The 119,058-nt window shown below is 38.5% G+C and overlaps 3 protein-coding genes across 3 annotated transcripts; 1 reads left to right on the top strand and 2 right to left on the bottom strand.

The window, feature by feature from the left end:
* Positions 1 to 3,486: 3,486 nt before the first annotated feature.
* Positions 3,487 to 113,407, bottom strand: LOC308244235 (olfactory receptor 6C68-like; the record flags this gene model as incomplete). Its single annotated transcript, XM_080660207.1, has 3 exons — positions 3,487 to 4,300; positions 110,501 to 110,679; positions 113,333 to 113,407. 3 exons carry the CDS (start codon positions 113,405 to 113,407, stop codon positions 3,487 to 3,489), a joined length of 1,068 nt encoding a protein of 355 aa, XP_080516333.1.
* LOC308245254 (olfactory receptor 6C6-like) lies at positions 28,116 to 29,072 on the top strand (the record flags this gene model as incomplete). The annotated part of the gene is made up of 1 exon (XM_080662213.1): positions 28,116 to 29,072. One exon carries the CDS (start codon positions 28,116 to 28,118, stop codon positions 29,070 to 29,072), a length of 957 nt encoding a protein of 318 aa, XP_080518339.1.
* LOC308245265 (olfactory receptor 6C75-like) lies at positions 79,542 to 80,480 on the bottom strand (the record flags this gene model as incomplete). The annotated part of the gene is made up of 1 exon (XM_080662224.1): positions 79,542 to 80,480. One exon carries the CDS (start codon positions 80,478 to 80,480, stop codon positions 79,542 to 79,544), a length of 939 nt encoding a protein of 312 aa, XP_080518350.1.
* Positions 113,408 to 119,058: the final 5,651 nt, after the last annotated feature.

Below are 119,058 nucleotides of genomic sequence, written 5' to 3' on the forward strand. Positions count from 1 at the left end.
CAAGCCAATTATAAAATGGGCAGAGGACCTGACAGACACTTCTCCTAAGAAGACATACAAATGGCCAACAGATAAATGAAAAGATGCTCAATTTCACTAGCTATCAGGGAAATGCAAATCAAAACTACAAGGAGAAACCTCACATAATAGCCATCTGTTAAAATGGCTATTATCAGCAAGGCAAGTAATAACATTTGTTGGAGAAGTTGTGGAGAAAAAGGAACCTCTATTCACTGCTCTTGGTAATGTCGACTGCCGGAAGCCAATTCCAGCATGTCAGCAGGGCTGAATCATCTAGAGGTGGCTGAGGGCATTTCCCCAAACCTTAAAGGGATGTATGAATGATTGCTTACTGCCAGACAGCTGAGGGCATCTTAATCTATATGTTATTATTGCCTCCTCCTGGCCAAACACCTCAACTGCTGGAGGTAATTCTTCCAATCTGACAATGGATTCTGTGTACTAAACACTGGCCTTTGAAGTGTATATCTACCTTGCCTTAGGACAATTTGTGTTAAGAAAAAGCAAGGGGTCCTGAGACAAGGGAGAACTTAGTTTCTTTAGCTAAGTCTTCTCTGACTCCCCAGAATGCCTTTAAAAATTATGTTTCATCTCTGGACTCTTTAATCAATTTACACACAGCGCCTTCTCCAGATTCCTGAACCCTTCTAGATGTTGGATTAAGACCACCGGCATTAGTCGACTGGTACAGCCACTATGAAAAAATAGTATGGCATCTTCTCAAAAAAATTAAGAATGGAGTTTATATATGATCCAGAATTTCCTCTTCTGGGTATCTACCCCCAAAACTTGAAAGCACTTATTTGCAAAGATGTATGCACCCCTATGTTCATTGAAGCATTATTTATGGTGGCCAAGACATGGAAACAACCAAAGTATCTCTCAATGAATGATTGGATAAAGATGATGTGGTACGTATACAAAATGGATTACTACTCAGGCATAGGGAAAGATGAAATATTGACATTTGTGACAACATGGACCTTGAGAATATCATGCTAAGCAAAATGAGTCAGACAGAGTTAAGTACCATAAGATTTCACTCATATGTGGGATATAAAGCCAACTTGTTTAAATTGGTTATTTTAAACAAGTGTTTGAAAACTGAGAGCAACAAGTGAACAAACCAGACAAACAAACAAAAACTCATAGACACAGACAACAGTATGGTGGTTACCAGGGGAATGGAAGTGGTGGGGGTAGTAAAGGGACAATATCTGGTGACAAAAGATGATTTGGCTTTGGGTGGTGGGCACACAATGCAATATACAGATCAGGTTTTATAGAAAAGTACACGTGAAGCCTATACAATGTTATTAATCACTGTAACCCCAATAAATTTAATTAAAAAATGAAAAGAAAAAGGAAAAAAAAGCTACAGTGTGTAGGACCTCTTTTGGTTTTTAGAGAACTTGAAGATAGGATGCCTTTGGCATACTAGCACATTTTAAAAAATGAACTCTGTAAGTAAATAAATAAACACTCATGTCCTTGGTGACTCTGATTCAAAAGTGACTAACAATTCTAGTGTGTAAATAACTTTTGGCATAAGAAACGCTCCTAAAGGCAGCAGTGGGGACTGTGTTCTTGGGGACAGAAGTAGAAATGAGCATCAGAAATAGGGAATGTGCAAAATACATCACCATAGGTCTCTAAAAATTAATAGGAAACAATTTTCCTTACTTACTAATTTTTATGAATACTTAATTTTAATTATAAAAATAAATCTGATAAAAAAGAAAGTACATGTAAAATCACACATGGCAGAGAGACAGATACTTTGAATATGTACATTCATACATTTTCATATCCATGTGGATATTTATTAAGTATATTTAAAATATAGGAGCAATTTATAAAAGTAAAACATGAAGTTCTATATTTTAGATTTATAAACATAGGGAACTAAATGTCACTTTAATAAGCCACAAGAGCTTTAGCATAAAAATTCCTGTATATAGTTCTTAATTTATGAATGTTCTATGACTTTTTAAAACAATCTATGTTTTTGCATATTTTAAAAACTCTTTATTAAAATGGCTGCAAGGTAGTTATTTGAAGTTATGTATCTGACCTCTAGAAACACATACATTTTCAGAATAATATGAAAACAGATTATTTATTAATATGTCACCAAAGAATTAATAGTGAAATATCAATTGTTGGGTGTGAGAAAACTACCTTAGCTCCACATACACATTTCAGATTTATTCCATTTATCCTAGCCTGTAAGAATTCAGATGTATTGGGTATTACAATATAAAATAGCAAATTTTTGTACATGGAGCTAAATGTACTCCCTCATTTAAGCTTATGGAATCTGAAGGAGATTGACTGAGGGCTCAACATTTTCTGCACAAACCTTTGTGGGACATCTTAAATATACTCCTGATAAAATTACATACTTTACTGCTACCCATGTACATAGCGTCAAGAAAAACTAAATATTACAGAGCCATGTTTTTTCCACAATGTTCTCAATGCGATAGACTCATTAAAGAGTGAAAAGGGTAATGTAAACATTGGTTATTTTAAACAAGTGTTTGAAAAATATTAAATATCTAAAATTTTATTTAGTTAATTTCTACCTCACAGCGAATATAAGAGGATGTAGCAGAGGAACTTCACTGGAAAGGCTTCTAAGACCAAGAGATTTGAAGAAGGGTGGGTGGTATTACAACTTTGAATATATTACTTTTAATACTATTTTTCCTCATATGATTGTCCTGGGCCAGATTTGACTTTACGGCTGGCTGAGTAGGAGTATGCCAATAGTCAAGACATAATGTCTATACCATTAAATTTAATAGGATGTATTTCTAAGTTGAGCGTGGTCATAATTGCACCCATGTAGCTAAATTAGAGCTGACTCTCAATATTGCTCCCTTAGTAAGTGGCAGGGATAGCTCTGTGATACTTTACCTCTCAAATCAGATGACAGCTGACTGGAGGTGGAGCAGAGGAGAAGCTTTATCAAACTAGCTGTGATTACCTGTCCTTTGGGTGAAGACTATACCTGAGTCGGAAGTTCAAGGTCATTCATTATCAACATGAAGCTTATAAAGTCATTGAAGCATGCATATCTGGCCAGTAGGCAGAGAAAAGGGGTGGTGGATCACCTATTGAATATTTGCTAGAGCAGGTCTGGAAATGGTGCACATCACTTCCACACTCATTCTGTTCGCTACAACATAGGCTACATAGTCACATCTAACAGGGTAGAAATATGGCAGAAAAATATGGCCTACAGTGTTTCCAGGAATAGAAACCAAAATGTTAGGCAAAAACAGAAATTTCTGCCAGACAGTAAGTGTAAACATCTTAGAATTTAGTTTTAATGGGGAGTAAAAAATGAGATAGTCAAGGTTTACAGTAAGCAAGTCTAACAACAAAGTGAGAATGTTGATATGACTAGAGAATAAGTCGTGTAGAGACAAATAATATTAGAAGCTTCTGGTTTCCAGCCTATTTATCTCTCCTTTTAATTGGATTCACTGTCTCCTTTTCCCTCTGCATCTTTAAGAGGAATGCCATCTTTTTAATTGAGTCATGGAAAGCTTGTTTTACTTGCTTGTTTCTAAGTGTGTAAATAAAGGGGTTCAACATGGGTGAAATGGAACTAATAAGGAGTGAAATCCCTTTATTTATAGCTACCTCGTCCTTAGCTGAAGGTTTGACATAAATGAAGATGCAGCTTCCATAAGTAATGGAAACCACAATCATGTGGGAAGAACACGTGGAAAAGGCCTTTTTCCTTTGCTGGGCAGAGGGAAACCTTAGAATAGTCCTGACGATATAAATGTAGGAAAGAACCACACATATGAGGGTCATGATGAATGTCAACACGGCACACACGATAACCATCTGTTCTATCAACCAGGTGTCTGAGCAAGAGATCTTCAGGAGAGGAGATGCATCACAGCAAAAATGATCAATGACGTTTGAATCACAGAATTCCAGGCCCAAACCCAGACTGATTGGTGGGAGAATGATCATCAGTGCTGCTACCCAACAGGAGAAAATGATGTTTTTGCAGACTCTGCTGTTCATGATGGTGGTGTAATGCAGGGGTTTGCAGATGGCCACGTAGCGATCATAGGACATGGCAGCCAGAAGAAAAAATTCCGTTACTCCAAAGAGGTCTGTAAACAAGAGTTGACTGGCACAAGCATTATAGGTAATGGACTTGTCCCCAGATAATAGGCTATATAGGAATCTGGGAACACAGGCAGCTGTGAAAGAAATTTCTAAGAAGGAGAAATTTTGAAGGAACAGATACATAGGTGTTTTTAGGTGGGAGTCAATCAGAGTGAGGGTGATGATGGTTAGGTTTCCAGATATACTCAACATGTAGGAAAGAAATAGAAAGATAGAAAGCAATATTTTCAGTGGAGTGTCATCGGTCAGTCCCAGCAAGATGAAGGTTGTTAGTGTGGTTTGGTTTTTCATCCTTGATTATTGTCTTTTGCCCATTCTGCTTGAAACAATAAGGTTAACTGGTTAGCTTTTAACCTCAAGAGAAGTAAATCTGACAGTGATCCCCAAACAATTCACCTAATACATGCTTCTTTGTGTCAAACAAACTGTTCATATTTAAATCACTTATTCGCACTGCTGCAATTTAGCCATAATTGTTGTCAGTTCAACATATTATCTTATAAACATTATTGAAAAACAGGTCCTTAAAGTTACTTTTGAATCTACTGTTCTTTCTTCCTCCTACTTCCTAACTTCAGACATGTTTCTAGCAATGTCCTCCCCCCCCCCAAAAAAAAACAAAAACACGAATAATGGTCTTTGTTAAGAAAATCCTCTCATTAAAGTTTACATTGTATTAGCAATTAAACTGACAAGGAATGCTTATTACATAGTTTATTCTGTTTTATCCTCTCTAATGCAGTTCCTCTGAGGTGTGTTTAAAACATTTTTACTGCATACATGTTCTTTTTTTTTTAAAGAAGTTATTGTTTTTATTTATTTAGTTATTATTTTTAAAAATCCTCACCGGAGAATATTTTTTCCATTGATTTTAAAGAGAGTGGAAGAGAGAAGGAAAGACAGAGAAAAACATCCATGTGAGAGAAACACATGGATTGGTTGCCTCCTTCATGCATGCAACTGAGGTACCCTTGACCCGAATCAAACCCGTGACCCTTTGGTCCGCAGGCTGACGCTCTATCCACTGAGCCAAACTGGCTAGGGCTGGATACATGATCTTAACCATTCATTTAAATGTGTTATAGTCCAAACTTTTTGAGGTTTTCCTCACAGAAAATTTATTTCAATTGTATGTGTTTTAGATTATTAATGTTATTCTTGGCTATATTTTACTTCTACTGTCAGAATATCAATGTTATTTACACTTTTATGCTTTTTAGAATATTCTGGTGCTACAAATAATTTTTTTTTTCCCCCAGCGTATAAGCAGAAATCTGAAACTGTATTTTCTGGTTAATTAATTTCTTTTTAAATTCCTCTGACAGTGAAAACCCAATGCCCTTTAACTCTCTGCTATAGTTTCATATTCTTTGGATCTTAAAAATTGTTTTCCTACCAAAGCCTTTAGGTTAAGACCAGATTTTTTATATTAAATGTTTTCTTATTTATGTTTTTCCATTATTTCCTTGTAACACATTTGTCAATGACATATTTTCACTCCTTGAATGTATTGCAGTAATTAAATTCAAAATTTATGACAGACAAATAAGGGGACATTTAGCGTATGTTGAAAGAGAAATATCCTGATTTTTAAATGTTTTTGGTCAACCTATTTTAGCTTGAAATACACTCCACCACCCATTATAAATGACATTTAGCAATATTAGGTTTAACAAGGCTTAGCAATTTTTCAAACATACTTCAACATTCTCTCTTACATTTCACCTACTTGATAATTGTCTTCTCTGTCTTATTAACCACTTATACATCAATTCATGTTGTCTTTGCATCATTTAAACTGCTTCAGCCAAGGTCATCACTAGCTTCCCTCTTGTTTCAATCATTAAACAAACTTCAGACTTGATTTAACTCAAGTTCTCTTATGCATATAAACTGTGAATTTATGAAAGTCTTTACAGCTTAATATCTACCATCTTACATTATCCTGAATTTCTTCCTCTCACTTTATCTATATTTTTCCATTCTCCTCCTAGCAGCTTTTTCTTTTCTAATTTCTAGGGTTGTTGGTACACCTGAAATCTTTTTTTCTAGGCAATATTCTCTTTCACTCTGCTCTCTCTCTAGGAGGTCCTAATAAATAAGGTGACTTCAAATAGGCTGATGATTCCTAAATTTATATCTGCAGGATTCTGACTTCAACACTTAACTTATTCTTGGACATCTAGACCAGACTTAGAGAGTTTGAATTAGTGTAAATGTGTATTTCCTTTTTCCTATCTGAGAGTCCATGAGCAATTTGATTAATTTCTTTATCTTGTGTTTCTTTTTTTATTTGTATGTGTATGCATGCAAACTTCAGATAAAATAATATGTACATCTTAGGGTTATAATGAAAAATTTAGATAATATAGATAAAATATGTATAGCCACATCTGAAATGAGGTGGACATTCATTACTATTCACAGTATTGGGCATGCTTATTTTGTTATCTTATGATTTCCTATCGAGAGTCCTCCAAATGTGCACATTTCATGATTTTTAATGTGGCACTCATGACTATTTTTCCTTCCCTGTCGACAATAAGTCTCAGTTAAAAACATTATTTACCATTCTTTTTTCTTTACTCCCACTTTCAGTTTATCACCATGTCTTGCCATTTCTGTTATCTTTTTAATTTGTTCCTTTTTTCTTTAACATATTTTTATTAATTTCAGAGAGTAAGGGAGAGGAAAATAGAGATAGAAACATCAATGATGAGAGAGAATCATTGATCTGCTGCTCCCTGCACATCCTCTACTGGGGACTGAGTCCATACCAAACCAAAATCGTGACCTCCTGGTTCATAGGTTGATGCTCAACCACTGAGCCACCCTGGCTGCGCTGATTTATTCCTTTTATTCTCTCACTCACAACTCTACATTTAGTCTCGGTGTCTTTACCTTACAGCTAAAATATTGTAAAAACATGTTATCATATGACTAACATATATACTTGCTTTTCCCATTCATTATTTTAAAATCAATGCAATCAGAACCATTTTTTTTTCTAAAGCCCAGATGTGGTTATCTCTCTCATATATTGTGGAAAATATTTTTGAACTGACATTCATCCCATGCTATGTATTTTCTAGAAACTCTTGTTCAATCTCTCAGTTAAATGGAATATAATTCATTTTGACTTTAGGTAAGAATTGAGAAGAGGAGAAAAATGAATGCATTCATGAGTTTTCAGTTTCAAGTGCATTAAACATTTAGATTAATGAAATACTTCAGGCAATACATATTTCATTCAGAGTAATGATTAAGGACAAAGTTTCTCATCCTTAGAGAGTTTGTAAACTTTCTTTATCAGGGGATAAGAGAGTTGGGGGATAGGCTAAAGGATTTAGTGGTTCTGAATAAGATCTCTATATTTGGGTACCTTTATTATCTTCCACTAATATGGAGCCAGAGTAGCAGAAGGAAAGAAAAATAAGAGCGATTTCTGCAGTTTCTCCTCCTTGTAGAGATCTAAGGGGAACAGCAATAATAATTAAGTTGCTCATTGAACATAGGCTAAAAAAGCCTTAGAAAGTCACATAGTTTTCCCATTCTAAACATTGGTATAGAATTAGAAGGGTGTTCTCATGTCTAGCGTGACATGAAAAAATTAGATCCTTGATAAGTTTTCCTGCACTGCAATTTGCCTCAGGAATACTAAATGGGTCTTATAACTTATACAGAGAATGACTAGAACTTAAGAGTAATATGGGCAAGGGAAAACAAATGATCCAGGACAGTGATGCACATGAATAGATGTTTGAGGACCAGAAGAGATGATGGGTACTGACATCTTTACTTCTTAACACAGTGGAACAATGTAGGTGTTCCAGAACTACCATGAACCTGTGTTGAGGGAGGCAGCACAGATATATGTAGATGATTCACTAGAGCGAGGTGGTGGAGTTAGGTAGGGAGGACTGATATTAAGTTAATAAAAAAAAAATTTTCTTTTCAGAGTGTAAATGGAATTTTGTAACTGAAACATTAATTTTAATTCTTTCAATCATTCCTCTTTGCATTCATTATAAAACTTAAGCTTCTTAGTTAGCATATGGAAATTTTTTTAATATTTTCAGTATCAGTTCACACAATTTCCCTCATTTCTTGTTCTGTCCTACTAAGATACTTGCACTGGCTGCCAGCGAGAGATAGGGTACCATAGTGATCAAGAGCATGACCTATAGAGTCGGGATGCTGGTGTCATCTCTCCTGATTCAATTTGCTTCCCTGCATTTATCTACTAGCGGTTTCCATTAAAGACGATGCTTAAAATTGCCTGTGGAGATTCTCAGATGCTGCTCCTTTTGTCTTTAATGATCTCTCCAATGGTAGTCTCTAACCTTCTATCCCTCTTTTAAGTTTTGGTTTAGGTACTAATTTTACCAGGAATCTATCTATAACTTTCTAAGATAGAGGTAGCTTTTCCTTTACTATTCCCATTGTAGCCTACGATTATTTTTTATTATTGCTCTTATGACTAAATTGTCAAGCTGTATAAACAAATTTTATTTTGACATTATTGTGATCCAAGCAGCAAGCATAACTCCAGGGGGCATAGTAGATGTTCCTTAAAAGTTTGTGGAAATAAAGGACTATCATATTTGCCTTATTTTCTTTAAAAGTTGTTTTAAAGGTATTTTCTTTACAATGATTTAGTAGGTCTTTAAAATAACTTTAAATATTTGTTTTAGTTTTTACTTAAGCTGATTGGTAAAAATGAACTGATTTTTAAAGACTGCCTTTAGTGTTACGTAGGTATGACTGACTACTCTTTTCATGTGGACTGGTGCGTAGTAAGAGAAAATATACTTCCTGTCTTTCTTACACAGTCCCTGGAATATGACTGGGAAGTTCTCATTTCTCTTTTTCTTTTTGGGTTCAGTGTCCTCCATAATATGTAGTTCATGAAATTATTGTGATTGTTGATTGTGATAGTCCACACAAAGTGCCTGGTAGATGATAAGTAAACGCCATTACCTCTACTTTCTCTCCTTCTTTCACCTCCTCCTCTTTTTTTCTCTATAACCTGCTCTAGTATATATGATACTGTGTGAGGGCACTAATCAATAACCACTACAGCTATTGTGGGTTTTTTTTCTGTATTCTTTTTTGTTGTTGTTAATTCTCACTAGATGATATTTTTTCCATTGATTTTTGGACAGAGTGGGAGTGAGAGAGACATTAACGAGAGAGGGACACATCAATTGTTTGCCTCTGGCATGTGCCACATCCGTGGCCCTGGATGAACCTGCAACCTAGGTATGTGCCCTTCACCAGGATTCAAATCCAAAACCCTCCAGTGTGTGGGCTGGCACTCTAACCACTTAGCAACACTGACCAAGGCATTTCCTGCATTCTTTATAAAGCTTATGAATTTTGGTACTTCTGATTACCTGTTCATTGTTCTGTGGAGAAATTCTAAGGGCAGAGCTTAGAGACTGCAATTTTGGACATGAGGCAATAGGTACTTCACATTTCTTTCTCAACCCCATTAACACTTAATCACATGGGCAGATATTTCCCTTTGTAAATAAAGACTCTTATGTCTTTTGTTTTCTCTGCATTCCAAGTAAGAAAAGAATTTCCCATGAAAAATTTAATTAGTTTGGTATATTAATGGCTTCACTTATTTCTAGCAATCTCTATCCCACAAGAAGCTACAGTGGTGTTTTCCTAAGGTCTGGTGAACAGAGGTCAGGTGAATAGAATGCTGTTATTTGTTACTATCAAGGCAGTAACAAATAACAGCATTAGAGTGCTGGAGACAGAGAATTACCTATGGTATGCAGGCATCTCTGCAGAAAAGGAGCACTAATCTAGGCTGAGGGGGAGAAATAATTAGCTGCTAGTCAGGTACCTTTTTAGATAGGGTCATATAGAAATTCACCTTTTAAACCAAACTGAGAAAATTCTTAAGCTCTCAATACTTCACTGTGGCATTTTAACTCAGAGCATTGTTTCACATTCCGAAACTCTCCTCCCTTTCCAATCACCAATACTTACCTCATGTGATACCAAAATTTAAGTGAATGTTCTGGTAAATGACTTTCATTCAGGTAAATTTTCTATTTAGTATATTTAAAGGAATATTTGCAATTATAATGAGCTCATTGATCACTAATAATAACATTTCTGATAATAATGGAAGATATAGTTATATATATAGAGCCTCTTGCTATGAATACTCATGAATGCCTTCAGAATGTATTTATTGAAAACCTATGATATGACAGGTAGTGCTATAGATATTAAGGATAAAATGAGTGAATAGGCACTGACCCCACTCTAGTGATACATGTAATAAATATTTCAAATGAGTATAGTCCATTCAGATTTCTTTTTTATAATACAAACTAACATTAGAAATAACTATTTTATTTTTCAGAGATACCCAATATTGCCATCTCTGATTTTTAAGCAGATTAGAGATTTTCTAGGACTAAGGAACTGGAACTTTGAATGACCAAAGAAACTGAAATTGCTAAACAAGAACATACTTACTCTTATGGAAGGTAATCCTGGCTTCAGTTGACTGTGTAATCCTGGTAGTCCCGAAGATGACCCTGAAAGTATAAGTGGGGTCAGTTAACGTGCCCAAATGCTCCTCTCATAAAGAAATACATATCCACAGATAATTGTTTTTAGTAGAACGTGCCAAAAGACTCTCACTAAAGATTCTATTTCATTTTAAACCTAGGGAACAATTTCTTATATCTGAAAGCTGAATTAAAAAGTCATGTATTTTAAATGTCTGAAAAATATAAGATTGTTTTTTAGAAGATTTTGAAAATGATTTCTGATTATTCTGGGAAAGATTTTTACACAGTGAAGAAAGATTGAGATGACTTTTATAATCTCAGACTCTAATGGATGTACAAGGGCCCTCTGTGTGGATAAGTAAAGGGCCCTTCGTGACCAAGTTCAAACATGACTAATGATTTTAACATGTACTGAATTTTGGCAAAATACCTGGAGGGAGCAGAGGGAATAGTGTCCTTGGAGACAATAAGATGCAACAATTTTAAGTGATGCATTCCAAATGCAGAACAATAATTGTATGATGAAAAGATAACAAAGTATTAACAAAGGACAACAAAATTGCTTTGTCTGCCTTTTCTATGAAAAAGCGAACAAACAAAAAAACCTTGAAAGTAGAATAAACACTGTTTCTAATCCAACAACTATATATACTACTTTCCCATGATAAAAATATATGTTTGTATTATAATTTTCTGTATTGTACTCTTTTTATGTGTAAGCCATTATCAAATAAAGCTTCCAATATTTCACTATTAAAACTTATATATTAAAAATGTCATCCTACATAATAAAGAGGGAATATGCTAGTTTTTTATTAAACATCATTGATTTTTTTCTGTTTAAATGATCAGAAGAGCAATTTCTGATGCAAAGCCCACTTACATATTAGAATTTTGAAGTATATTGCCACATTTAGCTTCCAATGTGTAATACACACCATGTTTGGGTCTCTCTGTGCCACTACTGGCATTGTGGGATCTGAAGGAATTCCACCCTTATTCCTTGCTTGAGTTTTGAGTCAACAAGAGAGCAAAAAGTAGGCAAGTAAATGGAGATTAAAATCCCAGTGTTATCTGCCTGGTACTGGCACAAGAATAGACATATAGACAAATGGAACAGAACAGAGAACTCGGAGATTGACCCAAGCCATTATGCTCAATTAATATTTGACAAAGGAGGCAAGAGCATAAGATGGAGTCAAGACAGTCTCTTCAATAAATGGTGTTGTAAAAATTGGACAGATACATGCAAAAAAATGAAACTAGACCACCAACTTACACCATACACAAAAATAAACTCAAAATGTATAAAGGACTTAAACATAAGATAGGAAACCATAAAAATCCTAGAACAGGGGTGTGCAAACTTTTTGACTCGAGGGCCACAATGGGTTCTTAAACTGGACCGGAAGGCCGGAACAAAAGCATGGATGGAGTGTTTGTGTGAACTAATATAAATTCAAAGTAAACATCATTACATAAAAGGGTATGGTCTTTTTTTTATTTCAATAGTTTTATTCATTTCAAACATTTTAACAAGAAGAATGTAAACACCAATTATTATAATTTGAAACTTCAAAAAATGGAGGAATCATAGCACAATAACATACCTTATATTGAAGATGGCAAAGGCAAAATAAAATTGCCTAACAAAGAAAAGGTACAAAAGCCTTTCAAATTAAACTTAAATATAATAAAATAATTTAAAACTAAAACAAATAGAAAAGAACAAAATGTGTAAACTGTAAATTAAACATTTTCTTTAGTGCAGCTTCCAAATTATGCCCGGGACATAGATGTAGATGGCAATGTAGACTGGGTTGAAAGGTTTTTGGTCTTTAAAACATCAACTTCAGTGGGAACAGTGTTGTTGGTCTCCTTTTTTAGCTAATGCATCAAAGTCTGAAGTTAGTTTTGTTGTGGCTATTCTCAGGATAGATCTGAGGTGTTCGTCAGTTAAGCTGGATCTGTGAGGGGCTTTGTTGATGTTCATGACGCTAAATGTCTGCTCACAAACATAGGTTGACCCAAACAGCACCAGTATCTTCTGTGCCATCCTCCGGATGTTTGGAAAAGTGGCTTCATTAAGTGAAGCATACAAGTCTCTTAGTTCAAGAGAGTTGAATTTCTCCTTTAGGACAAAGTCAGACTGAAGATCGATGAGTTCCAGTTGCACCTCTGCTGGTGCTGTTTCAGGGTTTTGTGACAAAGGACAGGCCACCAGTTGAAGTGACTAAAAGCTGAAAGTCTTTGTTGTTTTATTAACAAGTCATTGTGATGTACAGAATGTGGGAACAGGAAAATATTGTGTTTGAGTAGAGCTCTTAATCTTACCTCAGAAAGGCTCTGATATTGTGCTCTCCAGGGGCGTGTCTCCCTACATCACCACGATAACGTGTCTACGCATTCCCAGGGTGATGTCGGGGGACGCGTCCGTGGGCATTACAAGGAGCCTCTGGAAGATTGAGAGGTTGTTCCTTCTACTGAATGGGCAGATATAAATCTGCCCACTCAGAAGAAGGAGCTGCGGCCGTGTTTCCTGACGTTGCCATGTTAACACTGCTGCTGGTGAAGGAGCAGAGGGGAGAGCAAGAGAACCCTCCGCTCTTTCGGCTCCGTGGGCCGGATAGAACAGCTGAACAGGCCGGATCCGGCCCGCGGGCTGTAGTTTGCCCACGGCTGTCCTAGAAGAAGCCATAGGCAGCAAAATATCAGTCATTTGTCATTGCAATATATTTACAAATACATCTCCTAGGGCAGTGGTCGGCAAACTTATTAGTCAACAGAGCCAAATATCAACAGTACAACGATTGAAATTTCTTTTGAGAGCCAAATTTTTTAAACTTAAACTTCTTCTAAAGCCACTTCTTCAAAATAGACTCGCCCAGGCCAGGTATTTTGTGGAAGAGCCACACTCAAGGGGCCAAAGAGCTTCATGTGGCTCGCGAGCTGCAGTTTGCCGACCATGGTCCTAGGGCAATGGAAACTAAGGAGAAAATAAAGAAATGGGACTACATAAAAATAAAGAGCTTCTGCACAGTGAAAGAAACTATCAACAAATCAACAAGAAAGCCCACTGCATGGGAGAACATATTGCCAATGTTATGTCTGATAAGGGTTTAATCTCCAAAATTTATAGGGAACTCATACAACTTAACAAAAAGAAGATAAACAATCTAATAAAAAAAATGGGCAAAGGACCTAAATAGACACCTTTTGAAAGAAGACATACAGAAGGTGATGAGACATAAAAACATGCTCAAAGTCACTAATTGCTGGAAGCTACCCATTGTCTACACCAGTGGTTCTCAACCCTTCTAATGCCATGACCCTTTAATACAGTTCCTCATGTTGTGGTGACCCCCAACCATAGAATTATTTTCGTTGCTACTTCATAACTGTAATTTTGCTACTGTTAATGAATTGTAATGTAAATATCTGTGTTTTCCTATGGTCTTAGGCTCTACAGCAGGGGTTCTCAACCTGTGGGTCTTGACCCACAGGTTAAGAACCACTATCAGGGTTGCCTAAGACAATCAGAAAACACAGATATTTACGATTCATAACAGCAGCAAAATTACAGTTATGAAGTAGCAACGAAAATAATTTTATGGTTGGGGGTCACCACAACATGTGGAACTGTATTAAAGGGTCGCGGCATTAGAAAGGTTGAGAACCACTGGTCTACACTATCATAAAAGTGCAGTAGGGAACACAGAAGGCTGATGGACTTTGGGCTTTAGCAAGGGCTAAAAGCTATGCACCGATTGTTCTGTCGAGACAATGGTGGCTCAAGGCAATCCCCTAACCCAGTGGTTGGCAAACTCATTAGTCAACAGAGCCAAATATCAACAGCACAATGATTGAAATTTCTTTTGAGAGCCAAATTTTTTAAACCTAAACTTCTAATGCCATTTTTTCAAAATAGACTTGCCCAGGCCGTGGTATTTTGTGGAAGAGCCACACTCAAGGGGCCAAAGAGCCACAGGTGGCTCGCAAGCCACAGTTTGCTGACCCCGGCCCTAACCTGATAATCTTTTACTGTTTACCAAACCTTACCTTTGCTTTGCCAAAGGGCAAATGTATATTCTAGTTAATAAAAAGCTATGGGTCTGGAGATTTGGGAGAACTCTCCACTAGAGAGTAAGGTCTCTGCCTAGCTCCCCCATGCCTTCTAAATTTATATTTCTTGTTTAGTGTATCCATTTATGCATAGCCCCTTCTCCAGATCCTGAATCCTCACTGCAAAAGGTTGCGGCAACTAATCATCGAGAGATGCAAATCAAAATGACAATGAGGTAGCATCTCACACCTGTCAGAATGGCTATCATCAACAAATCAACAAATGACAAGTGCTGAAGAGGATGTTCATTCTTTTAAAAACAGCTTATTGAGATATAACTGATATTTTATTTATTTTTGATAACTTCTGAATCTTTTATTTTATTATTTTTAATAAATCTTTATTGTTGAAAGTATTACACATGTCCCTTTTTCCCCCCATTGCCCTCTCCAACCCTCTTTCTCCCCCAATTGCTCACCACCCTACCATCTGTGTCCATGGGTTATGCACATATGCACATGAGTTCATTAGTTGTTCTCTCCTCCACCCCCACTCTCCCCTGCATTCCCTTTGAGGTTTGACAGTCTGATTGATGTCTCCATGTATTTGGGTCTATTTTTGTTCATTAGTTTATGTTGTTCATTAGATTACACATATGAGTGAGATCATGTGATATTTATCTTTCTCTGACTGGATTACTTCACTTAGCATAATGCTCTCTAGTTCCATCCATGCTGTTGCAAATGGCAAGAGTTCTTTCTTTTTCACAGATGTGTAATATTCCATTATATAGATGTACCACAGCTTTTTTTAAAAAAATAAATCTTTATTGTTCAGATTATTACAATTGTTTCTCCTTTCCCCCCCAGAGCTTCCCTCCACCTGGTTCCCACCTCATCCTCTGCCCTTACCTCCCCGCCACTGTCCTCATCCACAGGTGTACAATTTTTGTCCAGTCTCTTCCTGAACCCCACACACCCCTTTCCCCCTGAGAACTGTCAGTCCACTCCCTTTCTATGCCCCTGATTCTATTATATTCACCAGTTTATTCTGTTCCTCAGATTTTTAATTCACTTGATTTTTAGATTCACTTGTTGATAGATATGTATTTGTTGTTCATAATTTTTATCTTTACCTTTTTCTTCTTCTTTCTCTTCTTAAAGAATACCCTTCAGCATTTCATATAATACTGGTTTGGCGGTGATGAACTCCTTTAGCTTTTTCTTGTCTGTGAAGCTCTTTATCTGATCTTCAATTCTGAATGATAGCTTTGCTGGGTAGAGTAATCTTGGTTGTAGGTTCTAGCTATTCATCACTTTGAATATTTCTTGCCACTCCCATCTGGCCTGCATAGTTTCTGTTGAGAAATCAGCTGACAAACGTATGGTAACTAACTGTTTTTCTCTTGCTGCTTTTAATATTCTCTCTTTGTCTTTTGCTCTTGGCATTTTAAGTATGATGTGTCTTGGTGTGGTCCTCTTTGGATTCCTTTTGTTTGGGGTTCTGTGTGCTTCCTGGACTTGTAAGTCTATTTCTTTCACCAGGTGGGAGAAGTTTTCAGTCATTATTTCTTCAAATAGGTTTTCAGTATCTTGCTCTCTCTCTTCTTCTGGCACCCCCATAATTCCGATTTTGATATGCTTGAAGTTGTCCCAGAGGCTTCTTACACTATCTTCAAATTTTTGGATTCTTTTTTCTTTTTGCTTTTCCGGTTGAGTGTTTTTTGCTTTTTTGTATTTCAAATCTTTGACTTGATTCTTGCGGTCCTCTAGTCTGCTTTTGGATCTCTGTATATTATTCTTTATTTCAGTCAGTGTATGTTTAATTTCTAGTTGGTCCTTTTTCATATCCTCAAGGGTCTCACTAAATTTATCGGCCTTTTCTAGGAAATTCTTGAAAAACCTTATAACCGTGGTTTTGAACTCTATATCCAGTTGTTTGTTTTTCTCCATTTCTTTCGTTTGTGATCTGTTTCTTTGTCTTTGCATTTTTGTTGCTTCCCTGAATTGGTAGGGTAGCTTTGTGTGCTAGGTGTCCTATATGGCCCATTGGGTCTGCCTCCCCAGTTAACCTGAGGTGGACACTCTTGGTGCACCCCTTTGTGGACTGTGTGTACAGCCTTGTTGTAGTTAAGTCTTGATTGTTGTTGGTATCACTGGGAGGAATTGACCTCCAGGCCAGTTGGCTGTGAGGATCAGCTGTATCTGCTATGGGAGAACTTCTGTGCTGGAGACAGCCTTATGAGACAAGACTTGCAAAATTGCAAAAGCCTCTGTGCTCAGCTTGAATAGGGTGGAGTCTCAGGGCTGAGCAAACAGTCTTGATTTCCCGTCAGCCCTGCCCTATGAGGCCCCGGGGTCTCAGTGTCCCTTGGTAATCACTGCAATCACCTCTGAGAGAAAGCCGCCCTCATATTCGCCCGCTGCCAGACAGTCCAGTTTCTCCCCCAATGAATCTGGATTCCCAGATTCTCACCCAGAACTGGAGTTCAGAGCAGTTGGAAGCTTCCGGTTCCCTCCAAGTAGAGAAAGCCAGCGGCATACTCAGCAGAAGGTCCTCTCTGTGAGCACTTGTGCTCGCGCCTCCAGACCTCTGCCTTTCGCAGCTCCCCTGAGTTTCCGTATGAGAGTCCAGATTCCCCCTGTAAGAGCCTGGGTCCTCAGGGGCTGGTCCAGAACTGGGGTTCAGTGCAGTCTGAACTAGGGTTCAGTGCAGTTGGGAGCTTCCTTCTCCCTCCCTCTGGAGAAAGCCAGCATGCACTCAGCCGCCCTTCCTCTCTGCCCGGATGTCTCTGTACCTCAGCCCTTTGCAGCTCCTATTTTTCTTTGTGAGCTTTTCTCTTTCAGTTTAGTTGTAGAATTTCCACTCAGCCAGCTTTCCTGTGGTTCTGGATAATGTCAGTTCTGTCTTTTAGTTGTAGTTTTGAAATTGTTGTTCAAGGCAGCAGTTTAGGTGCTTACCTATGCCGCCATCTTGGTTTCTCTACCACAGCTTTTTAATCCATTCATCTGCTGATCTGCACTTAGGCTGTTTCCAAATCTTAGCTATTGTAAATTGTGCTGCTAGGAACATAGGGGTGCATATATTCTTTCTGATTGGTATTTCTGATTTATTGGGGTATATTTCTAGAAGTGGAATCACTGGGTCAAATGGGAGTTCCATTTTTAATTTTTAGAGGAAACTCCAAACTGTTTTCCACAGAGGCTGCACCAGTCTGCATTCCCATCAGTAGTGTATGAGGGTTCCTTTTTCTCCACTCCCTTGCCAACATTTGTTGTTTGTTAATTTGTTGATGATAGCCATTCTGACAGGTGTGAGGTGGTATCTCATTATAATTTTGATTTACATCTCTTGGATGATTAGTGACTTTGAGCATTTTTTCATATGTCTCTTGGCCTTTTGTATGTCCATTTTGGAGAATTGTCTATTTAAGTTCTTTGCCCATTTTTTAATTGGGGTGTTTGTCTTCCTTTAGTTAGTTGTATGAGTTCCCTGCAAATTTTGGAAGTTAACCCCTTATCGGATGTATCATTGGCAATATGTTCTCTCATGCAGTGGGCTTTCTTGTGATTTTGTTGATGGTTTATTTTGCTCTGCAGAAGCTTTTAGAAAATAAACAAATGGGACTACATCAAAACAAAAAGCTTCTATAACTGACATTTTAAACCCTGCACATATTTAATGTATATAATTTGATGAGTTTATACCTATACATTCATCTGTGAAAACCATCACTACAATCAAGGTAATGAACATATCCATCACCTTTATTTTTAAGTAGAAAGTACTTGATGTTTAGATAGAATTTGGATTTTTTGCAAATGCTAAAGCCAAAATTGGCATCTTTTAAATTGGATCACTTCCTTGAAGGACTTAAAAGATGTGAGAGTCTAATTTGTCCACTTTTAAAGATTCTGAGGTAAGACTGAAGCCAATGAATTTATTATACCACTCTTTTCATTCTTTTTTTTATAGCATATAGGAAATTTACTAAAACCCCACAATCTTTGTAGCAGTTATCTTAGGAAAGACTAATTTTTCAGAAATATTTATTGTTTTTAAAATTATCTTTATATTTAAAACCTATAAGGTATTTTTATTATTATTTTATAGAGAAAATGTATATTTAACTTTCCAATTTATTCTGTTATTTGCTTTTCTGCAAGAATATGTTATTAAGTTTCTCTGAAGAGGACAAACAGATGTCCAATAGACATATGAAAATTCCTTCAACATCACTAATCATCAGAGTAATGCAAACTAAAACCACAATGAGATATTACCTCGCATTTGTCAGAATGACTATCATCAATAAATCAACAAAGAAGTGTTGGTAAAAATGTGAAAAGAGAACTCTAGTGCATTGTTGGTAGGTTTGCAAACTGGTGCAGCCACTTTGGAAAACAGTATGAATGTTCCTTAAAAAATTAAAAATATAACTACTTTATGACCCAGCAATGGCATTCCTGGGTATTTATCCATAACACTAATTTGGAAAGATATATGCATTTGTTATTTACAAGAGCCATTACATGAAAACAGCCTAAGTGCCCACCAAGTCAATCAGATAAAAAATGTATATGTATAATGGAATTTTACTCAGCCATAGAATGAAATTTTACCATTTGTGACAACCTGAATGGATTTATAGGCTATTATTTTAAGTAAAATAAGTCAGACAGAGAAACACAAATAGCAATACTTCACTTATATATGGAACATAAAGAACAAAATAAACAAACAGAAGCAGAATCATAAATACAGAGAACAAACTGATGGTTGTCAGAGGGAAGAGAGGTTGGGAGTTGGGTGGAAAAGGTGAAGGAAGTCAAATAAGAAGTACAATTGGTAGTTACAAAGCAGTCACAGGGATGGAAAGTACAGCACAGGGAAAATAGTCAATAATATTGTAATAACTAAATATGGTGCCAGGTGGATACTAGACTTATCGGGAGGATCTATTCATACATTATATAAATGTCTAACCACTATGCCGTACATTTGAAACTAAAATAAAATGCCAACTGTAGCTGAAAAACAAAAAGACATGTCATTATTTTTCTTAGTTATAAAGAAAACTTTATTATTTCTTCTTTTGTAGGTATAGTGATGATGAATTCACTTAGATTTTGTGTTTTGGAAATTTCTGTTTCACTTTTAATAATATATTGCTATATAAAATATTTACAATAGGGCACAAATTAAATTTTACTGATCAATTAACCTTTACTAATATATACAACCATATTATCACTACACAGAACAAGGTTACCAGCAATTAAAACAACTTACCTGTCAGTCAAGATTCAACCAAAAGTAGCCACTGTTCTAACTTTTATTATTATACTAGAAGCCTGATGCACAAAGATTCATGCTAGAATGGGCCTTCCTTTCCCTGGCTGCAGGCTCGCCTTTCTGCTCAGGCCCGGAGTGGCCTCTTTCCGCTCTGGCCCCGCCTTCCCACACTGCCCAGAAGCCCTGAGCAGCTGGGGCAGTGCAGAACACCTGTGTTGTTGCCACGGCGACGACGCAAGCGTCCTGCCCCGCCCCCGGTCGCTAGATGCCTGAGTATGCAAATTAACCTTCTATCTTTGTTGGGTTAATTTGCATACTTACTCCTGATTGGCTGGTGGGTGTCGTGAAGGTATGGTCAATTTGCATCTTTCTCTTTTATTAGTGTAGATACAAGACTCTGGCTTGTGTCTGAACTTCATGTAAAGGAATTAATACACTATGTATTTGCATCAATCTCCTTTTGTACAATATTTTTCTTTGTAACACCCAAAACCTTATGACATATAGCAGCAGTTCTTTTATTTTCAATATTGTACAACATCTCAATTTAGAAATATGCCAATTTATTTGTATTACTCTTTTTTTTTAAAATGTATTTTTATTAATTTCAGAGAGGACGGGAGAGGGAGAGAGAGATAGAAACATCAATGATGAGAGAGAATCATTGATCGGCTGCCTCCTGCATGCTCCCTACAGGGGATTGAGCCTGCAACACAGGTACGTGCCCTGGACCGGAATCAAACCCGGGACCTTTCAGTCCACAGGCCAACATTCTATCCACTGAGCCAAACTGGCTAGAGCTATTTGTGTTACTCTTAATGTACATTAAAGTTGCCAGCTCCTGCTTATTTTTAATAGTACAGATAAGACTATCTTATTCATGATTTTTGTTTACATATGCAGACATTGCTGGTGATAACATACCTAAATTTAAAAAAAAACTTTATTTATGAGAGAGAGAGAGAGAGAGAGAGAAAGCATCAATATTTTGCCAAAACCGGTTTGGCTCAGTGGATAGAGCATCGGCCTGCCGACTGAAGGGTCCCAGGTTCGATTCCGGTCAAGGGCATGTACCTTGGTTGCAGGCACATCCCCAGTAGGGGGTGTGCAGGAGGCAGCTAATTGATGTTTCTCTCTCATCGATGTTTCTAACTCTCTATCTCTCTCCCTTCCTCTCTGTAAAATATCAATAAAATATATTTAAAAAAATATTTTTTTGCACTTATTTATGCATTCATTGGTTGATTCTTGTACGTACCCTAACCTGGGATTGAACCCACAACTTTGGCATATCATAATGACACTCCAACCAACTGAGCTACCTGGCTAGGATCTATACCTAAAATTTTAATTGTTGGTGAATGTATTCCATTATGTGACGTACCTGAAGTTATTTTGCTTATTCTCTTTGCTTTTTAAATAAAAATTATTGGGATATAATTTATACATAATAAAATGCATCCATTTTAAGAGTAAAGTTTGAGAAAGTTTGGAAATATCCATCCCAGTAATCAACCCCCCCACTAGGTGTATAATACCTTTGTTATCTCAAAACATTCCCTCTCTGATCTCCTTCAATTACTGACCTGCTTTCTGTCACTATAAATTTGTTTTTCCTGTTATAGGATTATAAATGTATGGAATGCAGCATGTACTATTTTGTGTCTGAAATATTTCACTCAGCATAATGTTTTTGAAATTTTCTATTTTATTTGTTCTAACAGTTTATTCCTTTTTGTATGTAGCTAGTAGTTTTTTATTATATGAATACTAGAGGTCCGGTGCACAAATTTGTGCATGGGTGGAGTCCCTCTGGGTGGCCTGCAGGAATCAGGCCAAAACCCACAGTCCAACGTTGCCTGCAGCTGCTACCTGCTGCTCCCGCTCATCCCAGCCCTACTGTGCCTGCCACAGGCTCACGCCCAATCAGTCCCAATCGGGAGTGGCTCGTGCTGCCACAGTAGTGCTTGCCAGCCATGAGCCCTGTGTCTGGAACCCTCCCAAGAGGAGTGGCCTGCGGGATCAGGCTGAAACTGGCTCTCCAACATACCCCGAGGGGTCCTGGATTGAGAGAAGGCACAGGCCAGGCTGAGTGACCCCATTGGTGCATGATCGGGCCGGGGAGGAACCGTGAGAGAGGGCATGTCTGGTCCATCTCGCTCAGTCCCAATCAGATGGACCCCAGCAGCAAGCTAACCTACCAGTTGGAGCATCTGCCCCCTGGTGGTCAGTGCACATCATAGCGAGCGATTGAGCAGCCTTAGCATATCATTAGCATATTATGCTTTGATTGGTGGTTCTGCCATTCAGTCTATTTGCATATTACCCTTTTATTATAGAGGACTAGAGGCCTGGTACATGAAATTTGTGTATGGGGGGGGGGGGGGGCGTGCCCCTCAGCCCGGCCTGCACCCTCTCCAATCCAGGACTCCTCAGGGAATGTCCAACTGCCAGTTTAGGGATCGGGCCTAAGATGGCAGTCAGACATCCCTCTTGCAATCCAGGACCGCTGGCTCCTAACCGCTCACCTGCCTGCCTGATTGCCCCTAATTTCTCTGCCTGCTGGCCTGATTGCCCCTAACCACCCTCCCCTGCCTGCCTGATAGCCCCTAACCACCTCTGCCTGCTGGCCTGATTGCCCCTAACCACCTTCCCCTGCCAGCCTGGTCACCCCTAACCACCCTCCTCTGCCAGCCGGGTTGCCCCTAACTGCCCTTCCCTGCTCGCCTGATCACCCCTAACTGCCTCTGCCTGCTGGCCTGATCACCCATAACCACCTCTGCCTCGGCCCCCACCACTATGGCTTTGTCTGGAAGGACGTCCAGATAGATGTTCAGAAGACGTCTGGTCTAATTAGCATATTACCCTTTCATTAGTACAGATACCAAAATGTATTTCCCCATTCAATTTTTAAATTTATCTTTATTGTTGAAAGTATTACATATGTCCCCTTTTTTATAACATTGACCCTGTCCACCTGGTCCCCTTCACCCCCCATTCCTCCCCACTCTGGCCTTCACCACACTATTGTCTCTGTCCATGGATTATGCATCTATAATAATAAAAGTGTAATATGCTAATTAGACTGGACAGCTGAATGACCTTCCAGACATCATTACGGACATTCTTCTGGCCGAGGCAGAGGCGGTTAGGAGTGATCAGGCAGGCAGGCAAGCAGTTAGGGATGATCAGGCGGGAAATAGAGTGGTTAGGGGCAATCAGGCAGGCAGGCGAGCGGTTAAGGGTGATCAGGCAGGCAGGCAGGTGGGCAGTTAGGGGTGATCAGGCAGGCAGACTGAGGGGTTAGGGGCAATCAGTCAGGCAGGCGAGCGGTTAAGGGTGATCAGGCAGGCAGGCAGGCGAGCAGTTAGGGGTGATCAGGCAGGCAGGCAGAGTGGTTAGGGGCAATCAGGCAGGCAGGCAGAGTGGTTAGGGGCGATCAGTCAGGCAGGTAAGCAGTTGTGGGTTATCAGGCAGGCAGGCAGATGCAGTTAGGGGTGATCAGGCAGGCAGGCAAAGTGGTTAGTAGTGATTAGGCAGGCAGGCAAGCAGGGGTGATCAGGCAGGTAGGTGAGTGGTTAGGGGTGATCAGGCAGACAGGCAGGCAAGCAGTTAGGGGCAACCAGGCAGCCAGGCAGAGTGGTTAGGGGTGATCAGACAGGCAGGCAGAGTGGTTAGGGGCGATCAGGCAGGCAAGCAGAGTGGTTAGGGGTGATCAGGCAGGCAAGAGAGCAGTTAGGGGCAATCAGGCAGGCAGGCAGAGTGATTGGGGGTGATCAGGCAGGCAGGCAGAGGGGGTTAGGGGTGATCAGGCAGGCAGGCAAGCAGGGGTGATCAGGCAGGCAGATGAGTGGTTGGGGAGACCAGGCAGGCAGGCAGAGGGGTTATTAGGCAGGCATGCATAGTGTTTAGGGGCAATCAGGCAGGCAGATGAGTGGTTAGGGAAGACCAGACAGGCAGGCAAGCAGTTAGGGGTGATCAGGCATTCAGGCAGAGGTGGTTAGGGGCGATCAGGCAGGCAGGCAAGTGGTTAGGGGCAATGAGCCAGGTAGGCAGAGTGGTTAGGGGTGATCAGGCAGGCAGGCAGGCAGGCGAGCGGTTAGGAGCCAGCAGTCCCAGATTGGAGAGGGATGTCTGACTGCTGATCGGGCCTAAACTGGCAGTTGGACATCCCCTGAGTGGTTCTGGATTGTGAAAGGGTGCAGGTCATGCTGAGGGACCACCCCCCTCCATGCACAAATTTTGTGCACTGGGTCTCTAGTATATGCATAAAAGTTCTTTGGTTAATCGCTCTCCCAACACCCCTACCTTCACCATCCCTCTGAGATTCATCAGTCTGTTTCATGCTTTTATGTCTCTGGATCTATTTTGTTCATCAGTTTATTTTGTTCATTAGATTTCACATATGAGTGAGATTATGTGATACTTCTCTTTCTCTGACTGGCTTATTTTGCTTAGCACAATACTCTCCAGGTCCCTCCATGCTGTTGCAAATAGTAAGAGTTCTTTTTTACAGGTGCATAGCATTCCATTTTGTAAATGTATTACAGCTTTTTTTTATGCACTCATCTGCTGATGGGCTGTTACCAAATCTTAGCTATTGTAATTGTGCGCCTAGGAACATAGGGGTGCATATATTCTTTCTGACTGGTGTTTCTGAACTCCCATTTGACCCAGTGATCCCACTTCTAGGAGTAACTGATTTTTAAACAAGAATTTAAATAAGTTGAAAAACTATAAGTTTCTATAGACATTGATCTGATGTTGTGTTTGTTGTATAAGAGCAATGTTTGGGCTACCATTCAAATCTGTGAATTCTGATAGTTGACTTAAAGCTTTCTTAAGAAATTTTCTTAATATTGATGTAAGTTTGCACACTGACAGATGATAACTAGAATTATTGGGGCAATCACATTGTAAAGTATAAACATATCAAATCACTATATTGTACACCTAAAACTAATATAGCTAATATAATATTGTATATTAACTATACTTAAATTTTTAAAAATTTAAAATTAAAAAATATTTTTTAAAAAATAAAATTTTCTTCATATTTAAATACCAATAGCAAGTCTTTTAAAACTTCCTTTTGACAACTTTTATTTGGATCATGACAAAATCATCAGGGAATTTGTTTCATAATAATTTGCATATATAATATATGTAACCAATCCACTTTACTTAACTTGAGCAGAATCTTTTATATCAATACAGTTCAATACCTTAATCAATAAAGAAATTTAAAAAAGTTTCAGATATTTGAATTCTCCTGAATAGGTCCTCATGCCATAAAAGTAATGTGCCATCATACGTTTGTTTTCCCCATATTTCTAAACAACAACTATAACAAAAACACTCCACTCTCTTACAATTAAAAGAGAAACCTCAGAAATATTTTAGTAATATACAGTTAAAACTCTTATTTAAATTGAATTTCTTTGCAACTTTAAAATCTGATATGGGCCTATTATTATTATTACTATTATTATTTTAATAATAGCAAAAGAAAGTTTCTTACTAAAGACCAGAAGGTTTTCCTATATTGTCTTTAGACTATGAAACAATTCATATTTTTGTTTCATATTTCCCAGATTAAAAAAAAGAAACAACTGAGTGGAATTCTTTTTTATTGGCACATAAATTGTACTTTCTGAATACGTCTTTAGGGGAATATTGTTTGCTGATTTCAGTAGGTTCCCTTGGGTCCTTATTGAGCTAAAAGATAAAATTTAGTTTGAATCATGGGATATGTTAAATTTCTGTACTTAAACATATTTCTTCTTAGATTTTAATCACCTGTGATATAACACTTCCAGTTAAAGACTAAGAAAAACTTAGTAAAAATTTAACCAAACTGGAAGGGATGGTAGAGATACATCAATGTTCTTTAGTATCTGAATAATGAGATACGTTGTGAGTGTGAACTTAAGTGAAAAATGGAAAATATTTTAAAAAATAAATAAAAAACATTTCATTTTTTATTTGAATTCTTCTGAAGAAAACATTGATTTTTGTAAAACATCCTTTTAATAATTGAATGAAGTCCTGAAATGATTATCTGATTATCATCACTCTTAATTTAATTAGTTCATATATTCTATTATATACCATAACAAAAAAGAAAATCCCAATATGCCCTGTGCAAGGTAAGTCAAATTTTAATTTTAATATGTCTTTTTTTAAATCAGAAATTAAGAAAATATTTTGGAAGTACAAGATAACTAAACTTGTCTTTAAATTGTCTTATTGATCCATTCTTTTTGATGGAGAAATAAAAACGTCTATAAAGTTTTGCTATGAACATATATAAATATAACATGTATTTTCATAGGTAAATGACTAATTCATTTTCTTTATCTAACCCTATGAACTTTATCTGAATTAGATAAATTTGAAGAAGCTATTTTTCACTTCTTGAGGAAATCTAACAAAACATTTACACCCAGTTCAAATTTAAAAACAATTGGTGTGTTTAACAAAACTCAGAAGATTATTAAAACTAGAAAATGATGAAATAATGTCTTTACAAGTTATAGTTAGCCTACCATGTCATAAAATTCCACAGGTAATGAATAAGAAATATAGATTTATATTTTAATGAAAAAAAGTGATTAATGGAAAAACTTAAGGAACAATCAAATAGAAATATTTATGTGGAAATGCAAGGACTAACATTATTCATAGACAATAAACAGATTAAAACTGGTGGCAAGCATTCAGATATGTTTAACATAAATATTCTAGGGATTTAGGAACTTTAAAAAGAATACGTATGAATAAAATAATATCAGCTTATCTAGAAAAGTAGTGGAATATATTTGAATAAACTTAGTTGATAAGAAATAAAAGTACTTATGTGACATTTGATTTTTTTCTATTATAGTTTATATTTTTAAAACATGGGGGGAAGAAGAAAGACTTTTGAATATCATCTGGCAATTCTGAAAATTGGCTAAGACAAAGAGTCGTGCTCTATTACAAATAATATAATTAACAGCAAACAAATTGTAATTAGTAACTATGGAATATTGTTATAACACTAGTCAGTGAGAAGAACTGTGACTGTGCTTAAGATCATTTTATATGCAAACAGAAAGCTACAGCTTCTTAATGTAATCTGCACAACCATAAAGAAGGTTATATAAAACTACTATAATTGAATAAAGTAAAAATAGATTAAAATATAGGAAGACTTATTTCAGTTTTTCTGTTTGTTTATTTCCTAAGTCATCCAGATTTGAATAATTGTTACTGATTTCCTGGGAATTTTCTTTTTTCTTTTTAATACATTTTATTGATTTTTTACAGAGAGGTAGGGAGAGGGATAGAGTTAGAAACATCGATGAGAAAGAAACATCGATCAGCTGCCTCCTGCACACTCCCCACTGGGGATGTGCCCGCAACCAAGGTACATGCCCTTGACCGGAATCGAACCTGGGACCCTTCATTCCGCAGGCGGACGCTCTATCCACTGAGCCAAACCGGTTAGGGCAACTGGGAATTTTCTAAGTGTTGAATCTAAAGGCCACTGGTAAAATGTATGAATAGGCAAGCAGATGGAGTCGAAAAAAGGTAAAAGAAATGCTACAAAAAAAAAAAAAAAATAAATAAATAAATAAAAGAAAGGACATATAAAATGGAACTTAGTGATGACTAAAAGGAATAAAATTACTCAAAATATTTGCTAATTTCAGAAAATAGAATGTCTGAACTATTTAAATAGTCTATTAGGGTAAAGTCTTTGCAAGATGATATAGATCAATGTTAAATTGTAGAGGTAAAGTCTGAATGACTGATAAACCACAGTGAGACTTATTTCAATCTTGTCAAAGGAAAATACTCAGCATTTTTATAAAGATGACTGACTTTAGAGGACATGTTCATTTTGATGAACTCAAAGTAGATTTGTGAAAATATTTACACACTGGTAAGTTTCTGAATGTGAAACATTCTATGGCAGAGAATAAAGAAAACTATTTTCTCACTTGTGCTTTAATTTTTTTTTCTAGCTTTGATAGGAAAATAAAAAAGAAATGAACAAGTCAACAGAAATAGAGTTCATTTTGCTTGGACTGACAGATGACCCTCTGTTGCAAATTGTGATTTTCCTGTTTCTATTTTTCAATTACATCTTGAGCCTGACAGGGAACTTAATTATCATTCTCCTCACCATGCTGGATCCCCGTCTCAAGACTCCAATGTATTTCTTCCTCCGAAATTTCTCCTTCTTAGAGATTTCATTCACAACCGTCTGCATTCCACGATTCTTAATAAGCATTCTGACTGGAGACAAAACAATTTCCTACGGTGGTTGTGTAACTCAATTGTTCTTTTTTATTTTATTGGGAGCTACAGAATTTTACCTTCTGGCTGCCATGTCCTATGACCGCTATGTTGCCATCTGCAAACCGCTGCATTACCCCATCATTATGAACAGCAAAGTGTGCTGTCAGCTTGTACTCAGCTCTTGGATATCTGGATTCCTAATCATATTTCCCTTTTTGGTCTTGGGACTCAAGCTGGATTTCTGTGCTTCCAAAACTATTGATCACTTCCTCTGTGACACTTCTCCTTTACTGCAGATCTCTTGTACGGACACACATTTCATGGAATCGATGGCCTTTGTCTTAGCTGTGGTGACACTTGTCATCACTTTGTTGTTAGTGGTCCTCTCCTACGTGTACATCATCAAAACCATTCTAAAATTCCCTTCTGTTCAACAGCGAACAAAGGCCGTTTCCACCTGTTCCTCACACATGGTTGTTGTCTCTATTACTTATGGGAGTTGCATCTTTATGTATATGAAACCTTCAGCAAGGGAACGGGTGTCTTTAACTAAAGGCGTAGCTCTGCTCAATACCTCTGTTGCTCCCTTACTAAACCCCTTCATTTACACTCTAAGGAACCAGCAGGTGAAAGAAGCTCTCAAGGATATGCTTCAAAGGTTTTGTTATTTTGAAAACAATGAGACAAAATTGGGGTGTAAGTAATACGTTGTCGAAACATGAATGGGGAAATTGAAAACAACTTTCAGTTCATTCGTTCCTAGCTATGCCATTTCTCCCCTCAATGATTTATATCCTATTAGGCTTACTAAGTCTTCCTGATCTCTGTACTTCTCTCTGTTCTTTCTGAATAGATTTTTTTGCTCTTTAGTAGTAAACTGCCTTCTCCAATTCAGAATATTTAATTCTACCTTTGACTAGAAATATCTCTTCCCATAAATACTTTTATGTACTGAATGCTTTCAAAAACTAAACCTTGCAAGATATACGTGGTTAATTATTTCAACATGTGTGTGCTAATTGCTAAGCATTGCATGTGATCTTAAGTATTTAAGTATTTTCTCAGCTAAAATGTGAGATAAAACTCAAAATCTGATAATTATAACATGCAATAATTGCTATTGTGATGAAAAAGAGCGAAATTAAATAAGTTTAAGGATCATGGTAGCCTTTCAAAAAGTTATTTATGCTGAAACTTGAAAGTTGAATAAGGAAATAAAAGATTCCAAGTGTTCTATAATCAGAGATATAAAATGTGAAAAGGAGAGTTACAGTGATTGAGCATATGGTATTTGTAACATTATTAGGTATTGTTTGGTGTAGAAATAATTGAACTCCAGGCTTTGATTAAAATTGCTTATATTGCATTGCAGTATTAGGCCTACAAATGATAGTAATCCATGAAAGAAATTTAGATATAATTTATTTACATATGGGGTTGGGGATCTTTCTATATATTTTAAACTATTTTCAAATTAAAAATGCCTGACCCATTTTGGTTCTATTAGTGTAATCAAATTTAAGAAGCATAATGTTTTTGAGGTGTACCCATACTATTACATGCATCCTTAGTTCATTCCTTTTTGCTGATGTGATTTAGTAGAATATCTGGTGTCCTTGAGTCATAGCTTGCTTTCTCACCCCTAGTCCTACACCTTGGCATTCTTATTCTCTGAGGAATCTCTCCCTGAGACTGACCAGTGTGAAAATCAGGATGTACCATATTCTGAAATGCCAATCGCTGAAAGCTGTAACCATCCCACAATGTCCTTTGAAATAAGCTGTCTGTCAAAGGGAAATAGATAAAAGGGAATGCTTCTCCATGTCTTGGTAACTCTACCCTTCACTTTCCATTCTCTAAGGAAGTTGGACGACTGGGAATGTCCCTAGAGGAGAAAAAGAAGGATACATGTGGAGGAATACCATGACATTTTGTGGCTCATTTTAGAAGCCCATCTGTGTTCCAAATTAACTCCTATGATTTTTTTTGAAAAAAATTTAAAATTTTTTGTTGTTGTTGAAAGTGTTACAGTTGTCCCTCCCTTTTCCCCAATTGACCCCTTCCTCTCTGTTCCCACCCCCTCCCCAGGCCTACACCACACTATTATCTGTGTCCATTGCAATAGACCTCAAAACTCAACCTGCTTTTGAAGAGCTAGGGAAATAATGTTTGAACACCAGATAGAATATTGAGGAAACTAATAGCATACATCTCAGGTTGGAGTCCTTTGGAGACTGGTTCAGGAAAGATGGTGGGAAATGGCAGTAATTTCTGAGAAAGCATCTATCAATATTCTCAGCAGTAAAGTAGGTAGTTCTCAACGTGCTATAAAACCACTGTGGATCTCCTGTCTGCTCACCAGTCTGACTATAGAACAACTCTGGAGATTATTATGCTAAGTGAAATAAGTAAATCAGAGAAAGAAAAATACCATATGATCTCATTTACATGTGGAATCCTAACAAACAAAATAAATTGATAAACACAATAGAAATAGAGGCATGGGTACATGGAACAGCCTGACAGCTATCAGAAGGGGAGTGAATGAAGGAATGGATGAAAGAAGATAAAAGGATTAGCCAAAGAACATATATGCATAACCCACAGACAATAGTGTGGTCATGGTGAGAGGGATGGGGTGGCAGGGGCTGGGTGGAGGTGGGCAAAAGGGGGGCAGATGAGGACATCTATAATAGTGTCAACAATAAAAATAAATGTAAAAAGCCAGCCTCTGCTGTTTTTCCATTTTACAAATTTTGCACAAAGTCCTCTCATTGATAAACTATACATTTGAACCACACAGGGAAGAGGATGCTGGAAAATGGTATCCTGTTTCCCGGGCACTCAGAGAACAACTAAGAAAGTCATATGTGATCAATTGGCAACAGACAATTCAATGCAGATACTTTGAAAATAACCAAAAACATGGGCTTAGAAATTGCAAATCATTACTTCTATCTCTGGCTGTGCCAAAGAATGATGTCAGTGTTAGGGGCAAGTTAAAGAGATAAGATTTGTTTTGTACCTCTTGTTCAGTTTATCCCATTAAATACAATAGTACTTGAAGGTTTTACATTATGAATGCTTCAATCCATGTAATACATTCATATTACTTCAGACACTTTTGGCACCCTGCTGAAAACTATGTTTCTACAGGGCACAGTATATGGACTTTATATGGAGGAGAGAATGAGAAAAAAAAGAGATATAAAAGTAAGAAAATAACTTATATTACTACTAGAGGCCTGGTGCATGAAATGTGCACTCTGGGGGAGGGGGGCCCTTAGCCCGGCCTGTGCCCTCTTGCAGTCCAGGAGCCCTCAGGGTGGGAGAGGCTCCCGCCACCACCGCTGGGCTAGCCAGCCCTGAGCCCGGCTTCTGGCTGAGTGGCGTTCCCCCTGTGGGAGCGCACTGACCACCAACTTGTGTTGAGGGTCTGCCCCCTGGTGGTCAGTGTGCATCATAGTGACTGGTAGTTCTGCCATTCAGTCAATTTGCATATTACCCTTTTATTATATAGGATTAAAGTAATTATATTACCAGGAGGCTAGCACAAGTCTAGGACACATAATTACAAATTTCTGTGGTGAGGAGAGAACCAAGATGGTGGCATAGGTAAACGCCTGTACTTGCTGCCTCCCACAACCACGTCAAAATTACAACTAAAATAAAGAACAACTATCATCCAGAACCACGGGAAAGCAGGCTGGGTGGAAGTACTACATCTAGAGAGGTAAAGAAGAAAGCACATTGAGACTGGTAGGAGGCGTAGAGGCACAGAACGGGCTGGTCCGGCACCGGGTGTGCGGGTTTTTAAATAGGGAGGGAGATTGCCTCTACAGAGGCCACCTGGAGGAGCAAGGAGTCCCAGCCCCACACCAGAGCCCCAGCCCAGGGTCCCAGAGCTGGGGAAAGAAGTCCCTACGAGCCATAAGAACTACGGACTGTAAAAACCAGTGCGGATTGGGGCTGAGTGACACACCGGCTGCTGGAGACCCAACTGCTACTCTTAAAAGGCCAGCACAGTGAACTGAATTTACAAGCTCTTGCATGCTCTGACCTCCAGTGCCGAGCAAAGCTTTGGGGGACCTAGATACATACGGGGAGAAGCTGAGCTGTCTGGCATTGGGGCAGGAACTCAGGGGCAGCTTTCTTCCAGATGGATATGCTTGCAGCAGTCATTGTTCCCCTGCTGGGACTTCCCCGTAAAGGGCTGACTGGCAGCCATTGCTGTTTGCTGCACCCTGGTGATTCCCTGAGACCCCGCCCCACCCAATTTACAACCCCACCCAAGCTGTGCTCAGCAGCTTTTGTATATGAATGGTGTATCCTTTCCCAGCCTAAAACTGTCAAAAAAGCTGCAGCTGGGTCAGGGAGCCCCAAACCTATCAATAAAAGCCACAACGCTGGCTCCAGCACCAGCCTGCCTTGCTTCATAGCTGGGCCTGGCATGGACAATTCCAAACCTGATACAAAGAAGAGGAATCTGCATATCTCTCTGTAGCTCCTGCTGGGTGGCCCCAGGCAGTGGCTGACTTTGCACATCCCTGGAGACCCAAGATCCAGTGTACCCAGTGATCAGTGTGAGACCATGCCAGATTACAACTCTACACATCCATAAGTGACACACTCAAAGGGCAGACTCAGTGAGCACAAAGCCCCACTGAAGCAAGTCCTAATCCATAAGGGTGTCTCCTGCACAGCAGCTTTCTCACTGAAATCACAGCTGGTCCCTACAGCCAATTGGCCTGGAGATCATTTCCCCACAGTGACACCAACAGCCATCAAGGCTCAATTACAACAAGACTGTGAACATAGCCCACAACAGGGTGCACCAACAGTGTCCACCTCAGGTGATTGGGGAGGCTGAGCCAGGGGTCCCTATAGGACACCTACTATACAAGGCCACTCTATCAACTCAATTAGCAGCTACCCAATACATAGAAGCAAACACAGGGAACCAGCCAGAATGTGGAGACAAAGAAACATGTCACAAATGAAAGAAATGGAAGAAAGCAAACTACTGGATATAGAGTTCAAAATAACAATTATAAGGTCACTCTAGAAACCACCGAGGAACTTAGTGAGACCTTCAAAGATCTTAGTGAGAATGCCAAAAATATGGAAAAGGACCTGTCAGAAATTAAGCATACACTGACTGAAATAAAGAATGATATACAGAAATGCAACAGTAGACTAGAGGATCCTGAGAATTAAGTCAATGATTTGAAATATGAGGAAGCAAAAAACACTCAACCAGAAGAGCAAAAAGAAAAAAGAATCCAAAAACATGAAGATAGTGTAAGGAGCCTCTGGGACAACTTCAAGTGTAGCAACATCCAAATTATGGGGGTGCCAGAAGAAGAGAGAGAGAAAGATATTGAAAACCTATTTGAAGAAATAGTGACAGAAAACTTCCCCTACCTGGTGAAAGAAATAGACTTACAAGTCCAGGAAGCACAGAGAACCCCAAACAAGAGGAATCCAAAGAGGACCACACCAAGACACATCATAATTAAAATGCCAAGGGCAGGGAGGAAAAATGGCGGTGGAATAGACAGACATGTTCTGAGCCTTGTCCTGGAGTAGAAAGAAAGAACAGCTGAGGGTTGCACGAGGAGTGTTTGTTGGCAAGTTAAGGGACAGCTAAACTTCAGAAGAAGGTGGGGGACTGCTAGACGGGTTTCCCCTGACCTGGCAGCCCCCACTGTGGCTGGGTCCCTTTCCGGAGCTACAGGCTCCGACGAGGAGTTTGCGCCATCTTGAACGGGAAAGTGGAGCTTATCGGAAGCCTGAGAATCCACAACTGCAGCACCCACGGAACAGCTGCGAGCCCCAGAACACAGGTCCCCAGTTGACGCAAACACGCGGATTCAGAGGACCTCTACGCTCCACTACCGAAAGGTCAGATTTCGCCAGGGATAAGGTGAGGTCTTTGGTCCCGGAGGGAGAGAGGAACGCACGTTTTGCGGGAGCTGGAAGACCAGGGAAGTCTGAGCCTAGAAAAATCCCTGGCTGTTGGGGCTGGCATGATCTGTGAATGTGGAAGGGGGTCCTCAGAGCTGCTAAGGGATCGCTAAAAAGCAACCCATTTTGATCTGACGTTCAGGGACAGCCTAAGAATTTCAAGGTGTGCCGGCTGCTTAGACTTACGCGCAGCCCATGAGTTCGCACACTTGGGCTTTTTCCTCTTGAAATTCTTGCTTCTGATTACTAAGCCCAATACATAGGATCACCCAGTTGGGGACACCCTGGGAGACTGCAGGGGAAAGTTGTTTTTCTGGAACCTGGGGATTGGAGCGGGGAGTGACCATTGGAGAGCCAGCTCTGAGGCAGCCCACTCCCACAAACCGGTAGTGAGTGCCACAGGGAAAGAAGGCTCTAACACTGCCTAGAGAGGCCATAGATAGACCCGGAAGTCAATCCAGAAACACTGCCACCCAGGGGCTGAATCACAAATTGACTCTTGTGTAATCAAAAATAAAGGAATAAAAGAAATTAAGACACACCGCCTGCTTAAAATCAGGATTGGCTTACAACACTGAAGAGTAGTGGAATGCAGGGAACTGAAATACTGTCCGGACTGAGAAACAGGCGTGCCAAACAGAACAACAGAGGAAGTGAATGACCTTCACTACTCCACATTTTATTTTTATTTTTTATTTTCATTTTTTGCATCTTTTACTCAAGAAACTAATTTTTTTTCTTTTTTCCTCACTTGATTTTATTTTTTAAATTATTACGTTTTTATTTTCAATCCGTATTATTACTACTGCTATTTCATCTTTTTTTTTTTTAAGTGTCATTTTATTTTCTCGTCATTTTACTTTGGGATTAGTGTTCTACATTCTATTTTCATCTTTCCTTTAGCATCCTTTTACTTTATCTCAACTCTACCTTTATGCCATCACACTCTTCCTAACCTTCCCCTTTTCGGTGTCGTGTTTATCTTACCCCTTTCCTGCTTTAGATTTTCCCTATTCTTACTGTTTACCCCCTGTTAAAATTTCACCCTACTTACATATCTAATCTCCAATCCCCTGCTCCAAGTCCTTACACACCTCTCTCTTCACTGTCTTAACTATCCAAAAAATTGTTTTTCTCTCTGTCCTTTTGTTGTTGTTTGCTTGAATGTTGATTATATTGAATTTTTATGCTTTTTTTGTGAGATTGTTTTGCTTATTCTTCTTTTGTTTGTTTGTTTATTTATTTGTTTGTTTTGTGCTTCTGTTTTCCCTTGCCTCACTCAATATTAGTTGGTGTTGTAGTTTGTATTAATCCCCAGGTACTTGTTGCTGGCATTTGCTGGGATTAGTGATTGTTCTATTGGAGTTTTATCCCCATATATATAGTTTGTTCCCCTATCTCTTTGTCTCTTTCTTGTCTCTCTTACTTTTTTTTTCCTTTTCCCAATTTCATTTTGACACTCCTTTTTTTCCCCTTTCTTTCTTTTTCCTCTTCTTCTTTCTCTCCTATCCCCTAATTTGCCTTTCTCTGGTGGTCACCTTATTGGAGGTTATTAATATCATGAATAAATTTATGTTCAGTGCCTTGTGTGTTGTACCTGGTAGTGCTGTATTTTTTGCCTTTAAATCAATGCAGGAGAGAGAGAACTACATAACCAGACACCCAGAGAAGAGAGACCATGGGGAGACAAAGAAACAGCCCACATATGAAAGAAAAGCAGGCATCACCAGAAAAGGAAGTAAACAAAATGGAGGCAAGAAACCTTCCAGAGAAAGAATTCAGAGAAATGGTCATAAGGTGGCTGAAAAGAATGGAAGACAAATTCGACAATATAAGCAAGAACCAAGAGGAAATGAAGAAGAACCAAGAAGAAATGAAAAATGACATTGCTGCTGTAAAGAACTCAACAGAAAGCATCAAGAGTAGACTAGAAGAAGCAGAGGACCGCATCAGTGAGCTAGAAGACAAGATGGGAAAAAATACCCAAGTAGAGCAACTTCTAGAAAAAAAAAATTAAAAGGCAGGAGGAAAGCCTAAGGGAACTTTGAGACAACATGAAACAAAACAACATCCACGTAATAGGGGTTCCAGAAAGAAAGGAAGCTGAACAAGGAATAGAAAACCTCTTTGAAGAAATAATGACAGAAAATTTCCCTGATACAGGGAAGAAAAAACCCACACAAATCCAAGAAGCTCATAGAGTCCCAAGCAAAATGAACCCCAAAAGACCGACACCAAGGCACATTATAATTAAATTGGCAAACACCAACGACAAAATAAGAATCTTAAAAGTGGCAAGAGAGAGACAGAAAGTTACATACAAATGAACCCCCATCAGACTAGCAACTGATTTCTCAACAGAAACTCATCAGGCCAGAAGGGAATGGAATGAAATATACAAAGTCATGCAAAGGAAGGGTCTGAATCCAAGAATACTGTACCAAGCATGGCTATCAATCAAAATTGAAGGTGAAATCAGGAGCTTCACAGACACAAAAGGACTAAGGGAATTTATTACCACCAAACCAGCAATGCAAGAAATGCTAAAGGGTCTGCTGTAAAGAAAAAAGTAATAGGAAGCGAAGAAGGAACACAGGGGTAAAGAAAAAATATGGTGACAAATAAGTACCTATCAATAATAACTTTAAAGGTAAATGGATTAAATGCCCCAATCAAAAGACATAGGGTAACGGATTGGATAAGAAAACATGACCCATATATCTGCTGTCTACAAGAAACCCACCTCAGAAAAAAGACGCACACAGACTGAGGGTGAAGGGATGGAAAAAGGTTTTCCAGGTGAATGGAAATGAAAAAAAAAAAGCTGGGGTAGCAATACTTATATCTGACAAATTAGATCTCAAAGTGAAGGACATAACAAGAGATAAGGAAGGCCACTTCATAATACTAAAGGGAGCAATCCAACAAGAAGAAATAACTCTGGTAAACATATACGCACCGAATACAGGAGCACCCAAAAACATAAAAAAACTCCTGGAGGATATCAAGGGAGAGATTGACAGCAATACAATCACAGTAGGAGACTTTAATACCCCACTATCACCATTGGACAAATCCTCTAAACAAAAAATCAGCAAAGAAACATCAATCCTAAATGACTCACTACACCAGATGGAATTAATTGACAACTTCAGAACATTTCACCCCAAAGCCACAGAATATACATTCTTCTCAAGTGCACATGGGTCATTTTCAAAGATAGACCATATGTTGGGACATAGGCAAAGTCTCTTCAAATTCAAGAAGATAGAAATCATATCAAGCATTTTCTCAGACCATAGTGGCATAAAACTGAAAATCAACTACAATAAAAACAACCCAAAGAAATAAAACACATGGAGACTAAACAGCATGCTATTAAACAATGATTGGGTTACCAGAGAGATCAAGGAAGAAATAAAAAACATCATGGCAACAAATGACAATGAAAACACTACAATCCAAAATCTATGGGACACAGCGAAAGCAGTCTTGAGAGGGAAGTTCATAGCTCTACAAGCCTACTGCAAAAACAAGAAACAATGGTAATAAATTACCTAACCCAACAACTCAAAGAGTTAGAAAAAGAGCAACAAGAAAAGTCCAGTGTAAGCAGAAGGAAGGAAATAATAAAGATCAGAGCAGAGATAAACGACCTACAGACCAAAGAAACAATACAGAAGATCAACAAAACCAAGAGCTGGTTCTTTGAAAGGATAAACAAGATTGATGAACCTCTAGCCAGGCTCACCAAGAAGCAAAGAGAGAGGACCCAAATAAACAAAATCAGAAATGAAAGAGGTGAAATAACAACAGATCCCGCCGAAATACAAATGATTGTTAAAAAATAATATGAACAACTCTATTCCAAAAAACTGGACAACCAGGAGGAAATGGACATATTCCTAGAAAAATATAACCTTCCAAAACTCAATCAGGAAGAATCTAAACAGCTCAATATGCCAATAACTATGGAAGAAATTGAAGCAGTCATCAAAAAGCTTCCGGCAAACAAAAGCCCGGGGCCAGACGGCTTCACAGGAGAGTTATACCAAACATTCAAGGAAGAACTAAAACCTATCCTTCTCAGACTATTCCAAAAAATTTATGAGGAAGGAACACTTCCAAGCTCCTTCGATGAAGCCAGCATCACCCTAATACCAAAACCAGATAAAGATAACACAATGAAGGAGAATTACAGGCCAATATCCCTCATGAACGTAGATGCCAAAATCCTCAACAAAATTCTAGCAAATCGGATCCAGCAGTACATCAGAAAGATCATACACCATGACCAAGTAGGGTTTATCCCAGGAATGCAAAGATGGTACAATATCCACAAATCAATAAATGTGATACTTCACATAAACAAATTGAGAGATAAAAATCACATAGTCATATCAATTGATGCAGAAAAAGCATTTGACAAAATCCAACACCCTTTCTTGATAAAAGCTCTCAACAAGGTGGGAATAGAAGGATCATACCTCAACATAATAAAAGCTATATATGATAAACCCACAGCTAACATTATACTCAAAGGGCAAAAACTAAAACCATTTCCCCTAAGAACAGGAACAAGACAGGGATGCCCACTCTCACTACTCCTGTTCAACATAGTGCTGGAAGTATTAGCCATTGCAATTAGACAAGAAGAAGAAATAAAAGGCATCCAAATTGGAAAAGAAGAAGTAAAGCTGTCCTTATTTGCAGATGACATGATATTGTACATAGAAAACCTGAAAGACTCCATCAAAAAACTAACAGACTTAATAAATGAATTTGGCAATGTAGCAGGATACAAAATTAAGGCCAAGAAATCTATGGCATTTCTATACACCAATAGTGAACTTACAGAAAGAGAGACTAAAAAAGCAATCCCATTTACCATCGCACCAAAAAAATTAAGATACTTAGGAATAAACCTAACCAAGGAGGTAAAAGACCTATACGCGGTAAACTACAGGACACTGAAAAAAGAGATAGAGGAAGATGTAAACAGATGGAAGAACATACCATGTTCATGGATTGGTAGAATCAACATCATTAAAATGTCCATACTACCCAAAGCAATCTATAAATTCAATGCACTCCCCATTAAAATACCAATGGCATATTTCACAGACCTAGAAAGAACTCTCCAAAAATTCATCTGGAACAAAAAAAGACCCCGAATAGCCACAACAATCCTGAGAAAGAAGAATAAAGTAGGAGGGATCTCAATACCAGATTTCAAGCTGTATTACAAAGCCACTGTCCTCAAAACAGCCTGGTACTGGCACAAGAACAGACATATAGAACAATGGAATAGAATAGAGAATCCAGATATTGACCCAAACCACTATGCGCAATTAATATTTGACAAAGGAGGCATGAGCATACAATGGAGTCAAGACAGTCTCTTCAATAAATGGTGTTGGGAAAATTGGACAGATACATGCAAAAAAATGAAACTAGATCACCAACTTACACCATACACAAATATAAACTCAAAATGGATACAGGACTTAAATATAAGACGGGAAACCATAAAAATACTAGAGGAATCCACAGGCAGCAAAATCTCAGACATATGCCGAAAGAACTTCTTCACTGATACTGCCCCTCGGGCAACAGAAGCCAAAGAGAAAATAAACAAATGGGACTACATCAAAATAAAAAGTTTTTTCACAGCAAAAGAAACCATCAACAAAACAACAAGAAATCCCACTGTATGGGAGAATGTATTTGCAAATGGTATCACTGATAAAGGTTTAATCTCCAAAATCTACAGGCAGCTTATACAACTTAATAAAAGGAAGATAAATGATCCAATAAAAAAAATGGGCAACGGACCTAAATAGAATCTTTTTGAAAGACGACAGAAGGAAGGTCAAGAGACACATGAAAACATGCTCAAAGTCACTAATTATCCGAGAGATGCAAATCAAAACTACAATGCGATAGCATCTCACACCTGTCAGAATGGCTATCATCAACAAATCAACAAATGACAAGTGTTGGCGAGGATGTGGAGAAAAAGGAACCCTCGTGCACTGCTGGTGGGAATGCAGACTGGTGCAGCCACTGTGGAGAACAGTATGGAGTTTCCTCAAAAAACTGAAAATGGAACTCCCATTTGACCCAGTGATCCCACTCCTAAGAATATATCCTAAGAAACTAGAAACACCAATCAGAAAGGATATATGCACCCCTATGTTCATAGCAGCACAATTTACAATAGCTAAGATTTGTAAACAGCCTAGGTGCCCATCAGCAGATGACTGGATCAGAAAATTATGGTACATCTACACAATGGAATACTATGCTGCCATAAAAAAGAAGGAATTATTACCATTTGTAGGCACCTGGATGGAATTAGAGAACATTATGCTAAGTGAAATAAGCCAGGCAATGAAAGAAAAATACCACATGATCTCACTCATTTGGGGATAATGAAAAACAGTATAAACTGATGAACAAAAAGATAGATACAGAGGCAGTAAAGCATCAAACAGACTGTCAAATTACAGCGGGAAGGTTAGGGAGAGGTGGGGAAATAAGAGATCAACTGAAGGACTTATATGCATGCATATAAGAATAACCAACGGATGCAAAACATTGGGGGGTGAGGGCATGTATGGGAGTGGGGTGGCGGGTGAGGGCATGTATGGGAGTGGGGTGGGGGGGCAATGGTAAGATATGTACACATATAATGCCTTAATAAAAAAATTAAGAAAAATAGATAAAATGCCAAGGGCAAACGACAAAGAGAAAATCTTAAAAGCAGCAAGAGAAAAACAGTTAGTTACCTACAAGGGAGTACCCATATGACTGTCAGGTGATTTCTCAACAGAAACTATGCAGGTCAGAAGGGAGTGGCAAGAAATATACAAAGTGATGAATATGAATGGTCTATCCCAGTGGTCGGCAAACTCATTAGTCAACAGAGCCAAATATCAACAGTACAACGATTGAAATTTCTTTTGAGAGCCAAATTTTTAAAACTTAAACTTCTTCTAACACCACTTCTTTAAGATAGACTCGCCCAGGCCATGGTATTTTGTGGAAGAGCCACACTCAAGGGGCCAAAGAGCTGCATGTGGCTCGCGAGCCGCAGTTTGCTGACCACGGGTCTATCCTTTCAACCAAGATTACTCTACCCAGAAAAGCTATTATTTAGAATTGAAGGTCAGATAAAGAGCTTCACAGACAAGAAAAAGCTAAAGGAGTTCATTACCACCAAACCAGTATTATATAAAATGCTGAAGTATTTTTTTTAAGAAGAGGAAGAAGAAGAGAAAAGTAAAGATAAAAAATATGAGCAGCAAAGTGACAACAAATATATATCTATCAACAAGTGAATCTAAAAATCAAATGAATAAAAAATGTGATGAACAGAATAAACTGGTGAATATAATAGAATCAGGGGCATGGAAATGGAATAGACAGGGAAAGGGGTAGGAGGGGGGTGTGGGAAGAGATTAGACAAGAAGTTATATGCACATATGCATTACCTATGGACACAGACAATAGGGTGGCAAGGGCCTGGGGTGGGATAGGAACAAGGTGGAGGGGAGCTATGGGAGGAAAAAAGAGGGACATCTGTAATAATCTCAACAATAAAGATTAAAAAAAATTTATGTGGTGAAAACATTTAAGATCTACTCTCTTCATCACTTTTAAGTATATAAAACCATATTGTAACTATAGTCATTATGCTGTATATTAGATCCCCATACTTATTCACTTTATCCTATGACTAGAATTTTGTACCTTTGAACAACATCTCCCCATTTTCCCATCTTCTGGTCTCTGGAAAATTTTAATTTGTATATTGATCCCATGCTTGATACAGAATCATAAAAATGTGTTTGTCAGCTATCATCTATGTGTTTAATATATTATTACAAAATACATTATAATTTACTATTAGTAGAGTATAAAAACTGAGTGTTAAAGAAATTGAACATCATCTAAGATAATACAGTACTGTTGTAAACAAGAATATTTTCATTTTTAAAAAATAGATTGTCAGAAAATAAATAAGCAGATATAGTGATTTCATATGTCAACAAGAAATTTAAATCTGCTTTATTCATAAACTTGAATGTTTTAGAAATATGATGACAATGATGAAGTAGATGAAGATGGTGATAAAGATAAAGGTAAGTTTATTTAAGGCTTCCATGGCCCTAGCAATACAAGCTTTATATTACTGTCTCTACCTAGCCCCCTTCTATCTCTGCACAACCACTGAGCCACACCAGCTGGGAAACCATTATATTTCTTTATCGGTTTCATCTTTGAATTTTTTTTTAGAATTTATTTTAAAATTATTTATTTGCAAAGTAAGAAAGGGAGCCATAATCAGTCCACAGATTTTAAAGAGTTTCCAAAATACAGAAAGAACATAATTTCCCTGTGTATCCTCATCTCAGTTTCACTCCACATTTATATCACCTTATTTTTATCTTTACTGGATGGGAACCAAGGGAAAAGGGAAAGGATACTTGATATCCAATACTTGATTATCCTATTAGGGTCAAGAACAAAAAGATGGCCCTAGCTGGCTTGGCTCAGAGATAGAGTGTTGGCCCATAAACTGAAGGGTCCTGGGTTCAATTCTGGTCAAAGACACATACCTCGGTTCCAGGCTCAATCCCTAGTCCTGGTGGGGGCGCGTGTGGGAGGCAACCAATCAATGTGTCTCTCTCACATTGATGTTCCTATCTCCCTGTCTCTCCCTCCTCTTCTGCTCTCTAGAAATCAATGGAAAAATATCCTCTGGTGAGGATTATCAACAACAAAAAAAAGAATAAAAAGATATTCTTTGTAAGTGTAAATTGATCACTTTATGGAGAAAGATTGGTGTAAAGGAAGCATGGCGAGACAATAAAAGAGAGTGCAGGGTCATGATTCAAGCAAGACAACCTATCTAATAAAAGAGTAATATGCAAAATGACCATCACTCCAACACACAAGATGGCTGCCCCCATGTGGACACAAGATGGCCACCACAAGATGGCCGGCAGAGAAGGGCAGTTGTGGGTGATCAGGCCAGCAGGGGAGGGCAGTTGGGAGGGACCAGGCCTTCAGGGGAGGACAGTTGGGGGGACCAGGTCTGCAAGAGAGGGAAGTTGGGGGAGACAAGGTCTGCAGGGGAAGGCAGTTGTGGGTGATCAGGCCAGCAGGGAGGGCAGTTGGGAGGGACCAGGCCTTCAGGGGAGGACAGTTGGGGGGACCAGGTCTGCAAGAGAGGGAAGTTGGGGGAGACAAGGTCTGCAGGGGAGGGCAGTTGTGGGTGATCAGGCCAGCAGGGAGGGCAGTTAGGGATGATTGGGCCAGCAGAGGAGGACAGTTGGGGGGGACCAGGCCTGCAGGGGAGGGCAGTTAGGGGTGACCAGGCCTGCAGGGGAGGGCAGTTAGGGGTGACCAGGCCTGCAGGGGAAGGCAGTTAGGGGAAAACAGGCTGGCAGGGGAGCAGTTAGATATCGATCAGGCTGGCAGGGGAGTGGTTAGGCGTCGATCAGGCTGGAAGGCATAAGCGGTTAGGGGCAATCAGGCAGGCAGGCAGGCAGGCAAGCGGTTGGGTGCCAGCAGTTCTGGATTGTGAGAGGGATGTCCCTTGAGGGTACCAGATTGGAGAGGGTGCAGCTGGGCTGAGGGACACACCCCCATGCACAAATTTTGTGCACCAGGCCGCTAGTAATTAAATAATTGTAATCTGGGGGGTTTTTTGTTGTTGAATGAGAAGGGGAGCAAATAGAGTATAGAGCTAACAAGTGGAAATTACATGGGCCTAGACTTGGAATTTCTAAAAACATTAATAATAGATGCAAGTAATTTATTAGAAATTCTAAATCATTATTCTATCAAGAAGGGAGATCAAAACTCCTATGTATCAATTGGTAGTTAGGAGTACCAATTGGTAGTTATAGAATAGTCACAAAGATGTAAAGTATAGCATGGGGAATATACTAGTAGTCAATAATATTGTAATAACTGTTGGCTACTAGATTTATCAGGGTGATCACTTAATAAGTTATGTAATGTCTAATCACTGGGTTGTAGACCTGAAACTAATATAATATTGTATATTAACTGTAATTAAAAAATAAAAATTATTTACAGTAAGAAAAGAAAGAAAAAATCCTATGTACCTTCCAACCCACCATTTCATATCATTAGAGAAGGTCTTGATGTCCAACTTATGTCAGATAAAATGATAGCATTTTCAATGTTCACAACAGGTAGAATATTAAAGTAAATGAAAGCATCATTTTAAATTATGAAAAAGGAAAATACCTACTTATATTTCATTTAGATGTAACTGGACTATAGTGAAATTGGATGTGGGATAGTTTCATACTGATAATAAAGTCTAATACAGAAAGTCTCAAAGCCAAAGAAAGAGCTAAACTTAAGTTTAATTAAATTTCTTTAGTAAAACATTGAAAATATTAATGCATAATCCACTGCCACACTTCATACAATTTCTTTCTTAAATTTACTCTTACCTAGCCTCCCTTCCCTCCCCCCAACACACACATATCATGTTTCTCTGATAGTTTCATTTTGTTTTCCTTTTCTCCCATAACCCTTATTTCCACTAAAAAATATTACTCATTGCCTATTGGCATCTTGTATTTTCTTTCCACCACCCTCTCTTCAAATCTACCACATACTGTAGTCTGATTCTCTTTAAGGTTGAGAAAGATAAAATCCGAGCAGAAATGCCTGTGGTGATAATTTGTACTGTTATACAAAATGGTAACATTTATCAATATGTTAACAAAAGTTGAAAATTAAAAATCACACAGTATATCAACACTAGTTTCTCATATTTTGAGTTCAATCTCAACATCTTTGCCTACTAAAATAGTTAATAAAATTTCAAACAAATAAATAAATAATGCATAAATGTGGTTTTAACCAGAAAAGTGGCAATGAAAATGGTGAGAGGTGGTTAGGTTCCAATATATAGATGGAGTTTTCAAACATGAGACCAAATAAGAGCACCTTGGGAATAAGCATAGAAAGAAAACAGACCCAGAGACTGAACCTTGGGGCAATTCAACATACGGAAGTCAGAAAAATAAGGAGGAATCAGCAGAAAATATGTACACAGAGCACATAGTGAGGAAGGAGGGACAATCACCAGGTAGGTGAGAAGGGCATTAAGAAAATAAAGTGCAGAAAGGGTTTCAGGCAAATAAAAGGCTGTCAATGTTCTCTGGCCCAGTGGGAAAAGAAAAGAGAAAAAATTCTCTCTGGAGTAGATAGAATCATATATATAGTCCTCAGCTTTTTTTCTGTCAGAATAACTTCAAACACAGTGTCCAGCAAAAAAAAAAAAAAAAAAAAAAAAAAAAAAAAAAATCATACATGAAACAATCGAGAAAAAAACACCCATAAATACAGAAACAAATAGTGTCTCCAGAAGTTGGAATTATCTGGCTAGCTACTATAATAAACTAAGTGTACTGTGTTCAAGGACAAAAGCTGAAATCTAATCTCTAGATTGTCAACCTATGTTCTTTTTAAAAAACAAGCAAATGTATATTCAAGGTGGTCAAAACCTGGAAACAACCAAAGTGTCCTTTGATAGATGATTGGATATAGAAGATGTGATATCCATGTTCCCATTTGTAACAAGATGGATGAATATTGAGAATATTATGCTAAGCCAAATAAGTCAGACAGAAAAGGCCAAGAATGTGTGAGCCATGTCCCGTGTGGTTCAGGGTTCAGGATCTGGAGAAGAGCCAGGTGCAAATGACAGAGACAAGACAAGAAATAATAATTTGGAAATAATGGGGCCAGGCGGAATGTCCAAAGCAAGAGGAAGGACTTCACTGGTGCCCAGGCCTTGCAAAACTTTTATTCAATTTTGGATACACATAAAGCCCTTAGTCAGGCAATTCCGGTAACAAACAGACTATCTTAAAGGTCAGTAAATATTAGTAAAGATTTACTCTTAGACTATTTGGTCAGGAAATTGCTTGAGCTACCATTGTCTCGACTAAACAGTCAATGCATAGCTCTGGCCCTTGCCAGGGCTCAAGGTTCACCAGCGTTCTGGGCTCCTTGTTTACACTTCTCTAACAGTGAAGACAATGGATAGCTTCCAACACAAGAACCATCTGATTTTACTTATATGTGGATTATATAACTGAAAGCAATAAATGCACAAAAAAGAAAACAAACAGAGTGATATCAGAGGAATGGCAACATGAGAGAATCCCTTGGCCTCTCCCCCTGAAATTTCAACAAGTTAACCAACTATAATTCAACAAAGAAATTCCTGCTCAATACAGAGCCATGCCTGAGAGATCCATGCATTAAAACATCTAAAGGTGAAAACCTGGAATAAACAGGGAGATGAGACTGGAGGAAAATATAGACGGCCAACAAATGTAGATGGTGCATTTATAAAACTGTACACCTGAAACCTATATAATTTTATTAACCAACTAGAGGCCTGGTGTATGAAATTTGTGCATGGAGGGGAGTCCCCTCAGCCTGGCCTGCACCATCTCACAATCCAGGACTACTGGCTCCTAACCGCTTGCCTGCCTGCCTGCCTGCCTGATCACCTCTAACCACTCACCTGCCTGTCTGATCACCACTAACCACTCTGCCTGCCTGCCTGATTGCCCCTAACCACTCTGCCTGCCTGCCAGATCACCCCTAACCACTCTACCTGCCTGCCTGATCGCCCCTAACTGCTCACCTGCCTGCCTGATTGCCCCTAACTGTCCCTGACTTGGCCCCCGCCACTGGAGCTTCATCCAGAGGACATCTGTAATGACATCTGGAAGGCCATTCAGGTGTCCGATCTAATTAGTATATTATGCTTTTATTATTATAGATGTCACTCTAATACATTAAATAAAAATCAGAAAAAAATTAATTTAACATAATATTGGCATAATAAATGGTAGCTCTTAAAATAAAATAAAAATTAGTTTACATTGCTGCCTCTAATTCTAATCTAACACTGAATTCTTTTCCCATTCACATTTGATTCCCCCATTTTTTTCTACAATGAGATTCCTACTTCTCATCATTAATATATTTATTAATTTGCCCAATGTTAAAATTTACACAAAATCAAATCAGAATTATTCCATCAGTACTATGAATGATGCACACACTATGTGAAGTTTTTTTGTCTGACAGGTAAAAATTATACCTCTTGGTGTGCCACAGAATTTTAGTAATTAGTTTATGTGTGCCATGAGATGAAAAAGGTTGAAAATTGCTGAAAATCTATTTGTACCTATCTATCATCATTATCTTATCCTATTTATCTATCTGCCTATATATCAATCATTAACCTGTCATCTAACCACCTATTTACTTAATTGAATGTACAATATAATGATTAACAAACGACACTTGTTAAAGATCTGATTGCAATTTTATCTCTATAATTTATAAATTTTATCATGAGTGTGAGCAAGTGAGATAACTTTCCCAATTCTCAGTTTTTTCAATAGCAAAAGGGTTCATAATTGTGTGTTTTGCCTATTAGGATGATAAATTGAATAATGTATGTACAACAATTAGCATAGTACTTCATGCATAGTAAATGTTCAATACATGATAGGTGTTATTTAATTAGTAATATTTCAAGATGGTTGTTGAGCTTAGGTGCACATTCTCAAATTGCTGAAGAAAATATTCTTTCTTAAATCATAGTAGTATGCAGAGTTCTATTTTTCCTTAATATTGAATACAGTTTCTTTTTTAAAAATAGGTAGAAGTAGTATTTGTATTAGGACTCACATGCTGGTCTCTTAGTGAGAGATTTACATATTGGGGAACCTGCCCCCCGTAAAATCCACAAAAGGAATTAATTATGTTGGTATCTTGGCCCATATGTATTTCTTATGTTTCAAAATAGTCTGCTAGTTTGCAGTGTCTACATGATTGTCTTAAAATGAATATTTTTAAATGTCACAACCCTAATGGTATTTTATGTCATCATTCTTAAAACAATAAGCTTTTAACGATTAATGATAAAAACAAAGGCCAACTGGTATAGGCTCTACTGAGTATTTTTTCACCTTTCCTATTTCTCCTTAGAGACACTATCCCCTTGGATTTCTTACTAGTATAGAGCAGCATTCACTCCTTTTAAATAATTTGAAACCAGCAAATATTTCCCAAGTTTCAAGTTAATCATCTCAGCTATGACAATTTTTATGAATGTTTGCAAAATGGGATTAGTTGGACACACAACTTATAAATTATTTGGGTATCAAAAAAGAGTTTATCAGAAATCTTTATTATTCAAGCCTTAGATATTACCATATGTTATTACCACTATGATAGTGAAGAATAATTGCATTATTAAAATAGTCATACTTTAGGTCTGTGATTTGAATTAACTTGAGAAATTATTTTACATTAATTTTCCTACCTACAAAGTTAAATATTATTTTCCAATATGTATGTTTGCCTTTCATTATAGTTGATCTTTGCTCATGTAATCTAGAGAAAAAGAAAAAGATAACCAACATATACTGCAAATGGTAAGTAAAATAGTGCTGCTACTTTTCTTTCAAAAATGTAAGAATAATTACAAATGCCATGTAAGTTACAAACAAATAAATATCAGTGATTTGAAGATGATACTTTATTATCCCTTTTTGATAAAAACATTAATTATTTTATGTGCTATTTTATAAATCATAATTCAAGAACATGGGTTTTTGATTTATGTGCTTGCACCTGCATTTCTAATACATCAGTGTTTAAACCAGACAATGCACTGTAGGATGGTGGAGAGAATGGTGATTGTTTTATTACTCTCTATATCAAAAAAGTCTGAACGACCCTAGAAGTCGATAAAAAATGATGAGGTTGGAGGATATGTTTTCCTGGAGAATTGCCTTCACATATTTTTCTACATTTTTAAAAATAGAAAAGATACATTTTTTGGAAGTACTAATTGAATTTTTTAAAAAATATGTTTTATTGATTTCAGAGACAGAAAAAGGGGTGTGTGTGGGGTGGGGGAGAAAGAGAGAGAGAGAGAGAGGAGAGAGAGAGAGAGAGAGCGCTAGCTACCTGGCCAGGCCTGGAAATGCAAATTTTAATCAACTCTCTGAGCAATGACAACTTATCACTGATAATTACTGATTGCCAAATCTGCACTGGTTGCAGAACGAATATCTGCCTTGTGGTTTGAAATTACTTTGATACCAACATTGCATCTTCAGGAATGCTCAATGTGTTTAGCCGAAAGAGTGGATGTTAGAGCAAGGACATGTTAAAAATGAGCAGGGCCAAAAGAAGATGAGATCCAGGAAGAGAGATTTTGATTCTATTATTCTCTAAGGTCTACCATTTCCATCAACAGCCCAGAGGTAATACACTGGAAAATTAAAATAAGACAAGAAAAATAAAATGGTTAATCTAAATAACGTGGGTTTGTGAATTCATGTTTGAAGTGATGGGCTAAATCATGTAGAAGGAAAAATATTATGTTCTTAATAATAAAAGGAAGAAAAACTTCAAAACAGGCAAAGGTATTGATTGGCAAAATTTAATTGGTAAGAAGGAATGTAATTTAAATATTTTTTATTTAAATGAAAACATTTTATGCTATATGACGTTTATTTTTTACCTCTATCAGTGCATTGGCAACAAAGATTTTCCTCAGTTTCAGAAGAAAATTAAATGTGTCACTGTATTTATTTTAGTTGAAAATATGGCTATAAAACATTTTGCAATCAGTGTTCTGAATTAACAGTTTTTATAAATTAGAGAAGTTGAAAAAACATGTTTTATTGGATAATGACTTTTGGTAAGATGTTATTAATAATGAATGAATTTTTATGAAAAATATAAATGCACTATGATTTAATATCCCACTGAAAGTATTATTACTATTTTTATGTATTTGCAGAAATCCTATCTGCATGTATCATATTAGACATTATAAAATGGGGTCAATTTGTATAAATATTTTTGTAATTTTACATCTAGAATATTTCTAGAATATTTTATAAAAATACATATTCATCAATGTCCTTATTTAAAAATGTAATTATCTGAATGAATAAAATTACTTGAAGAATTGCTTATTTTTAACTATTTAGACTGTTTTCTATTTTTCACTCTGAAAGTATGTCATGACATATAGCATAAGTCTAAGATGGATGTTGAATTGCTTTTTGAGAAAGATAAATTTTCCATTATATTCTAAACATTTTATTCCTCCTTAGAAAGTTATTTAGTCTGTTCACATTACTGAACTAACTATATTATTGTTATAATAGTTTCAATTTATTAATTGGATATTTTAAGGCCCCAATCAGATCAATAGAAAGTAAGTCTACTTTATTTACCAATCAAGTGTTTACCTGAATTTTATAATTTATAATTTCTCTTTCTAATCTTGTTTAATTGGTTAGAGATTTTAGAATTTTATTGAACAATAGATTTCGTCAGCACCCTTGTGTAGGTCTGATTTCAGTAAAAAAAAAAAAAAATCTGCTAGAATTTAGTCAATTATTAATGCCCACCTACATAGTACTTCTATTCTCAGAAACATTAGTATTGCTTTAATTAAGGATGTTAAAGTATGAAGTGACATCCTCTAAAATATTACTACACATTTATGGTTTTTATGTGTACTGATCTCTGCACTGATTATTAAGCAGTTAGTAATCATAAATGTAGTCTATGCACATCTCATTTAATCCTTATAATTTAGGTCAAAACTATTTTATCCATTTTTTGTAGGTGAAATTTTAAAACAAGGAAATTAATTTTCTCAAGACCATATGACTAGTAATAAGTGATAAAGTAAAATTTGCAAAAATATCTCTCTTTGATTCTAAAACTCTTAACTTAGTCATTTAGCACTGTTTCTATATTTCTATATTTATTTTTATTGATATATTACAGATGTCTCCCATTTTCCCCCTGTGCTCCCACCCCACCTGAGTCCTTCACTACATTATTGATTCTGTCCATGGGCTATGCATATATGCATATACGTTCTTTGGTTAATCTCTTCATGTCACCCCCCGCCCCTCACACACACAACCCGACCCCATTTCCTCTGGATTCCTCAGTCCGTTCCATGGTTATATATATCTCTATATCTATTTTGTTCATCAGTTTATTTTGTTCATTAGATTCCACACATGAGTGAGATCATGTGATACTTGTCATTCTCTGACTGGATTATTTCGATTAGTATAATACTTTCTAGGTCCCTGTATGCTATCTCAAAGGGTAAGTCATCCTTCTTTTTTATAGCTTTACTAGAGACCCAGTGTGCGAAATTCATGCACGGGTAGGGTACCTAGCAGCTGCCGGCTGCTGTCTGGGGCTTTCCTTCCCAGGCTGCTGGCGGCAGGCCAGGGCCTTTCCTCATTCCACGCTGCCCCCTTGTGGTCAGCGCACACCATAGCGAGCGATCAACCTCCTGGTCAGTCAAACTCCCGAGGGCACACTTTGCATATTAGGCTTTTATACTGGTATATATAGACTAGAGGCCCTGTGCACGAAATTTGTGCACATGAGGTGGGGTGTCCCTCAGCCCAGCCTGCACCCTCTCCAAGCTGGGACTGGTGGCTTCTAACCACTCGCCTGCCTGCCTGCCTGATCACCCCTAACCACTCTACCTTCCTGCCTGACTGTCCCTAATGCCTTGCCTGCCTGCCTCATCGCCCCTAATCACCTCTGCTGTGGCCCCTACTGCCATGGCTTCATCCGGAAGGACTCTGGAATGATGTCCAGAAGGTTGTTTGGCTATCTTGGTCTAATTAGCATATTACACTTTTATTATTATAGATAGTATTCCATTGTGTTAATGCACCACATCTTTTTTATCCACTCATCTACTGATGGGCACTTGGGCTGTTTTCAAATCTTAGCTATTGTAAAAGTTGTTCTGCTATGAACATAGGGGTGCTAGAATTTAGTTAATTACTAATTTCCACCCACATAGTCCTTTCTGATTGGTGTTTCAAAATTCTTAGGATATATTCCCAGAAGTGGGATCCCTGGGTGAAACAGCAGTTTCATTTTTAATTTTTTGAGGAAATTCTCAACCGTTTCCCACAATGGCTGCACCAGTCTGCACTCCCACCCACAGTGTAATAGGATTCTCTTTTCTCCACATCCTGCTCAGAACTTGTTTTTTGATTTATTGATAGTAGTCATTCTGGCAGGTGTGAGATGATGCCTCATTGTCATTTTAATTTGGTTCTCTCTGATTACTAGTGACATTGAGCATTTTTTCATATGTCTACTGGTCATCTGTATGTTCTTTTTAGAGAAATGTATATTCATTTGGTACTTTGCCCATTTTTAATTGGGCTGTCTTCCTTTTTTTTCAGTTGGAAATTACTATGTTTTTGGAAATTATATATATTTTGGAAACCAACCCCTTATCAGATATATATATATATCATTGATGAATATGTTCTCCCATACAGTGGGTTTCCTTTGCATTTTGAGAATGATTTCTTTTACTGTGCAGAAGCTTTTTAGTTTGATCTAGTCCCATTTGTTTATTTTTTCCTTTGTTTCTCTTGCCCTATGAGATGTTTCCACAAAAATTCTGGTATGTGGGATGTCTGAGATTTTATTGCCTATGTTTTTTCTAGGGTTTTTATGGTTTCCTGATTTACATTTACATATTTTATCCACTTTGAGTTTATTCTTGTGTATGGTGTAAATTGGTGCTCTAATTTCTTCTCTCCTCTCCTCTCCTCTCCTCTCCTCTCCTCTCCTCTCCTCTCCTCTCCTCTCCTCTCCTCTCCTCTCCTCTCCTCTCCTCTCCTCTCCTCTCCTCTCCCCTCCCCTCCCCTCCCCTCCCCTCCCCTCCCCTCCCCTCCCCTCCCCTCCCCTCCCCTCCCCTCCCCTCCCCTCCTCTTCTCTTCTCTTCTCTTCTCTTCTCTTCTCTTCTCTTCTCTTCTCTTCTCTTCTCTTCTCTTCTCTTCTCTTCTCTTCTTCCTTCCTTCCTTCCTTCCTTCCTTCCTTCCTTCCTTCCTTCCTTCCTTCCTTCCTTCCTTCCTTTCTTTTTGCATGCACCTGTTGAATTTTCCCAACACCATTTATTGAAGAGACTGTCTGCCCTCCATTGTATGTTCTTGCCTCCTTTGTCAAATATTAATAGAGCATGGTGTGGGTTTATTTTTTGGGTTCTCTGTTCTGTTCCATTGATCTACATGCCTGTTCTTTAGCCAGTATCAGGCTATTTTGGTTACAATGGCTTTGTAGTATAGTTTGATATCTGATATTGTGATCCCTCCAACTTTGTTCTTTCTCAAGATTGCTGAGGCTATTTGGTGTCTTTTTTGGTTCCATATAAAATTTTGAAATATTTGTTCTAGATCTGTAAAATATGCCAGTGGAATTGCATTGAATCTATAGATTGCTTTGGGTAGTATGGACATTTTAATGATATTAATTCTTCCAATCCGTGAACACATATATTCTTCCACTTGTTTGCATATTCCCCTATTTTTTTCAATGTCCTCTAGTTTTCCAAGTACAGGGCTGTTACTTTCTTGATTAAGTTTATTCCTAGGTTTCTTACTTTTGTTCGTTGTGCAATGGTTAATGTGTTGTTCTTTTTGTTTCTCTTTCTGAGAGTTCATTATCTGTGCATAAAAATACCATAGATTTCTGGGTGTTGATTTTGTATCCTGCTATTTTGCTCAACTCATTTATCAAATCTAATAGATTTTTGATGGAGTCTTTAGTATTTTCTATGTACAATATTATGACAGTTTTACTTTTTCCTTTTCAATTTGGATGCCTTTTATATTTTTTTCTTCTTGTCTGATCACTGTGGCTTGGACTTCTAGTGCTATGCTGAACAAGAGTGGTGAAAGCAGATGACCTTGTCTTGTTCTTGTTTTTAAGTGAAAAACTTTAGTTTTTGTCCATTGAGAATGATGTTGGCTTTAGGTTTTTCATATATGGCCTTTATTCTGTTGAGGTATGTTCCCCTGACTCCTACCTTGCTGAGAGTTTTTACAAAAAATGGGTGTTTTTTTTGCAAAAAACATGATATATCATGTTTATTGGTTGCATGATATATCATGTTTATTGGTTGCATCCCCAGAATAAATCTCACTTACACTGTTTCTTATGTTTTATTTTGTGTGTGTGTACTTAACTTTAAAATTTCATTCTTAAACAATAAAAAGCATACCCAAACTTTTAACCTTAATAGTGAATGTTTGTTTGTCTCCTTAGCCATTAATGTTTTTGTTTCTCAGATACGTAGCTGGATTCTGTATGAATTAGCACAGTTTTAAATTGTTTCTAAATCCTAACAGGCTCCCAACATTGCTATGCTTTGGCTCCATTACTCACTCTGTTTTCATTATTTGCCATTCAAGATTCTAACAACCTCTAATTAAAAACATAAAATAGTCCCATTGAAATCACCACACACTTTCCTTTGGCCAATATTTCCTTGGATTCATAGTCTCTGATTAATTATATGAGTGATTGCTGGGGACATGAGGACACAGGCAATGTGTCAAGAAAACTGATTTTTCACTGTCACAGAGCTGCACCTGGAAAGTAGGTTTAGATTCTGGATACTCTAAATGGGTGGAGATTGTGAAGAAATGCAATGCATTTTCTGTATTTTCTCTTTTATTTTTATGGTGTAAGTTACATGTGCAAAATTTTGAAGTCCTAAATAGATTATTATTATTTTTTGTAAATGTGGCCATATCTGCCTTATATTGTTTTAATTTTTCTTAGATCCAACTAGTATTTATTTTGTCTTATGCCATTTTTTTTTTGGTAATTTCTTATGTATTCATCTATAGTTCATAGAGAAGTAGCAAGAGGTTACAATGGGGCACTAAGCAAATGTCACTTAAATATGAAATCAAGCCCTAACCGGTTTGGCTCAGTGGATAGAGCGTTGGCCTGTGGACTGAAAGGTCCCAGGTTTGATTCCTGTCAAGGGCATGTACCTTGGTTGCGGGCACATCCCCAGTAGGAGGTGTGCAGGAAGCAACTGATCGATGTTTCTCTCCCATCGATGTTTCTAACCCTCTATCCCTCTCCCTTCCTCTCTGTAAAAAAAAAAAAATCAATAAAATATATTTTTAAAAAATATGAAATCAAAAATTTTTAGAATTTAACTATGGATCTTAATTCATTATATACTGGTATAATTTTATTTTGATGGAATTAATAATTAAAAATGAATGGATTACCTTTGAATTTCAAACCAATATTTTATCTAACTTATTTCTCAAATGGAAACATGTGAAATTAGTTACAAACGTCTAGAAGTTTTTTTGTAAGGATAAAACTCACACAACTATTTTGGATTTTGCTGGTCAATTTCAAAAACTGAGTTGACTTCAATGGTGATTTTTAAAATAGTTTCTATTGCATAGTTCTGGATCATATGTTCAAAATCACAGAGCATTACCTTATAAATTAGTCTGTTTGTGAATATGGATACTTTTATATATTATTCCCAGGTTATAAAACTATTCATGTAGTTTCTTATTTTTGTATCTTTTTATTTCTAGAATTTGAAATCTCAGAAGAGAAATGGAGAATCATACAACACAGATAGAGTTTCTCCTTCTGGGACTGACAGATAATTCACAGTTACAGATTGTAATTTTTTTCTTTCTATTTCTGAATTATATGTTGAGCATGATAGGAAATTTAACCATCAAGACTTAACTTTTTTTACTTGATGGTTCCTCAGAGTACAAATAAAAAGTTCTCAATGGGGGCAAGTGAAGTGTTGAGACAAGAATGAGCTCCTTTCATAGAATCCTAACCAACACTAGGTATTAAAAGTCCTTTACAAATTTTCCAGAGAGATAAAAATGGTGTCACAATTCACTTATTCTTTTTCTTTGTTGATTAAGGTATTACATATGTGTCCTTATTGCCCTCCCAACCCCCACTCAGGCCCTCACCCCTCCTGTTGTTTGTGTCCATTGGTTAGGCCAGTGGTCAGCAAACTCATTAGTCAACAGAGCCAAATATCAACAGTACAACGATTGAAATTTCTTTTGAGAGCCAAATTTTTTAAACATAAGCTTCTTCTAATGCCACTTCTTCAAAATAGACTTGCCCAGGCCGTGGTATTTTGTGGAAGAGCCACACTCAAGAGGCCAAAGTGCCGCATGTGTCTCGCGAGCTGCAGTTTGCCGACCACGGGGTTAGGCTTATATGCATGCATACAAGTCCTTTGGTTGATCTCTCCCCCACCCCCACCCCCAACCTCCCCCACCTTCCCTTTGAGTTTTGACGGTCTGATTGATGCTTCTCTGTCTCTGGATCTGTTTTTGTTCATCAGTTTATGTTGTTCATTATATTCCATAAAAGAGTGAAATCATGTGATATCTTTCTCTGACTGGCTTATTTCACTTAGCTTAATGCTCCCCAGTTCCATCCATGCTGTTGCAAATGGTAAGAATTCCTTCTTTTTCGCTGCAGTGTAGTATTCTATTGTGTAGATGTACCACAGTTTTTTAATCCACTCAATTGCTAATGGGTACTTTGACAGCTTCCAAATCTTAGCTATGGGTAAATTGTTCCACTATAAAAATAGGGGTGTATATATACTTTCTGTTGGTGTTTCTAGTTTCTTGGGATATATTCCTAGATGTGGAATCACTGGGTCAAATGGGAGTTCCATTTTTAGTTTTTTGAGGAAACTCCATACTGTTTTCCACAGTGGCTGCACCAGTCTGCATTCACACCAGCACTGCATGACGGTTCCTTTTTCTCTGCATCCTCACCAGGACTTGTTGTTTGTTGATTTGTTGATGATAGTCATTCTCACAGGTGTGAGATGGTACCTCATTGTCGTTTTGATTTGCATCTCTTGGATGATTAACGACTTTGAGCATGTTTTCATATGTCTCTTGGCCTTCCTTATGTCTTTTTTTCAAAAAGTATCTATTTAGGTCCATTGCCTATTTTTTTATTGGGTTTCATATCTTCCTTTTGTTAAGTTGTATGAGTACTGTGTAAATGTTGGAGATTAAACCCTTATCAGTGATAACATTGGCAAATATGTTCTACCATGCAGTGGGCCTTCTTCTTGTTTTGCTGATGGATTAATTTGCCGTGAAAAAGCTTTTTATTTTGATGTAGTCCTATTTGTTTATTTTCTCTTTAGTTCCATTGCCCTAGGAGCTGTATCGGTGAAGAAATTCCTTCAGCATATGTCTGAGATTTCCCTGCCTGTGGATTCCTCTAGTATTTTTATGGCTTCCTGTCTTATGTTTAAGTCCTTTATCCATTTTGAGTTTATTTTTGTGTATGGTGTAAGTTGGTGGTCTAGTTTCATTTTTTTGCATGTATCTGTTCAATTTTCCCAACACTATTTATTGAAGAGACTGTCTTGACTCCATTGTATGTTCGTGCCTCCTTTGTCAAATATTAATTGAGCATAGTGGTTTGGGTCGATTTCTGGGTTCTCTATTCTATTCCATTGATGTATATGTCTATTCTTGTGTCAGTACCAGGCAGTTTTGAGAACAGTGGCTTTCATTCAGCTTGATATCTGGTATTGAGATCCCCCCTACTTTGTTCTTCTTTCTCAGGATTGCTGCAGCTATTCAGGGTCTTTTTTTTATTCCAGATAAATTTTTGGAGAGTTCATTCTAGGACTGTGAAATATGCCATTGGTATTTTAATGGGGAGTGCATTGAATCTATAGATTGCTTTGGGTAGTATGGACATTTTAATGATGTTGATTCTAACGGTATGTTCTTCTATCTGTTTTTGTCTTCCTCTATCTCTTTTTCCAGTGTCCTGTAGTTTTCCAAGTACAGGTCTTTTACCTCCTTAGTTCAGTTTATTCCTAGGTATCTTAATTTGATAATCTAATGGGACATCCCTTGTATGTAACTTTCTGTCTCTCTCTTGCAGCCTTTATGATTCTCTCTTTGTCCTGAACATTTGCCATCATAATTATCATGTGTCTTGGTGTGGGTCTTTTTGGTTTCACCTTGTTTGGTACTCTCTGTGCTTATGTGACTTTTTTCTTCCCCACATCAGGGAAGTTTTCTGACATTACATCTTCAAATAGGTTTTCTAACCCTTGTTCTTCTTCCTGTTGTTCTGGCATCCCTATTGTTCGTATGCTGCTTCGTTTCATGTTGTCCCACAACTCTCTTACGCTCTCCTCTTGTCTTTTAATATTTTTCTCCAATTGCAGTTCAGTTTGGATGTGTTTTGCTTCCTTGTCTTCTAATTCGCTTCTCCTAGTCTACTGCTGAAACTTTCCATGGTGTTTTTAATTGCAGCTATATCACTCTTTATTTCTTCTTGATTCTTACATAAGTTGTTGATTATTTTCATCCATCTGGTTTATGAAAAAAATATTGAACACTTCATGAATTTGCATGTCATGCTTGCGCAGGGGCCATGCTAATCTTCTCTGTATCATTTCAATTTTAGTATATGTGCTGCCAAAGCAAGCACACAATTCACTTGTTAATAAAGACAGTGTCATAAAGACCAGATCACACTACCTGGGTTTTGAGCTTATAGAGATTCAATATGTTTGTAAACTTACAAAATTTATTTAACATTTCAGACTATCAGTTTCTCTAGTCATAAAATAAGAGGACTAATAATCTTAACTTATAGGATATTGTAAAGATTAAATGAGTTAATATATCACTAGTGCTTAGCAATGTAGTTAGGATATAGTAAGTGCTTAGAACTAAATGTTACCTATAATTGAAATTTTAGTATTCTTTAATTAATAGATCAAACATTTTTAATATTTATATTTCTCATCCATGAATTACCTATTCATAACTATGTTCACTTTTCATTTATTAGTAGAAGATACGTATGTACTATGGGTATAACCTTTTGGGTATCTTTCTGTTGCAATGCTGCCAGAACTTATCCTTATTATTTAACTTTTTAATGGTGTGGTTCAACTCAGAAAGATAGTTTAGTCTATCATGAATTCTTGGTGACCTGTTCTCTATGGGACATCCTTCCACACATACTTGAAAATTACATAGATATTTATTTATATTTAACACTTTTATGGTTTTGCTTTTGACATTTACGCCTTGAATCCATACAGAGTTAATCATCTGTGAGATATGGATCCATATTTGTTGCTTTTTTATTAAGTACTGGGGGTGAAACTGGTTAATAAAATTATATAGATTTCAGGGGTACAGTTCTATAATCCATCATCTGTATACTATATTGTGTGTTCACCACTCCATGTCTCCTTCCATCACCATTTATTCTCCCTTTACTATCTTCTACCACTCCACCCCACTTTCCCTCTGGTAATCACCATACTGTGGTCTGTGTCAATGAGGCATTTTTTTTTCTTTGATTAATCCCTTCACCTTTTTCACCCATCCCCCAGCTCCCTTCCCCTTTGACAGCTGTCAATCTACTCTCTGTACCTATAAGTTTGTTTCTATTTTGTTTGCTAGTTTATTTTGTTCATTAGATTCCACATATAAGTGAAAACATATAGTACTTGTCTTTCTCTGACTGGCTTATTTCACTTGCTTTTTTAATGGATAACCAACTGCCCTAACATCAAGCTAGAGGCAATAGGAGTTTAGACAGTGAGTTATTAAGAACACCAAAATCATGTTATTACTTTTTAGTAATGTTTCCAGCCCAGTGTTCTGATTAACAAGATGCACAACTAATCTTTCAGCGGAAGATAAAACTGATTCCATTGAAAACTTTAGTCTGATAACTCATACTGCTATTTCAGGAAATTTTCTTCTTAGTTCCCTCAACATGAAGTGTCCAATTTTAATTGAGCTAAATCCCTGAAAGATTTGACCCTCTCCTACTATTTCAGCCTCACTTCATACCATATACTCTCACTTTTTCCACTCCATGATTAATCTGTACTGTGGTTTTGTTTGTTCATTTATTTTAATAATCTGACATTCTCTCTTCTCCTTCAGACATGCACACTCACATGTTTTTCCAACTTGGGAAGTGGTTTTTTGGTACCTCAAATCACTTCTACTCATTCATAATTCTACTTTAAATTTATTCTCTTCATGACAGTATTCTTCATTCTTTGATTTTCTCAAACACTTATATGTTTCCATAATGCCATGTGCTTCATCTTTGTCATAGTAATTATATTTTAACTAGGGGCCTGGTGCACGAAATTTGTGCATGGGGGTGGGGGGGTGTCCCTCAGCCCAGCATGCACCCTCTCCAATCTGGGACCCCTCAAAGGATGTCCTACTGCTGGTTAACAGGGATCGGGCCTAAACTGGCAGTCGGACATCCCTCTTGCAATCCAGGACTGCTGGCTCCTAACCACTCACCTGCCTGCCTGCCTGCCTGATTGCCCCTAACCACTCTGCATGCTGGCCTGCTCGCCCCCTACTGCCCCCCACCGCTGGCCTGCTTGCCCCCAAATGCCCCTCCCCCACCAGCCTGATCACCCTCAACTGCCCCCCGTGGCAGTGTGCTTGCCCCCAACTGCCCCCCCTTCTGGCCTGCTCACCCCCACCTTCCTTCTCCACTGGCCTGCTTGCTCCCAACTGCCCCCCCTGCTGTCCTGATCACCCCCAACTGACCTCCACTGATGGACTGCTCACCCCCAACTGGCCCCCCTGCTGGTCTGCTTACCCCCAACTGTGCCCCCCCCCCACTGGCCTGATCACTCCCAATGGCGTCCCCCCACCGGCCTGATCACCCACAACTGCCATCCCATCCTGGCCTGATCATCCACAACTGCCCACCCCTCTTGGCCTCTAACCACCTCTACCTTGGCCCTGCCACCATGGCTTTGTCCAGAAGAACGTCCAGAAGGTCTCCTGAAAGGTCTTCCAGTCTAATTAGTATATTACCCTTTAATTAGTATAGATAGAGGCCAGGTGCACAGGTGGAGCCGGCTGGTTTGTCCTGAAGGACGTCCTGGATCAGGGAGGGGGTTCCCTTGGGGTGTGGGGTGGCCTGGGCCAGAGGCCTGTGGTGGTTTGCAGGCCGGCCATGCCCCCATGGGGTGAGGTTCCCCACTGGGGGTGTGTGGCCAGCCTGGGTGAGGGGCTGATGGGTGTTTTCAGGCTGGCCAAGCCCCCCAGCAGGGACCCTCACCCCATGGAGGTGTGGCCAGCCTGGATAAGGGGCTTTTTTTCTTATTTTTTTTTTTTTTTAGCGCCTCCTTGAGTGGAGGCCAGGGCTGGCTGGAAGCAGGTATTAAGGATTTATTTATTTCTATAATTGAAACTTTGTAGCCTTGAGCAGAGGCCAGGGCTGGCCAGGGCAGGCGGGAAGCTTGGCTTTCTCCATCACTGGGGCAACCCAAGCCTCCTGCTCACTCCAGCTCTGTGGCTGCCGCCATCTTTGTTGGGTTAATTTGCATACTCACCCCTGATTGGCTGGTGGGTGTAGCGGAGTGATGGTTAATTTGCATGTTTCTCTTTTATTAGTGTAGATTTTTATTTATTTATTATTATCCTATAAAATAAAAGGCTAATATGCAAATCAACTGAAGGGCAGAACAACAGGTTGCTATGATGTGCACTGACCACCAGGGGCAGGCGCTTAATGCAGGACCTGCCCCCTTGTGGTCAGTGTGCTCCCACAGGGAGAACACCACTCAGCCAGAATCCAGGCTCATGGCTGGCAAGCACAGCAGCAGTAGCAGGAGCCTTTCAAGCCTCTGTGGCAGAGTTAAGGACCCCTCAGTGGACATCCCCTGAAGGGTCCCAGACTGGGAGAGGGTGTAGGCCTGGCTAAGGAACCCTCTCCCCCCACATACACACACACACTGTGCGCAAATGTTGTGCACCAGGCCTCTAGTTATTATATTTGTATTAGTGTTCTTCTTTCTATTTTTATTTTTTATCATTATTTTACTGTATCTCATTTTTTCCTTCATGCCAACCCTTTCTTCCTCACTTCTCCCTTTTTCATCATGTTTCTCTTCTCCTTTTCCTGCTTTAGCTTTTCTCTCTCCTTTATATTAATCCTTGTTAAAAATTGATCTTCTTTATCTACTTTATTGATGCATTACTATTATAGTAGTCTCTGTTGGCTTACTCATATATCTAATTTCCTCTCCCCCGCTCTAAGTCCATGTACCCTTTTTTTTTTCTCTTCTTCACTAGCCAATTTTTTTCTTGTTGTTTTTGTTTGTTTGATTGTTTGTTAGTTTGTATTTTTTGTTTTATGCTTTTGTTTTTCCTCTCCTCACTCTCTTCTTCTACTAATAGTTTAATTAGTTTCACTCACCAAACTCAGGCCTATCTGCTCTCTATTCTCCTTTCCTAAAAATAGGTGAATAGATAGATAGATAGATAGATAGATAGATAGACAGATAGATAGATAGATAAAAGAAAGGGGATTTTTTTATTTTTATATATAAAATTTTTATACATATATTTTTAATGACTATTATTTTAATTATTATTTTTATTGAATATTTTGTTTTTTACTTTTCTTATTACACCCTCATTCTCTTTCTACCTCCTCTATACTGAATCATGACCATTCCCCCATTCATTTAATTCCTTTACCTTACCTTCTGGAAATAATCTTTGCCTCTTCAGATTCAGCTACCCCCCTTTTTTTTCTGGGTGTTTGCTGTTTGCATTTTTTATTTAGTTGTTGGTTTTGTGCAGTTTTCTCCCCATAGATATATATTTCCCCACCTTTTTAAATTCTTTTTCTTTTCTCTCTTACCTTTTTTTTCCTTTTCTCAATAATATCTTTGTGCTCTTTCCTCTCCCCTAATTTTATTTTCTCTGGTGGTCACCATTATTTGGGGTTATTGATGTCATGAATACATTAGTATTTTGTTCCCTTTGTGTCGTGTTTTGTCTACTTGTATTTTGTACCTTTTGTTCAATATGATAGACGGTGAGCCACATAACCAGACACCCTAAGAGGAGCAAAATGGGGAGACAAAGAAACAGCCACATGTGAAAGGAGAGCAGGAATCACCAGAAAAGAAAGTAAACAAAATGGAGGCAAGCAATTTGTCAGAGAAAGAATTTGGAGCAATGGTCATAGGATGCTGAAAAGGATGGAAGACAAATTCAATAACATGTGTAATAATCAAGAGAAAATTAAGAACTGGGAGGAAATGAAGAATGACATAACTGTAATAAAGAACACAACAGAAAGCATCAACAGTAGACTAGAAGAAGCTGAGGACCACACCAGTGAGCTAGAAGACAAGGTAGGAAAGAGCAGCAACTGCAGGGGTGGGGGAGCAGGGTGGGGAAAACAACCTTAAAAAACAGGAGGAGAGCCTAAGGGAGCTTTAAGACAACACAAAGAAAACAACATCTACATAATAAGCGTGCCAGAAAGATTGGAAACTGAGAAAGGAATAGAAAGCCTGTTTGAGGAAATAATGGCAGAAAACTTCCCTGATATTGGAAAGAAGAAACTCACAGAAGTCCAAAAAACTCACAGAATCACAAACAAGATGAACCCCCCCCCCAAAAAAAAAAGACTGACACCAAGACACATCATAATTAAATTGGCAAACACCAACAACAAAGTAAGAGAGAGGAAACCCTTTTTACGAAGATGACGCTGAAAGCTAAGAAGGAAGCCCCTGCCCCTCCCAAAGCCAAAGCCAAAGCAAAGGCTTTGAAGGCAAATAAAACAGTGCTGAAAGGCGTCCACAGCCACAAAAAAAAAAAAAAAAAAAAAAAATACCCACATGTCACCCACCTTCCGACAGCCAAAGACACTAAGGCTCTGGAGGCAGCCTAAATATCCTCGGAAGAGCGCACCCAGGAGAAAAAATTGCTCTCAAGAATGGGTGGCCCTCAAGCCAGTTTTCATCGACCAAAATGGGTAGAAATGGCCTGGCCTCCCCAGCCTTATAGTGAAGTACCAACATTCTTTGGAATTCTAACCTGAGTTTCAAGATGCTGTATTCTAACTTTGTGCTTTTTGGTATTAACTTCTCATGTCTTAAATTTTATTCAGAAATGTTGAGGTCAAATAAAGAATGAAGGGGTTTGGGGACTCAAAGATGATTTAATGGCTTAAAGGATGAAAGCCCTTCAAGTGAAAGTGCTAAAAAAAAAAAAAAAAAGTAAGAGAGAGACAGAAAGTTACCTATAAGGGATCTCCCATTAGACTATCAACTGATGTCTCAACAGAAACACACCAGGCCAGAAGGTAATGGAATGAAATACACAAAGTGATGCAAAGCAAGGGACTGAATCCAAGAACAAGGCTATCATTCAAAATTAAAGGTGAAATTCTAGTAGCTTCACAGACAAAAAAGGCTTAAGGAGTTTATTACTACCAATGCAAGAAATGCTAAAGGGACCGCTGTAAAAAGAAGAAATAGGAAGGGAAGAAGGAACACATGCATAAAGAATAAAAATGGCAACACATAAGTATCTATTAATAATAACCTTAAACAAAAATGTATTAAATGCTCCAATCAAAAGACATAGGGTAGCTGAATGGATAAGAAAACATGACCCATATATCTGCTGTCTACAAGAGACCCACCTCAGAACAAAGGATTCACACAGACTAATAGTGCTGGGATGAAAATAAAATTTTCAGTTGAATAGAAATGAAAAAAAAAAAACTGGGGTAGCAATACTTATATCTGAAAAATTATTACTCAATGTGAAGGCCAAAACAAGAGATAAGGAAGGCCACTTCATAATACTAAAGGGAGCAATTCAGCAAGAGGATATAACTCTGGTAAACATATATGCACCCAATACAGGAGCACCCAAATACATAAAAAAAAAAAACTTACGGAAGATATCAAGGGAGAGATCACCAGCAATACACTCACAGTAGGGTACTTTAGTAGGAATACCCCATTGACACCACTGGATAAATTCTCTAAACCAAAAGTCAGGAAAAAAAAATTCTTAAATGACTCACTAGATCAGATGGAACAAATTGACAACTTCAGAACATTTCACATGAAAGCTACAGAATATACATTCTTCTCAAGTGCACATGGGACATTTTCAAAGACAGATGACATTTTAGGGAACAGGCAAAATCTCTTCAAATTCAAGAAGATATAAATCATATCAAGCATCTTCTCAGATTACATTGGCATAACATTAGAAATAAACTACAATAAAAAATGAAAAAAAATCAAACACTTGGGGGCTAAATAGCATGCTTAAACAATGATTGGATTATCAAATAGATCAAAGAAGAACTAAAAAGTATCCTGGAAACAAATGGCAATGAAAACACAACAATACAAAAATCTATGGGATACAGCAAAAGCAGTCCTAAGAGGGGAGTTAATAGCATTACAGGCCTACCTCAAAAAACAAAACAAAACAAACAAAAAAACTGGCAATAAATTACCTAACTCTACAACTAAAAGAATTAGAAAGAGAGCAGCAAGAAAAGTCCAGTGAATAGAGGAAGGAGATAATAAAGATCAGGGCAGAAATAAATGTCCTAGGGATATCTTTACGGACACAGCTCCTGGGACAATGGAAATTAAGGAGAAAATAAAGAAATGGGATTACATCAAAATAAAAAGCTTCTGCACAGCAAAAGAATCCATCAACAAAACAACAAGAAAGCCCACTGCATGGGAGAACATATTTACCAATGGTATGTCTGTTAATGGTTTAATCTCTAAAATTTACAAGGAACTCATACAACTTAACAAAAGGAAGATATACAATCCAATCAAAAAATGGTCAAAGTACCTACATTGACACTTTTTGAAAGAGGATATATAGAAGGCCAAGAGACATATGAAAACATGCTCAAAGTCACTAATCAGCTGAGAGATGCAAATCAAAATGACAATGAGGTACCATCTGACACCTGTCAAAATGGCTGTCATCAACAAATCAACAAATGACAAGTGCTGGAGAGGATGCGGAGAAAAAGGAACCCTTGTGCACTGCTGGTGAGAATGCAGACTGGTGCAGCCACTGTGGAGAATAGTATGGTGTTTCCTCAAAAAACTAAAAATGGAACTCCCTTTAGACCCAGTAATCCCACTTCTAGGAATATATCCCCAAAAAATCAGAAACACCAATCGGAAAGGATATATGTACCCCTATGTTCATAGCAGCACAATTTATTATAGCGAAGATTGGAAACAGCCTAAGTGCCCATCAGCAGATGAGTGGAATAAAAAACTGAGGTATTTTTACAGAGTGGAATACTACGCCGCTATAAAAAAGAAGGAATTCTTATCATTTGCAACAGCATGGATGGACCTGGAAAGTGTTATGTTAAGCGAAATAAGCCCTTTGGAGAAAGATAAATATCACATGGTTTCACTCATTTGTTGAATATAATGAAGAACATAAAATACATGATGAACAAAAATAGATCCAGAGACACAGAAGCATCAAACAGTCCATCTAACCTAAGAGGGAAGGCGGGTGGTGGTTGGGGGGTGGGGTGGGTAAGAGATCAACCAAAGGTCTTGTATGCATGCATATGAGCATAACCAATGGACACAGTCAGTAGGGCAGTGAGTGCATGTGCTGGGGTGTGGTAGTGGCCATGGTGAGACCAATGGGGGAAAAAGGAGACTTATGTAATACTTTAAACAATGAAGAATTTAAATTTAAATAAAGATATATGTACCCAAATGTTTGTTGCGGTATTATTCATAATGGTCAAGACATGAAAACAACTTAAGTGTCCTTCATTGGATAATTGGATAAAGGTATACGTAGAGAATCCGAGCGCTGGAAATCAATGTCACACTCCTGAGAATTTACTTATAAAGAATCTTTTTGCCTGAGGAAAAGTCCAGAAGAAGAGAAAGAAAAAGCAAAAAGTGTTCAACCATGACTCTTTCTCAAGGATAAGTGACAATCAAGAATGTGGTCATAGACAGGCCAATGTGAGTCAGTTGTTGAGCATCAACTCAAGCACTGAGAGATTTCTAGTTCTATTCATGGTCAGGGCACAAGCCTGGGTAGCGGGTGTGTGGGGAAGCAGCTGATGGCTGTTTCTCTCTCAGTTATGTTCCTATCTCTCTCTCCCTCTCCTTCCCACTGTCTCTAAAAATCAATAAATACATGTATATATTTTTAAAGAATATGGTCATAGAATTCTTTCAGGAAGAGTAAAAAGGACTGCACACAGCTCAGAGGGCCTTGTACAGAGATGTAATTGTGGATAGTTACAGAAACCTGCTCTTCCTGGGAATTTCTCTTCCTGATCTAAATATTATCTCCATTTTGGAGCAAGGGAAAGCTCCCTGGACTCTGGAGAGTGAGTTAAATACAGCAAAACAAAACAAACAAACAAACAAACAAATAACACAACAAGTTAGTGGGAATGAAACAAAGGTGTGAACACAGGGCTTATTGCCAATGCCAGGCATAGAAGATTCATCGCACAAAATGCTACTGGTTAGATATGAAAGCTGTGACCTGAGAATGTATACTTAATGAAAGACTGGGAATTGAGTGGAATTGTGAAGGGCAGAAAGATCCTATGATGGACATAGCCATGCCGGACAATTACTAATAATAAAATTCTTGTTGTCAAAAGAGATTAAAGATGCACACCATTTTAGAGAAACTATCCCTTTTAAAAAGTTACATTTGCAAAACACCGTGTTTCTGAATGCAAAGACCCAGAACAATTTTTTTTAAACACACATATTCTCTTAAGGGAAATTTTGAAAATCTGAAAAGTCATCTAGTCTATGCTACAAATTATCATTTGGACCACTTAAAATGTAGTATCAGATTAAACAAGAGTCAAACATTTCTGAAAATCAGAGATTTAAAAATAAAGACAGAAATTCAAAAGGTGATCCATTTGAGAATCTATTAACAAGGGATTCTTTATTCTTTTACTGAGAAAAATGCCCTCCTATAATTTTTATAAACTTGGGATGGTCTTTATACCACCATCATGATTCAATAGGTATTATAGAATAGTTATTTGGTAATAAATGTACACATTTAATGAAATTAAAGTCCCCATAAATGAAATTAATGGCCTTACTTTTATCAATTACTAGAGGCCCGGTGCACAAAATTCATGCACTGGGGAGGGTGTCCCTCAGCCCAACCTGCACCGTCTCCAATCTGGGACCCCTCGGGGGATGTCCAACTGACTGTTTAGGCCCGACCCCACATACAGATTGGGCCTAAACAGGCTGTCAGACATCCTTTCACAATCTGGGACTGCTGGCTCCCAACTGCTCGCCTACCTGCCTGATTGCCCCTAACTGCTTCTGGCCTGCCAGCCTGATCACCCCCTAACCACTCCCCTGCCAGCCTGATCAATGCCTAACTGTTCCCCTGCTGGCCTGATCATCCCCAACTGCCCTCCCCTGACAGCCTGGTCACACCCAAATGCCCTCCCCTGCATATTCTCTCTTTACTAGATAGGGTTTTTTCTTTAACATATTGGACAGTGTACCTGCTGTGGTCGACAAACCAGTAAAAATGTAAACCCAAACTAAAAGTGTCATAAAATAAACTCCTTAAACGGGAATTTTATGAGACCTTGGAAAGGTGATATCATGTGGTTGTTTCTTCCTTTTTTCCTTCTCTTTCTTTTTCTTGATGTTTCATCTTTTGTCCTTTCTTTCTTTTTTCCTTTTATTCCTTTTCTGTCCTCTCTTTCTCTTAACTTTTCCCTGGGTAGAATCATCAGTACTTGAATCTGTCTTGCTTCCAGAAGACGAAGAAGAGGGAAACACACTGTCATCTGAAGAAAACGATGATCTATGTTGGGATCGGTGGTGTTTCTGGTTTTGTTCTTTTCCCGGTTTGTTTGTCATTGCTGCCGGCCCTGGCGTCTTCAGGACTTGTGCGTGGGCACTTCTTATTCATGTCTACAAAATCTCCCTGCCTTGGTGAAAACTGTAGGGGAAAAGGCCTTCCTGGGTGCTCAAGCCCTGCCCGAGGTGCTGAAGAACCAGAGTGGGGAGAATCCACCACCGCCCTTGCAGGAGCCAACCTCCGGACCTCAGGGTACTCTCCAGTAATGTAACTGCAATGTCCCCGTTTGCCTTCCGAAATTAGTTGTAAGTTACTTCTGATGTACTACCTCAGACATTTCCTTTGCGGTTTCTAAATATTTTAAACAAAACCCATTTACCTCCCTAACCTGGTCAGAAGTTTCTACCCAATGGGAGAGGTTTGCTGGGCAGCATCGCCCAGATATCACCCCCCATCTCCAATCACTCAGCTGGAGGCAAGGGAAGTTCAAAGACTATAGGTGTGTGTGGGGGGGAATCACTCCATGGGGGCTGACACCCCAGGCTGCCACTGGGAGGGGATAGCTCTGAGGGGCATGGCTGCCTCCCAGGCCTACACCCCCCGGCTGCGGATGGGAGCTGATCACTGAGGGCGGGGAGGGGGTAGGTAGTGCTGGCGCCTCACAGGCCCACGGCCTGGGCCTCACACTGCCTGCTCTCAGCGGCAGCCCTCCCTGGGACTGGGGGACTCCGGCGGGCCTGAGAGGACTAGGCACTGCCATCTTGTGTCTATGGGCACCGCCATTTTTGTCATGGAGTGATGGTTAATTTGCATATTACTCTTTTATTAGATAGGATTACCATACTATGTGTAATGGAGAGAGAAGTAATCAAGTCAATGAATTTTGGAAAAGCTTTAAGGGTCAAATCCTAATAAATGTCTGAGAACTCATTTTCAGAGAGCCATTATAAATGTGGGAAGTCTTTAGTCAAAGTTCAAATGTATTAGTATACATCAGAATAGTCATAGTGCAGAGAAGACAAACAAAGGTAGTGAATATGACTTCGATCTTTAAATCTTGGTGATTATGATAATATTCATACCGGGGAAGATGCTTACAAATTTAACCAGTGTGTGGAAGTCTTTACTCAATTATCCAGTCTCAGTAGATAAAAGAAAAATCCATACTGGAGAGAAGCCTTATAAATGTGAAGAATGTGTCAAAGTCTTTAATCAGAATTCACATCTTACTCAACATGGAAGAATTCATACCAGAAAAAACAAAGCCTTACAAATATAGAAAATGTGGAAAAGCCTTTATTCATCATTCAGTTTACTCGACACATGAATATTCATAATGGAGGGAAACTTTGTAAGTGTAAAAAATATGGGAAACCTATAGCTGGACCTGTAGCCTCACTCAATATCAGAGAATGCATATTGGGGGGAAATTCTACACTCATAATACACGACAAAAGACCTTTGTCCAAAATATATACTTTGAAAAACCTCATAGAATTCTTGCTGTGAAGTGACTTTAAAGGTTTTTTTAAAATGTGGGGAAATATTTAATTGAAAATAAAATCTGAAATGTTGGAGAATTTACATTAAAAAGTAGTTAAGCCAATAACACTTTCAGATATTATGCTAAATTAGAATACATAGAGGATAATCCAAAGTTTTAAAACTTAGATAATAATTTTTAGTATGCTTCAAAGTATTAGGAAGGCAGATGTCTGGACAGGTGTAATTACAATGTATCCTTTGTATATTGACACTATTTGGGATTATTTTAAAAGAATATATTAATGTGATTTTACTATGAAATCACTTGATGCTACATCTTTATCCCTCGTGCATTTGTGAAATCACGGGGTTGATTGTTGCTGCCTCAAAGATCTGACAGCCTTTGTGTATTGGGGGTTGGGGAGTTTACTCACATCTATTCCTTTGAAGATTAAGGGAAATGTGATGTGCAACGTATGAAGAAAATCTAAATGGATATGCTGTTTGTGGTTGATTTAAGATGTTAATGTAAGTCACCATGAAGTAGATATTCCGAGCATTGTTCCTTGCATTAATGTAAGATAGAGGAACATTTTACATTTTAAGAAAAATAAGGTTGCAGTTCATTAAAATCCTGATGTATCTTCATAGTAGTTACAGATAGAAGTCATGAATAATGTCTGATGTGGTTAGAATAAAGAAGTCTTTAGAAATATCTTAGAAAGTATGGGCAACTCATCCCTAAATGCATAAAATTATTGAATATCCATGTTTACCAAATAATGCAGCTCTGTCTTAAAAATCATAGAAAAGCACTGCTTTCAGATCACTGCATCAGGAGAACAGGAATGCTTGAATGCTTGTCATGTGTATTTTAAGAAATGGTCATACATGTGTTTGCAATGCTTTATTTAGACTATGTGTGGACTGAATATATTTTTGTTAATAAAGCTGACTGCATTTTTTATGTACAATGAAATACTACTTAGCCATCAGACAAGATGAAATACTGCACCCAGGATCCGGGCTTCCCTCCCTCTGGTCAGCCATAGGTGCCCAGGCCAGCTGCAGCTGCAGGGGATGGTGGGCAGGTGGCTTATAAGTGACAAAATGGATGGATCTTGACATGAACATGCTAAGAGAAATAAGTCAGATGGAAAAAGTAAAAAACCATATGATTTCACTCATGTGTGAAATATAAAACTGAAAGCAACAAAGGAACAAACAAAAAACAAAAACCATAGACAGAGACAACAATGTGGTGGTTACCAGCGGGAAATGGTGGTACGGAGGTAAGAAGAGGGTAAAGGTGTTCAAATATATGGTGACAGGAGGAGACTTGTCTTTGAGTAGTGAACACACAATGCAATATACATGTGATGTGTCATAGAATTGTACACTTGAAACTCATAATTCTATTAATCAATATTACCCCAATACATTTAATAAAATTTTAAAAATGAACAACACTAAAAGTTTTTCATTAATACAGAGGGATGTTCATAGTGTATTTTTGGCTTACAACCTTTTTAAAAATAAAAAGGTTATAAATTAAAAACATTACAATATGCTAAGATTAATTTATTATTTTAAAATACATTTTTATTATTGAATCTATTACAGATAGGTTAATTTATTACTAAAGAAAGAAAAAGAATTTTTATAAATTTAGTGTGGCCTAAGTGTACAATGTTCAGAAAGTCTGCAGCAGTGTACAGTAATGTCCCAGGCCTTCACATTCACACCTCACTCACTCACTGACTCACTCAGAGCAACTTCCAGTCCTGCAAGCTCCATTCAGACTAAGTGCCGTATACAGGTGTTCCATGTTTTATTTTGTATGCTGTATGTTTACTGTACTTTTTCTATGTTTAGATGTCTAATACATAAAAAATTACTATTATGCTACAATTGCCTATGGATTCAGTAACATACTGTACAAATTTGTAGTTGAGGAGCAGTAGACTGTACCATATATCCTAAGTGTGTCATAGGCTATACTATCAGGGTTTGTATAAGTGCATTCTATGATGTTCACACATTGGTGAAATCATGTAACGCATTTTCACAATGTATCCTGCCTGTAGCGACACATGACTGCATTTGGATATAGTATAACTAGAGACCCAGTGCACAACATTCATGCACTGGGGTGTGTGTGGTTGGGGGAGGGTTCCCCTCAGCCCAGCCTGCGCCCTCTCGCAGTCTGGGACCCCTTGGGGGATGTCTGCCTGCCAGCTTAGCCGGCAGTCAGACATCTCCTGAGGGGTCCTTAGCACTGCCTCGGAGGCAGGAGAGACTCCCGTTACCACCACTGTGCTTGCTAGCCATGAGCCCGGCTTCTGGCTAAGGAGTGCTCCCCATGTGGGAGCACACTGACCATCAGGGGCAGTTCCTGCATTGAGTGTCTGTCCCCTGGTGGTCAGTGTGTGTCATAGCGACTGGTTGTTTTGCTGTTTGATCAATTTGCATATTAGCCTTTTATTATATAGGACTAGAGGCCTGGTGCACGAAATTTGTGCATGGGGGCGGGGTAGGGTGTCCTTCAGCCCAGCCTGCACCCTCTCCGATCTGGGACCCCTCAGGGGATAACTGGCAGTCGGACATCCCTCTCACAGTCCAGAACTGCTGGCTCCTAACCGTTCTCCTGCCTGCCTGATTACTCCTAATTCCTTCTGCCTGCCAGCCTGATATTCCCTAACTGCTCCCCTACTGGCTTGATTGCCCCTAACCACCTCTGCCTCGGACCCACACCCAGGACCCAGGATTCCCTCCTTCAGCTGACCACAGGCACCCAGGATCCGGGCTTCCCTCCCTCTGGTCAGCCATAGGCGCCCAGGCCGGCTGCAGCCACAGGGGATGGTGGGCAGGTGGCTTCGCCTGGGCTGCAGCCGCAAGTGCTGGCCCCCGGGACTGCGGGGTGGGTGGCATCTCCATCTCCTGGGCCACAGCCAGCCTCAGGTACTGGTGCCCGGGACTGCGGGGTGGGCGGCTTCTCCATCTACCAGGCTATAGCCAGCCACAGGTGCTGGCGCCTGGACCACAGGCGGGCGGCTTCTCCATCTTCCCTACGATGCAGTGTGGGAGACTTCTCCGGCTGGCTGCGGCCTGGGATCACAGGGCAGGCAGCTTCTTTATCTCCCAGGCCACACCCAGACTCAGGCGCTGGGGCCCGGTTTCTCCGTCTCCCCCAGGATGTGGGACAGGCGGATATGAAGCTTCTGCAGCTGGCTGCAGCCCGGGACCATGTGGCAGGCACCGTCTTCTTCTCCCAGGCCTTCCCAACCTCCGGTGCTGGGGCCCAGTTTTTCTGTCTCCCTCAGGACATGGGGTGGGTGGACGTGGGGTGGGAGGCTTCTCCAGCTGGCTGAGGCCTGGGATCACGAGGCAGGTGGATTTTTTGGTCTCCGTGGCTGCAACCATGCTCAGGTGCTGGCACAGGACTTCTCCGAACTCCCACAGGCTCAGAGCAACTGGGGGGTGGGCTGCTGCCATCTTTTCAGGTTAATTTGCACACTCACTCCTGATTGGCTGGTGGGCATAGCCGAGGTACGGTCAATTTGCATCTTTCTCTTTTATTAGTGTAGATAAATCTGAACATGTATATAATTAAGCTGACACTTAGGATAATTAAGGTGTTTTTTATTAAGATTACTTGTGTCCCAAACACTTAGAAGAAATGCACTGAGCTAGCTGGGGTTAGTGCGTTTTTATTGTATGCAGGATTGATTATGATGTTATATGAAATTATAACTTTGTTATTGTCTTTAATTGGAGACTAAGTAAGCTTTAAGAAAATATTTATGATTGTCAAATTGACATGGTCTAGACTTGAGATGGTTAATTTTATGTATCAATTTGACTAGGGTATAGGACATGTACATTATATATTATTTCTGTGAGAGTGTCCCCAGATGTGATTAGCATTTGATTCTGTGCCTGAGTAAAACAGATTGCCCTGACCCAAATGCGGGTGGGTGTCATCCAATCCCTGAAAAACCCAAATAGAACAAAACGGCAGAGGGGTGGGGTGGTATTTGCTCTCTGTTCCTGCCCTCAACTGGGACTTACACCATCAGTTCCCTGGTTCTCAGAGTTATATCAATACTTTCCTGGGTCTTCAGCTTGCATAGCAGATTGTGGGATTTCTTAGCCTCCGTCATCAAGTGGGGCAATTCCTTATCATAAATTTCATATTGGTTCTAGTTCTCTGGAGCACTCTAATTAATACAGGCACTGTATGCTTATTTCAGATAGTGATATTTCTTATGGATTAGCTCTGTTTATGAAAGGTCCCATTTTATCAATGTTAATGCCTTTTTCAGTAAAGTCTACTGTATCTGCCATTAGTGTAGCTAGAACTTATGTTTTATGGTTAATATGTTCATGTTACATAATTTTCTATTCTGTTTTTTTATATTAAAACCAAAGGACTTGTTTGCATGCATATAAGCAAACCAATGGACATAAACACTAAAGGGATGAGGGCATTGCCAGGGGGTCGGAGAGTCTAGGGGGAGGTCAATGGGGAAAAGGAGACATACGTATTACTATTTGTTAATACTTTAAACAATAAAAAATAAAAACACACTATCAACAGGGTCAGTGTGACCTTCCAGAAGGTCCTGTGCCAGGAAGAGCATGTCTGCAGGGACATGATGGGGGCAGCAGGTGCTGGAGGAGCAGGAACTCTGCAGCTGGAGTGCTCAGGGCAGACCCTGGCCCTGCTATCTCGTGTGTGATTCTGGGAGTGATGGGTGCCTCTGTGCCTCAGTTTCATTTGTAAAATGATGATGAAAACCAGATCAAATGAATCAATATTTGTAAAGGAGTCCAAAACATGCATGGAATATATTAAACTTGTCCATGCTTATGGAAAAATAAGCCATTTATTCTCTGTTTAAAAAAAATAAAATAACTTAATCATCATATAAATTTATAATTGAAATGAAAATTAGTTTGAAAAATGTTTCATCCATGCAAATTCAATATAATTACTGATATCTACCTTCTTATTACCTTTTATCCATTTGATTGACCTGTTTTTGTTCCTTATATTCACTTTCAAGTGCCTTTACTTGGGGTAACAAACTTTTATTTTATTATTCCATTTTACCTCTATTGATTGCTTTGTTATATTTAATTATTTTTCAGACATTAACCTAGAGATAACAGCATACAATCTTACCTTAATTTTCAGATTATTAAAACCTTAGAATATTTTAGCTTAATTTATCTCTTCTTACCACTTATGTTATTGTTGTTGTGCATTTCAATTCTACATATCTCAAAGTCGTCCTGAACCTATTATCTTCTTATACCAATATTATTAAATCAATATTCATTTACTTTATCTAATTTTTACAATTACCCTTCTTGCATCTCTGTGCTGCCTTCTAACTGATATTTTTCTTTAATGACAGAACTGTTTACAACACACTTTTGAGCTACACATCTTTATTTTATTATAAATATTTTATTTGAATATTGAATTCTAGATTTTTCATTTTGTGTTATTACATATGTGTTCTGATATATTTAATTGGTTTTAAAAATTCTTAATAATTATCTTTTTAACGGAAGCTTTTGTCCTATGTTTCTCTGTTCTTTGTTTCCTAGGACTAATTTTATTTTGCTAAGTCTCATAGTAAAGAATATATATTCTGTGCACTTTTTATAAAAATAATTCTGGATATTTCTCCTAACCATTTTTCCAGTACATAATCCCCTCTTCTGCTGTCAATTATTGTATGAATATTTCTTGAATTCTCAATACCAATTATTTTAGATCACTAATCTATAGCTCTTCTATGAAAATAATGCTCTAATTATTTTTATGGACTGTGCTAAATACATGTAGATCTTTTGAGTCTCTTTTTATTTCTGTTATTTTCATGGGTTTTTGTCATTGGAAACTCCCTTGGTATGCTTGTGACTTTTGTACTGTATACTCAAAACTATACAAGGGTTAAAGTCCCTGGGTGATGGCTTATTCCCACAAATAGGACTTGATTTGCTCTGGCACACAGGTACAGGCAGACAACTTGACCAAAACAATAAATAAGATTATCAATTCTGTTTTCCTTTACAATAAACATTACCATCATTGCCTTGGTCACTTTTCTTTCAGAGCAATTAAAATGAGAAAAAAATATTATATTTTACTTCCTCTTACTCCAGTTTTGAAGCTCTTCATTTCATGGAGAAAATTTAATTATTTTATTTAAAATATTTTGTTTCTGTCAGTAGGAAATCCTTTAACATTTCTTGTAAGGTAGGTTTGTTGATAATACATTCCTCAGTTTTCATCTATCTGAGTTTTCACTCCTCTTTCATCTCTGAATGTAGAATTCTAGGTTGTGACTACATACCTTTTTTGCTTGTATTGCTTCTGATGAGAAGTCAGAACTAATTGTTATTCATGTTTATATGTAGTAAATATGTTTTTCCCCTTGAATGCCTTCAAGATTTTCTTTTTGCCTTGTTATTTTTTCAGCTTTAAATGGTTGTGCCTAAAGGGTGTTTTCCTCTTCTTGTGTTATCTGAGTTTCTTTAACTTACATTTTGCCATTTCTCAATACTTTCAGAAGATTTTCAGCCATTTTACACACACACACACACACACACACTATTGGAATTAGATGTGATCCATCATTAGGGAAACCGCAAAGATAATAAAGAGAAGAGCATTGGGGATTCTAATATTTAGGAATCAAGCATGGGGGAGTCAGCAAAAAAAAAGAGAGATAGAGATAGAGATAGAGATAGATATAGAGATAGAGATAGATGATAGAGATAGAGGTTGAGGTAGAGATAGAGATAGAGATAGAGATAGAGATAGAGGTAGAGGTAGAGGTAGAGGTAGAGGTAGAGGTAGAGGTAGAGGTAGAAGTAGAGGTAGAGGAAGAGGAAGGGGTATGGATAGGAATAAGGATAGAGGGAGAGAGAGAGAGAGGGAGAGAGAGAGAGAGAGAGAGTGAGAGAGAGAGAGAGAGAGAGAGAGAAACCTCCAGCCCTAGCCAGTTTGGCTCAGTGGACAGAGCATGGGCCCCTGGACTGAAGTGTTCTGGGTCTGATTCTGGCCAATGTCACATACCTGGGTTGCAAGTTGATCCCCAGCCCTGGTCGGGGTGCATTCAGGGAGAGGCAACCAATCAATGTGTCTCTCTCACATTGATGTTTTTCTCTCTCTGTCTTCCCCCACACACCCCTCCCTTCCACTCTTTCAAAGAAATCAATGGAAAAATAACCTTGGGTGAGGATTAAAAAAACAAAACAAAAAGCATCTTCCATATAATCACAGAAAACCACACAATAATATTTCATTTAATCCAAACAAATAAATTATACTAACTATAAAGGCAGTGATTAATTGTTCTAAGTAATGCTGATATTCATTACTATGACAGTAAAAAGATGACTAATCTGGAAAGGCAGTGTTTAAAAGAGGTTACTGAATTGGTGGCTTATAAACCAGTAAAAGATGGCTGTGAAGAGAATGTGAAGTAAAAGATGATGAAGGGAATAACAGCTAAATGTAGGCAAGGATGATACTTTTCAAATTCAGATTACAAAACAAACAAGAAAATATATTTATTAGGAATGGAATATTTCAAGTATTTTGATCACAATGGAAACCCTACTTCAATGTTTAGTAAATAATATCATGAATAATAAAAAATTCTAGTAAATTAAATAAGAAAAGAAAACATGCATAACTAAATATTTCAAATTATGACTGACTAACTTAAAATTAGAGCTTTTTTAGACAATCTGATTATAGTGATTATGCCATGTTGGGAAAAAGAGAGCACTACAGATGATAAATATATTCTAAAACACAGGAACTTACATTTGAGATATTCAGAAATAAACCACATTTATGCCTAGAACTTACATTTATGGGAGAATTAACTGTACGTTTTACAGACTCTAATCACATGCCAAGATGATTTCACCTTAAAAAATATTGGTGATCCTTATTAAAAGTCACAAAACATCCTCTATGGTAAATAACTGATAGAGGGCAGACATTTAAATATCTATTAAGTAAAGCATTTCAGAACAGCTCAGTCATGAATTAGTGGTTTACCTGAGATGTGATAAGCAAACTCATCCTGATGGAGATATAACAGAATCAAAATTAATCAGAATAGTAAGAGAAACTCAGGTTTTATTTTTATTAGATTGGCTCAAAATTATACATACATGTTTTTCTCTGAAAGTTTGATAATGTTTTAGGATTATTAAATCAACTTTATCAAAATGGATATACAAACAACATTATCAAGAAAAATATAATAAATTGTTTTAAGTAACCATTTTCCCTGAAATCATATCTATGATCCAAATATATTTAAGATCCTGTTCATTCTACAAATGCTACATAAACTTATATAATTGTCTAGTCAACTATATACTATATGCAGTTTTCTTCCTACCTATCTTTTATTTCATTTCTTTGCTATTTTTCAAATATTTCTTATAAATAACTAGTTTTATAAAATGTACTTTAAAACAACATTCATATTTTTAATAAACAAACATTTTCAAAGATGAGCATCAACACTTTTGCAAATCTGTTACAGTTTCCTTTTAATTATTTCAAATTGAAAGTGCACCAATAAATCAGTAGTATTACAGAAAATGTAAATGAATATTAGTTTTAAATAAGTTACCAATGATCATAAATAAAGTACAGTAACAAACTTTGCATTGCATGCTACATTAAACATAATTCAAATTAAATATTATTTCATTGTCTTAACTAATTAGAATTGAAAGATAGAAAAAGACAGATTAAAAATGTAGTTCAATTTCTTTTACATATCCATAGGAAAAGAAAATGAGGTCAGAAAAAAATATCTCTATTGAAGAAAATAAAGAAAATTAATGTAGAACAATGATTTCTGTGAAAATAAAGCTTCAAAGAGATAAAGGTAAACATCCTAGAAAAAAAAGGGAAAAAGGAGAAACTATGAACTGAAAGATACTATTAGATATACTGTTATTATTAGGGGCTCCTTTGTTCATTTCTTTTGTATAGAGAGTGCAATAGGACATTCATTTCTTTGAGAAAAAAATAACCCTGTGGATCATACTCATGAAGGCTTTTTTCACTTGTTGGTTCCGTAAAGTGTAGATGAAAGGGTTCAAAAGTGGCGCAACTGAAGTATTGAGCACGGAAATTCCCTTGGAAAAAGATATCTTTTGTTTGACTGATGAATTAACATACATGAAAATACAGCTGCCATAAGAAAGGGATATCACAATCATGTGAGAAGAACATGTCGAAAAAGCTTTTTTCCTCTGACTAGTTGAAGGGAATTTTAAAATGGTCAAGGCAATAAAGGCATATGATATTATCACCATTATCAATGTGATCACAAGTGTCACCAAAGCAGAGATGAGTCCCATCATATCAATAATCCGTGTGTCTGTGCAGGAGATCTGCATAAGAGGAATAGAATCACAGTAGAAATGCTCAATAATATTGGAGGCACAGAAGTCAAGGTCCAGGCCTAAGATGAGTGGTGGAAAGATGACCAAAAATCCAGCAAGCCAACAACTGAGGACAAGCTGTGTGCAGATTTTATTGCTCATGATGACTGTGTAATGCAGGGGCTTACAGATGGCAACATAGCGGTCATAGGACATAGCTGCCAGCAAGTAAAATTCAGATGCTCCAAAAAGGAAGGCAAAAAACAACTGAGTGGCACAACAATTATAGGAAATGGCTTTGTCCCCTGTTGCCATAGTAACCAAAAATTTAGGAATGCAGGTACTAGTATAGGAAATTTCTAAGAAGGAAAAATTCCGAAGGAAAAAATACATGGGGGTCTTGAGGTGAATATCCACCAGGGTGAGTGTGATGATGATCAGATTGCCAGTGATGCTTAGCATATAAATGAGAAGCAGGAAGATGAATAACACAACTTTCCATTGTGAGTCATCAGTCAAACCTGCTAGGATAAACACTGTTACTGCTGTATTATTTCCCATTACTATACTTGCTATATCTGAATAGGGACAAAGAAGAAAATGATGGTCCCAATGGCAAAATAACCATGACAACTAGTGTCGAAAGTAAAGTTAGCAAAGTGATGTTTCAGATAGAAAAATACATTGCTCTTTTATGTTTTAAAAATGGGTGTTGGCAGGGAAAAAAAGTAGTTAAAACTGTAGTTTGAAATTGTACTAGAGAATAACCTATATAGCAATAGTAATTGTTGATTGTTTTTATGTGGGTAAATTAGAGGGATTAGAGAGATTTTCAAAGCATAGGAAAATTTGTTTTTTTTTCCTCTTGTTAATATTCAAGGGTCAGGATGGCATGCCATTTCCTGTCTGAATAAAGAAGTTTTCATCCTAGAACCAAAATGATGTCACTACAAGCTCATAATTTGCCACCCACACACATGTACCACAAACCTAGGCAACATCAATAAATAAGGCTAGTATACATTTACAATTTACTCAACTAAGCAAATTCAAATGCCTGATTCTTGTCCCATTTATTTTCATGGTTAATGATATCCAATTCCAGGTAAGTGATTAGGAGGTATTGGGGGGAAAAATTCGGTTCTCAATAGTATGTCCATCCCCTCAATCTCTGTTGCAAACCAGCACTTACCAATTTGTACCCCAAAACAAAATCAGCAAGAACAGTCTGGTAATGTCAGTCTGTGTAAGAAAAAAAACTGCTAATTTGTGAGAATAAGTAATATAAAAGCTGAGAGAAATAGCCCATGTTGTGTAGGTCAGTTGGTTAAAGTGTTACCCTAATACACCAAGGTTGAGGGTTCAGTTCCCAGTCAGGGCATATAGAAGAATCAACCAAGGAATGCATAAATAAGAGGAACAACAAATCAAAGTTTCTTTCTCTTAAAACAATTTTTAAATTTTCATTTAAAAAAGAAGCAGAGATAAGCATATAAATATGGATTCATTAAATCATATGAGATGAAAGGAATAAAGAGAAAGATAAGAGAGCAAAGATAAAGTTTTATGGAAGCCTAGAGAGGGAAGAAGGGTTTTTGAGAGATAGGATAGTGAATTTGAGGTGAAAAGTAAAAATAAGATTAAAAATATGTAAATTAGTAAGTAAAAATTGTAAAGAGGAACTATTTACCAATGCAACTTCTCTCCATCTGCTGCCTTTCTTATACTTACCTTTTTGTTCTTTGTCTAAAATACAGACTGAAACATAAACAGTTTTGAGATCATCATAGCCTGAAAGAGAATTATTTGGTAAATTTCAAACACAGAAAAAAATCACAGAATAGTGTAACACAAATTTTAAGAGGTATATATTTTCTTATCATAAGAATATTCAAATGTTTGGTAAACACAGGTAAAGAAACAACATGAAACATATATTGAGACAGATTGTTCAGGTTTGCACAGCTATTAAGTTGGACATCAGCATTAAGATTTCCTAAGTAGTCTCCTTAGAAGTACAAATTTTGTACAAAATACTATGGACCAGATAATAGCTTATTTCTTTAAAATAAAAAAGCTTAACAATATCTCTAAGGAAAATTTCTTTCCTCAGTATCTTCATCTAACACATAAAATGATTAAGGTCTTATGATAAAATAATATTTTTCTGTTTAAGAATACAAAAATTATTATTTCTAACTTATTTAAAACATGTGTTATCATTAAAAAGCCATATATATAGTAATAAAAATAAACTTTTAAGGGCAAATAAACATTGGTTCCAATAATATCTTGATGAGTTCACAGGAAGAAAGTTAGATTTAAAGTTAGGTCTTAGAATATAAAAAAATGAGAGAAGGTATTCATTCCTTACAGAGGAAACAGCCTGAACAGAGATAAAGTGAAGACTACATGCATGATTTCATTAAAGGAAATTATTAGAGATTTATTATCAAAATCATGTATGTTTAACATGTAGAGATTTATGAGTGAAAACAAACTAGCCTTTCTCCCTGGACATAACTTCCACATGCAGATAATTGTGAAGCTGCCTGTTACAAAATTTTCCTCATTTACACAACTTACCATAATGGCAACACTGTAGAAAAGTTATATTTAAATCACCCAAATAAGAATGAATTTTATCACTTCAAATCATTTCTTCGTCCAACTTCAACAATTGTGCACACCAACTATCTCCCAACATACACTGTAACATAAACAACAACAAAATTGACAAAATAAAACCATTAGAAGTCAGGCCTATGAATATTTCTTTGTATTAGATACTGTCAATATTAGATAGATTTCAAAAAGAAAAAGGATTTCAATACTAAACATTCATTATATTTCATTTGTCTTCTTCACCATTTTCCCTATGTTAAAATTTAAAAGGTTGGGGAAACAAGGTTAAAGGTGAAAATAGAACAAATGTGAGATAAAATATACCTAACCGGAAACATTGCCATTACTTTTGAGAAATATTGTTTTCATCTTTTCGAGTCTACCAAAAACAGTTAAAAACTCACTTTTTAAAATAAGATATACCCACAGATTTATTCTGACAAAAAGTCTCTGTTTCAATATTTAGATCTCTTATCATCAGCTGAACAGAACATGCCAATGTTCCATTTTTTTAAATGAATTTCACTCTATTCTACAATCTATGATTTTTTTTAGCCCCTACTTTGGAAAGAGTTTGATTAACTATTTTATTACAGATTTTTAGGCTAGTGAATTGAAATTTCCCATTATGTGTTGAATTTTCTAAGTATTACAGATTAATCAACACTTGATCCCATGTAGTATTTATGCTTTCTGTACTCTAAAGGAAAATTATCTAGATTACAAAGAATTCTCATGTGGATTTCCTAAAGGAAACCAATTTCCCTAAGCAAACCAATTTATATGTTGTTATAGAAGTATTCTCCCCAGGCACTAAATTACTTGAACATATAATTAAAAAAAAAATAGTTTATACTATGTCTCCAGAGAATGCAGTATACTAGTACATTTCCCTAACATATGTGTGACCTACCACACATTTGTGTCTTGAAATCCCAGATAAAGACCAGAAAGAAAAAGTAAAGTTTATGTTAGTTAGTAATAAAATGTGAGAATAGACAATTTAGCCTGGCGGAAAATATTGTACCTCAATCTAAGTGCACTATATATATGTATAATGAGCCAGGGTCCGTAATGTCCAAAACGACTGAAGGCTGGACCGAACGCCAGGTGGGTAGTGGGCAGGGTGGGGCAAGGAGGGTGTGGCGAGGTCATTAGCCTTCTGCCCAGGTGGCCTGCTGCCTTGGCGTTTGACTCCAGCAGGACTTGGGCACTCCCATCTGTGGACCAGAGGCCCTTTTCCTGATACCATGTTCCCAGGATCTCTCACCCAAGGAGGCAGGTGAGTGATTCAGAACCAGTGGTCCTGGATTGCAAGGGGGAAGTCCCAGATTGGAGAGGGTGCAGGCCGGGCTGAGGGACACCCCCCATGCACTAATTTCATGCACCCAGGCCACTAGTTATTTTATAATTCTCTAAACACGCTTAAAAGAATGCCCTTGGCCATGCAGGGCCCTGTCTCCATCCTAGGCTCATCAGGATTGAATGCAGAGACCAGGCAAGGACATTGAGAGGCCACTGGCAACCAGGAATTGATCAGACTCACATCAGATGGGGAAGCAACATACAACAGATGCCCCTCGTTACAGAATTATAGAACACACGATTCAACTTAGGTCTTAGGTGAGATGATAGGGATGACTGAGGCTTTAGCTGCGACCCAAAAACAGGAAAATTCCTAGAAGCTGTGAATAAAAGATTCCAGGCCTCCGATCCAGGAACCCCAAGTGCAAGCAGCAAATGGGATCCCTGCTATTCACCCAAAGGAGTCTCCCTGCTTGTGGTCTCACAGAATCACCAGAAAATGAAACTGGACAACCACTTGACTTGATCAAATTAAGCAGAGCCAGGGTTGAATCATATATGAGTGTTTTTTCCAATAATGCTGGCAGAATGAGAGAGCAGCAGATTGTCCACAAAAATCTGCTCTGCTCCACCCCCATTAGGCAACTGCTTATACTGGGTAGAAGGACAAAGGTTACATGGGAAAATGGGAATTACAGGCACGGGGAAGCAGACAAGGTATAATGGTTACAGGCAATACGAATTGGGGGGTAAAGGGTTACAAAGGGAAGGCACCCCTAGGACCAGATTGTTTAAACAACAATGTTGTTACTCTTTCCATGATGATAGGCAGTTCTTGGGAAAGGAGGTTAACTCCCATGTCCAGGGACGTTCAACTCCCAGCCAGGTTAGAATGTGCTATCTCTAATCAGAACAGAACAAATAGAGTTAACAGAGCCTAATTAATATTTCACAGAGCATGATTAATATTTCTTGTAATTATAGTCAATCTCCACTCTTCTATTTCTGCTCCTAGCACTTGTACTTTTTGAGGAAAGCTGGACATTCTGTGTCACCATAGGAATGGAGATAAATAGGCCTTCGAGTGTGAGGGTTTATGTTATTATCTCTAGGACTTGAGCTGTGTTTAATGTTTTCTGTAGCTATACGTACCAGAGGCTTCTACGTCCTCTACTGTCTTTTTCTTTCCCTTTTGACTCAGTATTTTTGTAAGAACTCCTTCTCTGGAGTGAGCCTGAGTCTTACAACCTTTCAACTATAATTCACTGCTTTATCCTGGATCCTCTGTTGGTGAGGTGGTAATGTGTGAGGGAGCCAGAGTGATACTATTGTAATTAGCAAGTTATTAATAACAGGAAAGGAGCAGAGAAAAGGCCAGACATTATAGGCAGGCATGTCCCTGCCAAACATTGGGGAAGGCAACTGGACAAAGGAAGACAGACGGATGCTAGGAAAGCTGGGGGGACACCTGGAATGTGCTTGCTGTCAATTGTACCTGGGGACAGAGAGAGTTGCCAAAGGGAATGGCTTGCAAAGGCATGAGGATTGGGTCACATAATCCCCTAAACAAAGGAGTTAACTCTCTGGATCTCTTGGGACTCATGTGACTCTGGGCTTGTGGGGCTCTTTTGCTCCTGCTTCTCTGCATCCGCTCACATGGCACATGCCATGGGAAGCCACACACATGGACTAATGTAACTAGCCTGATGCTGAATGGGCCCAGCTCCAACATATGAAGGAAGCGCTGGAGACTGGCTCTGATTGTAGCTTTACTGAAACCCCAGCGATACTTCTTCTATGATTGGACTAAGGGAAATGGGACTTTGGAAACTCAGGGGTATCATTCCACAAAAATAAAGCTTTATCTTATCGCATCCTCCAGAAATGCTCTTCCAGCAGTACCCCAAGAAACCCCCCCCCATGACTAGTAATGGAGGAAGATGAGGAACATTTTTCTCCTATAATAAAAGAACATTTTTGATCTTCCAATTAAATACTGACCTTTTAGTGAGCCTTTGTCCCTGGGCTCTGACTTTCAAAAGCATTTCTCCAGTGGTTTATCTTTTTCTCTCACTGCCTCTACTCATTTCCCTGCCTGCAGCATGCTCAATCTAGTTCCTTGAAGGCATGGCACCCATTGACTATGCTCCACCCCCTATTAGGTGAGAGAACAGAATGAGTGGATGCCCTTTGTCCACAGACACTGGCAAATTCTTTTCCTCTGGACAATGGTCCTTTGCTATGGAGAAGGCTCCAGGTATACTTCACAGTGATTACTCTTCACTTCTCTTGCTAAAAAGCACAAGGATTGTTGTTGGTTTTTGTTTTGTTTTGTGTTTGTTTTTTCCCCCCAAAGACTCACCATGAGAATATTGAGCAGTTTTCTTGAGGTAAAGCTCATAAAATGGTTGGGTCCCCCTTAATATTGTGGCTCTAGGAGTGTCTCTCTGTAGACAGCCCCTGGGAAGGCACATGGGCATTCCTTAATTATTGTCAGCTGAACCCAGTGGCATCAGCAAAGCCAAGGGGAACACACCTTGCCAAAAGGGCAAGGGTGTTGTCAGCTTGACCTTCATTTCAGCCCATGTGTGGGGAAGTGGTTTTGATATCTAAATCCAGCCTAGCACCAGGAATGCTCAGGGCCTACTCAAGAATGCAAATAATCTTCTTTTGTCTTGACCTTTTGGTGAAACTTCCTGGTATTTGGGATATAAAATCAACTTGCTGGATTGGCTCTGGGTCCCTGTCTCTCCATCAGAAGAGGATGGTGGTCCCACCCGGTCCCAGCTTTTCCCTTCTATCTCTGTGTCTTGTCTATTTCTTTTATTTCTCAATCCCCAGCCACCCCTATTCAGGAACTGGACCCGCTCTGTAGCCGCGCTGGATGTGGAAAGAAATACCTACATTTGGCGCCCGAACAGGGACTGAGTACAGGGGTACTCACAAAAGTAAAAGTCAGGTAAGGATATTGCTCCAAGAACTGCACGCGCCACAGATTTTAAGAAGTAAGGTAAGGAGCAGATTGTTGAAAGTTGTATTAACTGGGTGTAAAATATGGGTAATTCAGGGTCTCAGGAAAGAGATTTCTACTCTCAAATGTTTAAAACTATCCTCTCTGTTAAGCGTAGTCAGATTCTTGATTTCTTAAGTTTTGTTGATGAAATGAGGGAAAAGGTCAGAAAGCAGTTGTGTGATCGATACACAGCAGAAGGTCCAGAGAAGATTCCTATTCCTACTTTAATCCGTGATGGCCTTGGTCCAGCACAGGAGAGTTTAAGAATGTCTAAGCAGGATGTGGCCACGGCCTTACAGCCTGCAGTGGAGGGCTGCGAATCTCTAAGAATACCATCTGCGCCTCCTCCACTTCCACGTGTCGCTCCTGCGACCACAGACAAAAGCCCAACTGATAAAGATTTATCTCGTAATTATGAGCAGGAGCTAGAGTTTGAGGCAGAGCGGGACAAGCATCCCTGTGAGCGGGATAAGAAAGGCTTTGCTCGCAGCTGCCCAGCCTTTATGGCTGGATGCTGGCGCTTGGCCGAAAGTGCCTTCATATTTCATTTTGTTGGAGGCTCAAACTAATTGTATTAGGCTGAACCAAGTAGAAAGGATTAAAGGAATTTCTCAGCAACTGCCAATGATTCTTTATCTTAAAAAATATTTTTCTTTACTTAAAAAATAAAAATATATAAAAATTGAAATAATAATGAAAATAAAAACAGTAGATGCCAGACCATCACTGAATTTTCCTCCAAAGCAAGAAGGAGGTGGGGGAAGGGAGACACGTGTCGATCCAATATGGATGCCCACTCTCCCAGTATGCCAATTTAAAGTTTCCTTTCTCATCATAAAAATGTCTTCTCGCCTTAAAATTTTAGAAATGTGTTTGGAATTTCTGTGCTCATGGGGAGAGAAGCCTGGCTTAAAAACAAATGCGTGCAACTGTCCACTTTTTTGGACATATTAGATAGGGTATTAAGCTGGAGTCTCTCTGCAAAAGCTGCAGAAAAAGAAAAAACCAGTACTGTGTGTTTTTTCCCTAAGAAAATATGGTGAAAAGTCTTCTGGAAAGAAATTCAAGCTAATTCCAGCAACAGGATTCACATTTCCATAATAAAGAGTAGTTTTTAAAATGCTAATGAACCTTGGTCAAAGTTAACTTTTAAGGCCTTCAAGAAAATAAGTAAATTTGTCTCTGGTATAGAATTTATCCAAAGTAAATGCTTTAAAATAATTATAATTCACTCTAGAATCTCAAATAAATTATTGAAATAATGTATTAATTATAAAGATCTAAGTAGCCCAGGTAACTGGCTACTCCTTTTGTTAATGGAGGAAGAAGGCTAGCTGCCCTTCCCCCAGCAGGACAGGTTGACCAGTTCCTGCCAGTAGCTGTTCTTTAGGACAAGTTTGCATTTGAATACCTGCAGGCTTGCTACTCAGTTCCCCAGGGCAAAGGAAAATCATGGCCGATTTACATGGTCAAGCGGCTAGCCTGGGCCTGTTAACCAAATGATAAAAACTTGTTTAATAATCTGAGTTTGCTTCCTCATGAGAAAAAACTTGAGGACAGAATTGAAGCTATTCATTGATTATGTCTTGTATTTTTCTTAAAAATATAAAAGGGTTATTAATCTAGGAACTGCTAAATGTTTGACTTGCCAGCTTTAAAAGTTCAAAGTGCAAATTGAATTGGGAGAAATTATATAATTGTGGTAACTAAATGCCTAGAATATAGCAATTTATTTTGAGAAAATAATTTTTGTGTTTCTCTGATAATTAGGAATTCAAAATATGTTACTTATTGGTCTAATTAAAAAAGAAGGATTAATTCTGTGATCCCATCCAAGGTTTTTAATGCAATAACCAGTTTGAGTTTAATTGATATCTTAAGATAATTATAAAAAGTATTATAATCTTTAAATCATATATGGATACATATCTATATATATTTGGTAGTTTTTTTCCATGTTAAAATTTCAAGGCTGTAACCAAGAGCTGATTCTTGGAGAGCGCCAAGGGAACCCGGAGTAATACAAGAAATTTGTTCTCTCTTCTTAAAAAACAAACAAACAAACAAACAAACAAAAACATTTTTGAAATTAACTGTTCTAATATACTTGAAATCACATGGAAAGCTTTATCAAATAAAAATTAATCAATATATTTTTCTTATATCCATATATTAAATGTTATGAAGGTTTTGGCCTCTAAAAAGGGCAAAATGAAGTAACTAAATATTACTTAAAATCCAACAATAGAATTTAAAATGACAAAAAGCCCATAGCTGCCTGCATTCTTAATTAAGCTAGAGTTAGGGCAACATTTGCAGCTTGTGAATCAGACGTAAACATTTAATAAATTTGCTTTGCTTTTTAAATGAAGATACCTACTTTAATTACTTAAATAAATTAGCTTATTAAGTTATAATCAAGGTTTTCAGCTAAATGAAAAGCCAATATTTTTATAAACAATTCTAATAAAGACCAGAAACAATAGTGAGATTTTTGTTTGTCTGCAATATAAATTTGACTGTCTTTTAAAAGAATGGATTAGACAGCTGCCTCATGGCTTGCTGCTCCCATGGAGGCCGTCATCTTGAAATAACAAAGGCCAACCCCATTCCTTTGAATAAGCCAATGTCTTTGTAAGCAACTTAAATAAGTCTTCTAAGAAAGTTACTGAAGGCTTCCCATAATCCGTCTGTATATGCAAATAAGCCTAAGAGGATACTTTATAAATACAATTATAATTTTAATAAAAAGGAGAAATTTAAAAAATTTTAAAATCTCTTTCACTGATATTTACAGTGTAAACTAAGATTGTTGTTAAAATATTAAACCTGACAGTAAATTAGTAGTCAACTTTAACCTAAAAGTGCTTGTGATATGGCTACTCAGACGTATGACTCAGTACTTATTATTGGTGTAAAGAAAGACAAACATTCTTAAGTGAAACTCTCTGTAGCCTGAAAATTATTTTGGAAGGAAATAAAGCAAAGTTTTCTTCAAACATCTTAAGAACTGTAATTGAAAGTCAATATATTTGGCCTCTTAAACTAAAGTAAATAATTTGTGTCTTTGCATCCCTGATAAATTTTATGTAAAGTTAAAGACTAATTGCAGAAACTTAATTTCATTTACTGTCCATAACCTAGGACAAATAAAGTTAAGTTAATAAATAAATTAACCTTATTTCAGACTAACTTAAATTGGCTAATTGAAATAAGTGAATATTCATAAAAATTTAATTGTACTGGACAAAAAAAAAACGGTTTCTGAAGTATTAAAAAAACTTTTTATTGATAGTTCATCTCATAGTAAAATTGCTTAACATGCAATGAATCCAAAGCAGTCATATTTCTGTGCAAAAATTGAAATTACCTCAGGCATTAACCATTGTTACAGATGGATCCAGTTCTGGAAAGGTGGATCTATGGCAGCAGGGGAGCAAAGGTCCTTCAAACCCCTTATATTTCAGTGGAAATACAAGCTCTTATTTATGCCTTAACAGATTTTGCTAAGGAGCCCATCAACCTATAGTGATAGTGCTTATGTTGTAAGTATGGACAAAGTTAAGGAAAAAGCTACTATAGGGCACACTAATTCGGAGGAACTTTTCATTTATTTTTCAGCCTTCATAATGTTATTTGAGAATGACAATTTCCATGTTTTATTGGAAGCAATGTCCTCAGTGTGTTATCCACCTCTCTGTGCCAATGTTAGGGGTAAATTCCCGAGGACTTAAACCTAATCAAATTTGGCAAAAGTGATGTCACTCAATAGTGGAAAGAGCCAATTGTACTCGTAAAATGCAATTACTAAAACGAAAAGGAGGAGAAGGATGTTATGTGTCACCTCAAAACAAACCCAGTCATGCTCTTTGTACTTTAAATTTTTCGAATTGTGATGCATAGGATCATACAGCACCAGAAAGCCATCAGGCCTCCTGTACAATAGCCTCCACCGAGTTAGCTAGGTGGAAGGAAGCATAAACCAGACAAGAGTTTTATCAGATTCAGTAATAATGTGGGGAAGAGTTTGTGTTTTATATCTTTCCAGAAGGAGCAACACAGCCAATTTGGGTGACAGAGTGTTACGTCCGTCACCACAATGGACCCAGACAAGCTCCTTGTCCCTTCACTCAAAAGGACTGAGAGTTGCCCAATGACAGCAAAGCGGAAGAAGAAGAAAACTGAAGGCTATGCAAGGGACCGAGGTGCCAACATAGGGTCAGCTGAAGAAGTTAACCACTGAAGCGCAGCTGATAAGTAGAAAAGCAGGGAGTGGAAGCTGCTTCTTCAACCATGTCTCTGCTCATGCTAGCATCTGTTAGCTGCCAGTCTTCGGAAAAGTCTTGTGCAGTCAAGTCCGAGGACTCAGAGTAAATATACACCAGCAGCAAAAGAAACTTTCTTTCATTTAGTAGCTAAAAATGTTAACATGTCTATAGTTTTGTTTTCTCTCTTATTGCTGTTTTGCATTGGCATTGTTTCCTTATTATTTAAAAGCCAGAGTTTTGCTCTTGACGTTCAAGTTTTAAAATGATAGCATGTATGTAGTTTGGTTTTTGCATTGGCATTGTTTGCAATTGTTTTAATATTAGAGCTTTGTTCTTGATGTTTAAATTTTACTTTTATTATAGTAGCTTAAAAACAAAAAAAGGGTGAGATGTAGACAGAGCCTGGGAAGGCACATGGGCATTCCTTAATTATTGTCAGCAAAGCCACGCCCTGGGAACATGTCTTGCCAAAAGGGCAAGGGTGTTCTCAGCTTGACCTTCATTTCAGCCCATGGTGTGGGGAAGTGGTTTGATATCTAAATCCAGCCTATCCCCAGGAATGCTCAGGGCCTACTCAAGAATGCAAATAATCTCCTTTTTTCTTGACCTTTTGGTGAAACTTCCTGGTATTTGGGATATAAAATCAACTTGCTGGATTGGCTCTGGGTCCCTGTCTCTCCATCAGAAGAGGACAGTGGTCCCACCCGGTCCCAGCTTTTCCCTTCTATCTCTGAGTCTTGTCTCTTTCTATTATTTCTCAATCCCCTGCTGCCCCTACTCAGGAGCTGGACCCGCTCTGTAGCTGCGCTGGACACAGAAAGAGAGAAATACCTACAGTCTCATTTTTATCCACAATCATGCTCTAGAGTTCATTCAACATAGTATTTAAGCGTTGATACTCAATTACTGTTGCAGGGGTTTCTATTGCCAAATAAGCAGATTTCACCTGTGACTCCCTGGAAGCAAGTCTGTCCACATTTCAGGGCAGCAGTTTCTCCCTGTATCATTACTTCTCTAATGGGTATGAGAAAAGTAGTCATTAACAGTTGTCCAGCTTTTTGGTCATACATTTGGGAGTGATAACTTTCAAGCACTTCACATGTTGGAGTTGAAACTATAAGTCATGGCCATAATTACTTTTCATTATGAGTAGTCAGATGTTTGCTGTGGGTCATACAAACATGTGATATTGCATTACACCCAAAGCCAGGTGTCGGGAGGCTGTGGCCCTTCCTCCTTCCTACAAAGGAGTGAACAACAACTGCCGGAAACTGATCATTGTCCCACTAATAGATGTGGAAATGCTCTGAAAGGTTGGAGCTAATCACTCATTGTTTAGTTGAGACATTGGTAGTTGAAGCAGCCTCCACCTGTTACTCCTCCACCTGTTACTCCTATGTAAATTTCTGTTATTGGAATTTCCTGCCTAAAGGTTATGGGCGTATCCCATAGTCTCAATAAAAGGGATTGCAAGGCCAGAGCAAGGAGTAGTCCTCCCACTAGAGGTGGGCTTCTGCCTGGCCCCCCAATATTTCCAAATTAAATCTTTTCTAGTCTCTCTCTTCATTTGTGTGCGGCCTTCTCCAGAACCTGAACCCTGAACTGGAACCCTGAACCATGCGGGATGTGAAAGGGGTTCCCACATCTGGCGCCTTCAACGAGGGACTTCTGGAGGAGAAGGTATTTTTCGCCTAAGAGCGAAGGAAGGAAAAAAATTACACCGAGAAAAGGTGTGGAAATTCACCAGAAAAAGGTGAGGGAAATTCACCGAGAAAAGGTGAGGGAAATTCACCGAGAAAAGGTGAGGGAAATTCATCGCATGCAAAGCCCACGGACTAGCTGCAGAGTCGCGAACTGTAAGTAGGGTGGGAACGTCTTTTTCAGCCAGGCTAATGGGGAAGAATTAGGTTATAAAATAATGTGGCTTCTTGTTCAAATTAAAATCTTAATTGGTATTTGGAATTTAAAATCTGTAATAAGAAATGAAACTCCACTGCTAAAACCGTCTCTGGTGTGGAGAAATTCAAAGGTGGCAGGAGAGGGCAGGGCTATCCACTCTCCCGCAATGAGATCACTTAAGGTTTCTTTTAAAAATTATAAAAGAACTCGCAGGGAAATGCAAATCATGGCCAAATTGGGTGCTAGTTATTACTTTGGAAAGCGAAAAAGAAAGAAAAAATTTAAGATCTGTCTATCTTTTAGGCATGAAAAGAAATTCGGCCAGATCTGTTGCTGAAACTTCCCCTGAAGTAAGCAGGACATGGGGGAAGGGAGACACGTGGAGATCCAATATGGAAGCCCACTCTCCCAGTATGCTAATTTAAAGTTTCCTTTCTCGCCATGAAAAAGTCTTAAAAATTTAGAAATGTGTCTGGAATTTCTGTGCTTGTGGGGAGAGAACCTAGCTATAAGACAGAATGCGCGCATGGTCCGATTTCGGACATTTAGATTGTCTTCAGCTGGAATCTCTCTGCAAAAGCTATAGAAAATGAGAAACCCAGAACTGGTTCTTTTTTCCTAAGAAAAATGGTGAAAAAGTCTTCTCGAAAGAAATTCAAGCTAATTCCAGCAACAGTAGTTTTTAAAATGCTAATGAACCTTGGTCAAAGTTAACTTTTAAGGCCTTCAAGAAAATAAGTAAATTTGTCTCTGTTATAGAATTTATCCAAAGTGAATGCTTGAAAATAATTATAATTGACTCTAGAATCTCAAAGAAATTGTTGAAATATAGATAAATAATGTATTAATTATAAAGAGCTAAGTAGCCCAGGTAACTGGCTACGCCCTTTGTTAGTGGAGGAAGGGGTAGACGCCCTTCCCCCAGCAGACAGGTAATCTAGTTTCCTGCCAGGAACCATCTTTGAAAAATGTGGTAATTTACATTAGAATAAACCAAACCTGGTTTTACAGAGCTACTGGCAAATAAAAAGTAAAGTTTAAATTTGCCTCATAAAAAACCTAGAGGACAGAATTGAATCTATTAATTGATTATGTCTTGTATTTTTCTTAAAAATGTAAAGTGTTATTAATCTAGGAAATACTAAATATATTTGACTTGCCAGCTTTAAAAGTTCAAAGTGCAAATTAAATTGGGAGAAATTATATAGTTGTGGTAATTAAATGTCTAAAGTTATAAGAACTTATTTTTGAGAAAATAAAATGTTGTGTTTTCTCTAATAATTAGGAATTCAAAATAAGTTGCTTATTATTGGTCTAATTAAAAAAGAGGATTAATTCAAATTTTTCTATGCAAAAACTAGTTTAAAATCTAATTGATATCTTAAGATAATTATAAAAAGTATTATAATCTTTAAATCATATATGGATATATATATATATTTGATGGGTTTTTTTTTTTCCATGTTAAAATTTCAAGGCTTTAACAGAGATGATTCTTGGAAAACTCCAAGGGCCCAGAGTAATACAAGAAATTTATTCTCTCTTCTTAAAGGAAATCTTTTTAAATTTAACAGATCTAATATACTTGAAATTGCATGGAAAGACTTATCAAATAAAAATTAATAAATATATTTTAAATGTTACAGCAGAATTTAAAATGACAAAAAGGCCATAGCCGCCTGCATTCTTAATTAAGCTAAGAGGCAGGGCAACATTTGCTGCTTGTGAATCAGACATAAACATTTACTAAATTTGCTTTGCTTTTTAAATGAAGATACCTACTTTAATTACTTAAATAAGTTAGCTTTTTAAATTATAATCAAGGTTTTCAGCTAAATGAAAAGCCAATATTTTTATAAACAATTCTAATAAAGATCAGAAACAGCTAGTGAGATTTTTGTTTGTCTGCAATATAAATTTACTGTCTTTTAAAAGAACAGATTAGACAGCCACCATGATGGCCACATGGCTTGCTGGTCTCCTTGGAAGCCATAGGGGCCAACCCTTTCCTTTGGAATAAGACAATGTCTTTGTAAGCAATTTGATTAAGTATTCTAAGAAAGTTACTGAAGGCTTCCCATGATCCCTCTGTATATGCAAATTAGCTAATTGGGATACTCTTAAAAAATAAAATTCCAGCTTAATAGAAAGGGAGAAATTTGAAAATTTTGAAATCTCTTTCACTGGTATTTAAAGGATATACTGAGGATTGTTATTAAAATATTAAATCTAATCTGTACTAGTGGTCACAATAACCTTAAGAGAAATTGTTTCATGTGACAAAGATTTTTAAATGAAACTCTCTGTAGCCTGAAAATTATTTTGGAAGGAAATAAAGAGGTTTCCTTCAAATATCATATGGATTGTAATTGATAACCAATGCATTAGACCTCAGAAGGTGGAGATGAGAAAAGATTGTCTTAAAACTTTAAATGACTTTCAGACATTATTAGGGGACATTAACTGGTTAAGACCTTATCTGAAGATCTCTACAGGAGAAACGGCAAAACAGGTTATTAATCATTGCCTAGCTGCTTTTGCTGTCATGGGAATTCCAAAAATTTTAAAACTGATAATGGGCCTGCTTATACAAGCTGTCAATTCCAGGAATTTTGTAAAAGGTGGAAAATTCAGCATATTACAGGAATATCATATAATTCCCAAGGACAGGCCATTATTGAACGACAGCATCAGCGGCTAAAATCCCAACTTGAAAAACAAAAGGGGGGATGATGGAGAAATCACCTGCGGGTAGGCTGCACCAAGCCTTAATTACTTTAAATTTTTTCACTTGTGATGATGAAGGAACGACACCTATGGAGCTGCATTGGTGTCAGAGCAAAACAAAAGAAAATGGTCTAGTTAAATGGAAGGATCCCGAATCTGGTTTATGGAAGGGACCCGATCCATTATTAACCTTTGGCAGAGGGTATGCTTGTATATTTCCAGAGAATTTTTCCAAACCCCTGTGGATTCCTGCTAGAAATATTAAACTGCAACAGGGATCCAAGAGAGAAACTAGCCAGACAAATGAAGACCTTGCACCTGGAGCCACACCATGCAGCTGCAGACAATCAACTACCTCAGCCACAGAGAGCAGCGACTCCAAGCAATCCACTGAAGATGAGGAGCAGGAGGAGGACGAGCTGGACAACAAACAGCCCGGAGACCACCTGGAGCATGGTAAAGAAGACGGTACAGACTCCTGAGAACGTCTTTCTTGCCATGCTAGCAGTGATCAGCTGTACGGTAATATTACCTGGGGAAAATGGGCAAAAATGGGGAAGTATTTTTGACTTATGTTCCTGACCCTTCAAGGGTAAAAACCCTTATGTGGACTGATCCCCGCCTAATGTAGTCATCAATAATACCAAACACCTTGGTTCATCCAGGAGGAACATGGGTGGGGCAAGGAAATATAATTACACAGGTGTCGCCACCCAGCTTCCCTTTTGTATGACACAAAATCAAACCACTGCTCCTTTGTGTGTAAAATTAAAGAGAGGCCTCTGGCTTGCATGGACACCAAAGGAGGGGAGCAAAAGCAAAAACACGTCTACTATCATTACTTGCTCCTGGGAGAGGTGCAGAAAATGTAACTAGACCTTGTCTATAAAAAAAAAAAAAAAAATTGACAGCCAGTTTGAAATTGAATTGCCATGGCCTAGAGCAAAGAATATCCTTACATGATATTATTCTACAATGTCGTCATAATTTTTGATATTTTACAACAGCATGTTGTACAATTGTTCCAAACAAACTTACAAACTAATTCTTTGAATGATTGGCAGTAATATAAAGGACATGAAAGGATTTAATCCCTTCCAGAAAGGAATTGAGGCCTCCCTGGGAAGGCACTTGAGCATTCTATACTGGCCTTTTTGCCAAGAGGGACCCTCCCACAGCTGTTGCCTGAACTTTCTGTTTATGCTGAGGTTGAAACCTCGTGATGGCTGGTACCATGGATCTGTCTCAGGCCCAATGGCATGAGCTGGGCCCTCTCTGGAGAAGAAACCTGGGTTCCCCAAGATATGTGATCAGTGCCGGGGCCCTGCCAGCAGGCAAGAGGATCCCAAGGCAGGTGCTGGGTGTGGAGGCCACAGGGGCATAGACTACCAAGGAGACAGAAATGAACCCTGCTTGGCCCCGGAGGATGGCTGGTTAGCCAGAGACGGGTAAGATTCCTCAAGGAAGGAACAACCTAAGACAGGCACAGTCGCAGAGGGGCCATCAGGAGAGAACTTGGGGGTTAACAGAGGTGGGGCATAGACCCTCACCCCCCTAACCTTACAGGGGCCTGAATCCTAGCCCCTTCTGAGGGAGGTCTGCTGCCCCATGGCTGCTTCGCGCTTCCCACGTCCAGCTCAGATCGGGAACCAGGGAACAGAAAGTGACTTGGACCAGCTCAGATTGGGGCCTAGGCAACAGACAGAGACTTGACTGACAGCAGCTGCCCTATATCTAAATCCAACTTAGCATCGGGAATGCTCAGGGCCTACTCAAGGATGCAAATAATCCTTTCCATTAATATTTACAGGGTAAACTAAGATTGATGGTAGAGTATTAAATTTGACAGTAAAAAAGTAGTCAAGTTTTCAGATTAAATTGGCTAATTGAAATAAGTGAATATTCAAGAAAATTTAATTGTACTGGACAAAAAGTTGTTCCTAAAGTATTAACTAAAATTTCTATTGGTAGTTCATCTCATGGTAAAATTGCTTAACATGCAATGAACCTAAAGCAGTCATATTTTTGTGCAAAAAATTAAAATTTAAAGTTATCAAGACTGCATTATAAAATTTCTAAAAGCCTCCATTAATCAAAAAAAAAGGGGGGGGGATAGTGGAAAAATAGCATGTAAGGAAAAATATTCTGTAAGTAAATTACATCTAGAAAAATTTTTACTTTGAAAATTAATTTTCATTTGTTATGCTAACAGCAAGACACCCATGAAAAACATACATGGTATCAAAATAGGCCAAAGGAAAATCGTTTGGGCAAAAAATAAAAAGGATCCCAAGTAAAATTTATAGAAAAGATTCCTTTATTAACTTTTGGTCGAGAATATGTTTGTATATTTTCAGAAAACAACTCCAAGACCATGTGGACTCCTGCAACAGAGAGGAATTGTGACAGGTCTGCTCCAACCATGAAGACAAGAGGAGAAACAGTCTAGAGATGGAAGACGCTGCAGTCGGCAGCTGTGCGTCTCTGCAGGTTGCCCAGGACCAAACCAGAGAGGGTCGGACCTGCACTGCCACCATCCAGATATCATTGCTGACGTATACACATAAGGAACTGTTTGACACTGAAAGGGACTCACAACTGTTTGACACTGAAACTGGGACTCAGAACTGTTGGACATTGAAATTGGGACTCAAACATTTTTTTTCTCTCATACGTTTATTTCTAGTTTGCAGATGCAAGATTTTCTTTTAAGGAAAGAAACGGGGGAGATGCCGGAAACCGATCATTGTCCCACTAATAGATGTGGAAATGCTCTGAAAGGTTGGAGCTAATCACTCATTGTTTAGTTGAGACATTGGTAGTTGAAGCAGCCTCCACCTGTTACTCCTATGTAAATTTCTGTTATTGGAATTTCCTGCCTAAAGGTTATGGGCGTATCCCATAGTCTCAATAAAAGGGATTGCAAGGCCAGAGCAAGGAGTAGTCCTCCCACTAGAGGTGGGCTTCTGCCTGGCCCCCCAATATTTCCAAATTAAATCTTTTCTAGTCTCTCTCTTCATTTGTGTGCAGCCTTCTCCAGAACCTGAACCCTGAACTGGAACCCTGAACCACGCGGGACGTGAAAGGGGTTCCCACAAACAACAAAATGGAGTGCTCAGGTAGCTAGTTTCAATCTTACCTCCTTGCCCTTTGCTTCACTGACTGCTGTGACAGCGGGGCACCCTTATCCTCCTCACTCAGTACTTGTGCAAGAAAATCCACAACTGGATATAAGGAGCCTTTCCTATCCCTAACCTTGCCCATGGGAGGCCTTTGTGCCATCTTCCAGCAAGTCATCCCCTACAACAAAACGGCCCAGAACTGCAAGGGCTATAATGGGTCAGCCAGCCACAGTTTCATAGATTCTGGCAAAAAGCACAAGACTCATGAGTCAAAGACAATAAATGTTATTACAGCACAGGAGGTTGAATGAGTTTCATGTTAGCTCAGTTCCACCTGCCCCCTAATCCCCAGCAGGGGCAATGTAAAGGGACCCACATGCATGTTGCACATATATAATCAGTTCATGTCACAGTTGAGGAACCCCAAACTTAAGAGACTGACAATATTACCAGCAAATCTGCCCAACCTTGCCACATTCAGAGATAGTTATTTGTAATAATGGTCAGGGAAGAAATCTGCTATTTTCTCTATCTACCAAGACTAAATAGTATAAAGTTATCTTGTGAAAATAATTCAAAACAAGAGCTAAAACAGGATATATAGAAATACCCTAAAAATATTATTCCTGCAATGCTGGTTACATAAAATATACCCTTAGTGGGGGGATTTTGAAATTAGTTTTCTCACCTTCTCAAGGCAATATTGTGAACATAAGAAGATGAGAATGTTAGAAGTCCATGGCTTCAAGTGTTGACAGAGTTACTTAATTCATCACTTAGAAAGAGCATGGCATTAAAGACTGACCTTTCTCAACTAAATGTAGGTCATACAGAGCCATATGATAAGTATATAAAATACAATCACTGCAAGTGCTACCAGCCAGGAAGTCTACTTCTAACCACACTAAGAATCTACAGAGAGGAAATGACAAGCTTAGGTTTTTAAATTCTTAGCTTGAGTAATGATCAGCAAATCATGGCATTTCCATGCTACCATAAATAAATTTATCTCAGAGCCTCAAGTCAATTGTTTTTGAAAAAAAAGGGAGGCTCTAATCTTGCCACTCATAAAATAGCAACATCAGTTGAATTATGTTAATCTCCATGAAAGGCCACATTTGATTCCTATTTTATTAGTAAACATGTTAACTTTGTTCTTATTTCTTGTCATTCATTGCTTCATTAATTTATTTATTCCTCTCTAGGCAGTGGTTTAAATGATAAGAATGTATGAATATGTAAGATGTAGGTTTTGCTCTCCAGAAAATGGAGTCTACTGCAGGAAAGAAATACAGTTAATTACATGTGTTGTAATAGCACTATTAAGAGTTGGTATAAACTCCTGAAACTTTGAGTATGGCATAACTACCACACATTGTAGATCAGAGTCTTCCAGAGGAGACTCCATGTTAATCAACTTTAACTGATAATTGATGTGTTTTACAAACAAGTAGAGAAGAACTGAGCAAAGAGCATACACTCTATATATGTGAGAGCATAAAATTTTTGCAACACATTTTGAATGAAATATGATCAAGGCATGGGATTCCTAATTGGAAGAGATAAGAAATGAAACAGAAATGGCTAAATTATGAAAACACTTGAGGAGTTTCAACATTACTTTGTAAGCAATACAAAGCCTTTAAAAATTCCTTAGCAGCGATTAGCTAAAGAACCTATAAGTATAACACATAGACAAGGACAAGAGTGTGGTGATGGCCAGAGGGAAGTTGTGGGGGAGCTGGGTGGAGGTGGGCAAAAGTGTGGGAAATAGGAACATCTGTAATAGTGTCAACAATAAAAATAATGTTAAAATTTTCTTAGTGGAAAGTGCCATGAGCAATTTTATCTTAGGAAGTGTTCCAACTGCAATGTGGAGGCTAAGTCAGAGATAAAGACAAGAGGGTATTTAAGAGACAATGGATGTGCCTTCAGTCCAACTTTTCTTAACACTTATCCAATATATACTAGTGAAACACAAGCTGTTAACAATTTTGTTATCTTTACATTCCAGAGGAAAAGGAACATCAGAGATGGAGCAATAGATGCACAAATGGGATTTTAATATTTTTAAAAGTCTAACACAATTTGAGAATCATAGGTTCATATATAATACATGCTTATCCTTGCTATTAACGAAAGTAAAAATTTATAAAGAAACACCTGATTTATTGCAAATTAAGTAGAAAATTACTTCTACTAATTATTTCCCATTATACCTTAAGCCTGGGGTTGCCTTTTTTGCATTTTCTCTTATTTATTTATATTCAGCCTAATAATGAAAGATGAAAGGGGGCCTGTGCAGTGTAAGTAGTTAAACCTAATAAATATATTTATGAATTTTACAAAAGATGTTCATAATTATTTTGGATATAAAGGAAAAGGGAAGATATTATAGTCTTTTATCTATATTAAACTAGAGGCCTGGTGCACGAAATTCGTGCATGGGTGGAGGGTGTGTCCCTCAGCCCAGCCTGCACCCTCTCCAATCTGGGACCCCTTGAGGGATGTACCACTGCCCGTTTAGGCCTGATCCCAGTGGGTGGTAATAACCACTTAAACTGGCAGTGGGACATCCCTCTCACAATCCAGGACTGCTGGCTCCCAACCGCTTGCCTCTCTGCCAGCCTGATCACCCCCTAACCACTCCCCTGCCAGCCTGGTCACCCCTAAATGCCATCCCCTGCAGACCTGATTGCCCCCAACTTCCCTCCCTTGCAGGCCTGGTTGCCCCCAACTGCCCTCCCCTACAGTTCTGGTTCCCTCAACTTCCCTCCCCTGCAAGTCTGACCACCCACAACTGCCCTCCCCTGCTGGCCATCTTGTGGTGGCCATCTTGTGTCCACATAGGGGCAGCCATCTTTGACCACATGAGGGCAGCCATCTTGTGTGTTGAAGTGAAGGTAAATTTGCATATTACTCTTTTATTAGATAGGATTACTTATATATTTATCTATATAACAAACTTTAACAAGAACTAAATAGACTTTACATTCACATATGATGAATGTTTGGTCAAAAAGAAAAATAAGATAGAAAAGTAGAATAAATATTTCACATAATTGCATTTGGGGACAACCTGAGACTTAGGCAAGAATGTCCACATGAAATCTGAGGAATTCTGGCATATGTCAGATGTCAAACATTTTGTGACTACTTTTCTCAAGTGTAATTGTTATCCATAAGTAGAAAATTTTGTGCCTATAAACTTAATATCTGATGCCTTCAGAAGAACTTTATCTATAAAAAAAGGGAAAGGGCAAAGGAGAATGTGGAGTGTGCAAAGTGGGCAGGAATGCGGACAGAAAGACTTTGCTTGAGGCAAAAGGTGCATGATGCAGTGTGCATCTGATATGTTGTTGAGTTGTACACTTGAAACATGTATGGTTTTGTGAACCAATAAATTCAATATTTAAGAAAAAAGAAAAGAAAGTCAAATAGGGAAGTTCAAGGGTATCTTTTTATATGTCAATTTTTAGCATCAAATAAAATATTCTTAACATGTTTTATGGTTTTATGGAAACCACTTACACAAACATGGTCCCTATTTGAAATGTATATTGGCATCTTTCCACTTCTTCTCAATGCCCCATCTATTATTTATTTAGAAATATAATTTTTATCTTTTTTATTGAATTTATTGGAGTGACATTGATTAATAAAATTACATAGGTTTCAAGTGTACAACTCTATAATACATCATCTGTATATTGCATTGTGAGAACACACTGATAGCTGTCAGAGTGGAGGTGAGTTGCAAGGTTAGATATATACATTTTAAACATTTCACTAATATTCACAAAGGATATGTTAAATTTCTTGCTAACCTGAACTCTAACAAAGGAATATATTTTTTAAATGTATGGAATAATTTATGTAACATTTTGATACATCAAAAAAGTGATAATCCTACAAGTCGCAAATTATTTATAAGGTCACCATTTTCATTGTACAGAAACAAGTGCTAGATAAATATTTGTCAAGGAAACTTACATTAGTCAGAAAAATATTTTCTCTTGGACACACTGAAGTATAACAATTTGGGAAAGGATAAAAATATTTTGTTTTGCACAAGATCAGTCATTATATCTAATTTTTAATGCTCAAATCACCTAATTTGAAAAATCAAGTACCGTACTACATTTCATAAGGACTACTTTTTTAAAGGTCATTTCCTTAACTTAATGGAAATCTCTTAAAAGAGCTAATTTCATTTGCCTCCTAAATGGCAAAGTGATTGAAGAGATTCCCACTTCATTTTATTAACAAAATGTAAAAGATGCATGGACAACAAAGGGCTGTATTTTGTCATCAGTCAGGTGTTTTAATTTTTTTTCCTGTCATCAGCAAGTTATTTGGGTCCTAAATATGCCTTAGATTTTTATTAATAAACTACAGGCCCGGTGCATGAAATTTGTGCAAGGGGCGGGGAGGGGTGTCCCTCAGTCTAGCCGGCACCCTCTCCAATCTGAGACCCCTTGAGGGATGTCCAACTGTCCGCTTAGGCCCGATCCCACCAGGCAGTCAGACATCCCTCTCACAATCCAGGACTGCTGGCTCCCAACTGCTCGCCTGCCTGCCTGATTGCCCCTAACCGCTTCTGCCTGCCATTCTGATCACCCCTAACCACTCCCCTGCCAGCCTGATTGATGCCTAACTGCTCCTGTGCCAGCCTGTTTGCCCCTAACTGCCCTCCCTTGCAGGCATGGTCACCCCTAGCTGCCCTCCCCTGAAGGCCTGGTCACCCCTAACTGCCCTCCCCTGCAGGCCTGGTACCCTCCAACTGCCCTCTCCTGCTGGCCTGATCGCCCACAACTGCCCTCTCTTTCAGGCCTAATCCCTCCCAACTGCCCCCCACTGCTGGCCATCTTGTGGTGGCCATCTTCTGTCCACATGGGGGCAGGATATTTGACTACATGGGGCCATCTTGTGTGTTAGAGTGATGGTCAATCTGAATATTACTCTTTTATTAGATAGGATAGAGGCCTGGTGCATGGGTGGGGGCCAGCTGGTTTGCCCTGAAGGGTGTCCTGGATCAGGGTGGAGGTTCCCTTGGGGTGTGGGGCTGCCTGGGCGAGGGGCCTGTGGTGGTTTGCAGGCTGGCCACGCCCCCTGGAGACCCAAGCAGAGGCTCTGGATTCTGGGATTTATTTATCCTCTACAATTGAAACTTTGTAGCCTGGAGCAGAGCCAAGCCCTCTGCTCGCTCCTTGGCAGCAGCCATTTCTCTTGGGATTTATGTATCTTCTATAATTGAAACTTTGTAGCATTGAGTGGTGGCCTGTGCCTGCAAGGACAGGAGGAAAGCTTGGCTTCCTCCATTGCTGGGGAAACCCAAGCCTCCCTCCTGCTCTCTGTGGCCACAGCTATCTTGGTTGGGTTGATTTGCATTTTTGCTCCTGATTGGCTGGTGGGCGTGGCTTGTGGATATAGTGGAGGTATGAACAATTTGCATGTTACTCTTTTATTAGATAGGATGAGCATGATGATACCTGTCGTATTGAAGATGGGAGCTAATGCATTCTCATTGTAAGCAATCACTAAGTGTTAGCGATGTCTTCTAATAAGTGCAAGGTCAGTAATGCTTTGACCTCTCTGGAGCCTCTAATCTGTTTCTAAAAATACACAATTTTTTTTGTCTTTTAAGTTTCTTTTTTTAAAATTTTATTGTTTAAAGTATTACAAATAGCAGGACATATATCTCCTTGTTTTCCCCATTGACTTTCCCCCAGCCTCCTCTACCCTCTGGCACATGCCCACATCCCACCCCCCCAGTGTCTTGTGTCCATTAGTTGTCCTTATATGCATGCATACAAGTCCTTTGGTTGATCTCTTTCCCCACCTCCCCCTCCAAAACACTCCCCAGCCTTCCCGCTATAATTTGACAGTCTCTTCGATGCTTCATCAGGTTATAATGTTCTTTATTTTCCATAAATGAGTGAGATCAGTGGTATTCATTTATTTTCTCTTTAGTTTCCACTGCCCTAGGAGCGGTATCGGTGAAGAAATTGCTTCAGCATATGTCTGAGATTTCTCTGCCTGTGGATTCATCTAGTATTTTTATGGTTTCCTGTCTTATGTTTAAGTCCTGTATCCATTCTGAGTTTGTTTTTGTGTATGGTGTAAGTTGGTGATCTAGTTTCATTTTTTTGCATGTGTCTGTCCAATTTTCCCAACACCATTTACTGAAGAGACTGTCTTGACTCCATTGTATGTTCATGCTTCCTTTGTCAAATATTAATTGAGCATAATGGTTTCGGTTGATTTGTGGGTTCCCTATTCTACTCCATTGATCTATATGTCTGTTCTTGTGCCAGTACAGGGCTGTTTTGAGAACAGTGGCTTTGTAATACAGCTTGATATCTGGTATTGAGATCCCCCCTACTTTGCTCTTTTTTCTCAGGATTGCTGTAGCTATTCGAGGTCTTATTTCATTCCAGATGAATTTTTGGAGAGTTCTTTCTGGGTTTTTGAAATATGCTGTTGATATTTTAATGGGGAGTGCATGGAATCTATAGATTGCTTTGAGTAGTATGGACATTTTAATGATGTTGATTCTACCAATCCATGAAAATGGTATGTTCTTCCATCTGTTTATGTCTTCCTCTGTCTCTTTTGTCCTGTAGTTTTCCAAGTACAGGTCTTTTACCTACCTAGTTAAGTTTATTCCTAGGTATCTTATTATTTATTTATTTATTTATTTTTTGGTGCGATGGTAAGTGGGATTGCTTTTTTAGTCTCTGTTTCTCTATGTTTACTATTGGTGTATAGAAATGCCATAGATTTCTTGGTGTTAATTTTGTATCCTGCTTACATTGCCGAATTCATTTATTAAGTCTAATAATTTTTTGATGGAGTCTTTTGGGTTTTTTATGTACAATATCATGTCATCTGCAAATAAGGACAGTTTTACTTCTTTTCCAATTTGGATGCCTTTTATTTCTTCTTCTTGTCTAATTGCAATGGCTAATACTTCCAGTACTATGTCGAACAGGAGTGGTGAGAGTGGGCATCCCTGTCTTGTTCCTATTCTTAGGGGAAATGGTTTTAGTTTTTGCCCTTTGAATATGATGTTGGCTGTGGGTTTGTCATATATGGCTTTTATTATGTTGAGGTATTCCCACCTTGTTGAGAGTTTTTATAAAGAAAGGGTGTTGGATTTTGTCAAATGTTTTTTCTGCATCAATTGATATGACTATGTGATTTTTATCTCTCAATTTGTTTATGTGATGTATCATGTTTACTGATTTTCAGATATTGTATCATCCTTGCATCCCTGGTATAAATCCTACTTGGTCATGGTATATGATCTTTCTGATGTACTGGTGGATCCAATTTGCTGGAATTTTGTTGAGGATTTGTCATCTATGTTCATGAAGAATATTGGCCTATAATTCTCTTTCATTGTATTGTCTTTATCTGGTTTTGGTATTAGGGTGATGCTGGCTTCATAGAAGGAGCTCGGAAGTGTTCCTTCCTCTTGAAATTTTTGGAATAGTCTGAGGAGAATAGGTTTTAGTTCTTCCTTGAATGTTTGGTTAAACTCCCCTGTTAAGCCCTCTGTCCCCGGGCTTTTGTTTGCTGGAAGCTTTTTGATGACTGCTTCAATTTCTTCCATAGTCATCGGCCTATTTAGATGTTTAGATTCTTCCTGATTGAGTTTGGAAGGTTGTATTTTTCTAGGAATATGCCCATTTTGTTGGAATAGAGTTGTTCATAGTATTTTTTAATAATCCTTTCTTTTTCTGTGTTGTCTGTTGTTATTTCGGCTCTTTCATTTCTGATTTTGTTTATTTGGGTCCTCTCTCTTTGCTTCTTGGTGAGCCTGGCTAGAGGTTCATCAATCTCTTTTATCCTATTAAAGAACGAGCTCTTGCTTTTGTTGATCTTTTGTACTGTGTTTTTTTTTCCTTGGGTCTCTGTGAGGTTTATCTCTGCTCTGATCTTTATTATTTCCTTCTGCTTACACTGGGATTTTCTTCTTGCTCTCTTTCTAACTGTTTGAGTTTCAGGGTTAGGTAATTTATTACCATTGTTTCTTGTTTTTTTGCAGTAGTCTTATAGAGCTATGAACTTCCCTCTCAAGAGTGCTTTCGCTGTGTCCTGTAGATTTTGGATTGTTGTGTTTTCATCCTCATTTGTTGCCATGATATTTTTATTTCTTCTTTGATCTCTCTGGTAACCCAGTCATTCTTTAATAGCATGCTGTTCAGTCTCCAGATGTTTAAATTTTTTGGATTGTTTTTTTGTTGTTGTTGATTTCCAGTTTTATGCCATTGTGATCTGAGAAGATGCTTGATATGATTTCTATCTTCTTGAAATTGAAGAGACTTTGCCTGTGACCCAATATATGGTCTATCTTTGAAAATGACCCATGTGCACTTGAGAAGAATGTATATTCTGTGGCTTTGGGGTGAAATGTTCTGAAGATGTCAATTAATTCCATCTGGTCTAGTGAGTCATTTAGGATTGATGTTTCTTTGCTGATTTTTTGTTTAGAGGATTTGTTCAATGTTGAAAGTGGGGTATTAAAGTCCCCTACTATGACTGTATTGCTCTCAATCTCTCCCTTGATATCCTCCAGAAGTTTTTTTATATATTTGGGTGCTCTTGTATTGGGTGCCTATATATTTACCAGAGTTATTTCTTCTTGTTGGATTGCTCCCTTTAGTATTATGAAGTGGCCTTCTTTATCTCTTTTTATGTCCTTCACTTAGAGATCTAATTTTTCACATATAAGTATTGCTACCCCAGCTTTTTTTTCATTTCCATTCGCCTGAAAAATCTTTTTCCATCCCTTTACTATCAATCTCTGTTCGTATTTTTTTCTGAGGTGGGTTTTCTGTAGACAGTAGATATATGGGTCATGTTTTCTTATCCACTCAGCTATTCTATGTCTTTTGATTCGGGCATTTAATCCATTTATATTTAAAGTTATTATTGAAAGGTACTTGTTTGTCACCATTTTTATTCTTTATTCTCGTCTTCCTTCTTCCCTTCCTATTTCTTCTTTTTACAACAGATCCTTTAGAATTTATTGCATTGCTGGTTTGGTGGTAATAAACTCCCTTAGTCCCTTCCTGTCTGTGAAGCTCCTATTTCACCCTCAATTTTGATTGATAGCCTTGCTGGTTATAATATTCTTGGATTCAGAAACTTCTTTTGCATGACTTTGTATATTTCATTCAATTCCCTTCTTGCCTGATGTGTTTCTGTTGAGAAATCAGTTGCTAGTCTGATGCGGGATCCTTTGTAGGTAACTTTCTGTCTCTCTCTGGCCACTTTTAAGATTCTTACTCTGTCATTGGTGTTTGCAAATTTAATTATAATTTGCCTTGACGTTGGTCTTTTGGGGTTCATTTTGTTTGGGACTCTGTTAGCTTCTTGGATTTTTGTGAGTTTTTCCTTCCCTATATCAGGGAATTTTTCTGTCATTATTTCTTTAAACAGGTTTTCTATTCCTTGCTCAGTTTCCTCTCATTCTGGCTCCCCTATTATTCGGATATTGTTTTGTTTCATGTTGTCCCAAACTTCTCTTAGGCTCTCCTTCTGCTTTTTAATTTTTTTTTCTAGAAGCTGCTCTGCTTGGGTATTTATTCTTACCTTGTCTTCTAGCTCACTGATGCAGTCCTCTGCTTCTTCTAGTCTACTCTTGATGCTTTCTATTGAATTCTTTACAGCAATGATGTCATTTTTCATTTCTTCTTGGTTCTTCTTAATTTCCTCTTGGTTCTTACACATATTTTTGAATTTGTCTTCCATTCTTTTCAGCCACCTTATGACAATTTCTCTCAGTTCTTTCTCTGACAGGTTGCTTGCCTCCATTTCGTTTAATTCCTTTTATGGTGATGTCTCCTTTTCTTTCATATGTGGGCTGTTTTTTTGTCTCCCCATGGTCTCTCTTCTCCAGGTGTTTGCTAATGTAGTTCTCTCTCTCCTTTTCCTAGGTGAAATCTGACCTTTCCATGAGAAGGTGCAGAGCTCCTCCAAGTCTGCATATTCACTTTGCTTGGGGTCCAGTATTCCTGGGTTCACAGGTGTTCCCTGGGTGTTATTCTTGTAGATTCTTCAGTTTATTAACAGAGCCTATTTCAACAAAAGGTTGCTCCCACCAACCCAGTGCCAACAGGAATCCCCAATCTGGACTATCTCTCAAGGCTCCAGTAAAAAGTCATAAGATATGTGGTAAATTCTTTTAATTAATCAGTTTTCCTACAGCATGCATGTAGGAAAGGTCAACATTCAGGAAGGTCTACCCATAGGTCACAGGACCACACTGGTCCCATAGCTCTGCCCCCCTAAAAATACACAATTTGAAGCTTAGTTAAAATTTGAAACTATCAAAATGTGTAACCTAAGAAATGCCACTATATTAATTTGCTCTGCAGTTCTACTAAGCACACTAACAAACCAGATTTCAAATTTGGAACCCACCAATAAAAAACAAATTAGTTCATCAAATCGAGGAAATGTATTAAATTCTATACAGAATATATGCCAAATTGGGTCTCTCAATTCCAGAACAGGAAAAGAAACATAGAAAAAATTAAGTCCCACTTTGTCTTTCTGTGAGAGAATTTTGAAAGGAAATCTAGATACACACACACACACACACACACACACACAGAAAAATGAATTTGTCTGCATACAAACAAAAAAATATATTTTATATATGCTCTCAGCATTAGGAAAAAGAAGTCCAGCAGTGGAGTTTAGATTTTGGATGTTAGGCAAGCCACAATGAGAATTACATGTCAAAAGATAGATAATATTTTGAATATAAACATTGAAGAGCTCTGTGACACAATCCACATTTCTTCTTTTATTTGATTTATAACCTCAGGAATATCACTAAAGTGGTTCACTTCGTTGAAAAAAATTCTTTTCGATCAAGTGCTCAAAAGTAACTCTCACTTATTTGTTTCTCAGTGTGTAAATAAAGGGGTTCAACATGGGGCAACAGAAGTACTGAGCAGAGCTATCCCTTTATTTAAAGACACTCTCTCCTTTGCCGAGGGTTTCACATACATGAAGATGTAGCTGCCATAGGAAATAGACACCACTACCATGTGAGAAGAGCATGTAGAAAAGGCTCTCTTCCTCTGTTGAGGAGAAGGTATCTTCAGAATAGTCCTGATGATGTTTGTGTAGGAGAGAATCACTAACACTAGTGTAACCACGAGCATCAAAATGGCTGAGAGAAGCACCATTAATTCTATTATATCCGTGTTTGTGCAAGAGAGCTGCAATATAGGAGAAACATCACAGAAGAGATGATCTACAGTGTTGGCTGCACAGAAATCTAGCTGGAGACCTATAAGGAGTGGTGGAAAAATTATTATGAAACTGGCCAACCATGAAGCAAACACCAACAAGTTGCAGACTCTGCCACTCATGGTGGTGGTGTAACGCAGGGGTTTGCAGATGGCCACATAGCGATCATAGGACATGGCAGCCAGAAGAAAAAACTCGGCTGCACCTAAGGGAATAGTGAAAAACAGCTGTGCTGCACAGTTGTAAGATGTGGACTTATTGCCTGTTGCCATACTGACAAGAAATTTGGGGATGCGTACAGTTGTGAACGAGATTTCCTAAAATGAGATATTTCAGAGGAAGAAATACATGGGCATCTTTAGGTGTGGATCCAAGAGGATGAAAGTGATGATTGTTAGGTCCCTAGTAACACTCAACATGTAGGTAATAAGATGGAGAAGACAAATGACAGCCTGTAATTTTGGATCATCAGTCAATCCAAGAAGAATAAAGGCTGTCACAGTCATGTGGTTTCTCATAGCTGACTTCTATTAAAAAAGAAAAAGAGGAAGAAATGAAAATTAAAGGGAAAAAGTCTGCATGAGATGACTATTTTCTTAAAATCTTCCATAAACACGTTGCTTCCCATATCCAACTCCCTTCTCTCTTCTGCTAGTCAGCACTACCAGCCTACCAAAACTCACTCATATCCTTGTTTTTTGTTTTAAATAAAATGTAAACTAAGTTTTTACTTGGTAGAGATGGAAAATTGTAGTGGCTTGGTCTGAATGTTTAGTGATGTGCTTGTTTACTCATAGTATGTCACTTTTAAATAAGAAGTGCACAAGCATGTCTTTTAAATGAAAAGCCCATAAATAACTGGAAAATTTTTGTTGTCTATTATTTAGTTGAAATGTATAACCATGTACCACTTAATTGCACATTACCTTTATTTATTTATGCTGTTTTTGGCTTACAGTGTAATTCATATACATTTTTTTTCTTTTTTCTTTTTTTCCCCTTCAAACTTTAATAATCACAATAAACTCCACCATTATAGCTATTTTTTCCTTTATGTATTAAGGTATTACACATGTGTCCTTATTGCCTCATTACCCCCTCACCCCCCCCATCACTCATGCCCTCACCCCCCCCACCACCACTCATGCCCTCACCCCCCTGGTGTTTGTGTCCATTGGTTAGGCTTATATGCATGCATACAAGTTCTTTGGTTGATCTCTCCCTCTACTCCCACTCTCCCCTACCTTCCTTCTGAGGTTTGACAGTCTGATCAATGCTTTTCTGTCTCTGGATCTGTTTTTGTTCATCAGTTTATGTTATTCATTATATTACATAAATGAGTGAGATGATGTGATATTTATCTTTCTCTGACTGGCTTATTTGGCTTAGCATATACTTTTAATTAAAAATTTGTTAACTAAATGGAACTCTATTTTCTTTTCCAAAGGTTTGTAAATCCAGCCATTTCACAAAGATAACATATTTCATGGGTAATCCTATATAATAAAAGCCTAATATGTTAAGTGTCCGGTAGTCCGGTCATTCATTCAACCAATCAAAGCGTAATATACTAATGATATGCTAAGGCCACTCAACCACTCACTATGACATGCACTGAACACCAGAGGGCAGACAGTTGACCAGTCGACCAGTCACTATGATGTGCACTGATCTCCAGGGGCCAGACACTCCAACCGGTAGGTTAGCTTGCTGCTGGGGTCCGGGTGATCAGGACTGAGGAGAGAGACCAGAAACACCCTTGAGCCCTCCCGCAGTCCCCCCGCCCTGAGCTGGCAAACCTCCTGCATCCCTCCCCAGTCACAATTGTGCACCAGTGGGATCCCTCAACCTGGCCTGTGCCCTCTCACAATCTGGGACCCCTCTGGGGATGTTGAAGAGCCAGTTTTGGCTTGACAGTGGAATGACCAGTTGATATGATGCACATTGACTATCGGAGGCAGATGCTCAATGCAGGAGCTGCCCACACGTGGTCAGTGTGCTCCCACAGACGGAGTGCCACTCAGCCAGAGAGGGGCTTACAGCTGGTGAGAGCAGTGGCAGTGGTGGGAGTCTCTCCCGTCTCCTTGACAGTGCTAAGGATGTTCAACTGATGGCTTAGGCCTGCTCCCCAGAGACACACCGAAGCCATCAGTTGGACATCCCCCGAGGGCTGCCAGACTGCAAGAGGTTGCAGGCCGGGCTGAGGAACCCCCCTCCCCAAGTGAATGAATTTCATGGACTGGGCCTCTAGTATCAAATAAAAGTAAATACAAATAAGAAAAATGCTATATAATAAAAGGCTAATGTGAAAATTGAATGGTGAAATGACTGGTCGCTATGACGTGCACTGACCACCAGAAGGCAGACACTCAATGCATGAGCTGCCCCTGGTGGTCAGTGCACTCCCACAGAGGGAGCACCACTCAGCCAGGGGCCGGACTGACAGTTGGCGAGTATAGTGGCAGTGGCAGGAGCCTCTCCCACCTCTGCAGCAGCGCTAAGGATGTCCAACTAATGGCTTAGGCCTGCTCCCCAGAGATGGACCTCTGCCATCAGCTGGACATCCCCAAAGGGCTCCCAGACTGTGAGAGGGCAAAGGCCAGGCTGAGGGACATCCCCAAGTGCATGAATTTCATGCACTGGGCCTCTAGTCTACAATATTTCAACTATTATCTTCAGTATTTGCAATTTTTACCAACCTATTAAATTATTTTACATCAACCTGTGACCCATTGTTCTTTTGCTTGTTTTAATTAAATTCATGTTTTTATTGATAAAAATTCAAAGTATAAAACTATCTCTTTGGGTCACTGATCTTAAAGTTACACAGAACTTCAAGAGATCTTCAAAAAAGCGAGTTGCTTTGTAGGAAATAAAGTCTCATCATCTTCATATTACAGAGAAATAAGACCCTCTTCTTCTTTGTCAAACATCTTTTTTTTTCCTGTGTTTATTACTCTTTATGGTGACTTTGTAATTATGTAAGTCAGATTGCAGGTAAGGAATGTCTGCCTCTTAAAATTAACATAAAATTGACCTAAATATTTCTAGCCCATTAGCAGTGGGAATTCAATACTTTCATCAAACTTCTGAAAATTTAAGACTTAAATCCGTATAACTATTTTTAGTTTAGCTTCCTCCATTGTTCCTGAGACTTGAATTTAATTTCATCTCACTTACCCTGGTTGTTTCTTTCCTCTGATATACACCCAAGCAGATATAAATATGGATCTTCATGGACAGAGACCGCGCCATCTTGAAGAACAGAGCTGCTTAAGACTAGGATCCTAGCATTGCCACTACCCAATCTGGTCTCAGTCGCAAACCGGGACCCTACAGCCACGGGTAAAAGACCTGCTACCACAGCTACTGACCCACAACACCAAGACCTCAGGCACCCCGGCCCCAGATTTCTGTGAGTCACAGAGTCAATCCTCCTCGCTGCCAGCCCTGCTGCTGTGGCATAGGAACTGCCAGACCCTCTCTGCACAAGCAGGTCTCCTGCCCACACAAAGCAGCAGCATCTCTACCTGAATTTGAGCCTGGGTGTGTAGACATGGGAAGTTTGTTTCCCACTACCACACTCCATGCCCAGGCAGGGAGGCTGTGCTGAATTTGAACCTGGGTGTGCAGACACAGGAAGTTTGTTTTCCACCACCAGACCCTGCACCCAAGCAGGAAGGCTGCGCTGAATTTTAGCCTGGACACGTGAACTCATGGAGTTTGTTTCTCACGACCAGACCCCATGCCCACACAGGGAGACAGCACTGAATTTGAGCTTGGGTGCACGGACACGGGGAGCTTGTTTCCCGCAGTGCACACCCGTGTGACCAGACCCCACGTCCACACTGGACAGCAGTGCCACGTGACTTTGATTCAGGGCAAAGGCACATGGAAGGCTGTTTTCTGCAGTGCCAACATAGTGTGACTGAGCAACCTGGTCCCCCAAGCAGACTGGGGACCCTGATTCTCCATGCAAGAGGCAGCACTGAGCACCAGTGACTTGACTCTGTTTCTCTTCACACACACCTGAGATTCCTGATTCCCACTGCATTCACACTAAGAGCTAGTGACTCCAATTCTTGGCCCATGTGCACACAGGGACCCTGATTCTCGGCGTGAGACTGCACCAAGCAACAGAGACCCCGATACTCGATTCTCAGAGTGGACACACGGGGTCTCTGACTCCTGACACACACTAGGGGACTCTGATTTCTGGCACATGCTGGTGGGGTCTCTGTTTCAGCATGGTGCAGGCAGGGTCTCTGATCCTAGGTGCACACACAAGGCCACACTAAGTGCCTGTGACTCTGATCCTGGGCAAGCATGGATCCCACCAACCCATGGCAGCCTCACATCTTGGTGTCAGAGCTCTTCAGTGACACTCAGGGGGTGCAAAGCTCCCACTTCACACTGCCCAGACCCCCACAACTCGACATATGAACCTTCTGGTGATAGTCAGAATGGGGACACCACGAAACAATCCCCTGAGGAAAGAAAAGGAGGAATCACCAAGAAAGGAAATAAGTGAAATGGAAGCATGCAACATGACAGAAAAAGAATGCAGAGTAATGGACGTACAGTTCATACACCGGATGGACGAGGAAATCAACAATCTATGCAAAAATCAGGAAGAAATCAAAAGTGATATAGATACAATCAAGAACACCATGTAAGGTTACAACAGTAGATTGGAAGAAGCAGAGGACCAAATTAGTGAGTTAGAAGATAAAGTACAGAAACAAGCCTAATCTGAACAGCAACTGGAGAAAAAAAAAATTAAAAAGCAGCAGAAGAGCTTAAGGGAGCTTTGGGAAAATGCAAAATGAAGTAACATATGTATAATAAGGCTGCCAGAAGGACAAGAAGAGCATCAAGGATTAGAAAATCTATTTTGGGGGAAAAGAAGATGGCGGCTGGCAGGACGGAGGTGAGGGAGAGGAAGTGAGTGAGTGAGGGTATGAAAGGAGAGTGTGTGGATGTGCATGGTGTGTGTGTGTGAGTGAGTGAGGGAAAGTTAAATCTCGCAGGAGCAGCAGGGGCTGGCAGACAGGCTCTCCTTGACTAGGAGAGATTACCACCACTGCGGGCACTTCCCGGACAGTGGGACTCCAGCATGGAGCCCACGCCATCTTGAAGGGGAGAAAGGCCATTTTTAGGAACTCATCAACACCACCAACCAGACAGGCCTTGGAACTGCCCCATGACCCAGCAGCCAATCCAGCCAAAATCCTGCTACCCCAGCTACAGACCCGTGGACACTGGGACCTCCACCTCCAAAGGTGCACTGCTCGGCAGCAGTAAATGCAACCTCCCTCTCCCCAGGGCAGAACTCTGGATTGGCAAGTATCCGGATTCGCGCATTTCCAGCTGCACGGGGCACTCCACTCCTTAGGCAGCGCTTGGGAGCCTCTGAGAGCCCCTAAGGGTGTGATTCTGCACAGACAAGGGCGCACAGCCCCACAGTAGAAATTCTGAATTCCCTCTTCCTGGATAACTGCCCACATTCACCCCAGCAGCTCAACCGCAGTGCCAGGACCCCTCACAGTGCATCAGAACTCTGCACCCCGGCAAGTGCACCTCCACAGAGGTGAAATTCCAACAGGCAGGCACCCTGAGCCCATCTACCCACAGGGCACTAGTGGGAGCCACTGTGAGCTCTTCCTGGGTGCGATCTTGAACAAGCGGAGGCACACTCCCCCCCAGCAGTAGAAGTTTTGAATTCACTCATCCTGGATACCGGCCCCAGGCACCTCAACTGCGCAGCTACACTGCCTGGGTCCTTCAGAGTCCTTCTGTGTGCCTTGCTGTCAAACGTACCATGGGTGCTCCTGTGAGCCGTCACTGGGAGTAAGCACCTATCCACCACAGGTGCAATAGCAAAAGCTGGGTCTGCCCACCCCAATACTGCAGAACTCTGGGCACCACAGTCACGCCTTTCCAGAGAACAAGACCCCTGAGCCCCATCACCCCAACAGACGGTTTCTGGGTGCCACTCTGAGTCCCTGCTGGGCAGGCGTGATTTCAATTAAGGGTGCAAGACAGCAAAAATTGGGACACTCCCCTCCACGTGGCTGACTTCTAGACACTGCAGTTGTGCCTCTCAAGCTCGCAGACCTACATCAAGAGAACCCAAATAGCTCAAGAGGGAGCTACACTAGATGAACAAGCCCAGGAGAACTGAGAGATTATGCCAGTAACACCATCCCCAATAGAACCTGGGTAGCAAAGCAATTGGATCTACAATTAAAACATTACAGGAAAACATAGGAAGACAAAAAAGCAATCCCCAAAGGAAAGAAAAAGAGGAACCACCAGAAAGGGAGTTAAATGAATTCGAGGCTAGCAGCTTATCAGATATAGAATTCAGAGTAATGGTTATAAGGATGTTTAAATGGATGGATGACAAATACACACAACTCAATGACAAATACACACAACTCAATGAGAACTATAAGGAGCTGAATGAGAATGTCACCAACATGAAAAGAAACCAAGAGGAGATGAAGAACGACATAGCTGCAATAAAGAACACAATGGAAGGCTTAAACCGTAGACTAGAAGAGGCTGAGGACCACATCAGCAAATTAGAAGACAAGGTAGGAAAACACACACAAACATAGCAGCAACTGGAAAGAAGACTTAAAAAACAAGAGGAGAGCCTAAGGGAGCTTTGGGACAACACACAAAAAAACAACATTTGCTTAATAGGGATACCAGAAGGAGAGGAAGAGAAGCAAGGAATAAAGAACCTGTTTGAAGAAATAATGACAGAAAACATCCCTGATATTGGCAAGATAAAAACTATGCAAGTCCAAGAAGTACATAGAATCCCAAACAAGTTGAACCCCAAAAGACTGACACCAAGACACATCATAATTAGATTGGCGAACACCAACAACAAAGTAAGAATCTTAAAGGCTGCCGAGAGAGACAGAAAGTTACTTACAAGGGGTCTCCTATCAGAATATCAACTGATTTCTCAACAGAAACACACGAGGCCAGAAGGGAATGGAATGAAATATACAAAGTCATTCAAAGCAAGGGACTGAATCCAAGAATACTATACCAGGCAAGGCTATCATTCAAAATTGAAGGTGGAATCAGGAGCTTCAGAGACAAAAAAGGACTAAGAGAGTTTATCACTACCAAGCCAGCAATGCAAGAAATGCTCAAGGGACTGTTGTAAAAAGGATAAAGAGAAAGGCAAGAAGAAACACAAACACTAAGAAAAAATATGACAACAAACATGTACTTGTCAATAACAACATTAAATGTAAATGGATTAAATGCACCAATCAAAAGACATAGGGTAGCTGAATAGATAAGAAAACATGACCCATATATTTGCTGTCTACAAGAGACCCACCTCAGAGTAAAGGATTCACCCAGACTGAGAGCAAAGGGATGGAAGAACATTTTTCAGGCAAATGGAAATGAGAAAAAAGCTGGGGTTGCAATACTTATATCTGATAAAATAGACCTCAAAGTAAAGGCCATAATAAGAGATAAGGAAGGCCACTACATAATACTAAAGGGAGCAATTCAACAAGAATATATAACTCTGGTAAACATATATGCACCCAATGCAGGAGCACCCAAACACATAAAAAATCTCCTGGAAGATATCAAGGGAGAGATCGACAACAATACCATCATAGTAGGAGACTCTAACACACCACTGACATCACTGGATAAATCCTCTAGACAAAAAATCAGCAAAGAAACAGCAATTCTAAATGACTCACTAGATCAGATGGACCTAATTGACATCTTCAGAGCATTTCACCCCAAAGCCACAGAATATACATTCTTCTCAAGTGCACATGGGACATTTTCAAAAATAGACCACATATTGGGTCACAAGCAAAGTCTCCCCAAATACAAAAAGATTGAAATCATATCAAGCATTTTCTCAGACCACAATGGTATAATATTAGAAATAAACTACAATAAAAACATTCCAAAAAATTCAAACACTTGGAAGCTGAATAGCATGCTATTAAACAATGATTGGGTTATCAATGAGATCAAAAAAGAAATTAAAAACATCCTGGAGACTAATGACAATAAAAACACAACATTTCAAATCCTATGGGACACAATGAAAGCAGTCCTGAGATGGAAGTTTATAGCTCTACAGGCCTACCTCAAAAAACAAGAAAAAATGGTAATAAATCATCTAACTCAATAACTCAAAGAATTAGGAAGAGAGCAACAAGAAAAGCCGACAGTGAGCAGAAGGAAGGAAATAATAACGATCAGAGCAGAAATGAATGACATAGAGACCAAAAAACAATACAAAAGATCAATGAAACCATGAGCTGGTTCTTTGAAAGGATAAAAAAGATCGATGAATCTCTAGCCAGGCTCACCAAGAAGCAAAGTAAGAGGACCCAAATTAACAAAATCAGAAATGAACGAGGTGAAATAACAACAGACTCCACAGAAATACAAAGGATTGTTAAAAAATACTATGAACAACTCTATTCTAACAAACTAGACAACCTGGAGGAAATGGACACATTCCTAGAATAATACAACCTTCCAAAACTTTCTCAGGAAGATTCTAAAAATCTCAATAGGCTGATAACTATGGAAGAAATTTAAGCAGTCATCAAAAAGCTTCCAGCAAACAAAAGCCCAGGGCCAGATGGATCACAGGGGAGTTTTACCAAACATTCAAGGAAGAACTAAAACCTATCCTCCTCAGACTATTCCAAAAAATTCAAGAGGAAAGAACACTTCCAAGCTCCTTCTATGAAGCCAGCATCACCCTAATACCAAAACCAGATAAAGATAACACAATGAAAGAGAATTACAGGCCAATGTCCCTCATGAACATAGATGGCAAAATCCTCAACAAAATTCTAGCAAATCGAATCCAGCAGTACATCAGAAAGATC

The sequence above is a fragment of the Plecotus auritus genome, assembly GCF_963455305.1.
Source record: "Plecotus auritus genome assembly, chromosome: 3".
Lineage (NCBI taxonomy): Eukaryota > Metazoa > Chordata > Mammalia > Chiroptera > Vespertilionidae > Plecotus > Plecotus auritus.